At 37.6% G+C, this 144,179-nt stretch overlaps 3 protein-coding genes, 2 long non-coding RNA genes and 2 pseudogenes across 12 annotated transcripts; 3 read left to right on the forward strand and 4 right to left on the reverse strand.

The window, feature by feature from the left end:
- Window positions 1–4,941: 4,941 nt before the first annotated feature.
- Window positions 4,942–6,370, reverse strand: LOC114259576 (G-type lectin S-receptor-like serine/threonine-protein kinase SD2-5). The gene is made up of 4 exons (XM_028199607.2): window positions 6,304–6,370; window positions 5,913–5,974; window positions 5,629–5,824; window positions 4,942–5,531 (listed from the first exon to the last, which is right to left on the reverse strand). The coding sequence occupies exons 1-4, from the start codon at window positions 6,368–6,370 to the stop codon at window positions 4,942–4,944; spliced, it is 915 nt and encodes a 304-aa protein (XP_028055408.2).
- Window positions 6,371–10,612: 4,242 nt separating this feature from the next.
- Window positions 10,613–21,199, forward strand: LOC114259616 (G-type lectin S-receptor-like serine/threonine-protein kinase At2g19130; annotated as a pseudogene). Its single transcript, XR_014337194.1, has 3 exons — window positions 10,613–10,997; window positions 18,777–19,233; window positions 19,411–21,199. The product of XR_014337194.1 is annotated as a G-type lectin S-receptor-like serine/threonine-protein kinase At2g19130 (transcript).
- A 20,501-nt stretch (window positions 21,200–41,700) lies between these two features.
- On the forward strand, window positions 41,701–44,422 carry LOC114259514 (G-type lectin S-receptor-like serine/threonine-protein kinase At2g19130 pseudogene; annotated as a pseudogene). Its single transcript, XR_014338400.1, has one exon. The product of XR_014338400.1 is annotated as a G-type lectin S-receptor-like serine/threonine-protein kinase At2g19130 pseudogene (transcript).
- Window positions 44,423–44,578: 156 nt separating this feature from the next.
- On the reverse strand, window positions 44,579–50,574 carry LOC114259575 (uncharacterized). 4 transcript variants are annotated; one of them, XM_082883762.1, is made up of 8 exons: window positions 49,411–50,574; window positions 48,602–48,790; window positions 47,490–47,603; window positions 47,205–47,225; window positions 46,231–46,730; window positions 45,794–46,124; window positions 45,077–45,687; window positions 44,579–44,759 (listed from the first exon to the last, which is right to left on the reverse strand). In XM_082883762.1, the coding sequence occupies exons 1-5, from the start codon at window positions 49,424–49,426 to the stop codon at window positions 46,420–46,422; spliced, it is 651 nt and encodes a 216-aa protein (XP_082739888.1). In that variant the 5' UTR covers window positions 49,427–50,574; the 3' UTR covers window positions 44,579–44,759; window positions 45,077–45,687; window positions 45,794–46,124; window positions 46,231–46,419. The 4 variants fall into 4 exon arrangements, with proteins under 4 accessions (XP_082739888.1, XP_082739890.1, XP_082739887.1 ...); XM_082883764.1 differs by lacking the exon at window positions 44,579–44,759 and having other exon boundaries at window positions 44,769–45,687; window positions 48,731–48,790; XM_082883761.1 differs by lacking the exon at window positions 44,579–44,759 and having other exon boundaries at window positions 44,769–45,687.
- On the reverse strand, window positions 44,940–45,594 carry LOC114259515 (uncharacterized). The gene is made up of 2 exons (XM_082885655.1): window positions 45,077–45,594; window positions 44,940–44,991 (listed from the first exon to the last, which is right to left on the reverse strand). Exons 1-2 carry the CDS (start codon window positions 45,592–45,594, stop codon window positions 44,940–44,942), a joined length of 570 nt encoding a protein of 189 aa, XP_082741781.1.
- A 43,917-nt stretch (window positions 50,575–94,491) lies between the features above and the next one.
- LOC114259512 (uncharacterized) lies at window positions 94,492–107,194 on the reverse strand. Of its 3 annotated transcripts, none has more exons than XR_014338402.1 (5): window positions 103,754–104,322; window positions 103,602–103,681; window positions 102,725–102,792; window positions 100,558–100,685; window positions 94,492–95,107 (listed from the first exon to the last, which is right to left on the reverse strand). It is a non-coding gene; the product is annotated as an uncharacterized LOC114259512 (long non-coding RNA). The 3 variants fall into 3 exon arrangements; XR_014338401.1 differs by adding an exon at window positions 107,122–107,194 and having other exon boundaries at window positions 94,522–95,107; window positions 103,602–103,864; XR_003628310.2 differs by having other exon boundaries at window positions 103,602–104,322.
- Window positions 107,195–109,478: 2,284 nt separating this feature from the next.
- Window positions 109,479–113,852, forward strand: LOC145796704 (uncharacterized). Its single transcript, XR_014337195.1, has 3 exons — window positions 109,479–109,659; window positions 109,738–109,779; window positions 113,604–113,852. It is a non-coding gene; the product is annotated as an uncharacterized LOC145796704 (long non-coding RNA).
- Window positions 113,853–144,179: the final 30,327 nt, after the last annotated feature.

The following is a 144,179-nucleotide window of genomic DNA, read 5'->3' on the forward strand; positions in this document are numbered from 1 at the left end:
TGGCTGGAGCCTTCAATTGAGCAAAACATCAACTCATCTGGCCGGAGTAAATCATCTCGGCTGAAACTTCAGAGTTGAGCAAATCATCAACTCATCTGGCCAGAGTAAATCATCTCCGCTGAAACTTCAGAGTTAAGCAAATCATCAACTCATCTGGCCGGAGTAAATCATCTCTGCTGAAACTTCAGAGTTGAGCAAATCATCAACTCACCTAGCCGGAGTACATCATTTCGGCTGAAACTTCAAAGTTGAGCAAATCATCAACTCACCTAGCCAGAGTAAATCATCTCGATTGAAACTTCAGAGTTGAGCAAATCATCAACTCACCTAGCCGGAGTACATCATCTCGGCTGAAACTTCAGAGTTGAGCAAATCATCAACTCATCTAGCCGGAGTAAATCATCTCGGCTGAAACTTCAAAGTTAAGCAAGTCATCAACTCATCTGACCGAAGTAAATCATCTCGGCGGAAACTTCAGAAATGAGCAAATCATCAACTCACCTAGCCGGAGTAAATCATCTTGGCTGAAACTTCAAAGTTGAGCAAGTCATCAACTCATCTAGCCGGAGTAAATCATCTCGGCGAAAATAGAAAAGTTCTTCAACAAAAGTAATTCACTTCTATTACATTGACAAAAAGGGTATTACATTCTGAAGTGAGGCAAAAAATTCCTTTGCACAAAAAGAAAACAAAAGCTAAAAGTAGTACAGTTCGAGGTTGGCTGCATTCCATGGCCAGGGTATATCTCTACCCTCCCAATCCTCCAAGCGGTATGCCCCCTTGCCGGCCAGACCGATTATCTTGTAGGGTCCTTTCTAATTTACCCCTAGTTTGCCTTCACCTGGCACCAGGGTATTGCCCATGACCTTCCTCAAAACCCAGTCGCCGTCTTATCCACTGCCACTGGGGTTGTCTTCGCGGTGGATACCGCTGCAACATCCTCTACTCGGATGTGCTCATTGATGCGCTGCATTAGTTGCCCCATGGACTTCGGCTGGCTCATTGTAAGCGAGTCCCTCAGCCCATGTCCGACCGGGAGACCGCGTTTATATTAGGTGATTGCCAGGTTGACCGATCAATCTAGGATCTCATTGAAGGTTTCCCAGTACCTAGAGTTGTATGCATTGAGGGTGTCACTCGACTCCATCTTGACACTAAGAAGGTGGTCCACTTCCTTTGGCATTTTCGCGTTGGTTTTGAAATGAATCACGAACGCTTCTGCCAACTGTTGCCACCTTTCGATGCTCTCCTCCAGCAGCTTCTCAAACCATTTCAAGCCCAACTCGCCCAAACTTGATAGAAAAATAAGGCACATGAGAGCGTCATTACGCCGGTGTCCGGCCATGATATGCCGGAAGTGGCTCACATGTATGTACGGATTGGTTTTTTCGTCATAAAGCATAAACTTGGGCTGGTGAGAGCTTGCTGAGAGCGGTATGGTTTCTATCCTTAGGGAGAAAGAAGTGGCGCTCAGCCTCGCCAAGTCTGCGTCTAGAGAAGGAAGCACAGCTAGGCGAGGCGGAGGCATTACGACCTCTTCACTGGCGCGACCTCCATATGATAACCGCTGGAACGCCGGCACTCTCTGAGCTTCTCGCCGGCGAGCCCGTTCTTTCAAGACTACCCGCAAATCCTCTGAACGAGCGGAATAAGAATATCTCGACGTCGTTGCCAGACGTGAGGGTTGATAGGTGCTGTCTTGCGCGCTGGACTTCTCTACGTGCGCATCGGAATCTCCAACCTTGTAACTTCTGGTGATTGAAATGAACGGAGTACGCCGCTGGCTCTGACTGCATAAACGGCGGGGTTGGGTGCGCTCACTGTGGTCTCCCACTCCAGCTACACCCTTCCCTTTGACATGCCTCTTAAGATCCTCCATCTCTGCCGCCATTCTCCGGATGACGGCGTCTTGGTCTCTCAGCTTGTGCTCTAGACGTCTGGCGTGTGATTCTCTCCGCCGCCGATGACCGTCTGGACTTCGCGAATGACCATAACTTCTTCCGCGCTTATCTCGCGCGTCTCTCGACTGTCCTCCTGGGAATGTCTCCAGGTCCGCCATTGGAGGGATGGCGGGATGTCCTTCTCTCCGTCTGCCTAACTCTGGAGTGACTCTATCGATGGCGGACAACAGAATCTCGTCGTTGTTCGCCATGGACGGCGATCAGATGAGCTGGGAAGACAAGGTTTTGTCTGAAAAGCTTCCCACAGACGGCGCCAATTGTGCGGGAAGCAAATATTCAGGCAAGCCCGCACTCCTTTCTTCCAAACTCCTGTCTGTCCAATCAACCTACGAGCACAACGGCGGTGAGCTACCCGGCGGTGTGTGGCCGGAAAACCCCTCTGACGATCAAGTTAGAACACACACACAGGGGATAGATAAAGAGAATGGGAGAGTGTTGAGTGTTTAGTGTATGTCTCACCAAATGTTCATCTGCTTAGCATGAGGGGCGCAGACTCACTTATATACCTTCTACGCCCCAAATCTACTCTCATCCGTCTCTCGACACGTGGTGCTGCTATCCCATCTGTCAGCACAAATCTTGCTGAACACCACCTAGCCAAACTGCCAGCCCACTCTACTGGGAGCTCGGCAGCCAGGCTGCATCTTCTCGGCTATCAACGACCGTGCTATGCAACTGGCCAGAGCACTCCCCTCGCCGCGCTTAATGAGGACCGAACTCGGCTGCATCCCGGCAGAGCCGAGCTCAAGACAGCTCATGCTGATTTGCCGTCGGCCTTCCTGCCGGGCTAACTCATGAACCCCGGTCCAACCACGCCTTTCCTGGTGCCGGACATCTCACTTGACTGGCCTCTATACCATGCAGCTATGTAGCTCGGTCCAACCACGCCTTGCCTTAACCGAGCAAATCCTTTCAGCACAGGACCGCGCTACCTCAGCCCAATCTTGTCCGGCCCAAATCTGTCCGGCCATTACCACGGCCCAATCCAGATCATAAATCTCCCTCTCAGAGGTATTTGTAATTTTTCAAACCACAAGGGACAATTTGTATTTTAAGCAAATCTTACGAGGTGTATTTGTAATTTACCTAAAGGAAAACAAAGATGAAAATTATAATAAAGAGACCGAAAAACGCTCCGAGTCTAGATACCAGTTTGATTACAAATTGATTATTGATTGCACTTTATATTGACCTTCATTGAGATGGTCTCTGTTAGTATATATAGAGCATTTTCTACTTGAATTTTCATTGGAAACATCACTTGAACAAAACAGAGCAGCTCTGTAGTAGAAACTACTTAAATAGGCTTGCTTGCAACTACTTCATGTCTATGTACTCATAGCATTTGACATGTCAGCCTCAACAATGAGGTAGGTAGCATTTTTTAGCTCTATGAGCTTGTGATGTTTTGAAGCTTTGCAGAACAAAGGAATAATTTCAGAACATTCAAGATTATGATGCTTATCTTTTATTTATCTGTTTAAAATAGCTTATTTGTATTGCTATTAGCCACTTTTGAGTAACTGCGGTCCAAACTTGCCATGCTATTGTACCATATCTACTGCAAACTAGTGGTGCCTAAGGCTAGGCGCTCTATTTAGGAGGGCCCTACTTACTATATATTCACTACTACACAATATATACATAAAAGAACTTATACTCAAAATAATTCTCAAAAAAAAAAAAAAAAAAAAAAGAGCAAAAAATCTCTCAGTAAATAAATAAAAATGATTAAATCTTAAATTATCAAACAAGAATAACACTTCATGAGTTATCTTAGACTATCAGTCAAATCATAAAGAGAGAAAACAACCTCACTTACTGGAGGACATTTACATTACACCTCTTCCATTCTCTGGTCAAGTCAAATAAATAAATAAAAGGCATTTTTATCAAAATTATTTTGATTGTAAAGGTTAGGGAAATTGTTAAGAATTTTAAATAAAAATTAAAAAAAACAATATTGCAAAGGGCCCCAATTATATTTTTCACGTTCATTCAAATAGGCTTGATCCGTGTAGTGCACAGTTTAGCCGTTGAACGCACAACAGTTTAGGCATTGATCTAATGCGCAGAATACATGTAAAAAAATGAGACAAGAAAAAAATTGCAAATCATATTTCAGTTTATCCATTTCTTGTTATAGATCAGTAGATTTCGAGAAAGCAGAGGGGGAAAAACATGGCAGTAGAATTTTTTGTTCATCATGTCACACTCTTTTTGTTTTCCCAGTCAAGCTTAAAGTGAGAAAAAAAAAATTGCACATTCTGCAGACTAACTGATGTACAAAATGCTTTCTTTTCCAGCAATTCAAGAGCATAACCCTTTAACCAAATTAATTAGTCATAAAATGGCTCCAAATTTGTCCAAAATGTAAGCTGGCTTTGTTCCTTCTTAAAACTTAATTTATTCTATGACACATCATTTGGAGAATAAAGTTTGAACCATAACCCACTAATTTGATGTTCTCTTGTTTTACTTGAATCATGAGAAACTCTCATACTCTCACAAAATATCTATCTACTTCACCTTCACTATGGAACTTGAAAATGTTTGAATTAAAACTATGGGAAATCTAATCTTGCTCACTATATTCATGTGGTTTTGTATGTGCTATGGAAATGATGATAGAAGAACTTCAAGAAACAGAGTGGGCAAATATTATTGAGAGAGTTGAAATTTTATCAACTCTACCTAAAACACCATTAATCCCGGTATCATGGATTGTGATTTACACAAATAAAAATCTTTGATTATAGTTCACTACATAAGAAATGGAATACAAAAACTTTAAAACAATCAGCTGTAATTTGCTCGTTGGAGTCTACTTTATTTACCTTGGTCCTGATAAAGCTGATAATAAAGTAGCAACACCAATGGCATCTCCTTGGTGACCAGCAGCTGTAATTGGTCTTGGCGCTACAGGAGTTGTGAAATTATAATCCAAATTGTTTTGAACACCCACTGAACCCTCCAAGACCTAAACCACCACCGACATGGAAGGCCTCTTGGAAAAATCATTTTGTAGACACCACACAGCAACCCTCATCATCTCAACAACTTCTGTTCTATGTGTTTGCATGTCGTTATTGTATTTATCAATAATATTTAGAAATTGTTCCTCTTCTGCTTTCCTCTTAAAAAGATCTAGCAGATGCATATCTTCCTCAGGCTGAGACCTATCCAAATTTTTGCGCCCACACAACATTTCCAAAACCATGACACCAAAGCTATGAAAATCTACTTTCTCGGTGATAATTAAGGTCAACCATTTTGGAGCCAAATAGCCTGGTGTTCCTCTCATCATTGTTATAACTTGGCTTTGGTCCTTATCAATTAGTTTTGACAATCCAAAATCAAAAATTTCCACATTGAAGTCTTCATCTAAGAGGATGTTTTGGGGTTTGATTTCCAAGTGAAATATCTTTTGCCTACATTCCTCATGGAGATAAGTTAGTCTCTTGACTATATCCATGATGATCTTCCTTTTGGATTTCCACCCAAGAGTGAGCGACTGGTACCTTTGGAAGATCCATGTATCCAAGGGTCCATTAGACATATACTCATAAACTAGAAGTCGATATGATTTTTCAACACAAAATCCAATTAATCTCACCAAATTGACGTGGTGAATGCTGTCTATTGTTTCAACTTCAGCTAACCTGACCAAAACCATTGAGACGCTTCACCGCTACTTTGGTGCCATTGCTTAATGTCCCTTGAAACACTGACGCAAATCCTCCTTCCCCAAGCTTATCGTTGAAATTGCTTGTTATGGCTCTCAATTCTTCGTAAGAAAATTTTGTAGGCATTCCTGGTACTTGATCGACAAAGAACTCATCAAAATCCTCAGACTCTTGTTTCTTTTTGAAAAAGAAAATGAAAGAGGAAACCACAAAAAATGCAACAAAAAAAGTTTCGAGAATGGAACCTAGTATGATCTTGACTTGCCTTGATTTCCTTTGAAGAGAATTTATTGCTGAAGGAATAGGATTCTGTGTAGTCAGAGATTTCTGCACTTTAAGAAATACAGTAGCGGTCTCATGCGTTGTTCCCTTGTTACTTATAAGAGAAAAGACTTCAGAGAATAATAAGCAACCTTGCTTTGAATCATTTTCCAAAATATGTACAAAGAAAGCTAGTTTGCATGAAGAGATTTCAAGCAACTCATTTTGCAATCCTCTAATGCTAATTTTTCATCCTCTAATGCTAATTTTTCATCCAAGTATTTGTCATGTAACTAGTATTCTTAAGCTCCAAAAGGGTGTGATATTGAGAATGGTCGCAAGAAATGGGTGTAACAGCGGAACATCCAAGGTTGGGTTGCTTATAATTTATTTGCCTGAAAGTGCTGCTGCCAGTGGCTTCCTCAAGACAATTGCACTGTCCATTTGAAGAACAGATACCATAATTGCCACACGGCATGGGATATTGTTGACACCATAAATAGTAATATTATTATTATTATTATTATTGTAGGACACGTGTCACTTTTTTGATCAATCAAAAGTTAAGAGAAGTTACAAAGTCAGTGGTCTTGCATGGTGGAACATGAAAGACAAAGTGAAAGAAGTTAAAGCACATGTGAAGAATATAATGGACAAAGTGACTTAGTGGAAGACATGGAGGGATATGTGGCATTGTAGGAATGAAGGTGGAAGAGTGGATAGTTTTAGGTGGTTATTGGGTAGTTATTGCTGGAAGTTTTTTTTCCTATAACTAGCCATTGATGGCTACATGGGGACCCAAACTCAGATCCAGAAACCAGTTTATTTACTTTACATTTTCTAGTCTTTTACATTTCCAGTCCTTTACTTTCCTGTACTGCACGTCAAATTCTTAGAGGTTGTTTCAAGTTAGTCTGTCGCTGTAAACCCCTTCGAAACTGTGAAAGTGCGAAGGTACAATTGTAAACTCTTGTTTACTTAATGAAATTTGATTTTTAACACTGTTTCTTCCTCTTTCTTGTACTCTTGGTGATTAGTTCTTATGAATTTTCTCCTAAAATAAGCCACCAGTAAAAGTGTTTTTCAGTGAGGCTAAAAAAACTTCGAAGCAAACGTCTGTTAATTGGTTGGCACTTAATATTTCTGTAAGGACTTATTGATCCTTACTGGCACGCTTAAATTACATTTTTAACATTCGAAAGCCAAAAAAGCCAACATTTATTTTTGGCACGCCCAGTGGGACTACCATTGTAATGGCTAGGCGTAGAAGACAAGGACAAAATGAGGGCCTTGAAGAAAGCATAGAAGAAGAAATGACAAACAAATTGCATTTTGCCATTCAAATTTGTCAATTTGAAATATATTGGCGTGAAAGAAAAATTTTGTATCTTCAAGAAGAGATCCATTTTCTTGATGAAGAAAATTTCCAAGTTGTTTCTTCATTACCATATTATTTGGTAGAAGTAAAAATACACTATTTAATTGGAGTAATTCATCAACTTGATATAGAAATTTGCCAATGGAAACATGATCAACCATTCTTGTTAATTCTTTAAGCATTGAATTTTGTGGCATTTTTTAACATGGTCAATCCCCCTAAAATGCACAAGAAAAATTCAACCAAGCACATTCATCACTTAGAAGTGTAATAGAAAGAACATTTGGGGTTTGGAAAGTAAGATGGCCGATGATAAAGAATATCCCACCAAACTACAAGTGGTCAACCCAAGTCAAACTTGTTTGTGCAATAATGATAATTCATAATTTCATCCGACGAAGTGAGTTCTGCGCTATTGCATTTGACTCTTACGATAGATTCACGGATTATGTGCCTAATGAAGAGGAAGGATCTTCGTCTCAACAAGCACGCCATGAAAATGATGTTGCATGTGATGACAACGAGATAAAAGTGAAGAGACATAATATTTGTATGTCAATTTGTAGATGAAATTAGGAATTCTTTAAATATCTAGGAAGTTTTATTTTTCTTATCTTAATAGTAACTTATTGTATTTTTATTGCAATGACATTTTTTTTTGTTCTCTTGTGAACTCAATATTATTAAAAAAAATAAAGATAAAAAAATTGAGGTAATGTAAAAATGCACTAAATTAGGTACTAATTAATCAACTTCCATTAATGAAATAACTTTTTCAAAATTTAAAGTAAAGAAAATGACAAAATTATAATTTTTATGTTCTTAAGGGCAAAAATAACAATTACACAGCAAAAAGCTACTTTACAGCTTATTTACTAAACACTACTCTGCTGTTTAAATGTATAATCCCACAGCTACACTAAATAGGTTACCAACTTATGCTCATAACTATGAATTATAATTTGTTAAGTTATAATTTATAATCACTCTCCTACAATTCTACCAAATAGGCTTAGGGGCTTAAACCATATGCCTTGTCATCATCAGAGCAAGGGCCTACCTTTGCTTGTACGAGTGAAAACAAAGCCAAGTGCATAAAAAATGGCCACATGTTACAAATTACTTCAAATTTCACTCATTTGATTTTTCCACTGTTGAAGAGTCCACTTTGATTTGTGATTTTTTGTCCTGGCTGTTTTTGAATAATAAATTTAGATAGAAATTTAGAAAAGAAAAAGGAAATAAAAAAAAAATTAATTTATATTTCATTCATGTCTCCATTGCATTGCCTTTTTCTCTCCCTATGTAAATCTTTATTCAAATTCATGATCAAAACATAAGTTTCACATACCTAAACCCAAAAATGATTTCTCATAAGCTTGTAATCGTAAAAAACAATCACGATGTGAGGACTCGCAAATGTGAGGACTCTAATGCGATGTTTTGGATCTTTGAATGTTATAGATCTTTGAATGTCTTTCGAGAGAGAAACGAAGTTATTTATATACAATTATTTTTTTATTGCTTATCAAATTTATTTATTCTTGATAAATATTTATTCTTTTTTTTTTCTTTCATAACCAATTAAACCAAAGAAAAAAATAAAATAAAATTTTCACTTCATTTTCTTTTCTTACACGGAAAGTTCACGTTACCTCCTCATACCTATCAAACGTGTGTTATTTGTCCCTCAACTTTCCTAAGCTATTAATAATATTAATTTACTTCACTCTCGAATTGTTAAGAAGGTTAATATTTTTTACGGAATACTATACCTGGCACACATGCTATTAATTGATGGTATTGATTCACTTTTAAGGAGACAAATATTCAGATATAATTTATTAAAAAAAAAAAATACAGCCAATTGTTTTTGATTTTTTTTAATTAAAACACAAAATATAATTAATTTTAGCAAAATACTATATTGGGATATAATTAAATTAGGGACAAAATAGATCTTGAGTTTTTAATTGTATCAATTTAAACTCTAATATTTTTATTTTCTTTCAATTTAAATCATTTGTCCTTTTTTGTTAAGTACAATCGATAGAAAAAGAGTATTTTAGTTATTATATTCAATGCAAGTATACATAAAATATTTAAAATATCATTTTTCATTGAATTTACTTAACGAAAATAGACAAATAGTTTAAATTGAAAATAAATAAAAATTTTGGGTTTTAAAATGACAAAATTAAGAACTCAAGTTTCTTTTTTATTTTTTTTTATTGTAATTTTTTCATTAAATTAAGTAAATCATAAGGACAAATAATTTGTGTGAAGGCAGGTGTGATATTCCGTAAAAAGTTTAAATTGCAGACCTAAACAAAAACCTATGGGAACTTCCCAATCTGTGCAGGTAATTTTCCAAACATTCATGCATCTATCAATCTATTCTTCTTTATAGATTTAAAAAAAGAAAAAAACACTTTCAGAATCTCCCTATACAGCCTAAAAATACTTCAAATCCACGCCGAATTAATGCAAAAGGTGATTGAGGGAGGAATAGTAATATTTTCACTATGTTGAATTTATTAAAAAACAATAATAATTAATTTCCAAAAAAAAAAGTTTTGAGTTCTGTTTTTTTTTTTTTTTTTTCCAAAATAGACTAGTCTAGAAAGTTTACAACAATTGAATTTGTAGAGGATGAAAAATCAATAAATCGTATACAAATCTTCTATTTTATATTCTTTTTTGTCCTATTAGGCACCTAGACACAATCAGCATTGTGAGAAGATTTTTCTGTTTTTCAAATAACAGAAACATCTTCTTGCAAGCCAAAGTTGAAACAATTTGATTTTTTGTCATGAAACAATTTGATTTTTTGTCATGAAATACTAATCAACAAGTTTAAAAATATTAAAAAAAAAAATGTATTACTTTTCTTCTAGGACATTGTTCCAACTCTTTTTTAAGGCACAAGATTTTTTTTTTTTTTTTTTTTGTTACAGGGAAATCCTCCCACCCTCCCGCAGGTCCAAGGCAGCGCCCCATGAGGAGATCATCAGGGTGTCCTGTTGTCTGTTCCGAGTAAGAGACTATAACCTGGAAGCTTGTCCCGACCTCCCAAGGCAAGCTTCGATTAAGTCAGGACTCGCACAGCAAGGGAGCATTAAACCCACACCAAGTAGCTGATTAGACATCCTTGAGTTCCAACCTCCTACAAGATCGTATTACTCTTGAGAGTGTTTGAAATCGAACTTTTTAGTGTAAGAACTGTGTGACTTGTTTTGCTCTATCCTCACCAAGCCCAGTGAAGATTACTTGTAAAGAGCACAGCCAACATAATTTTATGCTTGTGTTCTTTTAATACATCAATCACATCCAATTCTTTGGTGCAACTCTGTGCAAAAATGAGTCCCATATGTAGAATTCAATGGCTCTTTCTTTGTGTTGTGCCCTTATTCATTCTATCTTTCAATACCCATTACTCAAAAGGATCAGATGGTACCAATACCATCCATGCTGGACAGCCTCTCTCTAGGAACCAAACAATAACCTCCCAAGGTGGAGTCTTTGAACCGGGCTTCTTCACGCCAGGTAACTCTCAAAACTACTACGTAGGCATATGGTACAAAAAGCTACCAAACAAAACAGTAGTTTGGGTAGCAAACAGAGTCCAACCCATTTCAAATCTATCTTCGTCACAATTAAAACTGTCACAAGATGGAAATTTAGTCCTGTTGGATACACCTCTTTATTGGAGTGTGGGACCTAATTGATTTTGGAAAAAGAGTTTAATTTGGTTTAGTATTAATTATAATATATTTTTATATATTATAGTTAATTTGTGGAGACCCAATCCAATTTGGAAACAACTAAGGTTTGATAATAAACCCTAAATTCACAATATATTTATTGGGTATTGTTTTTTCCCAAGAGACAAGTACGGCAACGGCATGCACTTTTCTTGGTGAGATAGTGCTTCGGGTTTATTGATTTGTGGAGCAGAAACAAATTGATTTTGTGCATCTTTGTTTTGGTGCTTTGGTGAAGTTGATTTGGGTTGTTATTTTGGGTCTTCTACAACTTTGGTTCTGAAGATTTTAGTTTATCTATTTGGTGAGGTCTTTCCTCTTTATTTATTTGTGATTATTTAGAATTCACCTAAGGGTGGTTTGTGAGACCATTCGTGTCTCGTTTGTAATCGTTTGAAAACTTATTTGGTTGATAGTGGAATCGGATTTCGATCCCGTGGACATACCTCACATTGAGGGAACCACGTAAAAATTCTTGTGTTACCTTTGATTTAATTTTTCCGCATTAGTTTTTATTCTCATTGATTGATTTACTTGTGGGGAATCACATATTTTCCCTAACAACTGGTATCAGAGCTTACGGTTTATTTGGATTTATTTACTTGTGTAAATCAATGGAGGGGAATGTAGGTCGTATGTCTAGTTTCAATGGAAGCAATTGGGCAACTTGGAAAACTAAAATAGAGGACCTATTATTTTGTAAAGATTTGTATAGACCCATTGAGGGTGATAGTACAAACCCGAGGGTATGAAAGATGATGAATGGAATAGGCTTAATCGAAAAGCCGTTGGTGTTATCCGTCAATGGATTGGTGACAGTGTGTTTCATCATGTTGCTACTGAAACTTCAGCACATGATTTATGAAAAAAATTAGAAGGCCTTTATGATAGGAAATCAGCCACAAATAAAGCTTTTCTGTTTCGTAAGCTGGTTAATTTAAAATATAAAGAGGGCAGCCCTATTCCGGAACATCTGAATGAAATAAAGAGTATTGTTAACCAACTTGCTTCTATAAAAATTCTTTTTGATGATGAGTTGCAGGCTTTGATGCTACTTAGTTCTTTGCCCGAAAGTTGGGAGACTTTGGTTGTGACGGTTAGTAATTCGGCACCTAATGGAGTTGTCACAATGGGCCAAGTCACTAGTAGCTTGTTGAATGAAGAAGCTAGAAGAAAATCAGCAGGTTCCTCTCATTCGGAAGCATTTATTGTGAGAGGCCGAAGCAAAACAAGGGGGAGGAGTAAGACTCCTCATGGTCGTGATCAAAGCCGTGACAAATCAAAAGATGATTCTTTTTCAAAGAAAGACATTGAGTGCTATCATTGCCATGAGAAACTGTAACAACCCTCATACTGTTTACCGACTTATGACTGATTGATTACCGATAACCATCGATTATCGTTAAACTGAATTGATTATGACTGATAATTGAACTGATTAAAGTACTGAACTGACTGACTGAAATTGGAAACCGAATTGATTGAGTATATGTTAGTTAAATTGCATTCTATCTGTTTGACTGTATGATTATCTGTTCATGCTTATATGTTTAAACTGCTAATTGAAGGCCTTATCGGCGGCCGAATTAAAAACCGATTGATGTTTTATGATCCTCATAATTAATGTAATTTTATGGTATAATTATCTGAAAACCGATTAGGTATGATTAAATTAGATTAAAATAAGCCAATTAAAGAGTTTGACGTAATTACACTTTTGCCATCTAGTGAGGCCTTTGTTTACTCATATTTGAGCCTTGTGTATGCTTTATCAAAACATTTCTTCAGCCATATTTTGAGCACACCACCGAACTAGAGAGAGAGGAAGTGAGAGAGTGGAATTGTTCTAGAGAATTGGCTTGAAAGGCTTGAAGAGATCATAGGAGATTTGCCTAATTGGACTCCTAAACCTTGAATACAAGCTCTAGGTAAGGATTTTATCTTCTCATTCTTGTGTTTGAACTGGTTCTTGCATGGTTCATGTCTAGTTGTAGAGCTAAGTCATGAATTGGTCCATTAATGGTGAATTGAAGCTCAATCTTTGCATGCATATTAGTATTGTTGGATTTTGAGTTGAGTTCATGGCAAAAGGTTACATGCATGTTCATAATTTTGTAATGGTCCATGTTTTCACCATGTTTTGAAAAGAATTGGCTCCTTAGAGCATCACATTGGAGCTTCAAAATGGTTTGAATCCATGCATGTTGCATGTTCATATTGTTCTTGAAATTGGTTTGAAATTGGGTTTGAATAAAACACCCTTGGGCTTTGATTTCTCAAATTGAGTTTTGAACCATGTTTAACTATGAGTTCACATGTGTTTTCTGGAAATTTAGCCCAAGAGGTCGAGTTTTGATGCTTTTGAACTTGGTTTTGAGCTTGGAGGTGCAATCTGGGTTTTCCAGATTTCGCACTTCCGCTCGAGCGGGGGAAATGCCGCTCGAGCGTGGAATCCGAGCATCCAGCATCTCTCTGCACTATTTTACAGTCCGCTCGAGCGGAGGATTGGGCGCTCGAGCGGAGTCTTGTCTCAAGCTCGAGTGGGCGTCGAGCGGAGATTTCACCCATCTAGTACTTTTACAGTACGCTCGAGCGGGTAAGTTTACGCTCAAGCGTGTACCTTTGTTGCGTGACCGCTCGAGCGGGGGAAACATGCGCTCGAGCGGGACCCTATTTTTCTGAAAATGCTTTTAAATGTACATCTTTGCATCCTCATTCCATTCTAGGCATTCTTAGGCCTAGTTTAAGGCATCTTGTTGAGGATATAGATGTAGAACACACCGAGGCATTAGGAATTAAGTTATTACCGTTCCCAATTGGGTAGCTTAGTGTGTGTTCACCGTTCCCAATTGGGTAGCTTAGTGTGTGTTCAATCTGTTAACTGTGTAGGGTTGGCGACTGGGGAGACACGCTTTAGCATACTGTAGCCCAAACTCTGTGAGTAACAATTGTGTAAAGATATGTTCAACTGATATCTTTTGAATATTGAACTGAACTGTTTACTGAACTGATATTACTGAATGAATGTATGTCCTTTATTTCTGAACTGTACTGTGGCATCCTTAGTACTTACTGTTTACTGTTACTGTTACTGTTACAGAGATCTCTGTCGGTTCCCTCGTGGAGCCACTACTGTTTACTGACTGATGGCCATCATTACTGTTCGGTCTTTTAAGACCTACTGTTACTGTTATGCTAATGGATGTACCACATATGACTGTTTACTGTACTGAACAACTGAAATACTGATTGAATTGAACTGTTTTCATTACCGTAAGGACATTCATTCTAAACCTCTTTACGTATTATGTTATTCACTGGGCTTTAGCTCACTGTTTATATATATATGTAGGTGCTCAGCCACCAGATCGGAGCTAGGAGCGTGGGTTAGACTCCAGTTTTGTCAAGCCAGCCTTTGTGCCTCACTGCGAGGTTCCGAGTTGCCATGCTATGGCTTTGGGGTGTTTTGTTTGTTTTCCCCCCGTCTGTCTCCATACTGTTTGGATTACTGTATAGACTGTCAGTTGCTAACTGTACTGTTATCAAGGGATTAGGTCCCTGTACTGTGTGACTGTAAATTTTGTATGGACTGTACTGTTTGTATATGTATGAATGCATGAAAAATCTTTTTGGCATACAGACTGTCACAGCTCATTGGACATTGTTTAATTACTGTATTGGCTTCCGCCAGGCCCTGTACTCTGCTTTACTGTATTACTGTTCAGCAGGCCTTCGGTAATCTCGGATTACTGGCCGGTTACGGTGCTAAACCCATAGGGCCGGGTTTGGGTCGTGACAGAAACGGCACATGAAACAGGAATGCCGAAAGCTCAAGAACAAAGAGAAAAGGCGTGACAAAAGTGTGGATAAGAAGTAAGAAGACACAACGATAGTTACTACCGATGATCTCATGGTCGTTTGTGAAGATGATTGTATCAATTTTGTAGGCCAAGAGAGCAATTGGGTGATTAATTCGGGTGCTTCTTTTCATGTGACTTCTCGAGTTGATTTCTTCACTACCTACACCAAAGGAGATTATGGTTCTGTTCGAATGGGTAATGAAGGTTTGTCCAAGATTATTGGCATGGGTAATGCTTGCTTGGAAACAAATTTGGGCTGCAAGTTGTTGCTTAAAGATGTGAGGCATGTTCACGACATTCGCCTCAATTTGATCTCTACTGGGAAGCTAGATGATGAAGGCTTCAATAACAAATTTGGTGATGGAATATGGAAGCTCACAAAGGGTTCTTTGGTGGTGGCTAAGTGCAAGAAGACTCATATACTTTATTCGATGCAAGGAAAAATTTGTAAAGGTGTTGTCAATGCACTTGAAGATGATACTTCTACCGAATTGTGGCACAAGCGGCTTGGCCACATGAGTGAAAAGGGGCTGCAAGTATTGTTTAAGAAAGAGCTTCTACACGGTTTGAAAGGTACATATCTCAAAACTTGTGTTCATTGTTTGGCGGGTAAACAACATAGAATTTCTTTTCATAAAAATGTTGCTTCTAGAAAAGAAAATATTTTGGAGTTGATTCATTCGGATGTTTGTGGTCCTTTAAAAGTTAGAACACGTGGTGGTGCACTTTATTTTGTTACTTTCATTGATGATTATTCAAGAAAAGTTTGGGCTTTTCTACTAAAAACTAAAGATCAAGTTCTAGAAGTATTTAAGCATTTTCAGGCCATGGTTGAAAGAGAAACAGGGTAGAAATTGAAGTGCATCCGATCAGACAATGGTGGTGAATACATTGGGCCATTTGATGAGTATTGTCGCAGCCAAGGTATTCGGCACCAAAAGACAGTTAAGAAGACTCCTCAACAAAATGGCGTTGCCGAGAGGATGAACCGCACCATTGTGGAAAGAACAAGGTGTTTGCTTTCATGAGCTAAATTGCCAAGATCTTTTTGGGGTGAGGCATTGAAGACAGCGGTTGACGTGATCAATTTGTTTCCTTCCTATCCTTTGAATGGTGATGTTCCTGAAAAAGTTTGGACCGGTAAAGATGTGTCTTATGAGCACTTGAGAGTGTTTGGTTGCCGAGCTTTTGTTCACATTTCAAAAGATGAGAGGCCCAAGCTTGATAGCAAGTCAAGACAATGTATTTTTTTTGGCTATGGGCGTGATGAATTCGGGTATAGATTGTGGGATCCGGTTGACAAGAAAATTATTCGAAGCCGTGATGTTGTGTTTCTTGAAGACCAAACAATTGAAGACTTTGGCAAAGGTGATCAACCGGAGCCAAAAACTAGTGATCTCATTGACATAGATCCATCTCGTTCATCTTCAGTTGATAATGAAAATGGGGGAGATGTGCAGCCACCTATTGAAGATGTAGATGATGATGCTAATTCTAATGAAGTTGAGCCAGAAATTGAGGAAGAGCATCCAACTCAAGAACCGCCACCACAACTTGAGTTAAGAAAATCTACAAGGGATCGACAACCTTCAAGAAAGTATCCTCTCAATGAATTTGTGTTGATTTTCGATCAAGGGGAGCCTAAGAGCTACCAAGAAGCAATTAAGCATGCAAAGAAAGGTGATTGGAAAAAGGCTATGGACGAGGAGATGAATTCCTTGTTTGAAAACCAGACTTATGATTTAGTGAAGTTGCCTAAAGGGAGGAAAATTTTGAAAAATAAGTGGGTTTTCAAATTGAAGAATGATGGCAAGAATCTGAGGTACAAGGCACGTGTTGTTGTGAAAGGCTTTGGGCAAAAGAAAGGTATTGATTTTGATCAAATTTTCTCGCTAGTTGTGAAGATGTCTTCCATTCGGGTTGTACTTGGCATGGCTGCAAGTATGAACCTTGAAGTTGAGCAACTTGATGTGAAGACTGCATTTCTTCATGGTGATCTTGAAGAAGAAATTTACATGGAGCAACCGGAAGGTTTTGCGGAAAAAGGGAAAGAGAAATTTGTTTGCAAATTGAAGAAAAGTTTGTATGGTCTCAAGCAAGCCCCACGGCAATGGTACAAAAAAATTGACTCTTTCATGATGAATAATAGTTTTTCTAAAACCACTTCGGACCATTATGTGTTTGTGAAAAATTTTCCGGATGGTAAATTTATTATTCTTTTGCTTTATGTTGATGACATGTTAATTGTGGGTCAAGATTCTACCATGATTAATAAGTTGAAGTTAGAGTTGAGTAAATCTTTTGCTATGAAAGATTTGGGACCGGCAAAGCAAATACTTGGTATGAAAATTGTTCGTGAGCACAAAGAGGGGCTGATTTGGTTGTCTCAAGAAAGCTACATTGAGAAAGTTCTTGAGAGGTTCAATATGGATAAAGCGAAGCCGGTTGGTTGTCCACTTGCGGGTCACTTCAAACTTAGTTCGAATCAATGTCCTATAAGTGAGAAAGACAAAGAAGAGATGTTGAAAGTTCCTTATGCTTCAGCAGTTGGTTCTTTGATGTACGCCATGGTTTGGACAAGGCCGGATATTGCTCACACCGTTGGTGTGGTGAGTCAGTTTCTCTCTAATCCGGGTAAAGAACATTGGGCAGCGGTAAAATGGATTCTATGGTATCTTCGAGGGACTTCGAAGGTATGTTTGTGTTTTGGAGATGGTAAGCTGGTGCTTGATGGGTTCACAGATTTTGACATGGCCGGTGATATTGATTATAGGAAATCTACTTCGGGGTATTTGATGACTTTTGCAGGGGGAGCTGTGGCATGGCAATCTAAATTACAAAAATGTGTTGCTCTCTCAACTACCGAAGCTGAATTTATTGCCATTACGGAAGCTTGCAAAGAAGAGTTATGGTTAAAGAAATTTTTGCAAGAGTTGGGTTTGAAGCAAGAAAAGTATGTGCTTTATTGTGATAGTCAAAGTGCCATTCATTTGAGTAAAAATTCTACTTTTCATTCAAGATCGAAACACGTTGATGTGAGATACCATTGGATTCGTGATGTGTTAGATTCGAAATTGTTACAACTCGAAAAGGTTCACACAGATGATAATATTTCAGATATGTTGACAAAGACTTTGTCGAGGGACAAACACTTAAAGTGTCGAACTTTGGCGGGTATGGTTGATTTCTCCACCTAAGTCGGTAGGGGGAGAATTGTTGGGTATACCTCTTTATTGGAGTGTGGGACCCAATTGGTTTTGGAAAAAGAGTTTAATTTGGTTTAGTATTAATTATAATATATTTTTATATATTATATTTAATTTGTGGAGACCCAATCCAATTTAGAAACAACTAAGGTTTGATAATAAACCCTAGATTCACAATATATTTATTGGGTATTGTTTTTTCCCAAGAGACAAGTACGGCAGCAGCATATACTTTTCTTGGTGAGATAGTGCTTCGGGTCTATTGATTTGTGGCGCAGAAACAAATTGATTTTGTGCATCTTTGTTTAGGTGCTTTAGTGAAGCTGATTTGGATTGTTATTTTGGGTCTTCTACAACTTTGGTTCTGAAGATTTTGGTTTATCTATTTGGTGAGGTCTTTCCTCTTTATTTATCTGTGATTATATGGAATTTACCTAAGGGTGGTTTGTGAGACCATTCGTGTCTCGTTTGTAATCGTTTGGAAACTTATTTGGTTGATAGTGGAATCGGATTTCGATCCTGTGGACGTACCTCACATTGAGAGAATCACGTAAAAATTCTTGTGTTGCCTTTGATTTAATTTTTCCGTATTAGTTTTTTATTCCCATTGATTGATTTACTTGTGGGGAATCACATATTTTCCCTAACAAGTCCTACTAGACCAGTTCAAGAATCAAATTTGGTTGACAAATTCGATTTCAAAATCGGCTAACTTAACCGTGGCCATGCTTCTTGACAATGGAAATTTCATTGTTAGAGACAAATTGGATTCCTCTAATGTGATATGGCAGAGTTTTGACTACCCAACTGACATGTGGCTCCCCGGTGGGAAAGTTGGATACAATAAACTCAAAAATGAAAAACAAGCTCTAACTTCTTGGAAAAATTCAGAAAATCCATCACCAAGTCTGTTCTTTTTGGAGGTGGAGCCAAATTCAAGTCGTATATTGCTTTGGAATGTGTCTAAGCCGTATTGGACTAGTGGGGTATGGAGTAGGAAAGATTTTAGCTTTTTTACTAAGATACAATTGGACCATTACACAAAAAATGTCACATATGTTAACAATACATATGCTAACAATACAAATGAGAGCTATTTTACATACAGCAATGCTAGGTATCATGAAAAGTCTTTTATGAAAATGATCATGAAAGATTTGTGACCTTTGAATTACACTTAGAATAAAGCACTACACATTAATCAAGGTAATTTAAGGGTCACAAATCTTTCATGATCATTTTCATGAAAAAAATTTCATGATCCCTAACATTTCTCTTTTATATACGATGCCAGTGACCCTACTGCTCTCACTAGATTTGCGCTCGATGTGAATGGACAATTCAAACAATTTGTTTGGGGAAAGGACTTCCCATGGTTTAGTGCATTCTGGATGAAACCACTGCAACAATGCACAGTCTATGCTTTTTGTGGTGCATTTGGTAGTTGTAACCAAAATGTACTGATTTGCACTTGCATTGAAGGATTTGAACCGAGGACTCAAGCATATTGGGAATTGGGGGATCACTCAGGTGGGTGTGTGAGGAAAATTCCTCTACAGTGTGAAAACAAAGGAAATGACAAATTTTCTGCGGTGCCAAACATCGGTTTTCCTGTGAATTCAGAGTTGATAACAGTTGAGAACATTGATGAATGTGAATTAGCTTGCTTGAGAAATTGTTCATGCAGTGCTTATGCTTATGATAATAGGTGTTTGATTTTGGGAGGTGATTTGTTCAATCTACGACAACTCTCATCAGATAATAAAAGTGAAAGAGATTTTCATGTTGGAGTAGCCGCATCCCAGCTGGTTAGAACTGAAGCTAAGGCTAAGGCGAAGAGAAACGCTTCTTTGATTGTTTTTGGAGCAACTTGTGGTTTCTTCTGTTTCTTTGGCAGTGTCTTGGTAGTCATCTGGTGGAAGAGACAGAGAGACACTACTGGTACTTTGGAGAAAGTTGATGATTCTTTGGCGGTGTTCAAGTATCGTGACATACGAATTGCAACGAAGAACTTCTCAGAAAAGCTTGGAGAAGGTGGTTTTGGTACAGTTTTCAAAGAAACACTGCCCAATTCAATCGTTGTAGCAGTAAAAAGGCTAAATAGTTTGAAGTAAGGAGAGAAGCAGTTTCGCGCAGAAGCAAGCACCATTGGGGTGATCCAACACATCAACCTTGTTCGCCTTCGGGGTTTCTGCATACAAGGTACAAAAAGATTTCTAGTTTATGATTGCATGTCCAATGGTTCTCTAGAGTCTCACTTGTTTAAAAAAGACAACATTAATGTCTTAGACTGGAAAACAAGGTACAATATCTCAGTTGGGACTGCTAGAGGCTTGACTTACCTCCATGAGAAATGCAGAGATTGCATCATACATTGTGATATTAAGCCCGAAAACATTTTACTGGATGCTGAATACAACCCAAAAGTGGTTGATTTCGGGCTTGCTAAGCTTGTCGGAGAGAGAGATTAGTCGGGTTTTGACAACAATGAGAGGAACACGAGGCTATCTTGCACCAGAATGGATATCAGGTGAAGCAATCACGCCAAAAATCGATGTTTTTAGCTATGGAATGTTGTTATTTGAGATTATATCAGGAAGGAGAAACAGTGACATAGTAGATTATAAAATGGGTCGGTACTTTCCATTTTTAGTGGCAATGAAAATGAAGGAAAGCGAGGAATTAGTCATGAGCTTGTTGGATTACAGGTTGGAAGGCAACGGTGATGTCGAAGATGAAGAGGTGATTAGAGCTTGCAAAGTTGCTGCTTGGTGCATTCAAGACGATGAGAAGGATAGACCAAGTCTGGCACAAGTACTCCAAATTCTCGAAGAAATTTTAGAGGTGGGTATGCCTCCGATTCCACATTTTCTCCAAGGATTGGCAGATGATCCATTGGAACCATGCTCTTCTTTGAGGACGGTTCAACCCTGCTTTCTTGAGTTTATAATAGGATGCTAAGTATGAATGTTTTTGGGTTGTGAAGAAAGGCAAACCCTTTTTCTGTGTTCCTCCTGTATTGTTGAATTTTAATAAACTAGTGTTTTCTAAAAGATGAACAGAAAATTGAAAATAAAAACACAACCAAACAACAGACTGGAGTGTTCTATTGTTGATAAATGTTGTTTCTAAAACCTTATTTAATTAAGTATACATAAACAAAAGTGCCAAAATTTTGTTAATACGGCATCGGTACCAATAAACATATATAACATTGAATTAGTATAATTGAATATAGTCACACTGTTGGCTTTTTGGCTTTTCGAAGGGTATTTTGTAAATGTGAGCGTGCCAGCAAGGATCAATCAGTCCTTACAGAAATTGTGATTGCCAACCAATTATCAGACGATTGTATTTTAGTTCTTTCAGCCTCAATGAAGAGGACTTTTACTGGTGGCTTGACTTAGGAGAAATTAAGAGAAATAACAATTAATATGAAGAACAATGGAAGTATTTCATAAAAATGAAAAACTTACAATAGTCCAAACTCAGCCTCGAAGAGGTTTACAACAACAGTCCACTTGAATCTACTTGAGACTACTCCTATGAATTGAAGTGCAGTGCAGATATGTAAAGTGCAGGTATTGAAAGTACAGGAATGTAAAACTGGAAAGTAAAATATGAAATAAGGACTGGTATGTATGATCTGAGTTCCGTCCCTTTTCCTGGGGGTCTCTCTGCTATTTATACTTGTCAAAGATGACCTTCGAACTGCTCTTCGAACCGTCGAACTGCTCCTCCATGATCGCTGATCATGTTGCCTTAGAAGTAGCTCCATTATGCCACCATTTGCAGTTAGGCTTCCCTCCTGTATTTGAATTTGAATATGAGTAACCGTTGAAGCCACGTCACCTTGCGTTTCTTTACTGATCCAATGTTGCTCAGACCATGTGATAACCAATTATCATCACCACGTGTACGATCAGGATTGGAGACTTAAATTATTTTCCAATAATACCCTTATTCTGCCACGTGTCGGATTGTAACTGGCTTTTACAAAATATATAGCTAACATTACCCCCTGCACTAATATACCCAATACTTGGTGATATTAGTGGACCAAGAAGCTTTTCCCGCGCTTTTGGATCGTGTATGGAATTCATCTCCAGGAAACATAACCGTCACCTATTTGATGATTATTTGCATTAATTCCCTTTTGATTCTGTTGAATATCCCAACACCTTAGTATTCGAACAGACCATGGCTAAACCAACTCCCCTTTCTACTGATCAAGCATACGAAGAGTCATTGGGTAATGCTGATCCCCCTCGAAAGAACCTCCACGCATTCATTAGCCACCTTTATCCACCTTCCTATATTCAGGTTATGGATGCCTTTGCAAATTATCATCCTTTGGACCACGAATATATTGCCCTTAAGACTTCGATTCGACAAACTACAGCCATAGATACAAGAAGTTCTTCCCCTGATTCTTCCTTGTATTTCGAACAAACTGCTTTCGATCCCTCGATTCAGCAATTTGCAGCCATGGATTTAGGAAAAAATTCTGCATGGAATGAGGCTACACCTTCTTCATCTCCTGGGGCCTCTGGCTGGACCAACTGGTCAACACCTGAGACTTATGATTTGAGGGAGCGAATCAATCACCATTTCGTTGAATTCACTGACCCTTTGGAATTTCCTTCCTACGCTCGAAGTTCAGTGGTCTATCCTTATGTGCCCATTGACCAACGACATAGCTTGGAGGAGAACTTGCTTGTGGCTTGGTATACATCTTCTATGCCTACGAAGATAATGCCTGCTATCCGGCGCTCAGAAGAAGCACAAGGGTACAACCCATCATTCTTAGCCAAGAAGGCGAAGATCTGCTCTTCTGACTGGCTTGCTTATATCAATGCCTTTGTTCCTTCTGCTCCCGCGCCATCTCCCAAAATGGAAGCATCCACACCTTCTTCTCCATCCTTTGAAGCTGAAGCATCTACATCTTCTTCTTCACTGTTTGAAGCAGAACCATCCACTCCGTCTCCTCCTTCTACTTTGTCCTGGACGGAGAAACTAAGGCTTGCCCTTCCAATGGACAAAGTTTTTCCACCTTACCAACCTCCGTCACCCCCTTCTCCAGCCGAGCGAAAGCAAGCTCAACTTTTGCTCGCAGCTTTCTCCCACCTGCCCTTCAATGTTCTTGAGGATGACACTCCTCTTGAGAACTTTCGATGGGCTTGTGATGTCCTGACTAGGGGTTATGTCCTCAACCCTCTTGCCCAAGCAGAGCTTCATTTGTTTTTGGACCAACTTCCAGTGCTCCTTTATTGGCATCGGAATTCCATGGTCACTATGCAATCTTTAGACCAACTTTCGTCTCTGCGAATTCAGGCCCAGTATGAAGCAGAAAACTTCACCGAAGAATTCGACGACTTCAAGAATAAAGACTCTGCATATTGGGATGATTTGATCGTAGATGAATTGGAACAAAGATTGAGGGAGGAGGCTTTTGAAATAAAGGCTGAAGAGCTCTATTATGAAGTGAGAGCACATCAGCTCATGCAGCCAACTCTTGAAGAAATAGAAGATATAATAAAGAAAGAGCAGAAATATTGACCATTGTTGGACTAAATTTCATGATCTTGTTATCTATTCTATTCCTTATTTTTATGAACTTGAGTTTGTACCCAAATGGGGTTATTCAATGTAATCTCTTTATCTTTAATACAAACAAAGTTCTTTTGCACTCGTCATTGCTCGACTCTGCTTCCTTTTATATTTTAAAACTAATTTAGAGCTTCGAATTGGACAACCTCATCCTTCGAATTATATATTCAATCATTTTCTTTTAATAATGAAACACTAGAAGGAACCAATCATGTCTTTTTCCAATTCATGGAATAAAATTGACAATTCTGGCAGATATTATCTTAGTGCTTCGATTTCAACAACTTTACTCTTCAACACTAACTGTAACCAATATATGGTCATGGTTGATATAGCCAATTAATTTTAAACTGATCTCTTTGGCTTCGAAGGGTAACCTATAGCAATTTCTTGCACATATAGAAACCAATGATTGGTTTTGGATGTTTCGAACAGTGCCCCTTTTCCTTAAAGAGTCCTAGGGTTTGCTTTGAATGTTGTCACTTTGACTGATAACCTTCAAACAGGTCTTTAGACTTTTTGAAGTAGACCAATACTTTGAGCATTCAAGCATTTTTAAGCATGTAGTATGCTTCGAAGTCGGCTTCTGCATTTCGAAGCCGTTGTTGTTTGAAATTTTAGCGCCAAAATTTGGCTTCGAAGCTGGCATCAATGTGCCTTTCCCTCCAGAAATTATCGATGTTGAAAGAGATTCCTTGTATTTGCACGTTTTAGTACTTAACGACTTACGGGATATATTCCCGAACACAAAAGTTATTTAAAACCTTTTTACTCTGTGCCCTGGAGTTGCTTACGCATTCAAACCTCCTTTAGATTTCTATTTCTCTCTACTCCCTTCTATATTTTCCAAAAAAACTCACTATCAATGGCTTCTTCCTCATCAAAAGTTCCGACCATAGAGCGCGTAAGCTCATATGTGGCTTTGAAACGGCTTATTGATGCTGAATGTGAGAAATACAAGGGTGATGAGAAAAGTGTCATCGATGGGCGTATCTTTATCCCTCGTCGCCATGTGCAGCGAGAGTACGTGCTTGGGCCCATTTTCAAGGAGATCCCTTCTGAGCTTCCCGCCCTATATCCTCGTTTGGAGAATCAATGTCTTCTGTATGAGGGTGGTCTCGACTGGAAAGGTTGGAAAGTCAATCGTCCTCACCGATGCTGGCCCAGGATGAGACCAGAGTGGCAAGAATGGTACGACCGGGTTGTCCCTGCTAGGACACTGGACCTTCAAGAACTCTGCCTTCTCGATGCTCTTCGACTATCTAGGGTAACTATCTCAGAAGACCCTTTTCTAATTCCTGCTGCTTTATGTTTTTGGAACCCTATTTTCAATTTCTTTCAGTTTAGGTGTGGGATGATGGCTCCCACTGTCCTTGACATTTGCCATCTTTTAGGAGTATCCCCTATTGGTACTCCCATTACCCCAGATTTCCCTGATTTAACGGTCCCTTTCCTTCTCCCTTCTTTTACTTCCTCTTATAGTGATTTTGTTAGAGCTGAGAATAAAAAAGAGGGCCCGGTAACTGATAGGGAATTCTTTTCCTTCTTGTTATACTGGCTTTGCAAATTTCTCTTCTGTACTTCTTCCCAAAGAATAATGTCAGAATTTGCTCCTCTTGCCAAAGCCTTCGTCTTGCGGAAACGAGTAGCCTTGGCCCCATATATCTTAGGCCATACATATAGAGCTTGCTCTCTCTTTTGTGAAAAACCCTTAGATGCTAACCAAGGGGGACCATTCTGGATCCTTCAGCTTTGGCTTTTCGCCTACTTCACCGACTTGCAATCCAAATGCCTTAAATTTTCTGGGCCGTTTTCTCTTACCCATGGCATAAGATTGGCCAATGCTTCACTCTATCCCTCTACTTTTTCCTTTTATTTTTCTTTCTTTCATCAGCTACCAGCCACACCTCCTCTTCATTACTTCCGTCCCTTCGAATCCAATATTGGCCCAACTTGGTTGAATAATTTCCTAAGTGACAAGTTCTGCACCTTACCTGTTCATAAGGAGATATGGGCTTCTCTTCTAATTCCTTGAGAGATATTCATCGGGACCACCAATCCTAGAGCTTATAAATGTATAGCTGAGCCCTATTGTCCTGCCCAATTTGCTAGACAATTTAGTCTCACACAAGGGGTCCCAATCCCTCTCTGTAGCAACACCAATCTGAACCTTACTAAGAGGGATTTGAAGGTTCGAAAATCAAGGTTAGAAGAGGCAACCTTCAAGTTTATGGATGATTTGGCCAGTTTTGAGTTCACCCATTTCTCTCCTCAAGGTACTGAATTGAAGAGATATCAAAATTTGTAGGTGAGCAACATGGAGGTTTATTTGGCTATCCCCCCTCAGAACCTATTGGAGGTGCTGGATGTGCCCAAGCCCAAGGGAGCTGAGACTGTCATTTCTTCCACTGTTTCAATTACAATACCTGCTACAACTCAGTTTACTTCTGCTGCTTCAATTTCTCCCAGAGTCACCCGAAGTATGTTCCCCTTTTTCCTTTTCTCTAACCTCTCCACATAATGCTTGCTATCTTATCTCTAATCCTTCTTCTATGAAGGTGGTCAACAACAAAAGAAGAAGAGACTCCTTGAGCTAGAAAAGGAAAAAACTGAGCTTCCAGAGACAGAAGAAGAAGAAGAAGATCAAGAACAAGAGTCTCCCTTGAAAAGAAGCAAAAGAGTACCTCAATTGGCTCAAAAGGAGACGGCCGCTAGGAAGGTAGAGGAGGAGCTCATTTTTGAAAAGTCTGGACTCCAACCTAAAGAGGTCGAGAAGACAATGGAGGAGCGAATGATATCAATTCAAAGGAAAAGGAGAAGAAAAATTACTGTTTCTCCTTCCGATTTTACTGAAGATTCTGATTCCGAGACAATTGCCCAAGTAATAGAAAAGAGGAGGAAGGTTACTGCTTTAGCTACCGGCTCGTTTGAAGACCCCATCCATAAGGCTGTAGAACAAGAGTATTCCAAAGCCATAGTTGTCCTTGAAAGGGCTGAGGGGAGGCAGCAGCAACAATTCCTAAGAGAGAAGGTCGTTGCCGTTGATGCATTACCAAAGGAAATGGCAATAGAACAACAGACTATTGAACTATACCCTGGAACAAGTAATTTTCTTCATGCCTTTATACTTTTCTTGTCGAATCTTCAAGACTGAGACTTGACATTACCTCACATTTCCTTCTTTTTGCAGCAACGACCACTGCATTCATCTTTCCAGCGAGACCTTCCCCAATTTCAGTTGAAGTTGACCAGATGCAACGCGTGAAAACCATTCAAATCATGCTCCCACTTCCTAAGCCTATATTCAATACATCTTTTCCGAGTCCAAGTATCCCTGCATCTCTTTTTCTTGGCTTAGAGCCATACCTCCCTTTCTTGACTCTTTATCTGCCTCAGTTTGCTTCTTCGATCCTCGCTCTTCCTCCTACTGCTACTTCATCTCACATGGCAGTTGATTCTCCTTCAGAGGGTGCTGATAGTTCCCTAACTCTTGGTTCATCATCTTTACCCACTTCCAGCCCCTCTTCACTTGATTCATTGGTGGTTAAGACCATAGAGGCTGCCAGAAATGCTCCACCTATTTCTCCTGTTCCCATGCAGTTCTCTGTGCTTTTCACCACAACACTTTCTGCACCCCTCATATCTATGGATGAGGTAGACATCTTCGAAGCCAAACTGGCTAGTTTCTCCGACACACCCTCTACCTCTCTATCATTTAATGCCGAAGCTGAGCCATTAGTCTTGGCTGACTCCTTGCTGGAAATTTTTGAGAGTTCTTCCTCTAGCAGCAAGCCTTTTGCACCTTTGATAGATATGGGCACATGCCTAGAACTGCTAATTTCTTTCTCAAGAATTCCCTTCGAGGCTCTGCAAAGGCCAATAATCAGAGATGGGTTCCTTCAATGTTGCAAAATCGCTGAGCAGTCCGGCATGAAAGTTTCAAGTTATCTATCTTAGGCAGCAGCTACTGTTGACTTCTATCTCAACATTTGTCATGCTGCTAAGGCTGCAGACGAGAAACTGGCTAAGGATCAGAGTTTTGTTTCTCAAGTGCATACTGAAGTATCAGATCTCAAGGAACAGCACTCTTCTGCTTCTCAATTTTGAATTCAATTACTGGAGAAGAAAGCCCAACTTGAAGAGGAGCTAGCTGCAGTAAACCAGGCCTTGGTTCGAACCGATACCAAATTGCACATCATCAATCAAGAGTTGACTGATCGAAAAAGAGACATGGCTACAGCTATCCAATTATTTCCGTTACTTAGCAATAGAAAGTCTACTGTACAAAAACAATTAAGACATTGTAATGATTTCTGGGCCAATCTGTGGCACAACGTATTTAATTCTTTATAAAAGAACAAATCTTGTGCATCATTCGAATAGCTTTGTGTTTTTGTATTATCCTATTCCTTGTGTTTCCCAAATGGTTGGAAAATAAGGTTTCAGATACCTGCCATTAATCTTTTTGGGATGTACATAACCATTTAAATTTCTTAAATGATATGCTCCAAAAGGCAAAACTCTATGAATTTGATATGGGCCTTCCCAGTTAGGTGACCATTTGCCAAACTTATGGCTTTTAATTCCTATTGGGAGTATTGTTTTCCACACCAAATCACCTTCATCAAAGCCAATGTGTTTAACTTTCTTGTTGTAATTCTTGGCTGCTTTCTTCTTCTGTAAAAGAATACTATTCAAAGCCAGGATTCTGGCTTCATCTATGCCTTCTAACTCCAGGCACATACTTTGATGGTATTGCTCGGGATCTAACTGATCTTGGCATTTTACCCTCAAAGATTTAATATTAATTTCCACAGGTAACACTGCATCATGCCCATATACTAAGGCATAAGGAGTAATTCCTGTGCTTGATCTTGGGGAAGTTCTGTAAGCCCACAAAACATCCAACAGAAGGTTGTGCCAATCCCTAGGATTATCTTCCACAACCTTTTGTATACCTTTTTTCAAGGATTTATTGGATGATTCAGCTTGACCATTGGCTTGTGCATAATAAGGTGTGGAATTAACAAGACTAATTCCAAATTCTGCCACAAAAGATCTCACCATCTTCCCATCAAACACAGTCTCATTGTCTATAGTTATGGTTTGTGGGATGCCAAATCTATGGATCAAGTCTTTAATGAACCCAATGACCTCTGTTTGATCTACAGCCTTATATGGCTTGGCTTCAACCCACTTAGTGAAGTAATCAGTGGCCACTAGAATGAAACAATGATGTTTCGAAGAAGGTGGGTGTATTTTGCCAATCATATCCATGGCCCATCCTCTGAATGGCCAAGGCTTCACTACTGCATGTAAGTCAGTTATTGGCACATGCCTTATTGCGCCATGTTTTTGGCATGCCTGGCAACCTTTTGCATATTCGATGCAGTCCTTAAGAATGGTTGGCCAATAATAGGAATGCCTTCGAAGCAACTATCTCATCTTTACACCAGGCTGATGAGCGCCACAGATGCCTTCATGAACCTCAGCCATGGCTGTTAATGCTTCTTTTGGGCCCAAACACTCCAGCAATAAGCCATCTCCCCCTCTTTTGTAAAGAGCATTACCATATATCATATATTGCATGGACTGCAATTTGACCTTCCTGCTGGCCTTCGAAGATGGACCAGCTAAATATTACATTATTGGATGCCTCCAATCTTGTTCTTGTAAGTCATTATGGTTGGCTTCCAAGACCATATTCCTTTTATTCAAAGGTTGTATTAATTTCTGGTATGTTGTCTGACTTATGTCCCTTTGAGAATTATCCTTTCTCTTGAAGTTCGAAGCCTTTTGAGCCACATCATTAGCTCTAATGTTCAAGAATCTTGGAACATGGGTTACATTTGCTATTTGAAACTGAGAAAGCAAATGTAATGCAGCAACATAATATGGCAAAATACTTATGCTTTGACACTTGAAAATCCCTTTCACTTGATTAACCACCAATTGAGAGTCTCCAAATATGTCAACTGCATGTACTTGTAGCCCAATAAGGATTTCCAATCCTACTATTAAAGCTTCATACTCAGCCTGATTATTAGAACAAGTGGCTTCATCTACTCTGAAACCATGTGTGGTTTCTACCCCTTGTGGAGATCTTATTACAACACCAATTCCAATTAAACCATTGGCTTTCGACCCATCAAACCACATCTGCCATGGCTCAACGTTAGCCATACCAAGCTCCATTATCTCCTGGCTCTCTGTTTGAGATGGATGATCTGCAAAGAAATTGGCTAAAACCTGCCCTTTTACTGCCCTTTGAGGGACTTATTCTAGATGAAATTCTGATAAGGCAAGTATCCACTTGCCAATTCTTCCCCTCAACATTGGTCTAGATAACATATATTTAACCAAATCTGTGGTTGCAATTACCAAGACAGTTGTAGGCAAAAGATAATATCTTAATTTTATTGCAGCAAAATACAAAGCAAGACACAGCTTTTCAACAGCTGAATATTTACATTCACAAGAATTTAAAAACCTACTAAGGTAATAAATAGCTTGCTCTTTGTCTTCTTCGTTGTCTTGGGCTAAGAAAGCTCCCAATGAATCATCTGCTGCAGCTATGTACAACTTCATGGGCTTGTTCCCCTTTGGTGGCATCAGCACTAGAGGGTTAGCCAAGTAGGCTTTGATACCTTCGAAAGCAATTTGATGCTCTGCTGACCACACGAATTCTTCTTCAGCTTTCAGCCTTAACAAGGAAGAAAATACTTTAGTTTTTCCTGCAGTGTTAGAAATAAACCTTCGAAGAAAGTTAACCTGTCCAAGAAACTTCTGCAATTCTTTCTTACTTGATGGAGGCCTGGCTGCAATGATGGCTTTGGCTTTGTTCTGATCAATCTGTATTCCTTTCTTGTGTACCACATAACCCAAGAAGTTTCCAAATGATACGCCAAAGGCACATTTAAGAGGGTTGAGTTTTAATTTGAACCTTCTCATTCTTTCAAAGGCTGCTTCTAAGTGAAACAGGTGCTCTTCCATGGATTGGGATTTAACCACAATGTCATCAATATAACATTCTAAATACTCTCCAATGAGGTCATGAAAGATAGTGTTCATGGCTCTTTGATATGTAGCTCCAGCAGTCTTTAGACCAAATGGCATTTTAACCCATTCAAAGGTGCCAATATTCCCAGGACATCTGAATGCTGTCTTGTGGATATCTTCCTCTGCAATGCAGATTTGGTTATAGCCGGAATGCCCATCCATCATTGACAAGACTTGGTGACCTGCTGAACTGTCTACCAGCAAGTCCACTATAGGCATAGGGTACTCATCTTTGGGAGTTGCCAGATTTAAGTTTCTGAAATCGATACATACCCTCATTTTGCCATTCTTCTTGACTACAGGCACAATATTAGATAGCCACTCGACATACCTGGCTGTTCTAATAAAACCTGCCTTGAGGAGTCTAAGGATCTCTTCCTTGACCTTCTGAATTACTTCTGGACTCATCCTCCTTGGTTTCTGCTTGTAAGGCTTGAAATTAGGCTTCATGGGGAGCCTATGTTCCACTAATGACCTATCCAATCCTGGTAGTTCATTATAAGACCATGCAAAGCAATCTTTGTATTTCTTCAGAACAACCAATAGCTGGTTTCTGTCCAGAGCATTCAAACAAGCACTTACATAAGTGGGCTGTTGTACAGAACCTTCCCCTAGATTTACTTCTTCTAAAGGGTCTTGTGCCTGAGGACTTACCAAAGCTTCTTCCTTGATTTCTTCAACCTTCGAAGTAGCCTTCTTGCTTTGTTCTGCTCCTAGGTTCTTTAGTTCAACATCCTTGCCCTCCTCCTCATAGACAAAATCTGTCCATAAGGCATCCTCCTCCTGTATCTCCTGGACTTTTGTCTCAATGTCCAATGCACAATATTTCCCAAGGGTCAAAATTCTGACCTGTTGCTGTTTGGCCTCCCTTTCTTGCTCCTGTACTCTCTGGACTATAGCTTCTACATCCAATGTTGAGAATTTAATCAGAGCCAAGGATGTGGCTTCTTGCTTTTCACTTCTTTGCCTATAACCAGGCATCATTGTCATCCTTTAGAACGACCTCATCATCAGCACTTTCTTGGACTAAGTGCTTCAAGTGTGTCACTTCCTCATCAGCCGTCACTTCGGCTGAACCGTCATCTTTCATTAGTAGACTGAGCGGTGTCACTCCCTCAATATACAATTTAGCCTCCGCAAAGTCTGCACAGGCTATGAAGGGTTGAGGATCTGCATCGATTTCCTCTGTCTCTCCATTGCCTAAAGCCATCATGATTTTCTGATGCAAGGAAGAAGGCACACATTTGTTAGTGTGGATCCAATCCCTTCCAAGTAAAACATTATATTTAGCATTACTGTCGATTACGAAGAATGCTGTCATGCAATCCCTGGTTCCCACACTTAAATTAATGGGTAGAATCCCTTGAGCCATTTGCTTATCTCTAGCAAAACCAGCGATGGTTGTGCTGGTTGGGATCAACCTGGGATTCCTTTTCCCTAGTTTCTTCAAAGAAGATTTTGGCAACAAGTTTACTGCTGCCCCATTGTCTATTAGGACTCGATTCAGTTGTATCCCATCGAAGAAAGCCTTGATGTACAAAGGCTTAACATGTTGTGTCATGGAATTCGAGGGATACTCAAATGGATACGATAGGTTGATGCTTACCACTTCCTCGCTCTCATATTCATCTTCCATCGGGGTAACCATTTCGAAATTATCTTGCACCATACTTGCTTGTGAGTCTTCACTAGAGATCTGAACTGGATCAGCTTCCTGCCTCTCTTGATTCTCATCTCCAGCTTGGAATTCCTGTGGTAGTATGTGTACCATGTTCACTGATACTGGGGGAAACGAGCCAAACTGGATGGCTGGCTGTACCTGTTTCCCCTCTTGGTCACTTTGATCGACTTCCTCAGAAACATCCTGCATGATGCATTCTGGTATTTCATTGCTAACTGATCCCTTCGAAGGATCTTTCTCAACTGGCTCTTTAGTCAGAAACGTTTGTTCAGCCATGAAGGCTTCGAACATCTCTTCTTCCATCATTTCTTTCTTTTGGCTTGTGCCAATCTCTTCTTCTGTCTCACTATCACTCTCCATCAGAGCCTTCCCCAATCCAGCTAAACTAGCCTTCTCTCTGGCTGTTAGTTCAGCATGAACCTTAGCCAATTGTTCTTGGCTGCAAACCACTTTGCTCTGTGGAACCAGCTTTGGAGCATGGTCTGACTTTGGGTTCTTCCTTCCTTCCGTTTTGACTGGTGAAGAATTTTCTCCACTTTCCTTCAGATCTTTCTGGTACTGGGTGTACCTGCGCTGAATTTTTCTCCTCTGTGATCTTGAGATGACTGGGACCATGTCTGGTTCCCTCGTCTTTGGGTGTTTAAGCAGCACCCAGTTATTCGGAGCCACCATAGGAGGCTTGATCATCCTGCCTTGGTTTACAACATCTCCATAAGCAAGCACTTCCCTAGGTTTGTTTTGCATTACAAACCAGTCCGGGACTCCAGGCACCCACGATCCTACTGATCCAGATGTGGAACTGTTTCTTTCTACCTTCGAAACCGCCTTCGAAACTGGCTGTGAAGGTAGATGCTTGTTCCTGACTTCATGTCTCGAGTCTGTTTCTGGCCTTTGATGAAAGTGGCCACTTTCAGTTCTGCGTGAGGTTAGTCTAGGAGGCCAATCCCTGGCTTTAATCCCGTAACCTGAACTCTTCCCCAATCTTCTTTCAGAATGGTTGCTTTCTACTCTGTAGTAGTTAGGTGGTCTAGACTCATATAAGGACCTCTTGCCTTTAGCATGCATTCTGTCCACTGCAGGTTCAACCATTGATGGTCGCTGCCTATCACTACCCGGATACGGCCTTTTGTTGTAAGCATTGGTTGGCTTAGAATGTCTTTGAACATCTCTGTAGTATTGCTTTCCATCAATTGGAAGTCCCCTCAACCATTTATGACTCAGTCTGCACCTGGGACACATCCTCTGCATTACAGCTGTTTCCAAGGAATTGTCATCTAGTGCTTCTTCGTCAGATTGCTCCTTCTGATGTGAGAAACCTTGTCCAATAGCTGGTGGGTTTCTAGTCTCCTTCTTAGCAGTTGTCTGGTTGGCAGTATGCATTTGCACGTTGACCTCTTCCAACTCCTGCAGAGATAGATTCTGGAAGTTTGGTACAACCACATTAACTGTGCCTTCTCCAACTTCTGGAAACGGGTTACTATCAATCCCCATGATCTTTTCTGTTTTGGTTGAGAATTTCAGACTTCCTTTCCGAATCTGCTCCTGGATCCTGTCTCGAAAAACAATGCAGTTTTTAGTCGAGTGAGACCAAGAGTTATGCCATTTACAATATATTTTTCCTTTAAGTTCATCTGGAGATGGCAATTTTACTCCCTTTGGCAACTTAAGGAAATTGGCTGCAAGCAGATGGTCAAAAATGTCATCTGCTTTTGCCAGATCGAAAGAATACTTTCTGTGGAAATCTTTCTTTTTAAACTGCTGGTCGATGGTGGTGTCTTTATGAATCAATGCTTCACAAATTACAGGTTCTTTGCCCACAATCTCTGCTGCATCGATTTCATAATTGGGATCTCTATAATATGTCTTATACGAGGCATTATTTCGATCTTGTTCTTCTTCTAATAATGCTTCATATCTAGACACCTTATAGGTTAATTCGACCAAATCCCTGAACTCAGTTGAATCAAACTTCTTTCGAAGCCTGAACTCTAAACCGTTTTGAGCCAATCTTACAAACTCTGGCTCTGGGAGAATGACTCTACATTTATTCCGAGCCCTTTTAAATCTGGCAATAAACTGAGTAGCCTTTTCCTCAGGCCTTTGACTCAATCTAGCCAAGTCTGCCATGGAAACTTCTGGCTCTGATTGGAAGAATTGGGCATGGAATGCCTCTTCCATCTGTTGCCAATTTTGAATGGACCCAGGTGTAAGGTTGATGTACCATACGAATGCTCCTCCAGTCAGAGAATTTGGAAATAATCTCAGTTTCATATAATCATGATTAGTGAATTCACCGCATTGAGCAGCAAATCTAGCAATATGCTCTACAGTTGACTGATTTCTAGTTCCATAAAATAGAGTAAAATCTGGTATTCTGAATCCTCTTGGGTATTCATGTACCCTATCTACCCATTTTGGGTATGGTTTTCTGTATATAGGAGTCTGGACCCCCCGAGCCATTGGTCCACATATCTCCCTAACAATATCAGCAATCTGGTCTCTAGGAACCAAATTTTGTGCTTGCTGAACCACTACTGGAGGGACAAACACAGGGTTTGGTGGGCAAACTTGTGCCTGTTGTCCTCTTGGTCCATAAGGTTGCATATTTGGGACTGGGTGCCCCTGTGGTGCAGGTTGCTGTTGGGGGTGTGGGTAACCCCTTTGAGCCTGTCCTGTGAAAGGACCTGCAAAAGGTGTTGGAACAGATGTTGTATCCCTTCCATTTGTGGGAAAACCTTCCAACCCCCCGGGTATGAATTCGAATAAAGGATTATTATACCCCCTAGTACCAGGTATGGCTTCGAACATGGGATTTGTAACCGTTCTTATGCCAGTTTCTTGTATTTGGCCAGGTCCACCAATTTGTGTGGCTTCATTGTTGAGTACTGAGGCCCGCTGCAGGCCTCGAAACAGGTTCATACCAAGACTGAGGTGATGGTCTTTCAAAGTTTTGGGTACTAGTTTGACCATTAGAATGTCCATTAACTTGCATAGGCTGTTTATCTCTAGCAAATCTTTGCTGAGGGACATTTAAAACCTCCTCCGTGTGTCTTGTGTTTGTTAGTTGGTGATTATTCATTCGATCCAAGAAGGATGTTGCCCATTTTTCCATTGTGTTCATTAGTTGTTGTCCCATAGCATCTACTAAGCCATCCCATGGATTTGTTGGCTGAGTAGATGGAATGGTGGATGGCCCAATTCCTTGGTTTCGTCCAATACTACGAGCATATGGTTCTTGTCCAGAAGTACTGGTCTGTTCGACCAAAGGTTCTGATAACATGGGAGTTTCCACAGGATGTGTTACCACATTATCCTCTGGATTAGGTATTTCTACCTCTCCTTCTACGCCTTCCTCCAAGCGTTCATTTTCTCCTTGTCGTCTTCGTCTAGCCATATTTTAATAGTCCCACTGGGCATGCCAAAAATATATGTTGGCTTTTTGGCTTTTCGAAGGGTATTTTTGTAAATGTGAGCGTGCCAGCAAAGATCAATCAGTCCTTACAGAAATTGTGATTGCCAACCAATTATCAGACGATTGTGTTTTAGTTCTTTCAGCCTCAATGAAGAAGACTTTTACTGGTGGCTTGACTTAGGAGAAATTAAGAGAAATAACAATTAATATGAAGAACAATGGAAGTATTTCATAAAAATGAAAAACTTACAATAGTCCAAACTCAGCCTCGAAGAGGTTTACAGCAACAGTCCACTTGAATCTACTTGAGACTACTCCTATGAATTGAAGTGCAGTGCAGATATGTAAAGTGTAGGTATTGAAAGTACAGGAATGTAAAACTGGAAAGTAAAATATGAAATAAGGACTGGTATGTATGATCTGAGTTCCGTCCCTTTTCCTGGGGGTCTCTCTGCTATATATACTTGTCAAAGATGACCTTCGAACTGCTCTTCGAACCGTCGAACTGCTCCTCCATGATCGCTGATCATGTTGCCTTAGAAGTAGCTCCATTATGCCACCATTTGCAGTTAGGCTTCCCTCCTGTATTTGAATTTGAATATGAGTAACCGTTCAAGCCACGTCACCTTGCGTTTCTTTACTAATCCAATGTTGCTCAGACCATGTGATAACCAATTATCATCACCACGTGTACGATCAGGATTGGAGACTTAAATTATTTTCCAATAATACCCTTATTCTGCCACGTGTCGGATTGTAACTGGCTTTTACAAAATATATAGCTAACACACACACTTATTAGTTGCACAACACATGAAATACATTACAACCACCGACTCTAAAAGAAAAATACCAAAGTAGGTACAGCGACAGACTACATTTTTTTGCTTCTATTAGTGAATGAATAACGAATAACATTGTAAATGTGATTGAAGATTGGGAGTAATATGTCTATGTAAACAAGGCCCATATAAGAACACAGAGAATCCACATAGCCCCCCCCCCCCCCCCAAAAAAAATGGTTTCACAAATGCATTCTCAAGAATATATGCTTGTTAACATGTCCTGATACGAAATGAGAAATTCGCTGTTACCAAATCGTAACAATGGAATTGAAAGTTGAGTTCCCAACTCCAGTAAAGAACGTATAGGCTTCCTCCTACGTACAACAGGAACAAGCTTAGATCACTCTCTCCGGAGCTTGCTCGTGTGGAAAAAAAGAAAAAGAAAAAAGGCAGGCCATTAGTTTGGTCGAAACCACCGGGAATATTTAAAAGTGCTGGGTAGTTGAGAGTGCCAATGAGAGTGGTAATAAGCATCCAGCCATCATGTCTTTGGCTGGTTTCTCGGTTTCTTTTCTCACCGCGCCGTGCTTTTCCTTGAATACTTCTATTGTTGTCTTCCCGCTGTTGTTTGGATGATGTAAAAGATGGGGATGAGAGTCATTCTCTATATGCTGTGGAGAAATTGAAGAGAGAGTTAAAAGTCAATAACAGCTATTATCATTACAGTTCTTCTGGGGTTTATGTCCGGTTCTTTAATTGTTGTTGATGCACTTAAAATTTCTCTAATTATTCAATGCATGTCTACGACTATAAGTATTGCAGGTTAATAGGTTTGTTTGTGCACTTTATTATAAGTTAAAAAGTTAATAATCAGAAAGGAAAAAGAAAGAAAGAAAGAAAGAGAGGAAAAAAAAAAAGCACCTATTTTTTATTTTATTGTTTTTTCCTTCTTGATGCTAGGTTGGTGCACTTCACAAGCTAAGCTTTAACGGTCCAGACTTGTATGGGCTTCCAAGAAACACATAGAAAATCAAATTGATCAAGAGTCCATGAAACGTGCCAAAATCATTCCGCTATGTATCTGGTAAGATTATTCCAAGGTGTTCTGATGAAATATTCAAGTGGCTTAGCTATAAAGATTTAAGAATAAAATTTAAGGTTTGAGTCTGCCAGAATCATTCTCCCATACATCTGGTGAGATTATTCCAATGTGTGCTGGTGAAACATTCAAGTAGCAATAAAGATTTAAAAATAAAATTTGAGGTTTGAGTCATCTTAAGGGATTATTAGAGATTTGTCCGATCATCAACTTTAGATCCTAAAATTAGGCAAGTTAAAGTGCGCACAAATTAACCCGAATACTCAATTATCTTGGTGATAAATTAGATACTTAAAATTACTTAAAACTCCAATAATAAGATCTCATAAGTCAAATTCATCTAAATTACATTTTGACTTCGCAAATAAGATATTTGCTTTTGTCTTGATGAGGTTGACTACAAAGTCCAAAGTGGAATGCAGACCACTCATTGATTTTCCATTGGTCCCCTGCAATTATAATTCTTCAGAAGAAGATTTCTTGCTTTCATGCTGGTGCTATGAACTGTGTTAAAGATAATCCTCCACTGCAAAACTTAAAACTTCAATGTAAACCACTCTCTTCAGATATTTCCCAATTAAACAAATTACATACACAAATATTTGTCTACTGGCATGTGGTGCGTTACATATACCAATTGATATATCAATTAGTATATCAATATATACTATGGCATTATTACTTTAATACTATGATCCCACCTATTATACAAACAACAAAAATTCAAAGTCTTTGAAACTATGTCATATCATCCATTAATACACTAATTAGTATATTAATTGGTGCATGTAACATTATTCACCGCATGCATGATGTTAAAAAATAAAAATAGAAAAAAATCAACTTGGTTGATTAATGGGTTGGACTTCTTTGAAATTCAAGTATCAAATTGACCATCATGTTCAGAAAAGTGAGGTCACCATTGGTTCTATTTTGATAATTTGAACTGTTCATTTTATAAGGCTTTCTATATATATAATCCATGAAAAAAATTAGATCGATCCAACAATCATAATTTTTTCATTTTATTGTGTCTGGAAGAAATGAATTATCTATTTAAAAAAAATATTTTCATTCATTTTTTTTTTCGGAGAAATACAATAAAATGAAAATATTATGATAACTAGATCGACTTAATTTTTTTTATGAATGATATACATAGAAGGTCTTACAAAATAAATAGCTTGGATTTATTGAAACGAGACTCGCGGTAAATTTTACAAGCCTATATATGACGATCAAATTCATTTTTAAATTTGAAAGAAATCCAATCCTTAATTAAACTGAATTAATATCAATAATTTAAAAGGTTTAATTGCTCAAATTGGTAGTTCACAAGTGCAGTGCCACAAATATAATAAATTTGAGTAGACAAAGTAAGTTTTTTCCTTTCTTATATACATTTTTTTCTTTTTCATTTTTTTTTTTATCAACAAATTTCAGATCTAAATATAGCGTCAGTTATGGGAAACACAAACCAAAACCGATTGAAATTTCCAATCCGTCCAGGTAATTTTCCACACATTCATTTATGAATCTATTATTTTTTAGACCATTTCCAACGATTCATCAAATAAATCATCAAATTTAAATTTGATAAAAATATTTACTTTTTGTTGCTCCAACGATTCATCAAATCCAGAATTTCTCAAATCTTTCATCAAACTGAGGAAGATGGATGTGCCTTTCATCAATCACTATTCATTTTCGTTCCAGATGACCATCTCAAGTAAAAAATTTGTGAAAAATTTACACTGGTCGATCGACTAGCCAAACATCCGCCCGATCATCTGCTAGGTTGACTGGGTGTTTGATGAAGCCCATTGAAGCACTTGATATCAAAGGAATGTTTTACTCAAATTTAATGAAAATAAAAAAAGATGAACCGTTAGAGATGCCCTTATAGAAAAAAATGCAGTATCAGGAAAAAAAAATTAAATAGTCTAATATCTTCACTATCTAATTTCATTTTTAATTTGTGTTTAATTCTTAAATTTATAAATAGAAAAAAAAAAAAAACAAATTAACTTTGAGGAACTTTTTTTTTTTTTTGATCTTTTCTTTTTCTTATCCATCAACAAATCTCTCTATAAATCTAAGATCCAAATGCAGTCCTCTAGAATTTCAATTTGACAGCATGTTTAGTTGTGTTTTCAAATCTAGTTTCTATTTTTTTTTTTTTTTTTTTTTTTTTTACTACAGAGTCTAGTTTGTTGAAAAATATATATATATATATATATTCATATGATTTTTCTCTATTCTGGGGTGAAAGCAAATTTTGAAAATCTAAAATAACACTTTTGGTTTTTCGTTTTATCAAATTAATTTTTTTAATTTTTGAAAAAAAAAAATCAAAAAATAAGTTCTTTTCAAGAGTCAAAACTTAAGGTGGAACTGATCATTCTCATCATATTTTTCAAAGGGTAATTTAACTTGGGTAAAGCACTAACATTTCAGTACTTCTCTATAACAAAAAATATTAGATATTTTTAAAGTAGTACGTGTCCATACTTTTTTATCAATTATCTGTAACCCACCAGTTCAAATTGCTAATTTGAAACCGACAAATTGTTCAATTTATGTACACAGTTTTGAGATGTGTGGTTCAAGGACAGGTGGGAAATTTACCAACTCATCAGGGACGGCTGAGTTGATAATTTTTTTCAAAACCCGCCTGCTCCGATCTATGTACACTCATTTATTTTATCATACAAAATCAATTCTTGAATTGGTGGTTTTTTTTTTTTTTGACACAATTTTTTTCTTCCTCTAAAAAATTGCCTTTAACAGTTTGATAATTATAAATAAAAAGAAATTGCTATTGAAAGATTGATTTATATATTCATAATTTCAAAAATAACTTCTATTCATTTTCTTTATTACTAAATTATATATATATATATATATTTATACACGTATCGTATATGAGCTCTTACATTTTCATGATTTCATTCTAAACAACTGGGCCCACATGTTGCAACCATGTAGCCAACTTGTGCAATTAAAACACATAATAGACAAGGCTTGAAAATCTTCAAACAATTGGTTTGTAGCACTGAAACATCAATAAACATGCAAACAAATATCTTCCACAGCATGTATTCAGAGTCAGAATGATAAAATCCAAAATGGCCGCAAATACTGAATTCTTTCTTGTCATGCAGGCTAACAATAAGGCTCAGTTTGGTTAGGAGAAAACTAGTAGAAAGTTAAAGAAATGAAAAAAAAAATAAAAATTTTCTAAATTTGTTTAGCATGAAAGTTATAGAAGTTATAAGAAAATTAATTTTTGTATACAACTCATAATAGAATGGCAACTAATATTCCAGTTTCTTGCAAAAAATACAAGAAAATACAAAAAAAAATTAAATTTGTTATAAAAGTAATTACTTATAATTAGTATTCCTATTTTCTTACAAAATTTTAATTCCAATCAAATTCATACGAGAAAAGATATTTTTCTTTTTATTTTTCTTTTCTTTTCTTTTCTTTCACTTTACTTTTTACCATTTTCACTTCTCATAATTTATTTATTTTTTCTAATGAAGCGGAGCCTAAGACAATTAGCATTATTATTAGTACTTTTAAAAAAGACAAATCTCCTCACAAGTCAAAGCTTATAAGATTGATTTTGTGAAGAGGATGTAATTCGATTTTATGCTATGAAATAATAAAAATAAAAATAAAAAAGTTAAATTATTAATTGCTGTGTCACAATGTTCGTACAATCATCACATGATCGGCTTGCTTCTGAAAGTGTTGAAGTCGGACCTTTTTTCACCAAAGATTACTTAGCAAAGAGCACATTTATTCATCTATAAGGAATATCAATATGGTTCATATTTTCTAAAAAAATGTAAAAAAAAAAAAAATCAAAATATATATATATCATTTCTCCTGTGGCCTATAATGCTAGTTCTTCTCTTCTTCCTCAAACTCAGTTGACTTCCAAAGTCAAAAAATGACCAACCAACTTAATTTGAAGAAACTCAAGTATTGAACAAAACTTTTAAATATATAGATACATATATGTGCTTGTTCTTTTAATACATCGATCACATCCAAGCCTTCGGTGCAATCCTATGTGAAAAATGAGTCTCACATTCAAAATTCAATGGCTCTTTCTTTGTGTTGTGCCCTTACTCATTCTATCCTTCAATACCCATCTCTCAAAAGGATCAGATGACACCAATACCATCTATGCTGGACAGTTTCTCTCTGGGAACCAAACAATAACCTCTCAAAGTGGAGTCTTCGAACTGGGCTTCTTCACGCCAGGTAACTCTCAAAACTACTACATAGGCATATGGTACAAAAAGCTACCAAACAAAACAGTAGTTTGGGTAGCAAACAGAGTCCAACCCATTTCAAATCTATCTTCGTCACAATTAAAACTGTCACAAGACGGAAATTTAGTCCTACTAGACCAGTCCAAGAATCAAATTTGGTCGACAAATTCGATTTCAAAATTGGCTAACTCAACCATAGCCATGCTTCTTGACAATGGAAATTTCATTGTTAGAGATAAATTGGATTCCTCTAATGTGATATGGCAGAGTTTCGACTACCCAACTGACACGTGGCTTCCCGGTGGGAAAGTTGGATACAATAAACTCAAAAATGAAAAACAAGCTCTTACTTCTTGGAGAAATTCAGAAAATCCATCACCAAGTCTGTTCTCTCTGGAGGTGGAGCCAAATTCAAGTCATATTTTGCTTTGGAATGTGTCTAACTTGTATTGGACTAGTGGGATATGGAGTGGGAAAGTTTTTAGCCTTGTTCCTGAGATAGAATTGGACTATTACATAAAAAATGTCACATATGTTAACAATACAAATGAGAGCTATTTCACATATGATGCCGGTAACCCTACTGCTCTCACTAGATTTGTGCTCGATGTGACGGGACAACTCAAACAATTTGTTTGGGGAAAGGACTTCCCGCAGTGGAGTACATTCTGGATCAAACCACCGCAACAATGCACAGTCTATGCTTTTTGTGGTGTATTTAGTAGTTGTAACCAAAATGTACCGATTTGCACTTGCATTGAAGGATTTGATCCGAGGACTCAAGCAGATTGGGAATTGGGGGATCACTCAGGTGGGTGTGTGAGGAAAATTCCTCTACAGTGTGAAAACAGAGGAAATGACAAATTTTCTGTGGTGCCAAACACCGGTTTTCCTGTGAATTCAGAGTTGATAACAGTTGAGAACATTGATGAATGTGAATTAGCTTGCTTGAGAAATTGTTCATGCAGTGCTTATGCTTATGATAATAGGTGTTTGATTTGGGGAGGTGGTTTGTTCAATCTACGACAACTCTCATCAGATGATAAAAGTGGAAGAGATCTTCATGTTAGAGTAGCAGCATCCCAGCTGGTTGGAACCGAAGCTAAGGCTAAGGCGAAGAGAAACACTTCTTTGATTGTTTTTGGAGCAATTTGTGGTTTCTTCTGTTTCTTTGGCAGTGTCTTGGTAGTCCTCTGGAGGAAGAGACAGAGAGACACTGCTGGTACTTTGGAGAAAGTTGATGATTCTTTGGCGGTGTTCAAGTATCGTGACATACGAATTGCAACGAAGAACTTCTCAGAAAAGCTTGGAGAAGGTGGCTTTGGTACAGTTTTCAAAGGAACACTGCCCAATTCAATCGCGGTAGCAGTAAAAATGCTAAAAAGTTTGAAGCAAGGAGAGAAGCAGTTTCGCGCAGAAGTGAGCACCATTGGGATGATCCAACACATCAACCTTGTTCGCCTTCGGGGTTTCTGCATACAAGGTACAAAAAGATTTCTAGTTTATGATTACATGTCCAATGGTTCTCTAGAGTCTCACTTGTTTAAAAAAGACAACATTAATGTCTTAGACTGGAAAACAAGGTACAACATCTCAGTTGGGACTGCTAGAGGATTGACTTACCTCCATGAGAAATGCAGAGATTGCATCATACATTGTGATATTAAGCCCGAAAACATTTTACTGGATGCTGAATACAACCCAGAAGTGGCTGATTTCGGGCTTGCTAAGCTTGTTGGGAGAGAGATTAGTCGGGTTTTGACAACAATGAGAGGAACACGAGGCTATCTTGCACCAGAATGGATATCAGGTGAAGCAATCACGCCAAAAGCCGATGTTTTTAGCTATGGAATGCTGTTATTTGAGATTATATCAGGAAGGAGAAACAGTGACATAGTAGATGATGACATGGATTGGTACTTTCCATATTTAGTGGTAACGAAAATGAAGGAAAGCGAGGAATTAGTCATGAGCTTTTTGGATTACAGGTTGCAAGGCAATGGTGATGCTGAAGAGGTGATTAGAGCTTGCAAAGTTGCTTGTTGGTGCATTCAAGATGATGAGAAGGATAGGCCAAGTATGGGACAGGTAGTCCAAATTCTAGAGGGAGTTTTAGAGGTTGGTATGCCTCCGATTCCACAGTTTCTCCAAGGATTAGCAGATGATCCATTGGAACCACGCTTTTTCTTCGAGGACATTTCAACTCTGCTTTCTTGAGTTCATAATAGGATGCTAAGTATGAATGTTTTTGGGTTGTGAAGAAGGCAAACCCTTTTTTATTTTTGTTCCTCTTCTGTATTGTTGAAAAACAAAAAACTGAAAATAAAAACACAACCAAACAACAGACTAGGAGTGTTTTACTATTGATAAATGTTGTTTCTAAAGCCTTATTTAATTGACTTTACATAAACAAAAGTGCTGAAATTTTGTTAATCTAAGTTAAAAGGTATTCGTGTAAAGAAATATATATAACATTGAATTAGTATAATGGAATATAGTCACACACTTATTAGTTGCACAACACACAAAATTCAATACAACAACCACTGACTCAAAAAGAAAATACCAAACTAGGTACAGAGACAGCCGTTAGAGATGTTGTAACCCACCTAAATCCGCTCAATCTGCTGATTCGAAACTGCCAAAGAAATTCAAACGACCCATCAAATTTACAGTTTCATGGTTCGTCCGTGACTGATGAAACCAACCTGCCAAAGGCGGTTCGACAATTAAAAAATTAATATAAATAAAAATGAATAAAAACCATTACCATTTATGACAAACTAGAGCTTGTGAACCATACACATTCCACATCTAAAGCATGCCAACAAGATCTATAGCAGTGCATTATTTGAATACAGGATAATTTACTGTATTCATAGCATGTCTTAGCAATACTTGAGAAACTCTCCTTCAACAGTCCTTTTCGAACACATATATCTGTCTCACATGTATAGTCACACTTAAATTGCACACAAATGCAAACATGATCTGAAAACAAGTACCAAGCCAGCTGCAGACTTACATTTTTGGGCCTCTATAAGCAAGCGAATAATGAATTATGTAGTACAAGTAATCATAGGTCAAGTATAATGCGTCCATGTAAACAAGGGTCATAAATATACTGGCAACCACCATCACCGCAAAATATGAATTTATGAAGGCACCCTCGATGATGAAGATTTGGAAGCATGCTGTGATTGAGAAGCCTGCAGCATAGAACAAGGACGTGATTGTATAAAGAAATTTCATAGGCAATGAAATGTGAAAATCATTGCTATTGAACCGTGACACTTGTATTGAAAGCTGAGTTCCCAAACCCAATAAAGAAGCAACCAGACTTCCTCCTACATAAGCCATGAACAACTGCAGATCCTCTCGTCCATTTATTGCTTTTGTGAAAAAAATTGGCAGGCCCTTGCCTTGATCGAAACCACCAGGGATAGTAAAAAGTGCTGCATAATTGACCGTGCCAATTAGAGTAGAAACAAGCATCAAGCAGCTATTAATATCTTTGACTGCTTTCTCAGCTTTGTCTATCATGTCCTTGTGCTGTTCCTCAAATATTTCTTTTGGTGTCTTGCCCTCAATGTTTCAATGATATATCAAATGTGGATGAGAGTCATTCTGTACACGCTGTAGAAATTCAAAAATATCGAGTGAGAAGACAATTTTATAAGGGAATTGATTTACTAATTTTTTTACCAACTACTCCCATGTACACATGTGATTTCATATGTACCTCGAACCAAAACACATCCCACGACATTCGGTTTATAGGTCCAAAAATGAGTTGTGAGAAAATGACCCTGCTTGCACTCATAGGCTGTAAGATGCAAGATGGTGTTCCCATGCTTATCAACATCGGCCATCATCCTATATGCGTGATTAACAGTCTTCTTCAAGTAGTCATAGAGAATTCTATCTCTCATCAAGCAGCTATTAATATCTTTGACTGCTTTCTCAGCTTTGTCTATCATGTCCTTGCGCTGTTCCTCAAATATTTCTTTTGGTGTCTTGCCCTCAATGTTTCAATGATATATCAAATGTGGATGAGAGTCATTCTGTACACGCTGTAGAAATTCAAAAATATCGAGTGAGAAGACAATTTTATAAGGGAATTGATTTACTAATTTTTTTACCAACTACTCCCATGTACACATGTGATTTCATATGTACCTCAAACCAAAACATATTCCACGACATTCGGTTTATAGGTCCAAAATGAGTTGTGAGAAAATGACCCTGCTTGCACTCATAGGCTGTAAGATGCAAGATGGTGTTCCCATGCTTATGAACATCGGCCATCATCCTATATGCGTGATTAACAGTCTTCTTCAAGTAGTCATAGAGAATTCTATCTCTCAACTATGCTGCAATATGCAGTATGTTTCTTCCATTCTCATCAAATGTAGTTGCAACATTAGGGAATTTTTCAAGGATTTCCTCTACCATCTCATGGATGCCGTGTTTTGTCGCTAGGATAAGTGGGTCTTTCATTCTATTCTTCTTATTTTGTGACGGAGTTTCTCCAAAGCAGCCCAATCCAGAAACATGAAAATTTTTGCAATGTAGGTAATTGCTCCAACCATTTTCTTCTTCTATCAGTCTTTTTACCAGCTCTCTTGCAAACACATGCTTTTGCCTTGCATCATCAATTCGTTTAATCCAAGGACAAACTTCATGAAAAAAAAGAAGACAACAAACAAAAGTCAGAAGCATTAAAGAGGACAACACTATACTTCATATTTAGTACAGTGATAATCTAGGCAAGCTATCAATTTTCTCGTGAATTTTCTTCAATTTCCAGTTGGGACTGATGACAAAGAAGAAATAACAAAAAGCAAAGTTGGCAATGGTTCATGTTGTTGAGTAGCGTAAATCTTGAGTACTGAAGACTATCTGAATTTTGGAGTAAAGATATTTTGATATTTTTGCACTTGTGGCCATAATTCTAATACTATACCATCTTTATATTTTGTTTGTAACTCTTTCCTGTAATAATAGAACCACAGCCTTAATTTTAAAGTGAATCGCATGAATCTTGAATTTTTGTGTGTACAAGTGACTTATGAAGCCCCCAAAAATTTCAGATTTAACTGTATTCCAAAAACTGCAAACAACTCATAGTTGAAGAGTTAAGAGGAACAAACCTCTGATGATCCTTTTGTACCCTGTAACAAAATACCAGTGTAGAATAATCAATAAGATGAAAGGGAAAGTTGACTTTTTACCCTTTTTTTTTAAAGTAAAGATATTTGTACTCAATACAATTATTGAATACTTAACTTGCACGGGTCAAATCCACCATACACACATTCAAAAGAATTAGTTTTTTTCATTTTTCTTTTTGGGGTGAGGGGACTTATGTGCAGAAAAAAATTACATCTGCATTATTTTTTCTCTATGAAATTTACTGCATAAAAATAAAATAATACCTGACATTAATTTGGATAACAAAGTCCCTTCTGATTTGGAGGTATCATGTGCACTACCACGTGGGTCCTCCTCATCACCAACAATTTCCGAATCAATAACCATGGATGGAATACCTGCTCAACAACAAAAACAAATAAAGTCATCAGAGATGTTCTTTCAATTCAAAATTTTAATAATTGTTGTAATCAATTTGAAATTCTGAACCGGTTACTAAAGTAACCATCTCTAGAATCATAGTGTTGAGATTCAGAACATAAGTATTTAGAAGTAGCCCATTAGACTTCTGTTTCACGATTAGCAGAAATAATTTAAGTATATACAACAAATAAAATAAATAAGAACACATGTATATTTTCAAAGACATTGAGCCGAAAGGTGGGAAATTGGTGGAATTCATTACAGTATGGATCACTTCTGGGTGAAATCATTTCATTATGATCTGATTGGATTTTCAGTTGATGATTTCATTAAACTTATGCAGACCATATTTCTATGACAATGCACTTGTTCGTTGCTTAATTCTTTCCAAGTCCGTAACTATGTTAGTAAAACTTGAACAACATTATAATTTTCTGAACCCAAAAAAAAAAAAACAAAAACAAATATCATAACTTTAGAGGAGGTTAACTTTTGCAGAAGGCTAAAAGTGTAATTTTACATCCTTCATAATCAGTTAACCTTTCTGTTATTGTAGAGGAGGTTAGTAATAATATTATTATGTTGAAATTGTAAGACTTACTCTGTTAGGTTTGGTTTTCAAAGTCTGTTTTCTGAATTTCTTTTTCAAAAACATAAAAACTAGTTTGATGAAAACAAATACCAAAAGATATTTTTTGTCCCCCCCCCCCCCCCCCCAAAAAAAAAAAAAAAAATTAAAATGAGTGTTTTTCATTTTTTCACCAAACTAGTTTAACTATTTTTTATTTTTTATTTATTTGAAATTTTCAGAAAATAGATTTTGAAAACGAAACCAAATAGAGCTATTAAATTTTCTCCAAACCTCAAGAGTGATAAGAGTAATTTAACCTAAGTTTTATTATAAAATTGCAAGAAAGAAACTGGGAAGCAATAGAGATCCTATTGTTCATAGTTCATACTGCATGGGACTTACAACTATAGACCAAAACTCCCAAAATCTGGACGGGAATGAAAGGCATGGAGCCTAGATTTTTAAGCGTATATGAAGATCCACTTCTAAAGGACAATGGTTTTGAGGCCAACAGATCTAAAGCTGTTATACCCTTTTCGTCATGTTTGCCAGCAAGTTTAGGGAATGATTCCAATATGCTCACAGCCAAACCTGGTTCACAAAATTCATATCAAAATAAAAATCGTTAGCTTGTTCTAAAAATGGGGTGGACTTTACTCCACAGAAAACGACCAAGATAGTAGTCACATTATGCAGGCCTTGTCATATATGCTACATGTTCAATAAACCCAATTAAAAGACTCTTAATTAGATTTTATACACAGGTTGCTCGTAATGTGACCTAAGTGTAAAGCAACAATAATATGCATCAAAAATGTTATGTACTCAAATAAAATATTCAGAAAAATGTCCAAAATTTAAATCCATAGTGTAGATTTAAATTTGGTATGGTGTGAGATACACACATAATGAATCTAATCTACACGTTTCAAATTCTGAACATGCATAAGGAACATTTTTTTTTTTTTTTTTTTATTACTATTACCATCGCTTGTTAGGTCTATACTCCCCTGTAAGTCTCAAAAGGAATGGTAGACTAGAATTTCAGCCCCTTCTTTAAACATCTACAATGCCTAAATAAATACAAGCAGAGTGGAAAATTGATAGGAATGATGAAACATATCTAGGATTGATCATGAAAATTAAGACTGAAAGTCACTCCACAAGAAGTAATGAACTATACGAAAGCATGTTGGTATTGATTACCTTACCTGATTGGAAGAGCATCACTTACGGCATTGGCAAGGTTTCTACAAGCTAAAAGGCATTTAAAAGCTTATTGTTCTTGTATTGTATGCCATGGGAACCAGCACTCTACTACATCAATTAAATTTCCTTCTACAGAACTACTTAGAACTGTACGTAACTTCAGATTACCACCTCAACACAACTCATCAACAAATTTTATTATACTTGCAGAATAATGGCATAACCTTTGAAAACCATCTCATCCAAAATAAATGCAACTTCCCTGAACTCCATACTATCACATAGCCCATCAAATAATGTCCAACAATTTAATCACATCAGAAGCACAATTTTGGCTTGGCTTGTCTCCAAATTATTCATTTGTTTCCATCAATTTTCTCTCCCCGGCAAAATACTCCGGTAATTACATTATAACTAAGTCTAATAACATCTGATTTACACCTCTTCTCTGTTATCTCACTTTAAACAGCATATGTTGTATCAAAATCCTTATCCTGGCAAAACCCATATCATTGCATAATAAAGTAACTATACTATCAGGATTATGCCCTTTTTCTAGCATTTCCTCTAAAGATCCAATAACATCTTCCTTGCAACTGACCTTGAAAAGTGCACTAATTATAGGTTCCAACATCTCATCTTTAAGCTTAACAACCAAACTCATATCATTCACATTACATAGCCCTTTTTTATTAGTGAGGCATAAACAAAAGCATTGGGTTTTACTTTAAAAACTCTCACCATATTGTCATTTAACCAAAGACCTACATTTGATCAAATTCTTCACTTGTACATTTCATCGAACACATTCCAAGCACTACTCAAACAAATGCTCAAACAACCAGCATTGTTATCCTGATACCCCTAAAAAAAAAAAAAAAATCGTCTTATTTTCTCAAATTGCCGACAAGATGATGACAGATCGTTCAAGATGTAGTTTGCTTTCTAAGGGTTAATCCCATTGAGGAACACCAAACAGAAAATCAATCAAAGGGGAAGGAGGAGAAGTAACTGTAAAATCCTGACCGTCTTCGTCTTGATGTTTCTATATGGTCACGCTTTGAAAATCGATTAAAAAGTGGTGAGTGTGTCATAATTATGGATTGGCGAGTTGGATTGTAAGGATAAACTAGAAACGTGATCTATTAATTTAGAACAGGACTAATTAATTAGATATGATGGCCTAATTTGAAAACATGGTTAAAAATTTAATTTTTAATTTTTTTTTTTTTTTTTTTTGAGAAAACGTGTAAAAAGACAAGAGGATGATATGATTTAAAATATGTTAAAAATTAATTTTTAACTTTCAACCATCTTTTTAAATTGAAAAATATTTGGTGGCCACAATATTCGCGGTTCAAATGGTTCGAATTAATCAAAACGACGTCATTTTGTGTTTAAATTAGTCCCAAGTCTAATCAATAGGACAGCCTGTAAATCACCCTTTCTTTGTGTGACTCGTGGGTAGAAATTTCAAAACCCAAATTTTCGGTAGACACGTCAAAACAATTGGAACAACTCAAATTTTAAACAACAATGTTTGGTAATTTGAATTTTTATGACTTGAATAATTCGAATGTCTTAAAATAGGATATTCGAGTCATTCAGGTTATAGAAATTTGAATTACGAAATATTTTTGAAATTTAAATTGTATATATATATTAATTGTTGGATGATGTTAAAATAATGAGAAAAATTGGTAAAAAAATCGCTTTAGCAATTATCTAAGGCATTAGGGTGTTTTTTTTTTTTTTTTTTTGGTGAGAGGTCTACACTTTCTAAAATAGTTTGGTAAGAAATCTTGGCATATATTTTATTTCTAATGTTACCTTTTAATTTATCTGTTGATTTTTTGTTGATTATCTATTCAAATTTATATCTATCTGTTCAAATTTTTTTTTATTTGTTTAAATTTTTTCCACTTATCTGTTTAAAATTTTGCTATCTATTACCACCTAATCTCCTGAATTTTTACCTATCTATTCAAAAAAAAATTTTATCTATTAAAATAGCAATTTTAGCAAATAGGTATAAAAATAGCATTTTATATCTATTGTAACAGATCTAATTTTTTTCACTCTCTCCATAAGAAGAAGAAGAAAGTGGAAGGAAATTAAATAAGATCAAATCAGATCTTGTTTTTATTTTATTTTATATATGATCTTTCTCACTTTATCCATAAAAAGAAGAACAAAGTAGAAGGAAATTAAAAGAAGAAAAAAAAAAAAAAAAAGCCTACTCTATTGCTAAGTTTCATCATCATTATCAACATTAACAATAACAACAACTACTACAAAACTCAAATCTAGAGAGAGAGATAGCCAGACATCAAACAAAAATGTATATCTATATCTATATATATCAATGATGCTAATGAAGAAATCTAGATCCGTAGCTCTGTCGTGGTGACGATGGGAGTCTCGCTCGTTCTGAAGCAAAAACTTAACCCACTCAGGCAATTGCTCAATTAGAAACACGTACTTCATCAAGGAAAAATGATCGATAGTCGAAATCAAAGACATCAAGACACCATTTGGAGAGAGGAGGCTGAAAACCCTAGAAGCGAGCTCAAAATTGTCCGAGTTGATCCAGTCTGTAGGGACTGGGAGTTCGGTGAGGTGGCGACTCGATTGCGCCGTACATGGTGGTGATCTGCTGTGGTGTTGTGGCGGCGAGAGGAAGAGAGAGAGAAATAGGAGGTAGAGGTGGGCAGGGTTGTGGAGATCGACAATGGAGTCGCGACAGCACTCGTCGACCCCGTTGGAGGAGGCGACGGTGTCGAAGGCGGAGAGAAAGAGAGAGAGGAAAGAGAGTGAATAGAGGACCGGTTTAGATTTTTTTGCAATCTATATAATATATATATAGATATATATGTCGTTTGAGAAGTTGGTTGACTTTTTAAATTTTTTAATTATTTTAACTTAAAGTTAAAAAGTTTGGTCTAAAAAGAATTTTTAATTTTTTTAATTTTTTGCGAGAGAAATAATGTAATGATTATAGATTAGATGTGATATTTTATCTTATTAAATTAAAAATTTTATTTTGTTTTTTATGACTATTTTAATAAAAAAAAAAAAAAAAAAAAAAAACTTCAAAACCAACTCCTCAACCAAAGATATATATATATATATATAGAGAGTATTTAAGTCATTTAACTTGAACTTGTCTTTATGAATAAGTTAATTCAGTGCTTAGACCTCTCACTAAACAAAGTTTAAAATTAGATTTTTGGCCTAAACGTCCTAAAATAATTCGGGGTATCACGATCCCAAGTATATATAAAGATTGTGTACTAACCTTATGACTTCGAACTGAAGTTAAAGAATGAAAAAATGGATACAGAAATTAACAACGATAATATTCTCCTTTCACAGCAGCATGAAGAACGGTGCAACCATTTCTTGCTCTCGATCCCATCAACCACTCATCGTCACTTATTTTTGAAAAAAAAAATCAAAAACATCCCTATTCCCAAATGCAGCAGCAACATAAATGGCCCAACTCATTGCGCGCATTGATCAAATCTCTTTCCTTCACCAGCATTGTTTCTGCCACATCCTTGTGACCAAACCGCGCAGCTTCATGCAAAGCAATTTCGCCATTTGCATTACATTTCTTAAGCTGTTCAGTGGTAAGTAAACCATGCTTGTCAAGCATTTTAATGGCAGCAATGTTGCCATGGATGGCAAGGAAATGGAGGATCGTGTTGCACCTTTAAAAGGTTATGGTCCCTATTCCTTCCCAGGTGAAAATAAGAATACTGTCATTTTTTTTCTAAATCCTCTCAAGGAGAAACATAAGACACCAAAGGGGAAAGGATTAGAAGGCAATAACATAATCAATAACAAAGAGTTCATTGATAATCACGCTTCCGTTTAATCGTTCATCAATGGATTCAGGTATGTCATTTTGTCTTGATTTCTTGATAATACACATGGTAAATGATCCAAAGTGTAAGGTTTATGTTCAGAAATTTATATTGACAATTGGTATCGTTAGATAATGTCTCAATGGGACCACATAATTAAATGTGGTGTTATCATTTATAAGAAGCCTACAATTTAAGTGATTCAATTTAGTTAATAGACTTAAGGGTATATGTGTTATGGACCTAATGTGTAGATACTAGTTGTATAATTTCTATTTCTATGAGGGGCAGAAATAGAAATTAAAACATATTGGTTAAAGTTAGTTTTCATTCTTTTTGAACTTCCACAACCTTTCAGTTTTGAAAACCAATTACAACCTTTAAAAGGTTATAGTCCCTATTCCTTCCCAGGTGAAAAATAAGAACACTGCCATTTTTTTTCCTAAATCCTCTCAAGGAGAAACATAAGGCACCAAAGGGGAAAGGATTAGAAGGCAATAACATAATTAATAACAAAGAGTTCATTGATAATCACGCTTCCGTTTAACCGTTCATCAATGGATTCAGGTATGTCATTTTGTCTTGATTTCTTGATAATACACATGGTAAATGATCCAAAGTGTAAGGTTTATGTTCTGAAATTTATGTTGACAATTGGTATCAGAGTATGCATATCATGTGTCTTATCAGAATTGATATGCTTTATTCATTCTATTTAGTTTCTTGGAATCAGATTCTGAATTTTCTTATGGATGAACATCATGTATTTATATATATATAGATATATTTTGCGATTTGATCGGTTTAATTTTGAACATCATAAAAAAAAAACTATTTATTTTTGGACCCGTCAATTCTATTTATATATGTATATATATAATTGGAATTGCTGCAGATTATATAACATATACGGGGTCACAAATTTAGAAATCTTTAAATTTAATGTAATTTCATACAACGTCTACAGAAATTTAATTTTCTAACATTCTCAATATATGTCAATTCAAACAAGATGTCACAAAAGTGATCTCTCTTGTCTAGATTGTTTTATATGGAATGTTTTGAAGTTCATGTCTGTGTATCTCATGCGGGTATTTATCGGTCCAAAGACATGATTAAGACTTGGCAGAATTACACACACATTTTGTGGTGATAAACATGTGCCAATTGTCAAGAAAACCTAATGTGAATAATAAATCCATCAAAAGATAGATTTGTTATTTGACATAACTTATTGTCAATGTTTGATCATTACAACAAGAATACCACTTACAGTTAATATCACTACCCAAAGGCTTGGTATTAATGTTGTGCTAGGTATCTTGAGATGTTGTCATTAAATTAATTTATTTAGAGATTATCTGTTTGGTAACTTAATGTGAGCATAATTGTTTATTCCTTTTATTTTATTTTCTATTCAGTTTTAATGTCGACTACTTCAATCTCTGCCAACATGAACAATGTTCCAATGTTAAATGGAACAAACTTTAAGGACTGGAAAGAGAACATATTGATTGTTCTCGGCTGCATGGACATAGACTTGGCATTAAGGATGCCAAAACCGAATGCTCTCACTACACAAAGTACTCCTGAGAAAACTGTGTACTTTGAAAAGTGGGATCGTTCTAACAGGCTAAGTCTTATGATCATGAAGCGTGGGATTCCAGAAGTTTTTCGGGGTGCAATAACAGAGGATGTTACCGTTGCCGGTGAATTTCTTTCAAAAATTCAAAAGCGTTTTGCTAAAAACGATAAGGCTGAAACAAGCACGCTTTTAGCAAGCTTGATTTCAATAAAGTATAAAGGCAAGGGTAATGTTCGCGAGTACATCATGGAAATGTCTCATCTTGCTTTAAAACTTAAGGCACTAAAGCTCGACCTATCTGATGATTTGCTCGTGCATTTAGTTCTCATCTCTCTTCCTGCACAATTTAACCAATTTAAGGTCAGTTATAACTGCCAGAAGGAGAAATGGACTCTCAATGAGCTCATTTCATTTTGTGTGCAAGAGGAAGAGAGATTGAAGCAAGAAAGGACTGAAAGTGCTCATCTGGCAAGCACCTCCAAGCATACGGGCAAAAGAAAGCATAAGGGAAAGGAAGTTGCTATTCCTCAGGGTCCGGAACCAAAGAAACAGAAAGTGCAGGATGGTTGTTTCTTTTGTGGCAAGCCCGGACACAGAAAGAAGGATTGTGCCAAATACGTCACCTGGCGTGTAAAGAAAGGGTTGCCTGAACTACCGAAAGCCAACTGATGCTGAAAGATACATCTTTGTGGGTGATGGCAAGTCAATAGAAGTGCAGGCAATAGCGCACTTTAGATTATTACTGAAAACTGGTTATTATTTGGATTTATTAGACACTTTTGTTGTACCGTTCTTTAGACGGAATTTAATTTCTGTTTCTGTATTGGACAAATTGGGATATTATTGTTCTTTTGGAAATATGAAGTTTAGTATGTCTATTAATTCCAATGTTGTTGGTACTGGTTTACTTAATGTGTTTGATAATCTATATTTGCTCGAAACTATTGCATCTTATAATGCAACCTTGCACGTGGAATCACGAGGTACAAAGCATAAATTAACTAAGGAAAATTCAGCCTCATTATGACACAAACGCCTAGGTCACATCTCTAAATCTAGAGTTGAGCGCCTTGTGTCTGATGGAATTTTGGACTCTCTTGATTTTTCAGATTTTGATGTCTTTGTTGAGTGTATTAAGGGAAAACAGACCAAAATAAAGAAATATGGTGCCCATAGGACTACAGATGTCTTAGAATTAATTCATACGGACATTTGTGGCCCATTCCCTATGGCGTCTTGGAATGGTCAACAATATTTTATCACATTCATAGACGACTATTCCAGATATGGGTATCTATTTCTTATCCATGAGAAATCACAGTCTTTGGACGTATTCAAAAATTTTAAGACCGAAGTTGAGTTACAACTCAACAAACGGATTAAAAGTGTCAGGTCTGACCGTGGTGGTGAATACTATGGCAGATATGATGGATCAGGTGAACAACGTCCAGGACCGTTTGCAAAATACCTGGAGGAATGTGGAATCGTCCCACAATATACCATGCCAGGATCACCTAGCATGAATGGTGTATCTGAGAGACGAAACCGGACTCTTAAGGATATGGTAAGAAGTATGATCAGTCATTCTACTTTACCAGAGTCCCTCTGGGGTGAGGCTTTAAAGACAGTAACTTATATCTTAAATCGGGTGCCAACTAAAGCAGTTGTAAAAACACCTTATGAGCTTTGGGTTGGGCGAAAGCCTAGTCTAAAACATTTGCATGTGTGGGGGTGTCCTGCTGAGGCGAGGCCTTATAAACCTCATGAACGAAAATTGGACTCTAAAACCATTAGCAGCTACTTTATTGGCTATGCCGAACGATCACGGGGTTACAAGTTTTATGATCCCACAAATAGGTCAATATTTGAGACGAGAATTGCAACATTTTTTGAGGATGTTGAGTTTGGGGGGAGAAATCCAATTAGAGACATTGTCTTTGAGGAGGAAGCAGGAGTAATCCCACTTCCTACTACTACTTTTGACCAATCACAGGTTCCTATACCTGTCATTGCTCGAGAAGTAATTTCGAATCCTCAACCAGACAATGTTGTTCAAGATAATATAGTTCAAACCCCCATTCAAGATGAGGTAATTGTTCCTGAGGAACAAACTCTACAACCTCAACCTCAAGAATCTGTGCCATTAAGGCGATCCACCAGAGAAAGGAGATTTGCATTTTCAGATGATTATATTGTATATCTCCAGGAACATGAGGTAGAAAATGGAATGTCGAAAGATGATCCAATCAACTTTCGTCAAGCCATGGAAAGTTCCAACTCTCATAAGTGGATAGAAGCCACAAATGAAGAATATAAGTCTATGCAAGATAATAAAGTTTGGGAACTTGTCTCATTACCAGTTGGTGCGAAGCCCGTAGGTTGTAAATGGATATTTAAAACCAAAAGGGATTCAAATGGTAATGTGGAGAGGTATAAAGCACGTCTTGTAGCCAAAGGCTTTACTCAAAAAGAAGGAATTGACTTTAAAGAAACTTTCTTTCCAGTTTCTTCGAAAGATTCTTTTAGGACAATTATGGCGCTTGTTGCATATTTTGATCTTGAGTTGCATCAGATGGATGTCAAAACAGTTTTTCTTAATGGTGACATTAAAGAAACAATTTATATGGTGCAGCCAGAAAACTTTGTGTCAGGAGACCCAAAGAATATGGTTTGCAAATTGACTAAATCCATCTATGGACTCAAACAAGCTTCTCGTCAGTGGTACTTCAAATTTCATCAAATTCTCGCTTCGTATGGTTTTGAAACTAATGTTGTTGATGAATGTGTGTATCACAAGTTCAGTGGGAGTAAACACATATTTTTGGTTTTATATGTTGACGACATATTGCTTGCCACAAACGATATAAACTTATTGTATGACACCAAGAGATTTCTATCTAAGAATTTTGAAATAAAAGATTTTGGTGATGCTTCCTTTGTATTAGGAATCGAAATACTCCGAGATCGTTCTCGGGGTATTCTGGGATTATCACAAAGGAGCTATATCGAAAAAGTACTCAATAGATTTGACATGTAAAATTGTAAATCAGGTGAAACCCCGGTTGCTAAGGGAGACAAGTTTAGTCTCAGCCAATGCCCGAAGAACAGTCTTGAAATTCAAGAAATGCAGAAGATTCCTTATGCCTCGGCTGTAGGGAGTCTAATGTATGCTCAAGTATGTACGCGTCCGGATATTGCGTTTATAGTTGGCATGTTAGGTAGATATTTAAGTAATCCTGGCATAGATCATTGGAAAGCAGTCAAGCGTGTTATGCGATATTTACAGAGAACAAAGGAATATATGCTCACATATAGGAGATCAGATAAGTTAGAGGTCATTGGATATTCCGACTCCGATTTTGCTGGATGCCAAGACAGTAGGAAATCCACATCAGGCTATATTTATCTGTTAGCTGGCGGAGCAATTTCTTGGAGGTCTGCAAAGCAGACGCTCATAGCTTCATCCACCATGGCCGCAGAATTTGTAGCATGTTATGAGGCATCAAACCAAGGGATATGGCTGCGGAATTTTGTCACTGGGTTGCGTATTTTGGAAGGCACTGCAAGACCACTTAAGTTATATTGTGACAATAAGTCTGCAGTTTTATATTCCAATAACAACAGGAGCTCGACAAAATCAAAGCATATTGATATCAAGTTCCTAGTTGTAAAAGAAAGAGTGCAGAGTGGACAAACTTCCATAGAGCACATTGGGACAAACTCCATGATAGCGGATCCACTTATGAAGGGACTACCACCCAAGGTCTTTCATGAGCACACTGCTCAGATGGGTGTTGTTCTATTTGAGAACATTCTGGTTTAGTGGGAGTTTGTATTTATATTACTGCTTTATGTCAGCCTTGAGTTTTATCTATGTAATTAGATTAATTTCTGCAGAAATGAAATATTCAGTTTATTACGCTCTGTTACGTATTGTGAAGTATTGATCTCAATAAAGTTAAGTAGGACCAGTTGGAAACAGGCATGTATGGATCACATCACATGTAATTTCCATGCTACGCATCCATGATTGATCTATGTCATTTAGCTGTATTAGTATACGTGACCATTGGTGGGTCGAGTTACGATTGATGTAACGAAGACCGCTTTGATCCTATATTAATATAGTTAATGGACAAGATTGTTTGGATACCCTCAAGTTATGATAACAAATTTCTAAGCTCACTAAAGTTAAGCACATTTTTCAGGATACATATGTGGTCCAGTGGGAGATTGTTAGATAATGTCTCAATGGGACCACATAATTAAATCTGGTGTTATCATTTATAAGAAGCCTACAATTTAAGTGATTCAATTTAGTTAATAGACTTAAGGGTACATGTGTTATGGACCTAATGTGTAGATACTAGTTGTATAATTTCTATTTCTATGAGGGGCAGAAATAGAAATTAAAACATATTGGTTAAAGTTAGTTTTCATTCCTTTTGAACTTTCACAACCTTTCAGTTTTGAAAACCAATAAATAGAAATTAAAACCAATAATGGTTAAAGTTGGTTTTCATTCCTTTTGAACTTCCACAACCTTTCAGTTTTGAAAACCAATTACAACCTTTAAAAGTTTATGGTCCCTATTCCTTCCCAGGTGAAAAATAAGAACACTGCCATTTTTTTTTCCTAAATCCTCTCAAGGAGAAACATAAGGCACCAAAGGGGAAAGGATTAGAAGGCAATAACATAATCAATAACAAAGAGTTCATTGATAATCACGCTTCCGTTTAACCATTCATCAATGGATTCAGGTATGTCATTTTGTCTTGATTTCTTGATAATACACATGGTAAATGATCCAAAGTGTAAGGTTTATGTTCTGAAATTTATGTTGACAGTTGCCACGTTGGTCTACTATCGGTGTCGTGCCTTCATTTTCTCTCCAGAAGTTGCAGAGGATTTCGAGGGAATTTGGTTTCTTCTCTGATGCTGTTTTGTATGCATCAGAGTGACTCACCATTTTGAGAACTGTATAATTGAAATATTGTTCATGTACAAAAATGGCCATTTTTATGCATTTTACTAAAGAGAAATAGAATATAAGGCTTTTACCAAAGAAAAAGATGATTGTGATATGACCAATGTTTCACTCACACGAAAAGAATTATTTGACTAATAGATTGAAAAAAGTTTTTAAATATAATAAAGCCCATATAATAACACTTTTGCAACTTTGAATCAAAAAATTAGTGGACTAATACAAGATTTTAAAAACTTAAAATTGTTAGTGACAAAAGAAATCAGCATGCATGTTTCTCATTGTAGATTCTACTTAGGTATTTGTGGGGATGTATTTTCCGAATACCAACACGTGGCATGGTGACACCGACGTGTCAGCCGAGGTGCCACGTGTCGTGGTAGTTATGCCGAGGTTATCTTCGGCAAGGCCGAGGTGATCTCCGAAGATATCGGAATCCAAGATAAACGGATAAATGGATAAGGGGCAAGAGTCCTAGAGAAAAGAGAAGACTTAGCCAAGATAAGGGTAAAACTCTTAAGGAGTTTATCTTTATCTCATGAAGAGTCCAAAGTCAGTATTGAATTGGAGTCCATAGAAGTCAGGCTTCTAGTGGGACTTGGATTGAGTAAACTATAAAAGAGAGGCACCCCCGTGGGTCTAAGGTATGCAGTTTTATACTCAAGCTTGTGAGTTTAGCACTTGATTATCTTTGAGAGATATACTGACTTGATCGTCGGAGTGCCCCCGGGTGGAAGAGCCACCGCCGGAGCCTTTTCTTTCTGTTACAGGTTTACTGAAGCCATCTATTCTGCCGGTGCTCTCCAGCTGATTACTAGGCGGGCAGTGTGGTCAGAAAATTACCCACACAATTTGGCGCCGTCTGTGTGAACTTAGAAGAATAGATGGCTAGTGACGGACAGAGGGAAAACATTGGGGGCGACACTCCTGCTGGGAGTGGCAGACCAATTGATCTTGACTTTGAAGGAGACAACCACAACACAGAAACTCATGGCCAGGGCCACGGAGAGAAAGACGTTGGCCAGGAGGGCAACACTTCAAAGAAGACAGACCAAGGCAAGTACTATAACGAAGATAACCTTCGGGTGTGGAGAGATAGGTGCCTACGGAGGGATGAGGAAGTAAAAGACTTGGCAAACAAGTTGGCAGACCTACAGTCGGTCATCAACTTCATGATGCAAAATAATGTCATGCAGCCACCATACCCACTGCAGGACACACCGATGCCAGCAACCAATGCCCAGAAGGAAGGAAGGAAAGCAATCCCCGAAGCCCCTTAGCACACCAGGAGTGGAAGGCACTCTCACCAACCTTCCAGGGAAGTCGGACGAGAGGAGCCAAGGCAAGAAGAGTCCCGAAGGACACATCACATGAAGGATCCAGGGCCCAAAGAACATCGGCATGTTCAAGGGCAAGCACTCTGTTTTGACACAACCCATGGAGAAAGATCGAAACGGGCCCACCACGAGGCCGAAAGTAGTGTGCCAAAAAGATTGAAGTCCAGAGATAGCCGAGCTGCAGGTAGGAGTAAAGAAGACTTGAGGGATTACCTTAAAAGGAGGCAGCAGAATGTTGAAGCCGAGGTGACTTCCCCAGTTAAACCGAGAACACCATTCTCGGTGGAACTGGACAAATTTGAAGCACCAAAGAGATTCAGTATGCCGAGGTTCCAAATTTATGATGGTAAGTCAGATCCCAACTTTCATGTTGGACTATACCTGAATTCAATGGCATTATATAGTGGGAACGAGCCGTTGCTTTGCAAAGTATTCCCCTCATCCTTCGGGGAGATTGCATCCGATTTGTTCCATAAACTACCGAAGGGAAGCGTAAAGACGTGTGAAGGCCTAGCCGAGATGTTTGTGGCCAGGTTTGTGACGAACAAACTACAACCCTTGAGGGTCGACGCCCTGATGGCTTTAAGAATCACCAAGGAAGAAGGCCTTAGGGCCTACGCGAAGAGATACTACGAGGTGTTCAATCGAATACCCGAATGCAACCAAGAAGTGGCAGTCGTGTCTTTCAAGAACGGCCTGAAAGATGACTGCCCACTACGGAAGTCTTTGGCAAAAACACTGCCAAAAAGCATAGAAGAACTCATGGCAAGAATCAAGAAGTATGCCAGAGCCAAGAAAGATACATCGGGAAACAAAGAGATAAAACAGGAGAAAGGAAACGGCTTGCCGAAGCGAGGCCGGGGTAACAACGGGCCAACCAAACAAGAAACGGAATTGAAGGGTAAACAGGCAGTGACGATGGTGTTTCGAATCCCTATCCATAAAGTCCTGGATCAAATACGAAACCAGCCCTATTTCAGGACACCAGCAAGAGCACCAGGGGAATTTATGGGAAGAAACGTTGGTAGGCGTTGTGCTTACCACAATGAAGAAAGACACCCAACTCAGGGCTGTAGAGCCTTAAAAGCACACTTAGAAGATCTAGTAAGGCAAGGCCATCTGAGGGACCTTGTTGATGAGGCCAGGACAAGAGAAGAACGGGCAAGATTGCCTCAAGCACCTGCAGCTCCGCCTTCCCCAGCACAACAACCACAGGCAGGAGGACCACGGGTGGTTAATGTCATCCACTCAAGAGTGAGCGAAAACGACATTCGGGGAGAAACCCAAAGAGTAAAACACCTGCAGCACGTGAACCAGGTCGGACACAAAAGACCTCGGCCTGAAGAATGCCAAGGACCGATGATAACCTTCACTGAAGCCGACCTAGAGATGGTCCAGCATCCGCATAATGATGCCTTGGTAGTATCCCTCCAGGTTGGGAAATGCCAAGTAAAACGCATCCTAATAGATCAAGGCAGCTCTTGCGACATCATGTACGTCAGATGTTACAAGGAGCTGCGCCTTCATCCTGACGACCTGGAATAATCCAGCAACCCTATGGTCGGCTTCAATGGAACGCCGACATGGCCACTGGGCGCTGCAAGCGTGGAAGTACAAGCGAGTACTAAGAAGATCAAGACAGAATTTATGGTGATTGACACACCCTCACCATATAACATCATCTTGGGAAGACCATGGTTGCATGCAATGGGGGCAGTTCCCTCAACATTGCATCAACTACTACGGTTCCTGTAGACGCACCCGCGTGGGCCTCGCGGCTACAGTTCGGACTCGATTTGTGTCACGGTTCTTAATCTGAACCAAAGAGTCCAAATCTGGCAAATCGTTTTGAGAAATAGATTTTTGAAAAAGTAGTGCCAAACATGGACTGCTTTGCCAGATACAGAGTCGCCACCTAAATATTTTAAAATGGGAGAATTTAGGAAACCCTAACTCGGTGCCGAAGGCCACGTGTCCGTCATCACCGGAGTTGTCTCGGCTCGGGAGCTTGGGTACGATCGGGGAAGGTCAGCTATGAGCACCCCCTTTCGCCCGGTCCGAAGACCGGCCTCTACTAACCGTGATATCAGTTTTTGAGAACTTTACGTGTTCTTATTCCGATTATCAGCCTAGAATTACTATGTTATGCGCACAGCAAACAAGTATAGACTAGATTGCCTAATTTGGAAATAAACATTGCATATCCGTTCGGTTTGAAAATGCTTTGGAATTTGCTACTCGCAAGTAGGCTAAAATGCGGATTTCAACGAGTCTTTCCAACTCAAACAATCCAACCTTCACCCACAGGCATTCAAGCAGTTTATAACACATAAGCATCTAGCCACATGTTAAGCATGTTGTCATGGCAATATTCACACTCATGTGATATGCTAAAGCGGAAATACTTACATAGTACTCCGTGCCAAAACAAAGAACTTGTTAGCAAACATGCATGATCCAAGTCCATATGAAGTGCCTAATGCATCGCATACAAAATGTTACTAGAATAGGCTCGGCTATCCTAAACATGTTATGTGAAAATGCACAATTATCACATATTCAGTTTGGAAATTGAAGTACTGATGCAGTTAGCGTGATGTACCAAGCCTAATGCATGCAATACAAATGCATGGATGCACACATGCACAGCATAAGATATGCTAAATTAAGCGTGCCCTAATACTAACCATTAAAGCGGGTAAGTAAAAGGGAAGAAAGAAGTGAGGTTGGAAGACATACACACCACCCACACACACTTATTACAGACTTGCCCTCACTTGGAGGGACCGAATAAATATTACAAATTAATTAACTACGCAAGCTAATTAATATTACAAATTAACTAATTTAATTAACAAATTAAATAAATTAATTAAAGCAGGAAAAAGCCTCGAGAAGCGTGCCGCCATGCGCGAGCTGCCTCTGTTTTCCTTCCTTTCCTCCTCTGGAGGCTGTCAAAGCCTCAAGACTGATCCCTTGGACAGAGAGGATCACCACCGGCTGATTGAGATTGCCACCGGCAGTGTGGTATGGCCATCGGCACAAAATTGAATCCATCGGCAGAGAAAATAGTGCCGGTCGGCACATTACACTGCCGGTCGGCAGATTATTCCTGCAGAACCTGCAACTCACAGCAACAGAGGGCAAAACAAAGCATGGCAACACAATTCAAGGCATGTATGCACCAACCATGTCTCTCATCATTGTGATGACTCAAAGGGACATGTGCCTTGGTTCTCGGACCACCAATCACGCATTTCCATGCATGATGGCCCAAGGAACCAAGTATGCAACTTTGATTTCAAATGCATGCAAACCAATCAAACAAATTAGGCCTAATTCCTATCACCATTTCAAGGAACAAGGCATGCATGCAAGATGCAATGCAACCTAGGCATACAAGCTAAGGATGCAACATGGCATGGCAATTAACTTATGCAAGCATACAAGCATGCATATGGCAATACAAATGGGTGCAAAGATGGACTTAAACATGAATTAGGCGGCTCTAAAATAGGCCTAAAACAGTAGCCATAGTGCTAAAAAGTGAGGGCTAAATGGCATGCACACACATATGCACATAAGGACCGACACTTAAGCACAAAACGAGCAATATTCAAGCACACTTGAAAGGAGGAATCATGGACTAATTAGCATGCAACATAAGTATTGAAATCATGTTAGGATGGTGCCAAACCAAGCAACAAAATCAAGCCAAAACATGCAACAAATAGTCCAAGTGTTCAAAGCAAATCAATAAGGCATTGAACTACACTTAACATGACCAAACATGGCATGCATTAAACAACTAAAAAACAGATTTTTAGCATGTTAAAACAAGGCCAAAGGACTCCCTAGATGGCATCTAAGTGGCTCAAATTCAAAGGCATGCAAAGGCACCAAAACATGGAGCATTGCAAAACATACTTTCAAAGCATTAAAGAGGCATGCAAGGCAATCAAACAAGCATGGAAATGGGACTGAAATGGCATATAGGATGATCCCAAATCACCAAAACAATGCAAAGATGGCATGCTACACATGCACATACTCAAGGCCAACAAGCCCAAATACAAAGGAGCTATATAATGCATGCTAAAATCAACCCAAATGACTATGGACAGAGCTAAAACATGGCAAGATATGCACAAAATCTTCACAAGACTAAGCCTAAAACATGCTCCAACAAAGGCTAACAACCTAAGGCACATTAAGGCATAAACATGGCATTACATGGCAACTATGCTAAGCATGCATGGAGTTCCAAAACCAACTTGAAATCATGTTATATTATGGATATATAAGCATGAAAAACAAACCAAACATGCTCAACACACACTTAAGCATAGGCTTCCTTAAGAGGCCAAAATGTGCCCTTTTCAAGGACAACAAGGAGAGGGGGTGGCCCTCTCCTTCTTGGGACTTCAAAGCATCATATTTACCACTGAAATCCCTCAATATTTCAGTGGTGAAGACACCTCAACACCAAAATCCCGGAGCTAACACAAAATGGCTCAAAATGAGGCCTTTCAAGGCCTAAGGGTGGTCAACAACCCTCAAACAACAAAACACTCTTAATAAACAATAAAGAGGGCCTAAAAACAGAACTTTCTTATGTTATACAACAAGCACAAAAACAGCTCTAAGATAGGTATAAAATCAAAGCAAAAATGGGGAAAAAAGGGACTAGTTTCTTACCCTTGTAGTCCTCTTCAACAATGGTGCTCCAATGGCCTCCTTGAGCTTGAATCCAACACCAAAACTTCAAAACACACTCTTTAGAACCTCAGCTCCAAGAGGAAGGTGAAACACTAGGTGTTTGTGTGCAATAGTGAGACACAAAACACCTAGTGTACAAATGAGAGGGAAAGAGAGATAGAGAGTGTATATCTAACCCTAACCCTAGAAAAACCAGAACCTTGTCTGTATTTTTCTCTCTCAAAAATGTCTAAAAGCTCTCTTCCTTGCCTTAGAGAGAGTTCCTCTCTATATGCCTCTTGTAAAGCTTACAAGACAAGCTTTGCAAGAGGGAGATCCCTCCATACACGTGTATGGAGGGGAGCAAAAGCAATACAGCTGTCTAAAAATATCTGCAAAAGCAGATGAACAGCAATCGGCCGGCCAAAAATGTCATCTTGGCCAAAAAGAGTGCCGACCGGCACAAAAGAGTGCCGACCGGCAACAAAGAGTGCCGGCCGGCAAACTATATTGCCGGTGGCAGTAAAAACCAGCCGGTGGCCTCTAGCCACTGCCGGTGATGGGTGGGGATGGTCTACAAGCCCCACCCTGCCTCTCAAAGGCAAGATGCAAGTGTTTGGTGCAAAACCAAACACTAAACGGTCAAGTTCGGAGATCCTGAGGCAAGGCGCGCGAGCCGAGGCCTCCGGGAACTCCAAACGAACACAAACATGGATAATCACCGAGTGTTCAAACGGTGACGTCCAAGTCTTGAGGACGGTCAAAAATGGGGTGTCTACAGTTCCCAACAGAGCATAGGATTGAAGAAGTCAGAGGAGATTAACTGCAGGCAAAAAGTTGCTCTATGGCAGCAATGAAGTCTACGTGCTGCATTCGAGAGCCAAAAGAGGCAGAGATTGAAGACGAGAACATGAAGGTCCTAGATGATGTCGGCAAGGAGCCAGCCGAAAAGAGTGAAGAGACACTAAAGAAAATCTTTGTCCAGGAGGGTGACTTTCTTCTCGGCTCAGGCTTAGCCGAAGAAGAGGAAAGTGAACTGAAAGATTTTTTGAGAGCCAACATTGAGATGTTCGCCTGGACACCTTACGAAATGCCTGGCATTGACCTCGAGGTCACTTGCCACAGACTGAATGTCGACAGGTCGGCAAAACCTGTGATTCAATGAGCCAGAAGACCGACGTTGATGCACGTCGAAGCAGTAGAAGAAGAAGTAGACAGACTTCTAGAGGCCAGGGCCATCCGAGAAGTTCACTACCCGACATGGCTGTCCAACACAGTAGTAGTGAAGAAAAAGAACGGCAAATGGAGGGTCTGTGTAGACTTTACCAGCCTCAACAAAGCTTGCCCCAAAGACAGCTTTCCTCTGCCCAAGATTGACCAGCTAGTAGATGCAACTTCAGGGCATGAAAGAATGAGTCTTTTGGATGCATACAGGGGGTACCACCAGATTGCCATGTACCCTCTAGACGAGGAGAAGACTGCGTTCATCACCCCTAAAGGCCTGTACTGTTACAAGGTAATGCCTTTCAGGTTGAAAAACGCAGGAGCAACTTACCAAAGGTTAGTAACAAAGGTGTTCAAGCACCTGATTGGCAAAACAGTAGAAGTCTACATCGATGACATGGTCGTGAAGACCAAGGAATCAAAGGGTCATCTTGCCGACCTAAAAAAGGTCTTTAATATACTCAAAACATACCGGCTCCGACTCAACGCATCAAAGTGCGCGTTTAGAGTTGGATCAGGTAAGTTTTTAGGGTATCTGGTAACAAGAAAGGGCATTGAGGCCAGCCCAGACCAAATCAAGGCCATTCTAGAGCTGAAGAGCCCGACGTCGGCAAAACAGGTTCAGATGCTTACTGGAAAGGCCGCAGCCCTAAACAGATTCATCAACAGAAGCTCAGATAAGTGCAGACCCTTCTTCAACTTGGTGAAAAAAGTCACAAACTTTCTGTGGACAGAAGAATGCGAAGCCGCTTTGACCGACCTGAAGAAGTACTTGACCATAACTCCGGTTCTTTCCAATCCAGAACTAGGGGAAGAACTGTTTTTGTACTTGGCAGTTTCAGAACACGCAGTCAGTGCAGTACTAATCCGAGAAGAAAAAGGGGAGCAAAAGGCCGTTTACTATGTAAGCAAAACCTTAGCCAACGCAGAAACAAGGTATCTACCACTGGAGAAATTAATGCTAGCCTTAGTAATGGCTTCAAAGAAGTTGAACCATTACTTTCAGGCGCACAAGATCGTGATTCTAACAGAACATCCACTGAAATCCTTGTTGCAACAAGGAGACTTAACAGGAAGGATAGCAAGATGGGCAGTAGCCCTGGGTCAGTATGACTTGGAGTTCAGGCTGAGAACAACAATCAAAGGCCAAGTTTTGGCCGACTTAGTGGCAGAATTCACACCCGAAACCATCGAACATTAGGCTCCGTTGAGCCAGGATGAGCATTGTCCCAGCAAACAAGGAGAATCCCAGCCAAAGGCAAAAGAGCAAAGGAAGGAAAAACTCAGACCCTGCAGCATCTACATCGGTGACTCATTCAGACTGTTTGTCGATGGAAGTTCGAACCGACAAGGAGCAGGTGCAGGAGTATTGCTGATATCTCCTGATGGAGAAATAATAGAACAATCCATCCGTTTAGGGTTCAAGGCCTCAAACAATGAAGCGGAATACGAAGCATTAATTGCAGGGCTAAAACTGGCAGCAGCAGCAGAAGCAGATGAGGTAATAGTTTTTTGTGATTCACAACTTATTGTTAACCAATCAACAGGAGAATTTGCAGCCAGAGACGAAAGGATGTCGGCATATGCAAAAGAGGTCATCAGATTGGCAGCCCTATTCCAGAACTGCCGACTACTCCAAGTTAGCCGAGATGACAACACTCACGCCGACGCGTTGGCTAACCTGGCAAGTTCAATACAGACTGGAAAAACAAGAACAATTATGATTGACTATATGTCGGGCCCGAGCATAGAACCAGAGAGCACAGAGCAGCAAGCAATGTGTGTGGACATGGGGCCAAGCTGGATGGATGCAATTGTTGCATTCCTGAAAGAAGGAAAGCTGCCAGAAGATCGTAAGGAGGCACACAAAGTCAGATTGAAATCTGCAAGACTCAGTCTGACAGAAGATGGACACCTCTACAGAAGGTCCTTCACTGGACCACTTTTAAGGTGCGTACACCCTTTGTAGGTTGAAGATTTCCTGTATGAAATTCATGAAGGAATTTGTGGAAGCCATGCTGGGGGCAGATCATTAGCCCACAGGGTCATTACCCAGGGGTATTGGTGGCCCTACATGCAAAAGGATGCTGAAGCCTACGTAAAGAAGTGTGAACAATGCCAAAAGTTTGCACCTTTGATACATCAGCCAGCTGCTGACCTAAACCCAGTGTCCAGCCCTTGGCCGTTTGCCCAATGGGGCATGGATCTGGTTGGGCAACTTTCCCAGGCAACTGGGCAGAGAAAATACTTGCTGATAGCAACAGATTACTTTACGAAGTGGATAGAGGCAGAACCTCTTGCCAAAATCTGAGATGTGGACGTCAAGAACTTTATATGGAGAAACATCATCACCAGATTTGGGATTCCCAGAGCAATAATTGCCGACAACGGAACACAGTTTGACAGCAAACTCATCAAGAACTTCTGTGCGAAATTCAAGATCAAGAATTACTTTTCAACACCAAGTTTTTCCCAAAGCAATGGGCAAGCGGAAACATCCAACAAAGTAATTTTGGATGGAATAAAGAAGAGGCTGCAGGCAGCAAAAGGAAAGTGGGTAGACGAGTTACCCAACGTACTTTGGGCATATCGGACTACGCCGAGAAGATCAACAGGGGAATCACCCTTTGCCATGGCTTATGGCACAGAAGCAGTCATCCCATTGGAGATCGGCATCCCAGGGATCAGAACCCAGGGAGTAGAGAATGGCACTAATGACATACTCTTAGCCCGAGATCTGGATCTTTTGGAAGAACGAAGAGAGAAAGCTGCAATTCAGCTCGCAGTATACCAGCAACAGCTTGCTAGAACTTACAACAAGAAGGTCAATCCAATAGATTTTCAAGTCGGCGACCTAGTCCTGAGAAAAGTCATCGTCAACAAGAAAGATCCCAGAGAGGGCAAGCTTGGCCCAAACTGAGAAGGACCCAACAAAATTACTTCAGTATTAAGCAATGGAGCTTATCGGCTTGAAGATAACGAGGGCAAAGCACTGCCAAGACCTTGGAACACTTGTAATTTGAAATTCTTCTATCATTAGATGTACAGTATTTTTGGCCGATGTCATCAATAAAATCTTTTCCCTTTTCTTAAACACATATATTTGATAAAGTTACATATTGGTGTTTTTGGAGACATGAATAATGAGAACCCAAGTAGAACTCAGGTTCACATTAGGGGCAGAGAGAAGACAGAGACACTTAATTCACTTGTTGAAATTTGTAGCAATTTACAAGATTAGAATTAAGCTGATTCCTTATCTTTACTTGTTGAAATTTGTAACAATTTACAAGTCAAAGATAAGCCGAGATTATTCCTTAATTCACTTGTTGAAATTTGTAGCAATTTACAAGTCGGAATTAAGCTGATTCCTTATCTTCACTTGTTGAAATTTGTAGCAATTTACAAGTTGAAGTTAAAGCCGAGATTATTCCTTAATTCACTTGTTGAAATTTGTAGCAATTTACAAGTCGGAATTAAGCTGATTCTTTATCTTCACTTGTTGAAATTTGTAGCAATTTATAAGTTGAAGTTAAGCTGAGGAATTAAGCCGATTCCTTATCTTCACTTGTTGAAATTTGTAGCAATTTACAAGTTGAAGTTAAGCCGAGATTATTCCTTAATTCACTTGTTGAAAGTTGTAGCAATTTACAAGTTGGAGTTAAGCTGATTCCTTATCTTCACTTGTTGAAATTTGTAGCAATTTACAAGTTGAAGTTAAGCCGAGATTATTGTTTCTCTTCACTTGTTGAAATTTGTAGCAATTTACAAGTCGAAGTGAAGCCGAGGTTATAGTTTGTACACTTATAGCACTCTACTGGTTGGTCCAACCAAAGAAGATGCTTAACACTTGTAGAAATTTGTAGCAACTTACAATATAATGTTAAGCCAACATGTGATCATCTGTTGAAATTTGCTGCAATTTGCAGGTTGAGGTAAAAGCTAAGTATATTGCTTAAACACTTGTTAAAATTTGTAGCAATTTACAAGTAGATCATTGCTTAAAAACTTGTTATAACTTGAGAAAAAGTTTACAAAGTTATCGTCGAGTAGTATATGTTTCACACTTGTTAGAATTTATGAAAAGTTTGCAGGTCAGTATCTTGCCGAAGTAAAAGTTTGGTAGCTATTATACCCGAGGTATGTAACCCCGAGAAGATTGCACAAAGGAGGCAAAGTATGAAAGGCATACAAAATATTCTAAGTATAGAACCATGCAGAAGCAAATCAAGAGAAATTAAAAGATTGAAGCATCCATAGAAAAACAGTTGCAGTTGTATACAAAAGAAGGCACTACGGCCTACCAGAAGTAAATTGTTTCGAAGTAACAAAGAAAGGCACATCGGCCATGAAAGGAAGCTTACACTGTCCAGAAAACAAAACAAAGTACATGGGAGCAAAAGAAAAAATATGAAAGTTAAGACTTTTCAACATTAGCATCTAGCTGGATCTGAACCTCAGAAGTCTCCTGAAGAGATACCTCGGCTTCCTCATCTGCGGCAATCTCGGCATCAATTTCAGCAAGTGTTTGATCAAGACTTCTATCAACTGGAGGAACATCAGATGATGCTTGCTCAGGAGTGGTCTCCTTGATAACCTCCTCATCCTCCTCATGAGTCAAGTCCAGGACTTGATCATCCTGAGGAGGGGACTTGGTCTCACTAGTATCCTTGGGCTTTCTTACCAAAGCTTCATCATCATCCTTATCCGCATCCTCAGATTCAGACTCAGATTCATCTTCAGCTTGGCTTGGAGGTGGATGTGGAGGAAATGGAAGAGGAATAGCGTCGGCTTGGCGCAATGGTGAATTCTCAAGGAGATTAAGTTTTTTTGCAAGGGACATTCAACCAAGGGAAAAGCTCCTATTGCATGCCTGCCTGACTTGTAGTTTGTATTCTTCTGTAACGTCAGCCATTCCTTGAGTATAGGCCTTTTCATCGGCCGCCTTGATTTCAGCGTCTTTAGTAGATAAAGCATCTTGAAGTTCCTTTCCGCTTGGGCCTTTTTGTCCTCGGCCTCTCTCTTCTCGGCCTCAGTGACCTTTCTAATAGCCTTGGTAGATTCGGCCTTTTCCTCGGCAAGGGTTTGGGCTTTGGTGGCAGCCTCAGCCTGGTCTTCCAGTTTTTTCATCCTTAATTGAAGAGATTTGTTTTGCTTTTTTAGGGCAGGAACCTCTCTCTTCAGATCGACCAACTTTGCTCTGTTTTCAAAAGCTTGCATTGAAAATGAATGGGCATGCTGGATGGCCTGAAAGAAAACAGAAGTGTTAGAAAATATTTTTAGTATGAAACAGAAAGAAAATAGAAAATTCCAAACAGGAACACTTACTTGAACGGAGTGCTGGAGCATTAAAGCATAATTCTCGTACTCACTATACTCAGCATTTCGCTCGAGGTCACCCGGAAGAAGCAACGCCGTGCTGAGGGCAACGCCAACGTTTATGTCGTCGGCACTTTCACTGGACATAATTGGCCTGTCTTCCAAAGTAATTTTGGGAGCCCAAGGGACATCCGGTTTCTTGGACCCCGAGGTAGTAGCTGAGGCCGACCTTGGCTTCTTTGACTGTGTGGACTCAGAGGGTGGGTCTTCAGTAGACCTTTTTGCAGGAGCAGAAGAAGTCTTCTTACTCTTAGCCAGTTTGGAAATAGGCAAAGTGTCCTCAGATTCAACCTGAGTCACTTTAGCCTTTGGCTGAGCCCTTTTTGTTCTTTTTGGCTTTGGTGGGGGCATGGATTGGGTTGGAACAGCATCAACGTCGGCAGGTAGGTCGGCTAAGAGATCTACAGCAACAGGCTTCGGGCGACCCATCTCAGCAGTTTTGATAAGTCGTCGCCGACGTTTTCTTTCTGTTATTGGGATTAAGTATGAGGTCGAGGTAGATGGTTGATTGGTTGGGTCAGATGTTGACTCTTGATCTGTTCGTGGCGTAGAGGCGGTTTGAGTTGTGGCAGTAGGAGGAGAAAGGCTTTTCTTCTTTCATTTGGGAACGTCAGGCAAAGTCGACTTGTACGTCGGAATAAAATTCAGTACCAGTGGAGCCTTGCGCTTTTGCATTGGCAACTCTAGGAGCCTCTTTAAGTCTTTGCTGGGGACGTAGGATTGGCGAAAGTCTTTTGGTAACTTACGAACGTCTGCAAGAAGAAACAAACATTAGAAACAGATAAAATATTGAAGACTTGAACAGAAACAACTAAAGTATTGATATTGGGCTCTTACCCTTGCCCTCTTTAATTGATCGGGGAAGAGGGTAGAGATGAGCGTCCTCGTCTGCGCCAAACTCCCAATTTCCCGAAGCTATAACATAGTCATCTCCAGCCCCCTTGTTGGAGTCTGGGAGGTCGGCTACGATTTTGTATTCTGTCGACCTCGGCTTAAGATAATAAACGAAGCCTTTTTCCTTCAGGCTAAGGGGGCACATGGTATAACAGTACTGAATGTCAGCCAGGGTGATCCTAGCGTTCTCCTGCCTAGCCAAAGCTATGATGCCATTGATCACTCGATAAGAGTTTATGGCAAGTTGCATAGGGTTCAACTTGTAAAAGTGGAGAATTTTGCGAAAGAGAATGTTAAGTGGGAGCCGGAGTCTGCACTCAGTAAAAGCTACTATGGGAAACGGCATTGAATCATCTATGGGCATGATAGAGTCATTATCTTCAGCTAGTCTCAGATGGACATCGGCAGGAATAGAAAACTCTCGCCTAAAGTACTCAAGTTTGGTCGGGGTGTCTACCCTATGTCTCCACATACCCATAACGTCGGCCTAAAATCAGAGGGCTAGGTTTCAGAACGAGGATGCTCTTAAGGGGTTATCAGGACCTCGGCGAAACCCTAGGTATATACTGGTAAGGATTGTTTCAGTTTTTTCCTAAGAATTGACAGGTTCTATAGACAAATCCCAAACCTAAATCTATGGGGGCAAAGATCGAAAGTAAAAATTGAAGGGAGAGATCTGGCAAAGACACAGAAAACAGAAAACAAAGGCGAAATTTCAGAAACAAGAACAGGGATGGGCTATCAAGAACATGAAGTATACGAGAAATAAAGGACCAAGATCAGTGGCAAAAATACAGTGGAGTAGTGCAACGGTGCGTGTGTTCAAGATATAGGCAAGGGCCAAATCAAGGAGTAAACACATTCAAGTGTATGATTCACAAAATAGATATTTGAACAAGGCAGTAATAATAGGAGATTCCAGAAATGGCCAAGAATTGAAATCAGAAGAAACAATTACTTACCAAAGAAATTGAAGCCGATGAGAGAACTGCCGAAGTCAGTCGGTGGTTACAGATGTGGCAGAACGACGGAAGTTCCACCAGGAAGACAAAATGCAAAGCTTGGAGCTTCAGCAATGGCGAAATCGAAAGAAAGAGTTTTAGAAAGAGAAAAAAGCAAAAGAACTTAGATGTAAAAGTGAGCAGACGAAAGCAAAAGAAAGTGTCTTTGTTGAAAACGTAAAACGGCGGCAAAATAAGGCAATTAATGCGCCTGGAAAACCGCATGCGTCAGACGGCAAAGACAGATTAAGACGGCTAATAAGCGCGTCACAGGCACGAACCAATAAGGTAAAGACACGTAAGAGAAACGGTTGAGAAGTGATGCATGACAGCTCATGCGCATGGGCAAGTTCATTCGAGTTCTTGAAAACAAGACATATCGGCTTGACGAATCTCGGCCGAAGAGTTCTTACGCCGAGGTACTGGAAGAAAATACAGATATAGGTTGCATCACCTTAGAATGCCGAGGTAATAGAACCTAGGGGGCAGTTGTGGGGATGTATTTTCTGAATACCAACACGTGGCATGGTGACGCCGACGTGTCAGCCGAGGTGCCACGTGTCGTGGTAGTTATGTCGAGGTTATCTTCGGCGAGGCTGAGGTGATCTCCGAAGATACCGGAATCCAAGATAAGCGGATAAATGGATAAGGGCAAGAGTCCTAGAGAAAAGAGAAGACTTAGCCAAGATAAGGGTAAAACTCTTAGGGAGTTTATCTTTATCTCTTGAAGAGTCCAAAGTTAGTATTGAATTGGAGTCCATAGAAGTCAGGCTTCTAGTGGGACTTGGATTGAGTAAACTATAAAAGAGAGGCACCCCCGTGGGTCTAAGGTATGCAGTTTTATACTCAAGCTTGTGAGTTTAGCACTTGATTATCTTTGAGAGATATACTGACTTGATCATTGGAGTGCCCCCGGTTGGAAGAGCCACCGCCAGAGCCTTTTCTTTCTGTTACAGGTTTACTGAAGCCATATATTCTGCCGGTGCTCTCCAGCTGATTACTAGGCAGGCAGTGTGGTCAGAAAATTACCCACACAGTATTGTTACGAGGCTTGCTCTATCTCCAGCATAAAAGGAATACTCAACTTGTATTAGTTTACGAATACTCGGCATAAAAGGTATCCTTAGGTATACTTCATGTCACTTTTTATTACATATAGTTTAGGTTGGATTAAAAATTTGTGGTGAGATTTATATATAATTTTTTTTTTCATTCACTGTTCCCTTCTTTTATTTTTTTATGAAAAAATTATGGTGATGTGGAATTCCTATACAATGAGGGTCCCTAGATTTTGATTATTTTGTCATTTTGATCTTTGTAATTTTAATTGGATCAATTTTTACTCGGAATTTATGATTTTGTCTCAATTTGATTTAATTGATTACAATTATTAGTATTTTTTTTACATAGAAAATGCATATATAAGTGGCATGTATTGATCGGTGTCTAAATGTTACATATTTAATCTATTAATATACACTTTATTAGTCTATTTATTTGTATTATTTTATAGTTTTCTGTGATTTTGTATATTTATGCATATTTTGAATGTTTGTACATAAATTGTTATAAATAATATATTTTTATATTATATTATAAAATAAAAATAATAAATCCAATACCATTATTAATAATAAAAAGAAAAGAAAAAAAAAAGAGAGAAAGCAAGTTGGTCCACCAACTTTCATTTAATTATTGTTTATTTTATTATTTGCTTTTGTTTTGCAATTCTATAAATTGAGGAGCTCGGGTGAGGCATGGACCTACGGAGGGGGAAGAGGACAGCAAGAGAGTTGGGAAGAAAAATTAGTGAGAGAGTGTAGAGTGTTTCTTTTGTAGAATGATAGTTCCACAATTATGTGGAACTAATTTTCTAATCTTAGAGTCAAGATGAAACTCTAATCAAGTGATTGAGATAATATGTATTTAGTTTTATAAAATTTTAATTAATTTGGCTACTGTTATATAACTTAGATTTTTATGCAAATATTATTTTATCAAAACATGTGTTCACTGGTCATGAACACACATTATACAAATGACTTTCATGCGTGTGTAATAAAATTGTTCGACAAGTCATACCTAGTAAGACGGGTCGTGATCAACCTTAGTTTAGCAGTGATGCTCTGCACTAAGCGAAGATGATTTGTGGCTTTCTGATTTTAAAATACAAATCTTTTTTAAGTGATGTGCCCCGATCAAGACACATCGTAGTACCTATTTTAATAATTTTCTATTTAAATACGAATAACCCCCAATTATAAGACAAGCATTTCTCGTATCCTTTTTCAAAATTTCTCCAAATTCATAAACCAAAATTTTCTCCACATTTCTTTTCTTTTTTCTAGCCATATCAGTCTATCCAAACGGAGTGTAAGACCTTTTTACATCTCTTTGCCTTCATTTGGAATGTGGGTTAGCTTTTTTGTTATTTTAGCCTGGGCTAAAAAGCCTCGTTTGGGATGGGCTTTTTGGCTTTTTTGACATTTGTGAGAGAAAAAATTAAATGATTATAGTTTGGATATGACATTTTGTCTTATTAGGCTAAAAAACATATATATATATATTTTTTTGTGTGGCTAAACTAGCTCCAACATAACCCAAACCTTCTTGCCAAACAAACCCATATTCCTCACCACTCACCCCCAACAATCTGAATCTGATTTCAACTCTCTCTCTCTCTCTCTCTCTCTCTCTCTCTCTCTCATCACTTCAACTCTAGAGCTAATAATGCTTGCAAGATTGGGCTAGGGTTTAGGATTTACATATGGTCTGGTCACCAGCACCGAAGCCAACACCCCCAAGCTTACGTATAATTTTTCTGAATCTCCCTTCAATTGTTGAGAAATATCTTAAAAGGAGAAAGAAAAAATGAAATTATTAATCTCCTACTTAATTTTTCTTCCATTCTTAGTGAGGGAAGATGACAAGCTTGGTTATTGCGGTAATTTTATTGGAAATTTGGGTGTGAAGAACTAATGTTCCATTCCCATGATAAAATTAAAATCTTTATTGATCAGTAAGTTTCCTATCTCCAGTAGCTTCACATATCTTGAATATAGAGTTGGGTGTCTGCCTAAAGTTGATTATAAACTAAACCAACCCGAACCAAACCAAAACTAGCCTTTTAAGTCCCATCAAATGGAGTCGGCTGTCTAAAGTTGATTATGCCATAAACTTATTTATTTGTCACAAAATTGATTATGTTAGAGGCTTTTTTATTGGTTACATCTTGTGGGTTTGGTTTTGTTTGATGGTTGTGGTTCAATGTCGTAGTGGTGGTGATGCTAAAGGGATAGGGACATGGAAATGAGGAGGTGGTGGTAACTAGGGAAGGGGATATGAGATAGCGACTGGTAGTTGTTTGTTATGATCATTGGTTGATTGGTAGTAGCGGTTTGGAGGGCAGTGGAAAGGGGTTTCAGGGGTGATCATGTTCATGTGTGTAAAGATGTGGTAGTCTATGGTGTTGGTGGGTGGCAGATGTTTTAGGCTGGTTGGTGGGTGGTGGAAGAGAGGTAGGATGGTGGTATGGTGTTGCATTGGGGGAGGCAGTGGGTAGTTGTTGGCTAAGGAAAAAGTGGTGGTCGATGGCCAAGAAGAATGAGAGGGTGGTCGGCCATGGAGGAGGTGCGTAGTCATTGGCTAAGAAGAGGATGAGATGGTCGACCATAAGGTGGGTGGTTGCTGGACAAGGAGGAGAAGCTAGTCGACCATGGATGATGAAGGGGTGGTTGTGGTTGTGGTGGGGAGAGAAAAATGAAACATGGTTAAAAAATGACTCTTTCTCAGTTAAAAAATGTCAATCTTGTCCAACAATGTCCACTGTGGAAGGAATGATTTAGTGTGGTGAAGTACATGGTTGGACAAGATGGACATTTTTTATTTGTTAAGATAAAGAGATTAAGGTGATAAAATGACTGTTATGCCTAGGAGTGTAAAAATGGCTCGTGGCCTATAGGCAACTCAAAACCCGCCCATGGCCCGGGGTGGGCCCAACCTGTTTAAGCTTTTTTGGTCTTGAGCCCGAGCCTAGCCTAAGACCCTAGGCTTGGGCCTGAGCCATCATTTTGAAGCTCTGCCTGGCCCGTAGGCTTGACCCACTTAAGACTCACTCAAGGCCCGACCCGAGGCCCAACCCGGCTTGCCCGCGCTGAGGCCCAGTGTCTTTTTTTAGTGGAAAATAATAAAATTTTGGTTGAAAAAATAACAAAAAAAAAAATTTTTTGTTTAGGCCCACCCAAGCCCGAGCTTAGGCCCACTAGCTCAGTCTATCCAAGGCCCGATTACCTCCTAGGCCAAGGCCTAATTTTCTGGCTCGTAACCTGACCCGAATTTTGACGGGAGCCCACGAGGCCCGACATGGGCCAGGCCCGACCGAGCCAAATTTACACCCCTAGTTATGCCCTTGCGAATTGGTCACTTCCATGCATGGGATCATTTTTTGTCTAGAATTTGATTGGCCATTATTGATTGTCCTTAATGAGTAATTTTTATATGCGGATAGGGTATATGTCATGTGGTACCTTTTACTATTGTAATTGGCTTTAATAGTAGGGTCTACTACATTTATGTTAGGTGTTTAGGGAACAATAGGGAGTATATACATTTATGATTGATGGAAGGTATTGCCACGTGGTACCCTAGTGGCATACAAAAATTTCTCGTCCTTAATTGATATAACATGAAAAAATTTGGAGGGCAAATTGAAATAATAAGGATCAAATTGAAATTTGGGTTACACTACATAGACTATTTGTGAAATTTACTCATGAAAAAAAAAATCATCATGTTTGGTTTCACTTTTTTTGAATTATTTTTCAAAAAAATAATTTGAAAACTATGTTTTGAAAATAGATATGTATTTGGTTTTCAAAAAATTTCACTATTGCAAATTCAAATTCCCCTCTATAGGTGGAGAGAGAGAGAGAGAGAGAGAGGGCTGCCTGTTGGATATATTCAACAATAATAATAAAAAATGTCACATCATATTTGATTTATGTATATATATATATGTACATATCAAAACATAATTTGGCATGTACCCATTTATAGGAGTACAACTCGGACCGGTTTGGTTGGGTTAAGAGGTTGTCCAAGCCCAGTCCAAGTTGTGCTGAGACTTGCCCAGGCCCGAATTATAACCCGAAGTTGCCAACCCAAGCTCGACCAGATGATTTCAAACTTCAATTCTCTCATCACAGTGAAGCTTGAATCAAACAATTTTCTCATATGAAGACACAAATGACAAATGTGCTTAGAGCAACTGGATTTCTTGATTATGTAAATGGATCAAATCCATGTCCATCTCCAGAGATCATTGACGCATCTGGAAAATCCATTCCAAATCCAGTTTATGCAAAGTGGCAATTGATTGATGCACATTTGCTCACTTGTCTGACTGCAACTCTATCATCATCCATTTGTTCTTCTTTTCTACATCTTCATCACAGTGATTAGGTATGGTAGTTTTTGGAGAAGTGATTTACTTCTGTATCACGTTCTCATATTCATCAACTTAAAACCAAACTCCAAACACTCTGCAAGAAATCATCTTTAATGGAATTTTATCTGTCTCAAATCAAAGAAATTTCAGATCAACTGGCTTTAGCCTCTGCAAAAGTTGATGATGAGGATCTGGTGTTTCCAACCTTGAATGGTTTACCAGAGGAATACAATGCTTTTGAAACTTCCATTCATACTCAATCTGAGATTGTCACGATGGAAACTTTGTGTTCCTAGTTATGTTCAGAGGCTATTCACATTGAACAAAAACTTAAACATTCAATTGGAACTGATCTTCATGTTGCCTACTCTGCTTCAAGAGGATCTTCATCTTCCTCTCAGTCTAGTTATGAGTCTTCAAATTCTTCTAATCGAGGTTTTCATTTTGCAAGAGGCCGAGGTCAATATCAAGGTTCAAAAGGAGGCAAATATAATAATTTTCGAGGAGGAAGATCTAATAACAGATTTAATAATAATAGATCCAAAGGAAATTATTATTCTAACTCTGGATGTCAGATTTGTGGAGGTTTGAGTCATAATGCTCTTGAATGCTGGCATCAACTGGATCCTAATTTTCAACCTTCCTCTCACAGTAATTCTTCTCAGTCCTCTCTTTCTTAGTCAGAGGCCTATGCTGCTTCAGTGCCTCAGCCTTCCTTTGATCCTTCCTGTAGACACTCCATTTCTTACCGTTCTTAAGACTTGGGCGCTTTATTCTAAACACCCGATGATGAAAATTACACTGTGCAATCTTTTGAATTCTCAGCGAAGAAATTTGGATTCAAGCTCTAATCCCAAACCTTGCACCCCATTTTGGCCAAACTATTTTAGACCTTAAAACCCTCTTTTTCAAAATATTTTTCCAAATACTTCTACGATGTTCCGAGGCTTGCATTTCATTTAAAATATTGCACTTTTTAGTAAAACTGAGTAAGGACAAAGTGGAAATGAATGGAAGAGAGGTGAACTCTTTAAAAAAATCTTTTAAAACCTCTCATTTAGAGGTTTGGAGTTGAAGAAAATTGGAAGAGAGGGAAGAAAACTAGTTGGGGAAGAAGTTGGGCATGAAATCGTTGAGAGAGAACTAGGCAACCTCGCTAAATCAGGCATATCCTTTTGTACACTTGGACTTTAGTTGTGAGGCTACCACCATTGGAAATTGGACTTTCGGAACTTCATTTTACACTCAAGAATCTCCTAAAGCCGAGTTCGGATGAGGGAGATGTGGCTGTTTGAAGTTAGGTATCCATCCGTTTAAGCCAAAACTGAGCAACCTTCACTAAAATAGAAATATCTTTTTGCACACTTAGAATTTAGATGTAAGGCTACCACCATTGGAAAGTACACTTCCGGGGTTTCAATTTAGACTCAAGAATGACCTAAAACTGACTCTGGATAAGGGAGATATGCCTATTTGAAATCGGGCCTAAATGTAGATTTTTATGGCTGGCTGTGGATCAGTGAGAGTCGGTCGTGGATCAGTGAAGGCCGGCCGAGCCGCAATGGCGTCAGACAGACAGCTGGTGGGAATTGAACAAATATCTTTGTTTGAAGATATTTTATGATCTTTTTGGCTCAAATTCTATAACTAGAACCTTTTCCTTCAGATTTTAAGGTTAAAAAAATTTCCAAAAGACTTTGAAGAGCAAAAAGGGCCTCTTCCCTCTTCCTTCCTCCTTTCACCTTCAAACCTCTTTTAGCTATACATATACAATACATACACCATTAGAGCTTCTACTTGAAGGGTTTTGCTAGAGTTTCAAACTAAGTTTCATAAACTTGAGGGTGTTTGGAATCAAGTTTGATCAATAACCAAAGCTTGCTCTCTTCAAGAGGTATAAGCTTGTCATCTTTTTCCTCGCTTTCATTTCAATCTCTTTCTATCTTTTTCTTGTGTTTTCCCACTGTTTTGAGTCCATTTCAAGTGTTTAAACTTGGGTTTGGATAGCTACCAAAGGTGGTAAGGGTTGACATCCTTACTTGCACCTTACCTCATAGCTCACACCCTTGTTTTTGCACTCTTTTCTTTGCTGTTAAAATTGATTTTGAGAGTTCAAAAGAGGCTAAAAAACATGCTTTGAGGTTTCAAAAGTGAAGGGGTTAGCCACTCCTCCTTGTTCTTGTTCATTAGTCTCATTTTCCTTACTTTTTTTGTTTAACTTTTTAAGCTTTTTTTCTCTGGTTTTAGCCACTGTTTTGAGGCTATTTTTGGATTGTTTTTGGACTATTTTCAAAGGCTAAAATATGTTTTAGAAGTCCCAAAAGTTGAGGGGTTAGCCACCCCTCCTTAGCTTTGTTTACTAGCTCTATGCCTCCTTGCTTTTGGCTTTGTTTTGTGCTCTTTTAACATCATTTTAGTTACTGTTTTTCGCATGTTTAGGGTCTGTTTTAGGGCTGTCCTAGCCTTTAAAATTGTTTCATTCTTTGATTAGTTTGTTTGTTGTCTCATTAGTTTGCATACATAGCTTGTATTGTGCTGTTTACTTCCGTCTCACTCTAACTAATCAATCAACCATCTATATCTTCGATTCTTGAGAATGGTTTCAACCAATTGAGGTTGTTCAATACATGTAAGGGAGACCTATACTTAATGGCTTAATCTCTTTGGAGATTCATCGTCAATGGTGTAATATCTCTCTCATGTCTTAGAAGAACCTCTTGTTTGACATTATTTCTTGTTTAGAGGACTTTAACATCACATTTGGACAAATGGACTAATGAATGACAATGAATAAAACAATTGGCTTAAAACTTGGATCAACACACTTAAAGAAAAAATCTTAAAATAGCTTGAACTTGACCAGACATTATGCCAAGTTCTTTGTGTCAAGAGTCATCACATGTTAATTCATAGCATTTTGATGATTCTTGAAGCGTTGCAACCTCCCTCTTTGAGTTCATATTATGACAAAATAGAGGGGTGGTCTTATTCTTTACATTTTATTAACTTTTGTCCAAAATTAAATCCGAGATCATCAAGCAATCATATTGCTCATTGATGGTTTTGGAATCAATTCCAACCCACTATCGAGGATTTCCCATGACAGGGAAGGAAAAAAGGACAAACAGAGCTTGAAAATGCTCTATTTACACTGATTTCACCTCAGAGCACAGAAACAGAGCTTTGCACCAAATTGATGCACGATCGGCCATCTGTATACCTGGCTGGTCATCGGTGATGCACGGCGGGCCCTTGGTGTGTGGCCAGCAGTGCAATTTTGCAGAAACAGAGGCAGTGGCTGAAGGTAAAATAGAGACGGCCTGAGCAGACAGAGTAGCTTTCAGGCGATGTGCATTCAACCTTCATCCATTTTCCATTATGCTCTTATTAAATGCAATTAATTATTTCATTAGTATTATTATCATTATTGCGAATAAATTGTGTTGTAATATTTAATTAATCTAATTAGTTGCAGCTAATTAGTTGGTGTTGTAATATTTGATTAGCTTAGCCTAGTTTTCTTAATTAATTAGCTTAGATAGTAGTTAATTATTCATTCAAGTTTTGTAATAATTAGCTTAATTAGCTTAGCTTGGTTAGCTAGTTTATTCGTTTGGACACTCCTCTGTGAGAGTATGTTGTAATAATGTGCATGTCTTCCAACCCTATGTCTTTCTCCCTGTTACTTAACTGCTTTTGATGGTTAGTTTAGGAGTATCATGTTTCAATTAGCATACTTTATGCTTACATCCATTTCATCTTGTATTGCATACACCGAGACTCGGCGCATCATTCTAACTGCATTGTCGTTTAAATACTTCTTTGAATACGTATTTGACCGCATGTTATCAAAATCGATTCATATGCCATATTAGTAGCCGAGCCTATTAATTGCATTCTCTGCATGTGTTGCATTAGACATACATGGTTAGGAATCATGCATATTTTTCTAACTCATATCTTCTTAGCTTGGAGTACTAGGTGAGTTTTTAGTGCTTTAGCATACTTGCATGAATGTGAGTGATTGCCATATCTAGCATGCTTACCATGAGGCTAAATGCATACTTGATAAACTGCTTGAATGCCTGCGGATGAATGCTTGTTGTTTGAATTGAAATGATTCAACAAATGTACGTTTAAGCCCATTATGTCTAGTGGAAAATTCATTGCTTTAAGCCCACTTCGTTTAGTGGCAAATTCGCAAATTTTAAGCCCACTTGAGGTGGCAAATTCAAACCCTTTTCATAAAACAAACATGAAATTGAGTTGTTTCAATTCAGGCAAGCTAGTCTATACTTGTATGTGCGCATCACGCAGTAATGCTAGCTTAATAACCGGAACAAGAACGTATAATGTTGATAAAAATCATATCATGATTAGTAGAGGCCAATCTTTGATTGGGCGAGCAGGGGTGCTCAATTCATGACCTTCCCCTCTCGTACCTAAGTTCCCGAGCCGAGGCAACTTTGGTGATGGCGGACACGTGGCCTTTGGCACGAGCCATGGGTTTCCTAAATTTCTCTAAAATAAATATTTAGGTGGCGACTCTGTATCTGGTAGGGCAGTCCAATTTTGGTATTTTTTATTCAAAATCAATTTTCCAAAACGATTTGCCGGATTTGGACTCTTTGCTGTTTATCGATTTCACATTACACTTGTGAGATTAGATTCAGAACCACGGAAGTCTGAACTGTAGGGCTTTCTTTCAAACCTTCCGAAAGGGGACACGAAAAAGTCGAGCTACACTTCCATACCTCCTTGGTATGTTGACTCTGCTACAACCAACTATCTGACAAATGACTTGACTAATCTTCACCAATTTCAACCTTATCAAGGTCATGAACAGGTTCAAGTTGGTAATGGTCTCTTGCCCACTCCACATTATTCTTTTCAACTATCAAATCTCCTTCATGTTCTTACCATCTCTTCTAATCTCTTATCTTTGCATCAACTTACCAAAGATCATAATTGTCTTGTTATTTTTTATGCTAATACTTTTGTCATTCAGGACAAATGCACGAACAAGGTTCTGCATAGAGGTGTTAATGTCAATGGTCTCTACATGTTCATTCCATCTTCTGAGCAATTTTCTCCCTAAGTTTTTCAATCTCGCACTATTGCCCCTGTGTTTGATATGCTTTGGCATCACAGATTAGGCCATCCATCCTCTCTCAACCTTCATCATATGGCTGCTCTTTTACCAAATAAATTTTCATTAAATAAGGGCTTTTCTTGTATTGATTGTAATGTGTCTAAAGTTCATAAGCTTCCTTTCAAATTGTATAATACTTCTGTTAATTGTCCATTTTCCTTGGTTCATAGTGATGTATGGGGTCCTTTCACAGTGGCTAATGCACCATTTCGTTTCTATGTTTTGTTTGTGGATGATTATAGTAGATTCGCTTGGGTTTATCCTTTGAATTACAAGAATGAGGTGTATGATAAATTGCTTGTCTTTAAAGCCTATGTTGACACTCAGTTTTTTACTTCACTTAAGATCTTTAGGACTGATTGTGGTACTGAATTTGTTAATAAAAGAGTTGATGCTTTGTTGTATTCTCATGGTATTGTTCATCAACGCAGTTGTCTCTATACTCAGGCTCAAGATGGCATAGCTGAACGCAAACATAGACATCTTACTGAAACTGCAATAGCACTTTTTCATCACTCTTTTATTCCCATTACTTTTTGGTTTGATGCCATTACCACAACTACTTTCCTTATTAGCAGAATGTCCTCTAGTGTTTTACATCATAAAACTCCTTTTGAAATTTTGTTCCATACCTTACCTGATTTTTCCTTTTTCAAAGTGTTTGGTTGCTAATGTTTTTCTTGGTTAAAGCCTTACACTACTCACAAGCTGCAACCTAAATCCATTTCTTGTGTTTTCTTGGGCTATCATCCTACCATTAAGGGTTATAGATGTCTTGATCCTCTTTCTGGCAAAGTCTACATTTCTAGGCATGTAGTCTTTAATGAATCCTGTTTTCCTTTTTCTCAACTGTCTTTAGTTCCTTCTTCTTCTCCTTCAAATTTGTCTGCTCTTACTTCCTTTTTCTGGCCTTCTTCACCAATTTTTCCTTCTAGGCCTTCCTTTGTACCACCTCCTTCTGTGCCATCTTCTACTCCTCTTGCTCTCCCTTTGTCTGCTTCTTCTGAGCCTTCTTCTTCTTCTTCTGCTCCTGCTCCTCTTATTCAGCCCATACCTATTTCTTCTAGTACCATTGACTTACCTCATTCTTCTCTTCCTTCTTCTGTATCCAACACACATCCCATGATTACTAGATCCAAACACAAACTCCCACTGTGTCTTACTTACTACCTTTCTTCTTGACACTGAGCCTACCTCTATTCAGGTTGTTCTTCAATCTCCTGTGTGGCTTCAAGCCATGAAGGAAGAATATCAAACTCTTCAACAACATGGCATTTGGGACCTTGTTGCTCTTCCACTCTATAAGATTGTCATTAGGTGCAAGTGGATTTTTCACATTAAAAGAAATTTCAATGGTACTATTGCACGTTATAAGGCTAGATTGGTGGTAAAAGGGTATTTGCAATAGGAAGGTATTGACTTTCATGAGACTTTTAGTCCAGTGGCTAAACAACCCACCATCAGAATATTCTTGAGTATTGCTCCTCAATTTCAATGGCTTATCAAACAGTTTGATATCTCAAATGCCTTTCTTCATAGCATTCTTCAGGAAAAGGTCTATATGATCCAGCCTTCAGGATTTGTGCAATCTCCTACTCATGTCTGTAAACTCAAAAAAAGCTTAATATGGTCTCAAGCAAGCCCCTACGGCTTGGTACTCTACTTTTTTAGCCTTCTTGTTCTCTCAGGGGTTCACCAATAGTCTTTTTGATACTTCCCTCTTTATCAAGAACACTTCTACTAGCCTCACCATTAATATGGTCTCAAGCACAAGCCCCTAGGGCTTGGTACTCTACTTTTTTAGCCTTCTTGTTCTCTCAGGGTTCACCAATAGTCTTTTTGATACTTCCCTCTTTATCAAGAACACTTCTACTAGCCTTACCATCCTCTTGGTATATGTTGATGACATTTTACTTACTGGCAGTGATTCTGCCCTGGTTGCTCAACTTCTTCAATAGATGCACAAGGCTTTTTCAATGAAGGAGCTTGGTTCTCTTTCTTATTTTTTGGGCATTTCAATTCATACATATGAGCATGGTTATTTCTTATCTCCAGGCAAGTATGCAGCTGCCATATTGCACAAAGCAGGTTTGGAAGACTGTAAACCATGCTCTTCTCATATGGTTGTTAAGTCAGTGTTTTCTATATCAGACTCTTAGCCTTTTTCTCAGCCTTCTTTGTATAGGAGTTTAGTGAGAGGCCTGCATTATTTGACTATCACATGACCTGATCTTTCCTTTGCTGTCAATCAGGCTTGTCAGTTTATGCATTTTCTCATCAATGCTCATTTTCAAGCAGTTAAGAGGCTTCTCCGCTATGTTAGGGGGACTTTGTCTCATGGCCTCTCTTTTACTCCTAGTCCTTTTTCTCTGTCTGCTTTTTCAGACTCCAATTGGGCAGGTGACGGTCTTGATCGAAAATCTACCTCTAGCTATTGTGTTTATCTTGGGTCAAATTTGATTTCCTAGTCAGTTAAAAAGCAAGCTACAGTCTCTCGGTCTTCTACTGAGGCTGAATATCGAGCCTTAGCTCATGCCACAGCTGAGCTCACTTGGCTTCAGCAGTTACTCAAGGATTTCTATGTTTCTTCTCTTGCTATTCCTGTTATTTGGTGTGATAGTTTGTCTGCTATGGTTTAACATCTAACCATGTGTGTCATTCTAGGTCCAAGAACATCAAGATCGATTGTCATTTTATTCGAGAGAAAGTGGTTGCCAAACAGGTTAAGCTCAAATATGTTCCTACAGTTGATCTGGTGGCTGATCTCTTTACCAAACCCCTCTCTCCTTCTCGATTTAATTATCTTCGAGACAAGCTGTTAGTGCTTCGTTGCCCTATCAGCTTGAGGGGGAATGAAGGAGTTATCACATCTAACATCACACCTAAGCTGCAGTCTTTGCCTGTTACAGCTTATGCATTATAGACATGTAATCCTATCAAGAAGGAGTGCTATAATGGAATCCGTTGTGGTGGTTAGAATATAAGTTTGTTATATAGTTGGTTAGATTAATATGAGATGTGTATGAGTTGTGCTGGTTAAAAGAGATAGTTAGGATTAGATATTTTGTATAGATTAGATATTTTGTCTATTTTATAAATACCTGTGTAAGATACATTTTGGAATAAGATGAATTCCACAATGAAGATTTATAAGATTCTCAATATAGACCCATAAACTGAATGACATGGGATATGTTTTGGTTTAAGATACTCTCCCCGAGCTATATATATTAACTTGCAATACTAGTAATAGAGAGCTAAGGATCCTCTAACATAATTTTTCTACAATGATTTTGTGCTTTTAATTATAGCAAAATACATTATAACAGCTTGAGTTTAAAACTAAAGTAAAATATCACATTTTTTAAACCACACCCTAAAATGATGCAATTTACATCAATTTTAAACATAAACTGTTAGATCAGCACAAGAAGATTATTGCAGAAAGATTTATGACACAGGGTCTTAATTTAGTAGTAGATATGCATTGGATAATAATAATAATAGTAGTAATGGTGGTGTGACAACATAAAGGGTTAATTACACTGTGACTCTCAATTATTAGCGAATATCACTTTGCCTCTCATCTATGAATTTGTATATTTTGATCCTCTCAAATATAAAAGTGCATCTCACTTTTATGCCCTCCAAAAGGGAAGACATTTGTATATTTTTTATAATTGAGGAGATAAAAATATATAGTTTCATAGATAAGAGATCAAAATAATATTCGTTAATAGTTGAGAATGTTTTGCTATAATTAACCTTGACATGAGTTACAATCTAAAGCATTAAGGTTAGAAACTCTTCAATTCCTTTTTAATATTATCTTCTTGCTCGATTTCTTTGAATTTTCATAGTGTATACAGAATGACTCTCATCCACATTTGATATATCATCAAAGCATTGATGGTAAGACAACAAAAGAAGTATTCAAGGAAGAGCACATGGACGTGATAAAGGAAACTGAGAAAGCAATCAAAGATATTAATAGTAGCTTGATGCTTGTTTCCACTATAATTGGCACCGTCAATATGCTGCACTTTTTACTATCCCTGGTGGTTTCGATCAATAATATGGCCTACCACTTTTTTTCACAAAAGTAATAAATGGACGATGAGATTTGCAGTTGTTCATGTCTTTCGTTGGAGGAAGTCTGGTTGCTTCTTTATTGGGTTTGGGATCTCAACTTTTAATACAATTGTCGCGATTCAATAGCAATGATTTTCACACTTTGTTGCCCTTGAAATTTCTTATTGCAACCACATCCTTGTTCTATGCCACTGCCTTCTCAGTCACGACATGTTTTCAAACTTTTATTACTGAGAATGCATTCATAAATTCATATTTCGGGGTGATGTGGCTTGCTTGTATTCTTATGACCCTTATTTACACAGATGCATTATACTTGACCTACGATTACCTGTACTTCATAATTTGCTATTCACTTGCTTATAGAAGCCAAAAAATGTAGAGTCTGCACTTGTTTGGTACTTGTTTTAAGCCATGTTTGAATTTGGTGTGACAACACTATAAGTTGTTCAATCTCCAGCTTTTTGGTCTTTTAAGTTTCAAGTGCCTTTGCCATGTTTGACGTGTGATGAACTAGATGATTTCGTGTTGATCATTAAAGATACAGTTACAATTGTTTACATATGCTTCATATTAATTACAATATCATATCATCACCCTTCTTTTTGAGTTAAAGAAGGCATTCACATGCTTCATATTTCTCTCGATTTATATCTACCAGTTTCTTCTCCAGAAAACTTATATCACTTTCAATAACCTTTAATACTCGCTTATGATGTGGAATGTTTATGGTATGTTTCTAATCTTCCTTCCATAGTATTTTCAATTCATTGTGTATAAGCCAGAATAAGAGAGGGGGGAGGGGGGGAAAGTACATATAAGGAGTTTTTCACAAGAGTAATACTATAAATTCACCATTACCAACTCAAAAATTAATCTTCGCCACACTTCACATGGACCCTACATGAATTTTACACCACACAAATTAAACTTCACCACACGATCACTCACCCAAAAAGTTCTGGTTGGACAAGTCTGGTTTCAGACTTTCTCTTTTCATAAAACTCATGCCATTTTAAAATAAAATTTCCGTATTCAAATAGTTTCGAACTTATTTTCTGATCTTAAGTTATTTTGTAAAGCCTTTTGAAAAATATGATTTCAAACCATGTTTTGAAAAACACAATTTCACAAAACGACCTAATTTTTTTTTTTATAAAACATCCCATCACAAAAATATCTTACTTGAATATGATCCTGAATATCTTTTCTAGTGTCCAAATAGTATCAAATCTGTGGAGCTTGCGAAGCATGATTGACAATATTCTTATTATTATTATTGAGTTTAATATTATCCATTTTTGCTTCATTCTGCTTTATCTCTCTAAGAAGCTTCTTCTCCTCAAAATAGTGAAGTTCTAAAACTAACCTATTTAAATGGAGCAAGGAGGATGGCAACCTGTGTTCAGGAGAAGACATGGAACCAGTGGCTTGAGAACAATAGGGGTATACATACTGTGTTTGTAGACAACATCCCAGATTCTATGTCTCCAAAACAACTTTTCCACCTATTCGCAAACTTTGGAATAATTAAAGATGTCTTTATTCCAAGCAAAAGGAGGAAAACATCAGGGTCCAGATTTGGTTTTGTGAGTATGATTGCCCAGTAGCAACTGAGATGGCTATCCAAAAAGCCAACAGAACTTGGTGCGATGACAAAGTGTTACAAGTAAAGAAAGCTGAGTTTGGTAAGGAGCAGGCTAAAAACAAAGATAAAATTGACACTCATCTTCTAGTACCACTGAGAGTAGTAAAGGTAAGGATGACAACTGGTGCAAGCACTATAAGGAGAGTGTCATATGCTGAAGCACTTCAAGGTGGAAATGATTCAAAAGAAAAGGCAGTAGGTTTGAAAGCAGAGGAGTATGGAAATGAATGGATGTACACTAGTGTGGTGGCAAAACTATGGCCAAAATACTGCAGTGCTAACTCAAGGAGGAGCTGCTAATCAGAGGTGTAAAGGACGTATAGGTGAAGGATGGTGGTGGAAGAATAGTGTACCTATCATTCCCCTCATTAGAAGAAAGGATGAGTAGCATAAAGGTTATACATGGGTGGTTTCATGAATGGTGCGAATCAATGATGGACTGGAAAAAGGGAATGAAGATTGAGTTTGAAAGATATGTTTGGATATCTTGTTCTGGAGTCCCTTCTAATCTTTGGAACACTCCCAATTTTCTAAAAATTGGTTAGATTTGGGGAGTAGTGGTGGAATTAGATAAGAATTTATTTGATTTGGCTTCTCTAGAATGTGGTAAGATGAAAATCCTTACTTCACAGGTGGAGCCTATTAATAATCTTATTCATTTAGACTATCAAGGTTGCCTATATCCAGTTTGGGTGTGCGAAGATGTTAAGCTCAATCACAACGATCAAGGATGTAGTCTAAGCATCCAAAGAACCACTGAATCAGGTAAGGGCATTATTAATGAAGATCGAAGCTCCAAGAATTACAGAGGTAGGAAGAAAGAAGAAGATGATGTGGTAGGTGCAGAGGGTGATCTGGCATGCCATGATGGTGCTTTACACAGTGATAAGGAAGTAGCCTGCAAGGAAAGGGGAATGGTAGACATAGGAAATGATTACCTATCTATCTCAGCTGTAAGTGAGACCTGCAGTCTTGTGGGGAACAGAGATGAATGATTACCTATCTATCTCAGCTAGAGGTCTGCTGCTGTATGATGTTGTTTCTGAGGTTGCAAATCTGTCTGCCGCTGAAAATGCTGTTGTTTTGAGTTTGCAAATCTGTTTGCTACTGGTTGGTGTAGGGGAAGGTTGCAAATTTGTTCTGAGGTTGCAAATTTGTCTGCTGTCGGTTGGTGCAAATCTATTTACTGGAGAGTTTTTGATGCGTGCAGATACTATAAGGATTGCCCCTGAGCTTTGCTATTGAGTTCTGTTGTTGTTTTGTTTTTGCAGTATTGTTGTTTATTTTTCTTTTTCTTTTGGATGCTCTTGATTTCTCACCAATCTTGGGCCAAGTGCTAGCAAATGATTGTGTTGCCTTTACAGTGCCAACCTAGTTGGAATTGTGGAGCTTAGCTATGATGCTTAGTGCACTTTCCCATTTTGTTGATGTATCTTTGCAAGTTGGTTGTTTTTTCATCAATAAGACTTTTTTTGCTAATAAAAAAAGAAGCTTCTTCTCCTCTGCAAGACTGTTACTGCCGTGTTGCATCCGATAGTTCAAACTCTTTATTTGCAATTCATAATTCCACATTATTTGTTGTCTTTGTAATTATTCCTTTTTAAATTCAAAACAAATTTACTTAAAATTACCAATGATTTTCTTAATCTTTTTTATTACTGCGGTTTGAAATATAATTTCTTAGTTTATACGCTATAATTAGCTCAATTACATATATAACAAACTAGGTTTTACTAGGGGGGGACATGGGTTGAGTTTCAACTTGGGTGGGTTTGGGCCAAGCCCTTATTACATAATAATACTTGAAATCATTTCTTAAATTTGGCTCGACTTTAGACTGGGCCTATATTTTATTTCCAAGCTCGTTCAAAAATAAAATAAAAATCACAAGTTGCCTACATGTCCCAGACATTATTTAATATAAATATTATTTTCATATTTTAAAATAAAATTATAATTAATTTAATCATTCAAGTGTCATTATTTTGGTAATTAGGCTAAAAGCCAGCCGTTTAAGTTGTTCCAACCTAATAGTTCAAATTTTATAATTAATTCTTTACCTAACTAGTAATACATAATTTATAGTTCTAAAAACTAAAATTAAACAATATAGAACATACATATAAATATACATATTTATAAAAATATATTGGATAATATAGATTAACTGTGAGATTTGCTATGTTTGAAACACTTTTCTCAAGTCCAGTCCATCTTATAATTGAGCCTAAAAAAATGTCCAACCCAACCTTAGGCGCCTAAACCATAATCCTAAAGGATTTTTTACCAATCAGTCCCAATAATGAAATCTATTACCCATTAGGTCCTAGTTTCTATCTCATGAACCAACAAGTCCTGTTATATTTTTTTTATCCCAACTTTACCCTTGTTATACTTTCGCTCATTTGGTTTTTTTTCTCCTAGTTTCCTGTTTTATTTTTGAATTTCAAATTGCAAACCTCCGACAAAATTTTTTTTTAGCCATTTTTCATCTTCAACACATCACCACCACAACCACCCCCCTCACATCCGGCGATGATGAGAGAAAAAGAGAAAAAAAATGAAGATAATGAAGGAGAGAGATAAGAAGCCATTGCTAGAGAATAATTCTCATCATTTTACGCTATCACAAATCAAGCCAAAGAATCAAAAGTCTAATTCAGTGATAAATTTATCATGCAACAAATCTCAGCCAGAGTTACAGTGATAAATTTATCAATGTTGAATTTGTTAAAAATTGACAAATAGCAGACTTGATTTGACGGAGAGGGGCATCACAACAAATTTATTACTGAATTAGGTAACAAATTTATCATTCATAAATTAAGTAACAAATTTATCACTGAATTAAGTAACAAATTTATCAAATCAGTTACACGTCTGTAGAAGATCAACAACACCTTTTAATACACTGATTGGAGACTTCTAAACTGGTGATTAAGGAAGATGGTGATAATGATGATGTCGAAGATGGTATATCGGTAATGGAGGAAGATGATGGCAACGGCGATATTGAAGATGGTAGATCGATGATGGAGGATTGCGGTGTTGAAGCTATCAGATGAATGACGGTGAAGGAGCAGCGGTGATGGCAACGAAGGAGAAGGATGGTGGTGGTTAAGGCAAGTGTGGTTGAGCTGAGTGACATATATGGTGATAGAGGAGGAGGAGGAGATGGTGTGCCAGTGAGAAATATGAAAGTGAGAGAAAGAGAGAAACATAGATGATGGTGTGCCAATGAGAAATATGAGAGTGAGAGAGAGAAGAGAGAGAAATAGAGATAGGGATGACTCAACTGAATGTAAGGGTAAAAATGAAAGATGCGCTAAATTATTTTGGGTCAGGACTTTTGGAGAATTAAGTCTAATCCAAAAGACCGGCCCGTAACTCCCCCAATCCCAAACGCTATAAATTATGAGCAAGCTTGAGTGGGCTTAGCTAGTTATCAGGCCCCTGTCCACTTCTTATTTTACATTTGAAAAATGATGTATTAGTTTAAACATTAAAATTAGCTCAATTACAAAGAAACTCCACCTCTATTAATGGCTTAACAACTTTAGCTTAACTACTTTAACATAATTATATATAGTAAAAAAAAAACCCCTCAACTCAACATTTTTAGAAGGATTACAAAGATATCTCCTCAAATTTGTTTAAAATACGGATTGGCCCCTATAATTTTAGAAATTATAAATACATCCTTATTAAAAAAAATTATTTAATAAAATTAATAGAAAAATAAAATTTTTAACTATTCCTCTACACAACAATAATATTACCTGAATTATTAAGTCAAATATATTTTTAATGTCATTAAAAAAAGATGTCATTTATTTTTAATTGACTTCATAATTTATTAATAAAAGAGGTCATTTATTATGTGATTAGAAACTTGAAAAGATGGAATGTAATTTGTAGAATTATAAGGAGCTAATTTATATTTTAAGCAAACTTTAATGGTGTATTTATAATTTATCCTTTTTCAAAATAATAGAGTACTTAGCCTTAAATAACTTACAAAGCAATTGAGTTGTTCCTCCTGAGAGTATGTTCCAATAGCTCTCCCTACTCGGATGGGGTTCTTCGAGTGATGAAGCTCTTCCAGACATTCTTGCAAATTCTTGAATTCGTTCTTCCATGTCCAAAAACTATTTGAATATGGTAGTGCTAGGTGTTTGAACCTTGAAATAACATGGTATCCTACTGGTGAGCTTTTACCAATTATAACTTTCCGAGAGTCTCTCCCTCGGCTAGGGTTAGGGTTCTTTGAAGGCCGAAATTCCTTCAAACATAGCTGCAAAGTCTTCATTTCAGTCCTCCTCCATAATAAATAGTCCCTATATAATGATAGATGCCATAATTCTGAATTTACAGGAATCCGATCCACCTGTTTGGTAATTCAAAAAAGATAAAGGTTAGAAAATCATTTTGACAACTAATTAATTATGTTTTAGGTCATCATCTTTAATCAAATTCCAATTTCTTTTGATAAATTTGAAGTTAAAACCATATGAGCTAGGAGCCTTACGTCCATCACAGCTACATACAGCTTGGAAAATCTCATTCTCAAATAAGATATGGATGAAAGATAATGATAAAGATTATTTGTAAAGCCTAGAATGAGTTTTCAAAAGTGGTTGTCCACTTAGGATGATCAAATTCATACTATCCCACAACATATTGATTCCATAATCATAATTACATAATTTCATCATATATGGACTAGTATGAAATGAGAAATTATATGATCAACTGGAGAGAAACATTACAAAAATTTTGATTTTTTGCGACAGCAAAATGCCGTCGCAAATACTCATCATGCCGTCTCAAAAAACTTTTAACAACGGCAAACGGAAGGTCACAATAGGTGTTGCAAAAACTTTTTTGCGATGGCATATGCTACTATTTACGACGGCATTTTATTGTCACTAATAATGTGTAAAAACAGAGACCTTTTGCAACGGCTCTGTTTTACCGTCGCCAAAAATTTTATTTGAGACTGCAGAAATTGCCGTCGCAAATTGTTTTTTTTTTTTTGCAATGGCATATTTTATTTTTGCGACATTGAATATTTTGCCAAAAAAGGGTTTTGATTTTTTGCAACAGTGTGGTGCCGTCGCAAAAAATGCAATAATTATTAAAAATAAAAAAATACCTGTTTTTGCGACAATTCGGTGCCGTCGCAAAAAAAAAAAAAAAAGCCTTGCTGTAAATTAATTAAAAATATTAAAATTACATGTATTCAATAAAAAACAATTTAAGAAGAAACCAATAATTACATAATAATATTAAAATTCCTATATAAAAATATCAATTTCTCCATAATAAACATATTCTTGCATTCATAACTATACATTACCCTAGTATATAATGTTCCATAATACATATATAATGTTTAAATACATAATATTATTCATAATTCAAAATAACATAAATCAAAATTAAATTTTTCCTCATCATTCTCCGTAGTACAAAAACAAAAATTAGGGGCATTCTTCACAGGCATAAAATCCACAAGAAGCAAACTCCTACTCCGGAAATATTTGGAAAAAAAAATAAAAATAATTAATGACAATATAATTATGTGTTAATATGTTAATTACAAAAAAAAAACATAAAAATTTAACTATTATATAATTACAAAGATAATTAAGTAAATAATTGTGCCAAGACCGAAATCTGACTCTAACTCCCAAACCGGGAACCCAATTCGAGTCTCGTCTTCTCTCACAAGTCTCTCATGCCAAGGCGGTCGTGTGTGCCAAGTTTCGTGCTAATCTGATGTCGTTTGGTGATTTTGGGACGTTAACACCTCGAATTCTAAGTTTTTTAAAGAACTAGTTTACCTAAAGTGAAATCTGACTCCAACTCCCAAACTAAGAACTCGATTCGAGTCCCGTCTTCTCCCACAAGTCTCAGGTGCCAAGGCGGTCGTGTGTGCCAAGTTTTGTGCTAATCCGACGCCATTTGGTGATTTTGGGGTGTCAACACCTCGAATTCTAAGTTTTTTAAAAAACTAGTTTACCTAGAGTGAAGTGAAATTCGACTCTAACTCCTAAACCGAGAACCCGATTCAAGTCCTGTCTTCTCCCACAAGTCTCTCGTTCCAAGGCGGTCATGTGTGCCAAGTTTCGTGCTAATCCGACGCCGTTTGGTAATTTTGGGGCGTTAATACCTCGTGTTCTAAGTTTCTTAAGAAACTAGTTTGACTAGAGTGAAATTCGGCTCTAACTCCCAAACTGGGAACCCGTTTCGAGTCTCGTCTTCTCCCACAAGTCTCTTGTGCCTAGGTGGTCGTGTGTGCCAAGTTTCGTGCTAATCCGACGCCATTCGGTGATTTTGGGGCATTAACACCTCGAATTTTAAGTTTCTTAAGAAACTAGTTTGCTTAGAGTGAAATTCAGCTCTAACTCCCAAACCGAGAATCTGATTCGAGTCCCGTCTTCTCCCACAAGTCTCTCGTATGTAGGCGATCGTGTGTGGCAAGTTTCGTGCTACTCCGACGCCGTTTGGTGATTTTGGGGCATTAACACCGTGAATTCTGAGTTTCTTAAGAAACTAATTTACCTAGAGTGAAATCCAGCTGTAACTCCCAAATCAGGAATCCGATTCGAGTCATGTCTTCTCCCACAAGTCTCTCGTGCCTAGGCAGTCGTGTGTGGCAAGTTTCGTGCTACTCTGACGCTGTTTGGTGATTTTGGGGCATTAACACCTCGAATTTTAAGTTTCTTAAGAAACTAGTTTGCCTAGAGTGAAATTCGGCTCTAACTCCCAAACCGAGAATCTGATTCGAGTCCCGTCTTCTCCCACAAGTCTCTCGTACGTAGGCGATCGTGTGTGGCAAGTTTCGTGCTACTCCGACGCCGTTTGGTGATTTTGGGGCATTAACACCGCGAATTCTGAGTTTCTTAAGAAACTAATTTACCTAGAGTGAAATCCAGCTGTAACTCCCAAATCAGGAATCCGATTCGAGTCATGTCTTCTCCCACAAGTCTCTCGTGCCTAGGCAGTCGTGTGTGGCAAGTTTCGTGCTACTCTGCCGCTGTTTGGTGATTTTGGGGCATTAACACCTCGAATTCTAAGTTTCTTACAAAACTAGTTTGCTTAGAGTAAAATCCGGCTCTAACTCCTAAACCGGGAATTCGATTCGAGTCTCGTCTTTTCCCATAAGTCTCTCAGGCCTAGGCGGTCGTGTGTGCCAAGTTTCGTGCTACTCCGACACCGTTTGGTGATTTTGGGACGTTAACACCTCAAATTCTATGTTTCTTAAGAGTGAAATCCGACTCTAGCAAATTTAGTTACATCAAGTAGAAAAAGAAGTCCTAATCTATGTATTGTTATATGATAAAATACTAATTACTAAAGTAAGTCAACAAAATCGGCGAAAAATGAAGAAGAAAACATTCACAATAAGTCAAGAGAAAATGAGTTGCCACCAATGAAACAAACAAAAGACCAAATGCTCTCAACATCTCAAATAAATGTCACCTTACCAAACAAAAAACTTGGACTGAATTGGTAATATACAAACTCTATGCTATGCAGAGTAGGCTTTGCGCATGCATGAGCTACAAGAAGTAAACTAATGCCTGTGTTTCTGGAAAGCAAACTAAAAATCCACTGCTCTCCCGGACCTACCACTGATGAGGTATTGCCGTTTATTCTCAAATATTGCATAAACAAAGTTAGGAAAGTGAGTTACCTACTCTTCAATGCTCAAAACAATTTTAATTTTGCATAGATGTAACGCTCTCAAAAAAAAAACATTAAACCCATCAGATAATACAAGCATTTACATATAAACTAACCACATTCCTTTATTTCATTGAGTTTCATTACATAAGTATCACATGTTAACATCAAAACAAAATGCCCTACGGGCTTACAGCTTTCCAAGTTAACACTTGGTTTCAACAAAAGAGTACTAACTCGTTTACACCTTTAAGCCCTTGGCTTGAAGTTACATGTAATACATCAAAAGTAAAACAACTACACTATGTCCGCCTCTAGCCTCCCAAGCTATGTCCTTGGAGGTGGCATGCTTCCTGTACCTGAAAATGATATTCCCATATAGGGTGAGCCACAGCCCAGTAGAAATACACTAAACCAACCATGGACAATGACTAAAACATTAGCAATTGATAGTTGGTCAACACTGATACAATCTCATAAATTACATATTTATGTCAACGACTTACAAGTCCCAATTACTTTTCATTTTCCCTTTTTCAACAGATAAGCTTGCTAGCTCTATCATCATTTCCACAGATATGTATAAAAACTATATCTCACATTCAGATAAGCATAAAAGCTATATCCACATTCTCAACAGATATGTATATCAACAATATCCACAGATAAGCATACAAGCTGTATCCACACTCTACAACAGATATGTATATCAACAATATCCACAGATAAGCATACAAGTTGTATCCACACTTCACAAAGATAAGCATATGAGCTCTATCTTCACTTCTCTAGACAAGCATATGAGCTCTGTCTACGGAGTTCATCCCCTATCTCCTCCCAATACCTATCCGGTTTAGAGGTACATCCCCTATCTTCCCCTAAACCGCGGAGTACATCCCCTATCTCCTCCTCTACACATAACGTATATAAACACATTGGTTCTATATACCATCACACAATACACACAATTAATGTATTCTATCAACCGTCAAGTTCCATGACACATTCCATTGATTAGTTTCCGTTTACCTAATCATCATGCATTGTCTACAACAATCTCGACTATCCTCCACCGATAGCCCAAAGCAGTTATTTCTAAAGCAGAAAATAAATGCACAAATGGATATTCAATCAACATTTTATTTCCTCATTTCTCACCAATTAATTATCCCAATTAATTAAACAATGTAATTAGGCCATTTTCCATAATTACTATTTCAACCCTTAGGTCCCATTTTCATCAATGATTCAACAATCATTCCATTTTCTATGCCAAACATGCATCTAGGTTTATTATGAATAAAACCCCAACTTTTGTAAAATTACACAAAAGCCCCAAACTTTCACAAAATTACCAAACCAAGCCCAACATCTCAAAATACCAAAATTTAAAGACAAAACCCATAGAGAGGAGTAGGTTATCCCTACCTCAAATTCGGAGTCCCAAAGGAGAAGACGACAAAACCCAACGTGCTCCAAAACCCGAGATTTTCAGATTAAAATGAAGCCTTCGACGATCAACAACTTTTTTGTAAAGGCCAAAGGTGAGTAAATCACTCCTACTAGATCAAAACCTAGAGAGAAGGTAGAGTCTAGAGTGAGAGGCTCAACAATGGTGATTTTAGAAAAGTAAGAGAGAGAAGAGAAAGTGAAAAAGTGATTTGAAAAGTCACAATTTCGGGACTTTAACCCAGGTCTCCGCTCGAGCGTAAAACACCCCGCTCGAGCGGCCACTCACAGACTTCCGCTCGAGCGGCCAACCTCCCGCTCGAGCGCAGAATGCACTCGCCCAGCACTTTTGCAGAACCAGGCCTCTGCTCGAGCTCCCAACCCTACGCTCGAGCGTACAACACTGCACAACAATTACTGAATGGGTGTAATCTACGCTCGAGCGCCAACACCTCCGCTCGAGCTTACAGGCCAAAAATCTGGGCAACTAGTTTTGGTTTCTAAACTCAACCAACCTGAAACAAACCCGCTCAACACATCCTATAACTCAAATACAAAGTAAGAAAGGATGTAAACAAGATAATAAACAACTACCAACATCCACGGACACATGTCCGGATCACTATACAACAAGGGTAAACCCGGGATCGCTATAATAGATGTAAAACAGAAATAAGAAGAGATAAAACTGCATACTGTTTATCTTGGTTGGTCCCAGATTGCTCAGATTCTGAGGCCATATCCACTAAACTAACTGAATTAACTAACTTGAGAGACATGGAATTGCTGTCAAATGATCCAAAGTTGCCTGAAGATGCAGTTCTCTAAATAAAAGGGTAAAGAACTGTCAGATGATATGTGAAGAAATACCATTAATAAAATGAAGAAACACTACCTTATAACCAATAAAATAATAACTATGCAGCCTATGCATACACCACAATTTAACATATTCACAGGGATAAATATAGTGCTAAACATTACACTATCTTCGTATAATTGTTTCCACCCATATGTCAGACAAAAACAATAAACATTTTGATCATCCAGTAATCTTTTCTACCACATTTTATCAATTTTTCCTTTGGACATAAATTCATGTTAAAACTAGAAGCATGCATGCAAAAGTTGTAAAATGTGTACACAATGTCCAATTGACATTTAGACCAATGTCTATCAACTGTGGTCAAGAATCCATAAAATCCACATAATAAATCTCTAATTCTATGCCAGAGAACTCATCTTATTCTAATCTTTTCAAAGTGACCAAATACCAGCTAAAAAAAGTACTGCACAATTTAGACAACAGTAGCAACAAATAAGATTTATAACGCTGTGCACATTTTCAAAGTGAGCAAGCATCAGCTTGTCTGTCCATTTCCAGCAATGAGTTATCAATGATTCAATATTCAATAGCATTTTCCAAGCACTTGCCAACAGATGCGCAAAAACCCACCTTCTAAAGAATCAGGATTTCTAAATAAGCTGATAGAGGAGAGTCTTGACAATGACCACTTATAATTTATAGCATTTATACCATTATTTATAGCATTTATAATTTAAGAATACGTATGTCTGTTAACACCTACATTTCCATATCATAATTGTTTCTTGTTACAAATGAAGCATCACCTTTCAATTCATACTGATAAACTTCTTTCCAGGTATAAGAAGCAAGATTTGTACTTTTGAGGGGCTTGGTTTCTCTTCTTACCATGTGGAGTGTGAGTGGTCCACATGACCCTTTTTTTTTTTTTCTTTTTTTTTTGTTGTTTTTGTTGTTGTTGTTGTTGTTGTCAATCAATAGGATATATAAAAATATGAGAAGAGAATTACATAAAACGGACAGTGATAGTCCAACAACTAATACACCAACATAAGAAAGAGCCAATAATGAGAGGAAATAAACCAAATAAAACAAAGCCCCCATAATGAGTGAGGGAAGAAATAATCAATCTTTGCCTTGGCAAGGATTGACCCCCTGACCTCCCAGTTAGGGCTTGGTTTCTCTTCTTACCATGTGGTGTGAGTGGTCCACGTGACCTCATGAGGGTGATGTGAAGATGTCGTGGAGACAACTGTGATTGGGTGGGTCCATGTATCTACACATTTTATTAGTGAACTTTTCATAACTAAGAACAATCATAAAAGAGGAGCAATAGTCAAGGACGATGCGATGGTTGCAACTATGATAAATCAACCTTCTGAATAATACTTAGTAAGAGCAACAATGGCTGGATCATCAATATGTGTCACAAAGCGTGGAGATTCATAGAATGATTTATCTAGTGACCTGGAAAAATCATATATAATGTTGTAGCCTTGTAGAATGAAAAACTAACTCAAATCATTTAGCTGAAAAACAGCACGCAGATTCAATTTAAAGCGAACAGCTTGAATAAAACAACTTATATTGACAAGAATTATTTTAAATTTAAACCATTGTGACAGTTTTCGAATGAAATATCACTGCTCAAACTGAAATTCTAGCATACATGGCATGAAATTGTATTAGGTGAGATTTACCATGATAAATAAAAGTGGAAGAATACAACATACAAAAGGGACATACTTATAATTTATAAGATACCATAAATGAAACATTTCAATTGTTTTAACAATCCAATGCTTGTTAATGGAAATACCATTAGAACTTGTTATCTGTGAACCTGGAACATGATCGTGATGCAGTCTCTAATTCGTCAAGATCAGGAATTGAAATTCTTGTAGTGAAACTTGTTCAAAAAATTTAGTGAAGTGATGGTGTTAGTTATGCAATAGTGTCATTGAAAACCTTTTCAGGAGAGGGAAAAAGTTAACAAGGAATACAAATGCTAGAAAGAAATTAGTTCAGAGCTTGTACTCATCAGCGCGTTGAAAATCCACTTCCTTGAATGGAAATTGTTCTGGCCATTCCACATTCTTCAACACCTTAAAAATTGATGAAATTAAAGAAGTTCAATAACAAGTGACCAAAATAATGAATCAGAAAGAAGTTGGGCCACTAAAAGATTTAGTGGTGTTAAACAAAATAATCTGAAATCTAATTGGTATGATAAAATATAAAATTGGATCACAAATTCTAAATTCCAACTGATTATTGGCATGAAAATCTCAAGTTAGTCGATGTATTCTCCTATTTTGCTTCCATCAGGGGAGAAACTAAAATTTTCATATTACAAATACCATTTGAAAGTTGTAACTGTCATCCCCAAATCCTGACATCAGGAATAAACAACACATAAAATTCCAAACCCAAAAACAAGGAATTTGATTTTCTTTTGCTTTACCATCGACCCATTATCATAAACCTCAAAATTTGATAAACACAGCAGGTAAACACAATTAATCAAATTCAACAAACCTCAGCAAGGATAGCACTTTTTTTTTGAAGGTTGGTTTCATTGTTGAAGGTGGGTCTTAAAACACATATATAACATGCTACTTTTTTTTTTTTCAGATACTTTTTTTTTTTTTGGTTCATAACATTGTTTGGTGTTTTAGTGGGTGCCACAGTTAGGTCCCCAAAGTGAGATCATCTTCACCTGATGTTCTAGAATTATTATGAATCATTTGATCAACACACAAAATAGAGAGGAAAAATAAGCAAAGCTTTTTTTTCTACCAAAAAAAAAAAAAAAAGAGAGAGAAAAACCAACCCAACAAAACTTAAAGATCAATTTATCATAAATCAATCAACTTAAATTTAACTTGTATAACAATAAATTAATCTCACTTACATCAAACCCAACATAGCTCTTTTCCTCATCATCCAAAACTAAAAATTGCAGAGCTCTCCTTCCACCATCCACTGCAGTGACTATCAACACAAACAAAACAAACCCATTGACACATTTAGTCAAACACTTAAAAATACGAATTTGCTTATTACCTTTACAAGAACATGAACATCATCATCATCGAAGACTTATCTTTCAAACGTTTCACGTCCGATCATTTAACAGGTTTCACTATAAAATCCTCTGCCCCTTCCTCCAAACACCTGTCATTTACAAATGAATACCAATATCAAAATTTTAAAATTATAATACATAGTAGTTTGAAATTTTAAATATAAATTTACTTTTTTTTTGGGGGGGGGGTACATCGGAAAGAAAAAGAGACAAACAGGGACTAAGCCCTAGAACCCTCCTTAGAGGTGAAAAATTATCAAACATTATCAAACAATAAGCTAAACATTATCAAGCATATCTGGGTTCCTCTGCATCGCTCAATAGGTCCTCTTCTTGCTCGTACTCGGATGAAACCGCGGCGTTTTGTACGAACTTGGAAGGCGAGGAGGCTTCGAAGGGTCTAGAAGGAGAGAGAAGAAATGAGGAACTTTGTATTCGTCGCACGCTGCTCGATGCCGTCGTTTGTTGCTTGCCGTCGTCTACCGCTCACCGTCGTTCGCCGCCGCTCGCCGGAGAGAGAGAGCCGTAAGAAGAGATTAGGGATTTTTGGTAGGGCTGAGCAAGGAATCCGTGAAATCCGTAATCCGATCCAGTCCAGTCCAATCCGATAGGTTTGGATTGGTTTTTTGAATCCGTGGTTCGGTTCCGGATTGAATAATTAAAAATCCGTAGTTCACGGATTGGTTCCGGATTGAATCCCACGGTTCCGGATTGGAACCGATCCGGACCGTATACAAATAGTCTATATTTTTATTATACATCCTCCCCCATAGTATCTTTTCTTATTCTATGTAAAATCTAAACTCAAACCTAAAATCGTATAATATCTTCTTTTATTACTTTTGTTTGTTAGTTTTAAGTTTTAATTTGCAATGGTCTAAATACTTATGGTGAAACCAGTTTTCTTATGGTTGTTTAAATTCTAGAACAGTATGTCGTTATTATAGAAAAACATGTTGCTATTATGGAACTAATATAGCGCTATGTTTATATTTTTATGAAATTCAAGTGTTATATATATATATTTGTTATTTAATTATGTGAATCCGTGGTCCTAAACCGATCCAATCCGTATTTAAATGGATTGGTTCGGATTGGTTCCATGATTTAAACGGATTGGATTGGTTCCAATTTTTTAGGAACCGTAAATAACGGATTGGTCCTGGTTTTATCCCAATCCGGTCCAATCCGGACCATGCTCACCCCTAATTTTTGGTTGAAGGGGATTTTTGGTTTTTTGAGATTGGGGATTTTGATTCAAGAGATTGGGGGTTTTTGGTAAGCCGAGCGGGAATGGGAAAAAAGGGGGGGAGATTGGGGGTTTTTGGTGACCCGAGCTTGAATGGGAAAAAAAGGAGGGGGGGGCGGGAATGGAAATATTTTTTTTTTTTAGTTTTCATCACAAATGAATATTTAAAAATTTTATTTTTTGTTAAAATAATTTTTTTTTTATAGTTAATGAAATTTTTGTTTTTTGAATTTTCATTTTCTTTTAGTTATTAAGGTTAAAATTTTATTTATTTTATTTTATTTTTATTTTAATGAATAAAAATTTATTATTATTATTTTTTAATTGGTAGAAGTATGAGTAATATTTTAATGAAAAATATTTTCCATTAAAATAAAATTAATTTTTTGTGGTCAATGAAAAATATTTTTCTGCAATCCATTTTTTTTTGTTACTAAAAATCGAAAACTAATTTTTTGTGGTAGAAGATAGGGAGCAGCAGTAGTGGTGAAGGTGGTAAATAAGAGATAATAGTGGTGGTGGTAGTGATGGCAAATGAGATTAGTGATGAACTTGTGGTAATGGTAGAAGAGATAGAGTAACGGTAGTGGAGGAGAGGTAATGGTAGTAGTAGTAGTGGTAATGGAGTGGTGGTGATGGTGGTAATAACGATAGTCATAGAGACGGAGTGGCAACAGTGGTAGTAGTTGTAGTAGTGGAATGGCATTTGTAGGAGATGGGTGGTGAGAGAGCGATGAGTGAGAGACAGATAGAGAAAAGAGATAGAGACATAAACAAAGTGATGAGTGAGTGAGTGAGAGAGAGAGAGAGAGAGAGAGAGAGAGAGAGAGAGAGAGACAAAGTGGTCACTAAAAGTGCATTTTCTTGTAGTGTCTCGATAAATCGAAAGAGAGCTCTGTAAATAGAGAATAAGTAAGGGGGGAGTGAGCAAGGCAAACACAACGAGAGAGAGACAGATAGACAGATAAATAGATAGGCATATAGAGAGAAAAAGAGAGAGAGAAGAGTGATGAGCGAAAGAGAGTGACAGACAGAGAGAGAAAGAGAAAGAAACAGAGACAGAAAAAGAGAGAGAAACAAAAGATGAGCGAGACATAGACAAAAAGAGAGAGAAAGAGAGCGAAAAGAGATGAACGAGAGAAAGACATAGAAAAAGAGCGAAATAGAGAGAAAAGAAAGATGAGCGAGAGAGAAAGAGATAGAGAGATGAGCGAGAGAGACATAGAGAGAAAAGAGATGAGAGAGATAGAGAGAAGAGATATGAGCGAAAGAGAGATAGAGAGAAGAGAGATGAGTGAGAGAGACAGAGAGAGAAGACAAATGAGAGATAGAAAGAAAAGAGATGAGCAAAAGACACAGAGAGAGAAACAGACAGATAGATAGACAGAAAAAGAAGAGTGATGAGTGAAAGTGAGAAAGAGAAGAGACAGAGACAAAGAGACAGGAAGATGAAAAAAATGGGTGAAGATAGATGTTATATCAAAAGAGTAAGACAACGTCGTTTTTTTTAATTTTTTTGCGACAGAAAAATACTGTTGCATTTATTCAAACCATTTTGTGACTGTATATTTATGAAGTTGTCTCAAAGGCACAATATTATTATTATTTTTTTACTTTTTTTTTTTTTTGCAATGGTACCTATTACAGTCGCAAAAAACTCACTTTCTTTTTTTTTTTTCGTCGGTAGTTGATGCCGTCACAAAAATTCTATTTTCTCGCGACAGTAATCTCTACCGTCGCAAATACTCTTCTTTTTTGCAACAGTAATTTCTGCCGTCGCAAATACTCTCATTTTTTGTGACAGCATTTTCTGCCGTCGCAAATACTCTATTTTTCTGCGACAGTAAATAGTGCCGTCACAAAAACTCATCTTTTTCGCAACGGCAAGTGTGCTGTCACAAATGCTTCCGTCTTTTAAACCAACTTTTCTTGTAATGAAAAAAGATAAGAAGAAACTGTATGGCGCAATAATGAGATTCAAACTCAAACATCACACTGGTTGCTCGATAATAAAGCGTCTCATCCAACGACCAACTCCCAGTCTCTAAACTTGTAGATAAAAGTAAAAATGATAAAAGCTATACAAGGTAGGCGTACCGTCTTTTCTAGTAATTTTTTAGCAATTTGAGAACGAGCTTCATTTTTCTTCTGAATTAGCTTCTAGTATCATGAATATCCTTTGTGAAGTTTACACTACAAGAAAATACACCTTTGGCGACTAAATTTTTAGTCGCCAAAGGTTGAATTTTCACTTTTCCCGACAAAAACTTTTAGTCGCCACTGTTGTCGCGAATCCATGGTCGGCAATGCCTTTGGCGACTAAAAACCTGTTAGTCACCAATTCATAGGTCTTCAGCGACGAAACAAATTGTCGCCAAATGCAATTCCATTTTTTGAAATTATACATTTAGCGACTAAAGTTTTAGTCGCCAATAGTGATTTTTTTTTATTTATTATTTAAACATTTCCCGACTAAGCTTTTCGTCGCCAAAAGGTACACCTTTTGGCGACCAACGCCTTTAGTCGCCAAAACCATATTTCACAAAAAAAAAAAAATTGCCTCTGCTAGATGTCCCAAGGCTCGAACCTGTGTTCCCAACACTTGCACCCCACTATGCCTTTAACAACACGTACTCCCTCACTACGCCACTCCCAAATCACATGAATATTATTGCAACAAATATTATTTATATACTATATTCACTGGTATTAATACAAAATTGTATATATGAAAATAATTTTTTTTTATTTAATATATTTTATGTAAAAAATAAAATATTTACAAAAAAAATAGGGTAAGCACTTTTGGCGACTAAATCTGAATTTTAGTCGCCAATACTCCATTTTTTGGCTACTAATTTCTTTTCTGTCGCTAAAACAGTTACAACCCGCCAAAGGCTAGCACATTTGGCGACTAAACTCAATTTTGGCCCCAAAACCTCTACTTTGGGCGACTAAAATGCATTTTAGTCGGCAATTCTTGATCTTTAGCTACTAATTTTTTTTTTTGTAGCCAAAAAACGTCACTTTCAGCGACTAAATTGTTTTTAGTCGGCAAAACTGCTATAATCAGCGACTAAACCTGTTTTTTGTCGCCAAAACCATAACTTTTCGCTACTAAATTATTTTAGTCGCCAAAAACCGTGACTTTTAGCTACTAAACAAACTTTAGTCGCTAAAAACCCTATATTCGGCGACTGAACTTCCTTTTAGTCGCTAAAACCCTGCTTTTCGGCGACTAAACTCTTTTAGTCGCTAAAACCCTTATGTTCGGCGACTAATTCTATTTTAGTCGCCATTTCATGCACTTTCAGCGACGAATTTTTTTTTTTTGGTCGCCATTTGTGTTTTTTTTTGTAGTGTTACTTGTATTAAATGATGATCATCTCTTGAACTTGACATAGGCCCAAATCCTTTCTCATCATCCAAACAATTGTTCTGGGCTTCAATCTCTTCATTCAATGCCATTGGCATGAAATCAGCTTCCAACACCGCCATATTCATCTGCATCCAATGTCGAGAAAAAGTGTGATCTACTCTGTTATTCTTCATCATTGAGCTTTTTCATAAGATAAAAGGATAAGAAGTTCAATATTTGGGTATTGACTGTAAATATTCAATCAATATTTGATTATTGAGATTGGTCAATGAAATTGAAAGATATTATACAATAAACATTAATGAGCTACATGCACAAAAATTACAAAAATATAGGCGTAAAATTTAATATATAATTTAAATTCATTTTAAGTGTAGTGATAACCAAGCAAAATAAAAATTATGTCAAACTGAATAATTATGGTATAATGATCTAACTACTAACACAAGAAATAACTAATAATAATAAGCAGAAAGAAAAAACTCAAGTCTAACAATTACAACAATAAATAGCCCATAATAAGAAAATAAATGACACAATGCAACACCAATAATTGAAAAGAAATAATTAATTTTTTTTAAAAAAATCTATCTTAAATGAATCTAAATCACACATTAAATTTTGTATCTCATTGCCATATCTAATCTAATAATAAAACCAAAAACAGAAAGTAAATGATCCCACTAATATAGAGAGAGAATGAATGAATCAATGGTTACTTACAATACTAGAAAAATGGGCATTTGACACGGAGCTATTTGCGATGATGTAAGTACCGTTGCAAAAAATGGGTTTTTGCGACGGCACTTAGTGATGTCACGAAATTATTTTTGTTGCGACGGAAAAACTAAGCCCATGGCAAAAAGTAAGGTTATATGTGATGGTACGTTAAACATCGCAAAATTTTTCTAGTTTAATTTAAATTTTTTTTTTGCGACACTCTTTTGGCAATCCGTCACAAATTTATTTTATTTTTTTCTCATTCACTCGCTACGGGTCATAATATCGTCGCAAATAATTATTACTAAATTCGCGCCAAAATCCTCTCCCACTCTCCCTCTTTCTCGATATCCCCAAATTCTTTGTAATCTGTTGGGATTAAAAAAAAAAAAAAAAAACCCTTCCTCTATCTCACTGCTCTCTCCCTTTGATACTCTACCCTAATCTCACCTAATCTTACCTAATCTCACTGCTCTCACCCTCCCTCTCACCCAGTCGTCACTCTATCTCTCTTGCAGCGGCAACAGCAGGTCTAGGTAACCCTCTTCTTTTCTCTCGATCTTGCTCACGCAGACCCTCCCTCTCACCCAGTTGTCGTTCTGTCTTTTTTGCAGCGGCAACAACAGCGTCACTCTGGTTCTCCCTCCGGCATCCAGGTATAGCCTTCCTTTGCTTTCGTCTGCTCTTCTCTGGCCTTCTATCGTCTGTTTTCCCTGCTCATCAATTCATTGAAACTCTTTTCATTAAGAATAAAACAGTTCAAGAATTTGTGTTGGTGTGTGTGTGTGTTTGATTTGTGCGAAAATTGATTTTGTGTTGGTGTGTGTTTGATTTGTGCGAAAATTGGATGTGTATATACAAGTAAGTTATCTCTTTGCCATTACAATGGTGCTCATATCACTTAGTGGCCTGGTTTATATATTTTTTAATTTTCTCTGATTATAGTTATAGCTATTATTCAAAGCAAGAGAAAAAACCCTAGTAAAGCTTGAAACCTTAATTTAATGAGTGCCCATTCCATTTCTCATTAGTGTGCTCTACATCATTGCTAATATTTTTTGATGGGATTGCTTCTATCTATTGATTCTGCTTTGTTAGTTGACTTAGCTCTGGTACATTTATTGTATTTGATCTAATTATGATTTCGTTCATGATAGGAATTAATCATAAGTCAATGATTTGGTTGCTTATTAGACTTTAAGATTACTATTTATCGTATGAGTTTCCGCTATTTGCTTCTTATGAGGTATTGTATTCAAATAAGAACTGACTAATCCAATATTATATTACAACTTTGCTACAGACCCCCACTGGGGGTCGACCCCCAGTGAGGTGGCAGCTCCCCATTCGTCCAAATCACAAAAAAAAAAAAAAAAAAAAACAAATTTTTTTTTGACCAATGGGAAGCCTCCATTCATGACCCCCAGTGACCCCCACTGGGGGTCTGAGGCATTTTTCATTATATTATTTTCCATTTGTATTACATAGGTTATGTTAGATGTAATAATTTACTCATTGACATAGATTTATTTTCATTTTGGCAGAGTTAATATATTGTTTTCTGTTTTTGGTACAAGAAAAACTGTTGTTTGAATGAGAATAGATAGATAATGCATATATAATGCACAATCCCAATATTTTCTTAGGAATTTTCGAATAGGACATTATGCACAAGGGGCTTAAGTTTCATGATTGTGATGTATTGTGCCAGTTCATTATTGTGTCCTTAGTGAATGTTGCTTCACTTGTTTGGTTTTGTTTTATGTTTAATTTGTAATCACTATTTTTAATTTTTATAGTTGTGTTGTTGATTGGCTTGTTTTCTGTAATGCTCTTCATCTAATATTTGTGTGGTGAATGTTTCCCTGCAAGTCGTAACACTAAATTTGCTATAGGGCAGTGGAAAGGGTTTTATTTACATCTGATTGTTTTTGAGGTTAAATAGTTGGTAAAAATATGGCTTATTTTATGGTTTGTATTAGGTGATTAAAGGGTAGGGTTTTGGACTGTTATTGGGCAAAATAGGAGAAGGTTAGAGGTTGTCTGGAGGCTGTGAGCAATACTGTGAACAGTAACTTTGGGTTGGGTTTCTTATGTTCAGTGTGTTATAGTTGGAGTGAAGGAAGAATGCATTAGCCTTGTTTAATGGAGTTTATTGGTGGTGAAATAGAGATTGTTCAGATCTGGGTTCTCGAACGGCTTAAAAAGCTCACAAATTTACAAGAGGATGAAGAAGAAGAAACTCTAAGCTTCAAACTTAGATTCTCAGAGGCATTACACCTAGGTTAAGGTTTCATTACACAATCCACAGAACAAGTTTTTTAAAATTCTCTAAACTTGTTCTTCATTGAATTTGAAGAATTATGTAGCCTTATTTTGATTTGTGTGGATTCCTAATTCTAAAAGGGCTACAACTCCAAATTTAGAAGTTAAGAACTTTAACTTCTAAAACTAATATTACTAAACTAAGCCTTAAGTCCCATCATTTGTCTTGTTCAAAAATTTAAGTAAACATATTTGACTTGTTTGGATAGTAAAAGAAATTTAATTCTAGTAGGATTGGTTGAAGATTTCGTAGGGCCCTTATGTTAACTTGTTTTGACATTTAAAACCTCATTTTTCTCCATCAATCTGACATCCAATAGCATTTTTCTGGTTGAACTACAAAGTATACAAAGCTGCCTAGGTGCCTAACCGTATTACAATGAAACGATTCTATTGGTTGATGACCTCCGAGTATTAGGTCACTACATCTTTTAATGAGTTAACATGATCCAACAATTTCAAGGCGAAACCCCCATTTAGAAAACCGACATGCTCAATGATGCCCTAAACCATGTTTAATTGTAATCAAAATCAAAGTTGGCTAAACAATCTTACAAGTTTTACATGGGCTAAGCTTGATACATTTTACAAGCCAAGCTCGAATGAGTCCAAACGTGTTGAACACAAGCTGCTCAAACAAAACTTAGTTCGTTTGTCACTTGATGTCCTCTCACATGCCTCCTGAGCATGACACTTTAACTGCTCAAAAGGTTTGAAATCTTAAGCCATTCAATTCTTTGATCTGGTCTACAGTACGGACTGCACATATCCTACCTTTTTAGTTAACTTTAGTCATATATAAAAACGCAATCTCATATTGACTAACCTGGACCAGCAGTGTTTCTGCCGATTGCAGACATATGGGCATATTGTGAAATAGGGTAGCCAGTCGACATCTTAAGATATGGGCATATTAGGATGTCCTCAATAAAAATATCTATTCTTTTTTCTTTTGCCATTTATTTCTTTGTATCCAAATCTCGAGTTTAAAGCATCGAACACCCCCTTCCCTCTATATCAGATTGAGCTGCTTCACCTCCAGTTCTCAAGAAGATCCTTAATTGAAAGACATTCAAAAATCGAATCTAAAGTCTTGTACAACATAAAAATCTATCGGTTTGTCATTAATTGTTTTTCCCCTTAAAAACAGTGAAAATTAGAAATTAAAAAAGATTGGTTCCATACAAGTATTTATAAAAGCTAGCGCTTGGTTTGTATAAATTACTTCAGTAAAAATGAACAATAAAAAAGACACCTAGAATTGAAAACATCAGTAATAGCACACTATGATATCCGGAATGTAGTACATAAGAGACATGGATAGTGCAACGAAGCTAATGGATAAAGAGACAAACCTATTCATTTGCAGTGGGGGAAAGCCCACCAACATACACACGTCAAGCATGTCTAGTAGCTTGCCATTATAATATTTAAAGCAAAATGTCAAGTATCAAAACAGATAATATTGCAGAATAAAATACAAAGAAACAGAAGAATTGGCAAGAACAAATGTCTTTATCCTGCCAACCTGCTGAGTCATTGCCTGGACTGGCATAACAGGAAGAGGTCCAAACTGCTACAAGGAGGGGGGAAATTTAGAAAGAGAGACGACTAAAAAAAATGAAAACAGATATAAGTGAATGTGAATCAAAAGATGCACGAGTAATTATTCCACAGGATAGGAAAAAATTACCTGCCCTAACGCTAATGGAAACATGTTAGGAAACATTCCAGGGATAGCTGGGGTAGTCCAAGGGATCTGACCTGCAAAGGCTAAAGGAATTACATAGCAGAACTAAAGCTGAATTATCCTCTTACTCTTGTAATATACTATGAGTAATACTAGTCAACACATTTCCCCTCACAATTGTAAAGAAGTCGATTGTTTAATAAATCCTAGGACCTGTAGTTAAATTTGTCAAAAGAGATGGAAGGAAAAATACAACTTATTCAAAACTGGTGGAAATATTTGTAAAACTACCAAAACAGGCAATAGTTGCTGGGCGAAGAAAATATTTGTACAACTTAGAGTTTACAATCTTATTTATTTATTTATTTTTTGAAAAAAAAAATCAAATTTTTTACATTTTCTGTAAACTTGAAAATAATTATGTTGTAAATGATGATTTTTTTTCTTTTTTGTTTCTTGTTGCAGATGCAAACCTTATGAGTATGTGATATCTTCGCATATCGATATGGGAGCTTACTATTGATATCAAAACAAGCTACACTATATTTGTTTTTATTTTTTTATTTTTTCATTTCTATTGTCGATACTAAAAATTTGAGTGTTTGAATATTAAAAATTATTAGTATTGTTAGAGGTTATTTCATATATTTTTGTAAAGAATATTTGGTTGACAATTGTTACAAGGTACATATATTATTCTTGGTACATGATTTTTTGAACGTGAATTTGGATGTGGATATGGATGTGGGTGTATTTTAGAAAATATTAATAATTTGTATAGCAAATATTTAATAAAATATGATTTTATAAAAAATAATTTTATTGCGACTATAATAAACCGTCGCTAATGTAATTCTCATTTCCATATATTTTATTAGCGACGGGTGAACCTGTTGCATATACATATTAGTTCCAATCTTTTGGTTTCAACTGTCGCAAATAAATCTTTTGCGACGATTTAAACTGTTGCCAATACGGTATTAACTTAATACTACTTTTTTGGTGACGTTTAGAACGTCGCTAATAATACTTTTTGCGATGGCAATCAACATCGTTACTAAAAATATCATTTTTTCCCCTTTTTTTGTGTCAGGCGAAACCGTCGCAAAAATTATTGATTAGCCGTCACTACAAGAAAGCGACGGTTGGTAACCGTCGCAAATACTTTTTGTCACGCCCCTTTCCGCCACCCCTCATTTTCCGTCGCTGTTCCGTTGCAAAAACTTTTTTGCGACGATATATGGACCTTTTGCGACACCGTCGCAAAAAGACCGATTTTTAGTAGTGTTACTTAGAATTGGAAGAAGAAGTAAAAAGAGTCATCTTGGCTATGCAAGATAAGAGACCCAGAGATGAAAAAACCTATCATTTATAAAAATTCTGAACCATATAACATAATATTAAAAATGATGTTGACCTCTACCTGCTCACCAAAAGACTTGCACCCAACGACGTGCCTGTCAAACTCATTCACTTCCCCTTCTCCAAGCAATTTATTTATTTATTTACATTATTGTCAAATGCCCCTAACACAAATGCATCAAGAATTGTTATATTGATAGAAATAAGTCCAAGCTCTCTTCAATAATTCATATATCAAAACCGAAATGGGCACTTTTTGTTTTTTGTTTTTTTGCTAGCAAGAATGTTTGGGGTTGTCAATTAATTTTTTTCCTCCTCACATGACAAGTCAAAATCTTTGAAATAGTTTAGAAAGATGAATAATGACGTCACATAATACTTCAAAATTAGTCAAATAAGTTAAACATATTTAATCCCTAAATTTTTCTGTTAACAGATTAGGTTTAAACATTATGTAAATAATGTCACATGACATTTTTTTTTTTTTTTGTTGATCAGCAAAAAAACTTTATTGATGAAAAACAATATACAAGCAAAGTTTACATCAACCAAGCGGGGAAATACATAGAGCATCATAGCTAACCTCAACAATCCCAACTAGATTGGCACCACAAAAGAAGCACAATCATTTGTTAGCACAATCCAAGATTGGTGAGAAACCAATCAAAAGCAACCAAAACTAGACAAATAAACAACACACCATCAGCAGTGCAATGATACAGCAACAATGCTGGAGAAAACAACAGCAATACAGTAGCTTCAGCAGCATATTTGCATCAGCAGCACCTCAATACCAGCACTGGAACCAATAAGCGAAACAACTGAACCTCCACCTCTCCGATGGGAACCAATGAAGAGCAACCAAAACGAAGAGATAAGGAAGATAGGATAACAAAACCAACAACAATGCTTACAAATATAGCAGCCTCAAATACAACAGGAACTCAACTCACTTGTGTCACAACTTCCTCCATTACCTTGTCCTTCTTGTTTATACCTGCCCATCAATGTATTAACCTCCACTGCAGCTCACCCTACTCATAAGCACAGCAGCCTCACTCCAAAGCTCAAAACCATTTCAACCTCCGTCAATACATCCTCTGTTAACATTACAGAGGCATAAAAAGAGCATGTGCCTGTAATTGGAGATCCAAGCCAAAGGAAAGATAGCATATGCAACCAGCAAGCCTTATAAAATAACAAATATAGTTCGGTTCAACACCCACAGCCCATGAGTCTCTACATACAGATCTTGAAATCACAAAACCAGCATACTCAGACAAATAGATAGCAGTAATACTCCCAAACCAGAACAATGCACAAACAGACAGTTGCATACTTACCCTGCAGAACACCTACACCCCCTACATACAGATACAATGCCTAGCAACCAATAGCCCTAATATGCTGCAAATTAATAATAATATCCTGAACTGAATACGGAGGCTCCTTTGACAGAGATTTAACCCAAAAGACAATTCTCACCTTAATCAATTCACATAATTCATTCAACTGGAAGATTCTCCCGTTAAAGACCACATCGTTTCTAATTTTCCATAATGACCACATGACAGCCATCGGGATGGCCTTCCAAATTTTATTTTCAAACTTTCTCCATTTATAACCCCTCCCCCACTGCAGTAGCCCATTAACATTATCAGGTATTACCCAGTGCATCCCCAACCAATTCATGAGGCATGCCCACACCTTTCAAACAACAGGACACCAAGGAAGAACATGGTTTACCGTTTCCACGGCTTGACCAAAGAACACACAATTGACAAAAGTATTCTAATTCAGCACGCCAATGTGATGTAAAAACCCAACAATCTTCAATCTCCCCTTCCAAGCCAACCAACTAAGGAATTGGGCTTTTGGTGGAGCCACATTGTTCCACAGCAACTTAGTAACTAGCACAGAATTTGTAGGTACTAACAGATTATAAAGGGAAGAGACACTAAACTGACCTGATTGACATGCCATCTATTTCAAATGATCCTCCCTACTTAAAGTCATCAACTCCACTTGATTCAGAACAGAATATAATCTCGTCAACTCCTCAGACTCCCAAACAAATAAGGGCCTTCTGAAATTGAGGTTCCAACTACTTGAGTTCCTTCTCCTTTCAATCATCATGCTCAAAGATAAATCTTTCTCCGATGATAAACAATAAAGCCTAGGAAACTCACTCTTGATACAATAATTCCCCAACCAATGATCATCTCAAAAATGAACTCTACACCTATTCCCCACAACTATCTGTGAATTATCCAAAGAAAGGCTCAATAAAAGAGGGTTTAACTGACCAATATTCAATATCCCACCCCATAATGATGAGTAACTGCCACTATAGTTTGTACAAGGAAGCCAATGCCCACCATTAGACTGATACCTACTACACAAAACTCTTTTCCACAGAGTACTATCTTCAGAACCAAAACGCCACCATCATTTAGCTAACAAGCAATCATTCATATCTTTGATTCTTCTGATGCCCAGCCCTTCTTGATCCTTTCATTTGGTAACCTCCTTCCATTTGACAAGATGGATCTTCCTCTTTAAACCAGACCCTCCCCAAAGGAAAGCTGCTTGAATACTCTCAATTTCCTTTGCTACTGATTGCGGCAGCTTAAATAAAGATAAATAGTACACAGGAAGGCTGGATAAAACAGATTTAATAAGGGTGTGCCGCCCACCAAAAGACAGCAACTTCCTTTTCCAAGATGCTAATCTAGCCTTCGTCTTATCAATGACAGGTCGCCATGTTTTCTTTATTCTAGGATTGGCACCTAGAGGCATCCCAAGATAAAGAATAGGTAGCTTATGTCTTGAACAGTGCAGCTTAGTTGCATGCTCAGGCACTCCAACACCACACACAATACCCTTATGGAAATTTATCTTCAGGCTTGAAACTAGCTGAAAGCATCTCAAAATCCTTTAATTAACATCACCTCCTCCCCATCTGCTTCACAAAAAATTATCGTATCATCAGCAAATTGAAGATGGGTTACCATTGTTTTGGCTTCGTCATGACCTATCACAGCCCCTGTTATTAGGCCTCTTGATCTTGCCCTTTGCAATAACAGATTTAAACCTTCAGCTACAAGATTAAAGAGGAAATGAGACATTGGATCCCCTTGCCTGAGACCTTTTTCTGGAGTGAATTCAGAAGTTGGAGAACCATTGACAAGGACTGAAATTCGGGATGAGGTTAGGAACTCCTTAATCCAATTCCTCCATTTATCTCCAAAACCAAATTTGTTCATCATAGAAAGCAAACACTCCCAACTGACAGATTCATATGCTTTTTCAAAATCAAGTTTTAGAATCATGCCCTGTTTTCTACTTTTCTTCTACCAATCAACCACTTTATTTGCTATTAATACCCCATCCATAATATTCCTCCTCCCAAGGAAAGCAAACTGTGCCTCCCAATCACTCTATGGACCACTAGCTTCAACCTATTGGTAAGAACTTTGGCTAGAATTTTATACACAGACCCAATTAGACTGATTGGTCTATAATCAGAAATTTTGGCTGGTCTATCCACTTTAAGGAGAAGAGTGATATAAGAGCTGTTAATACCCCTTACAAACTTCCCATTTTCATGGAACTCATTAAAGAATTGAAGGATATCATCTTTGAGAACCTTCCAACACTTTTGAAAGCACACTAAATTAAACCCATCAGGACCTGGAGCTTTATTACCATTACAGCTCTTGAAGGCATCCCATACTTCCCCTTCAGTAAACCTGGCTTCAAGATTTTCAGCAAGACAATCATTGCCAATAGCAGTGAAATGCCCAGTCAGTTTGGGCCTAGACCTCCAATCTTGTGAGAACAGATTTTTGAAATGCTTAAAGATCTCATGCTTTAGCCCCTGTGGATCTTCAAATAGAACCCCTACCACTGATATCGAATTTAATAGATTTCTGTTTTGCCCACTGGAAACCACAATATGAAAAAAAATCTCGTATTTTTATCCCCTTTCAAACTCCAATCCATTCTAGATTTTTGGAGCCACATCCATTCATCTTTTTTGTTTAGTGACCATAATTCTTTTCTAATCTCTCTTCTTCTTTCAACTTCACCTACAGACAAATCCCTAAACTCAGCCAATAAATCAAGCTTGTGTAGTTCTTCCTCAATAGCTTTGATAGAGCGAGTGATATTCCCATATACCTTAGTGTTTCATTTCTTTAGATTCAATCTGAGCTTCCTAAGCTTCATTTGAATGACATACCCCCCCCAACCTGAGACAACTGAACCTAACCAGGAGTTCTTCATAACTGACAAAAATTGAGGGTGTAATATCCATGCATTAATAAAACGAAACGGTCTTGGCCCCAAATCCCTAACATCCTCTATTAATAAAAGAGGACTATGGTCAGATACCCCTTTTGGAAGGCCCCAAAGTTTAAAATTATATTTTCCAACCACTCTGCTGAGAGTAAATATCTATCAATTCGACTCCACCTTCCTCCATCACTTGAATTACTCCATGTAAATTGCCTATCTTGCATTGGTAAATCGGATAATTCAAGCCCTTCTATGAAATCATTGAAAGCCCTCATTCCTCTATCCCTCCTTGAGCAACCCTTTCTTTCACCCAACTTTCTAATCTCATTAAAATCCTCTCCTATACACCAAGGCTCCTTAAACTGTAACTTCAAATTTACCAGTACATTCCATAGATGACTTCTTCTACCAACATCATTAGGAGCATAAATATTAATCAAAACACATTGAAAATCTGGATGAATCGTACCTAATAAAAGAATGAAATTCCTTGTGCTGCAACATTGTGAAAGTGAAAATACACTAGACTTCCAAATGCACAAGAGTGCCCCAGCCAAACCTTCAGCATCTACTGACATGTATTCCATATCATCACCGGGCCATAGCGATTTAACTATGTCAGATGACAGCACTGATTTCTTTGTTTCTTGTAAAAACACAACATTAATTCTTCATTCTTTGAGCAGATTTTTTATGGACCTCTTTTTTCCAGTCTCCCTAAACCCCTTACATTTCACGACAATAGCTTCATTAAAACTTGAGAAAAACACCGAGACCACTATATAATACCATTCAATTACGAACAACATCTTCCCCTGCGAAACTTTCAAAGTATCATCTTCTTCGAGGTTAACAATTCTTTTCATAGCTTCTTCATCGTTATTATCAAAATCGATACCCAGATCTTTACCCAGTTTTATAGTTTCTCTGGCCTCCGCTAATATGCTCATCACTCTGGCTGAACGCTACTCACTCTAACTTGAACAAGAAAGAGCTGATGCAGCACTCTAAACACTGGTCCTTTATGCCTATTATTCGTGCTTGACATCCCTCCATCCTTTAATCCCTTCCTTTTATTCCGAAAATACCTTTCTCTTCTGCTTCTTTTTGTTGGAGCAACAACTTTCTTAGATCTAAAAATCTTGCTATTTTGGAGTTTGGCCTTGCTTGATTCCTCCACAAATAGCCCATGCATGGCTGTGGGTTGAGATTTAGGAGATGAGAAAATAGACCCCAATAGGGTCTGATTGCTCTTCTTAATACTGTGATTATGGTCCATCACTGTTGGTGCAGACTTGGGCTTAGGCAGTCCATTAGCTAATTGGGCCTTTCCTAATAGAATTTGAATATTTATTCTAGGCTCCTCACACCCATTTCCACTCAGGCTTTTCATAAACCTAGACGTGGTAACCTTCTCCACCTTTGCACTTTCTCCAATATCATTACTCCTCTAGTTAGTAAATGGTGCCTCCTCAACTGTCTGAGTTTTGCATGGCTTTAACACCATTATGTTTCCAAGACAATTACTAACAGTTTCCCCCACAAAAAAGGAATTAGAACCATTCTTCTCCTTCTCCCAGTACTAACTCGAGCCATTGCCACCTCATCAACAATTGCCACCTCATTCCGTTGTGATCTTGCCACATCATCAACAGTTGCCACATCATTCATCTCTACTCCGAGCACCCCAACGGTCTCATCATTCGAGCTGTTGCCATGGTTGCCTCCCTACTTTTCTAGTTTGTTTGAGCTGAATAATTGTATTGATGGAATCCATATATTTTGTAGCCACTTTGACTCTTCCACACCTGAAGGAAATTTGTTGAGATGTTTCTTTGTCAAGCTTAATTACCTCCCCCCAAAGTTTGCCAATCTTTGTGAAAGTATCAGTACTCCAGAGATTAAATGGCACACCATAACAACAAAGCCATAATCCTCTTTCTTGCTCTACGTAGGCACTCTCACTCCATCCTGAGACAGATTCACACCATTTCTGTAAGCATTCTTTGAGTAAAACTTGATTCTCCTTCAAGTGTTTCGGTGAGCTAAATGAAACTACAGCCATCCTTCCCCCCCTCCATTTCCTAACAAGGACACTTTCTGTCCCTTTTTCAAGAACTGTTTTCTGAAAAATTAAAAAAGTGTGATAACTCTTTAACTTCACAAAGCGACAGTCAAACAGCTGCCCATTCCCCACTTCGTGAGTGACAATTGTGTGTTCCTTATACTCTTTGCATGAGTCATTGTTCACAACTTCAACATAGGACTTAAATCCTATACTCCTTGGCCTTGGCTTTCCCATTTGCTCCTTTAAGCTTTCTACGGCTTTTCTTCCCCTTCCTCCATTGGTGACTGCTTGGATTGTACCGCTGAGTTTTTCCCTTGGATCTTTCCCGAACTCTGCTTCCTTGACCTTCAACGCCTTATCATCACACCACAAACCACTGGCTTTTCGGATTGCCATAGATGCTGCAACACGACATTATAAAACTACTGAATAATTATCCAACTTTAAAAGAGAATGAAAAATAAAATATTTAACCATCGATCTATATCTCTTTTCAGATTCAAATACAATTTTATTTATCTATTTATTTTTATTTTTATTTTGTGTGTGTGAAAGTCATACATGCCACGTTGGTGTGTATTGATTATTTGTCATTTTGATCTTTGTAATTTTAAATGGGTCATTTTAACTCTGAATTTATAATTTTGTCTCAATTTAATCTAATTGATTACAATTGTTAGTGTTTTTTTTTGGATAGAAAATGCACATATAAGTGGCATGTGATATGCTTTTACAGCAAAATTGTAAATTTGTTCAATTTAGTAAGTTAATCGTGATCATTTTCCTTCAAAAACCCTGATCAATTGGATTAAATTGAAATTATAAAGATCAAAATAATATAAGGGACAAAATACAGATACTACCAATATAATTTACCTTATATATATATATAGATATATAACTTATTTGTATTAAAAAAAAAGGGTTCAATATAGCTTATTTTGGATATATGGTTGAACACAGTACAAAGAATGTGATCACTATTGTTCATTTGAGTCATGGTGCAACTTAATTATATGAGTTTTACATATTTATTTTTGTGGGTGTTGATTTCTGACCTCATAACTAAACATATCTCTCTGTTGAGATCTAGGAAACTTAGTTGGAAAGCATGTAATAGAATAGATTAAGCCAAACACCAGTGCACAAGATAGTAAGAAAGACTGTGGTGGCTCATCCGCCCACTGACGATCAAGTCAGCAAACTTATCTCTTAAATATATCGGCACAAAATAACACTAGTTTAGAACATACCTTACCCACGAGAGTGCTCTCTTCAGTGTCAAACTGTAACAACCCCAAAACTCGTATCAGAAATTATCTTTATTTAATTATGGGTTAATGTGCTTTAATTTAATTATATCTGCTTGAATCGAGGAATTATCTGTTGAGTTACAACTTTGAAACTGAAATTGCCGACTCTCATGGGTTCAGAACCGAAATTGAGTACATGGATATGCTAATGAAAATTTTTAGAGCCATTTGGGAAGGTTAATTGAAAATTTATTTCGTCTGATTCGTTAAGGTGTGTTTGGGCGGTTTAATTGCAACTTTGCACTGCAAATTGAAGGCCTTAGAGGCTTTAGAAACTAGAACGGAGTACATAATTATAATCAACATGATTTTTAGGATTTAACATGAAGTTTCGTAAAAATTTGATTCATAATTAATTAAATTGATTTTCATTAAATATTATATTTTATATATATGTGTATATGTATATGAGCCTTGCTTGGCTCAACAAAAAGAAGAGAGGGGAGAAGGATATTTTGAAAGGGAGACGGCTCTGGAGAAGAACCGAGAGAGAGAGAGAGAGAGAGAGAGAGAGAGAGAGAGAGAGAGAGCTTAACATCCATGGAATTTGAAGATACAATTGAAGCACTTGAAGAGATTTAAGGGAAAAGCAAGGATTTGAACTAAGGTATGGAAATCTATCTTGAATCCTTATGATTAATTCATCAATTTCATGAAGTCATAAAGAGATTGGAAGATTTGAAACCCAATTGGGTTAAGGTTTTGTGTTATGTATTTAACTGAGCTAAATTTAAGAAATTAGAACTTGGGTCCTTTGATTTTTTTTATGATTCTCTAGATTGTCTATACAACAAGATTTATGCAAGGATCAAGTGTATTTTATGGGTTATTGTAAATCAAAAAGCATAATAACGCAGCGGATAAAATATCAGAATCATACCTTTTAGAGAAGAACCTCGTGGGTAAATCACGTGCTTCTAGAATCTGATCAATCAACCCAGCAGTGGAGTGATACTACAAAATGAGTATCACCCACACAAGTCACAGTGCAGAGGCTTGATCGTTGTTTTAATGGGAGAGAGTCAGAGAGAGAGTTTGGGAAAAAAGGTTATGGGTAAAAATCACATAACGTATATCTGATATCTGTATCTGATCTATTAAATATATTATATAGAAAATATACAATCAGATATAATAACCAATAGCTATCTATCCATCTATCCATATCTATTGATATGATAGATATACATATCTTGAATGGTCATCCAAATAAGTTTTGAATTCAAATTCAAACTTACATGGATAAGGTTCAAAAGGTTCAGGTTCAAAAGGTTCAAAGGGTCATGCCACATGGGCGCCCAATTTCTAACATCTCACACTCACACATGAGTTGGCATGACACTGTCACATCTCTATCTCAATCTCCCCAAAAAATGAACAATCTCATACTAGCCAATGCACCGTGCGACTGCTGAGAACACCTGCATGTGGGAGCTCTATAGACTAGAAACTCAAAATGAGCCAGCATAGAGACATCAACCCAAAAGGAACAAAAATAGTGTCTCATATACCCCAGACCCATCTAATTACACCGGTCCAAAAACCATCTCTAATCCCTCAAAAAGAGCATGTTTGACACTCTCAATTCTTGCAATATATTCACACTCAATTCGCCTCTCATACAGAGCGATGTGAGTTGCCGGCAATGAATATACAACAGTGGTGTAATACTAGATGATCTTCTCTTTGCCCTCATGCCATTTAGTTTAGGATTGGCCACTTTCCCAGTGATGTCCCTTAAGGCCGAATCATACATGACTGCAGGCAACATACCAAAGTAGCAGAACATGAACCCCTTACCTTATGACATAGTTAAAAGTCACAAAAGGGTACATAAATGAAAGTCATATCAATAATGACATATAAGACTCACACGGTGAGGAAACAGGGATCCATTCTTTCACCTCATTACTCGGCTGCCAAGCACATATAGTATGAATACATGTTACGGTGGAGTAACTCTTCCAAAAAGAGTGACGTCATACTCGATACACCGTACAGATCTTAGTCTAGTCGCTTTTTAGCGCCTAACCCGAATTCTCTATTTGCTCGCCTTCTAGGCGCCAAATGAGATCTCGTATGTGGCTAATCATAACAGGCACAACATGGAAAGTGGGTACTAATATCCATGTTTGGCCCTTAACACGACCTCATCTTGGTTGTGACCAAGGCGACATGCATAGTGGATAATTTAAGCCTCTCTTGGCTCCAAATAAAAATAAACCACTAGTCTCATCCTTGCTCGCTCCCAAGCGCCAAGGGCGATTGCTCGTGTGAGTGAGCCAATCTTGCCTGCTGACATCATCATCTGCTAATCATTATGACACAAACCATAATAGTGTCAACATCCCATCATCTCAAAATAAGTGATCGATTTTAAAAAAAATTTGACCACAGCTTGCACAATTCTAGATTCCAAACATAAGCCTTATCAGCACCTCTTGCGATAAGTATATACAACGGAATCCACCATGTGCGCCTCACATGAAGTGATTCAAGATCATAATTCTAGATTCCAAACATAAGCCTTATCAGCACCTCTTGCGATAAGCATATACAACGGAATCCTCCATGTGCGTCTCACATGAAGTGATTTAAAATCACTACCTCTTGCGCAATTACCTCTCTAAAGATATTTTGGTGACCAATTTGCGTTCATTTTGGATGTGCCCAACTAGCATATTGAATCTTACAAGGAGTAGATGCGCCCAACTAGCGCATTGAATCTTACAAGGAGCAAATTAATATACTACTAGTAAAGCATTTTATCCACAGTCTAATGAGCAAGGTCAATGTCTAAACAACTCAGTTGACCATTTACCAAAGATAACTCTTATCATGCCGAATACGCCCACATAGCGTACTTTAGGCTCCCACAACAAAAAAAAAAAAAAAATCAAGGAATATAGGTCATCTGTTTCTCCCAAAGACAATTCAAGGATTCACTCAATAGCTAAGGCTCTGGCTTTTACCGATAGGTAAGTCAATGGGTTTGCAATTTTGCATCTAGAATCATTCTAGGATATTCCTTATGTAAGTCATTGAAGACAAAATAGGAATTCTCCCAAAACAATCCCTAAGGATCGTACATCCGAGCATATAAATTACATCACCCATGTGCATCATATCTAAAACAGAGGACTGCCCACCCTAGGTGGCGACAACCCTATAAACTCCTGGCTCATAATGACTAAGTAAGGAAAAACTTCTTTTAGACCATTGATCATGCCTCAGTGGTCTTCATCGATCATCGTTGGCCTATCATGGCTTGACGAAATCTAAGAACCACTATTTGGATAACTGTTTTAGGCTGTAAAAGATTTATTGGAACTAGCAACCTTTTTGCGCTCCTAACTTTTCACCATAAAAGCAGAAGGTAAATCCCTACGGATCTACTTATCCAATTCTCTAACGAGAAAGTTGGGTCACAATGTCTACAAATCAATGTTCCGAACTTATGTCAATCATAGCCTAAGTCAAAATAACCTCACTCCCCAAGAGGAAGTCTTCCCATAGTCTACACTTTCCTCAATAGTGCGACTTTTCGGTATCTGGCGAGCCTTATGCCTCAACAATGACTATCCAAATTACTCATAACTTTAGAACAGTTTCGCTTCATAATGGAAAGTTAACCAAATTATAGAAATGGTTAATCCTCAAAGACTTTGTCTTAAATTGTGCAACATTAATCCACTTTCTAAAAACAGGGGACTAGAGCCTTTGGCATTATCCTAGGCTCTTTATCATCTTACGGAGCAATCATGAATGTTTCCCTCCCAATCACCCAGTGATGACGTGGAAAATTTTCACATTCGCTACCACGCAACTAAGAATGTAGAGTATTCTTCTCTAATGGAGTAATCCATTAGTAGGCACATCGCTCCCACTGTCCCTAGGATATTGGAAATTTCTTTCCATTCTCAACTAGGCTACATAAAGCGCTATGCTTAGAATTCTCTATCTTATAGAGTTCCAAAACTCTATTCACGTCACCTTTACTAAGAAAACTTTATATGACTTAGTTACACTACCACAAAGCTGCTTACCTATATGCATATGACCCGAAGGGTTTGCATGACCTCATACAATAATGCACCACATGACCCTTTGTGTTTACAAGATAGCATACAATAATGCGCTATAGAACCCTAGGTGTTAACTTCGCAATCTTATGAGAAGTAGAATAAAGATAAGCTGCTTAACGGTTACAGATCGCCCATAGATGGCTCTCTGCTAACCCATTACTCAAAATGGAGTGTAAAATCTGATATGGAGGGCACTTAGTTAGGGATATAGGAAACAAACTAGTGCAATTCCCAATTGGGAAACATTTTGCACCATTATCCACCTAACATTAACAATACTTAATTCCTTATCTCTACTACACCATTGTATTATTGAGTATTAGGAATAATCAATTTTCTAAGCATCCATCTCTCTTCACAGAGCTTTCTAAAAAATAACTCAAATAGATACTCGCCACCTTGGTCAAAACTAAAAGCACAAAAGCTCTTATCTAATTGATCTCGACCTCATATGTGCAATGTCAAAAAAACATCTCAAAACTTTTGACTTATGGGAGATCAAATAGTCTTGACTAAGATGCGTATCGTAATCTATAAATGTGTCGAGATTGAGGCTTAGTTATCATACCCTCACACATATCTAGTCATAAATATCATAGTGGACTAAATGCGCCAATACAAATGACCTTCTATGGCTGTCCTACTTACTTGTGCACAATTATTGCGGACAAAGTTACACATTTACATAAGAGCAAGATGTCATAAGGGAGTAGGCCTGAGAAGGCCTACTCAAACCATCATGTCATCATCTCATTAATGTGACTAAGTATAATAAGCCACTAGTTTATGACCAATGTATAAACTAATTCCAATCATCTTAATGTGTGAGTTCTCGAAGACAAGTTTTAAAGGTTTAGGCCCAACTAGGTAATGACTCACAACTAATTCATATTCACTAGATCATAAAAGGATGTCATGGAGATATCAAGTGCGCCTAAGTTGCAAATTTAACTAGTAAGTGCTAATCCCCTGCACCTTCAAGTCAATTTTATTCTCCATACACTTTACTGCATGTAGTTGAAAAATGACGATACTCCTCTTGTCATCTCTGTTTCTCACTTCATAGTTACTTACAATTAATTCTACTATCCACAAGAAGGAGAGAATAAGCTATCAATCTATGACAGCTCCTGAAGTAACTTAAGCGCGAATTAGTCTAAAGAGTCTAATTCAACACAATGCTCTCACAAGCGATGCGTCAAATTCTTAGAGTCATAACAACCTTGTCAGCCTTGACCTTTTCATTATTATGCTGCAACGTTTGCGCTTAGTGGTAAACGTTATTCAAAAACATTAGCCTAGCTAAGGAATCATACACAGAAGCCCCTCCTCATGTCTCACACTCAAGTGTGGAAACAATAAGTGTCTAGACTTTAGACAAGTTGGCAATGTTAATAAATTTTGCAGCTTCTAAGCGCTAATCTTTTAACTTCACGTGATATTTTAACGCACACTATTATAGTGCATGAAATTTTGCTCCATCCACGCCCAATTATTGGGTAGAGAGCAAAACACTGCTCATACTGGCTACTCGTCTTACACTCAATGACCAACTTATTTAAGCTCGCATTTCTTGGATGACGTGACTCTTGAATGTTACTTCATCCAATGATGTAACATCATTTACAAGTCAAATTACAAAGTCAATCCACGCAGCTCAATAGTCAAGATCATACACAGATCTATTGAGGGCTTACTAATTTCATAACTCCAAAACTCGCCAACCAAAACTACGTAGCGTGCCGCTAACCATAGCGCACACATTAGGTTTTATTATGCCAAACAAGACAACAAAAAACACGACGAGTTTGAGTCATGTTTCCTTACTTTGGATCAATTAAGGCTTGACCTAAAGTCTCCAAGACTTTTGCTCATCTAAAGAATGGGATTAAATTGTTCACATTTGAACATCTTTGCTAAGTCTAGGTCAACCAATTAACTTCTATAAGCTAAGTCAATTTAGAGAGAAATTCGCATTGGGATTAATTTGATTAGCATAATATAATTTTGCCACAAAAATCTACGTTAAATAGTGACAATATTACACAAGTCGCAAGATCGAAAATCCGCTATGCTCGTAATCATCTCTTGCGCCACAAGTGACAATTATCCAAAATTTAATTTAATTTATGTGCAAAATATTGATTTTCGGGAGTTAATCTACAAAGATTTCTCTCAACCAAATAACCTCCCACTTACTATGGCATGTCTAAAAGTATGATAAAAAATTCTAATTCCATACAATAGCATCATAATGTAGATTCACAACCAACTCATGCTATGTCACAATTAATAATGGAATTTAAACAAATAACAATTAATCATGCTATTCTCATTACAACATATTAGAAACTCTAGGCAAAAATAACAATATACTGTATTTAATATTCAAATTATGCCATAACAGAAACTATATCACTTCTGAAATTTTCTGAAATTTTTTGGTATTTTTTGGAATTTTAAATAACTAATAAACACACATAAAATTAGAAATAAATATTCTAGAATCTGGTAAAATGCTATAACTATACCAATAAATAATAAACTACAACAGTTGTCTACAATAAAAAATTAAGCCCCAGAAACTTAATCATGCAACACCAGATGCAATTTAAAGTAGAAATAATGAATTATTATTTCAGGAAAAATATTTTTTATTTTCATAAAACTTTCAAAATTTTATAGAAGATATAAAATTTAATTCTGAGTCTAACGGTACCAACCACGCTTAAAACAAAACTATAACGAATTAATTATGACCATTTAACGCGATTCAGAATTTAAAAACAAAACAAACAAACCCTTAACATTAGCAGCCAAGCCGACGGAGGAAAAAACGGCGGGGCTCAGCGCGGGCGGCTTAGCACGTGGCTCGGCTGGCGGCTCAGCGCGTGGCTCAGCACGCGGCGCGCGTGTGTGGCGCGGAGGGCATGCGCGTGGAAAGCGCGAAACAGCACGCGCGTGGCAGCGCGTCTAGCGCGTGGAGGCACGTGAGAGCGCGTGACAGTGCATGGCAGCGCGTGGAAGCCTCCCACGGCGTTAGGTGGCGCGTGAGGCCCACGCTCCGCCTTCCAGGTTGTTTTCTGGATCGATTTTTGTACTGCCGGATTCCATTTTTCACAATAAATACATTTATAGTTTCAAAAATGATATTTCATGGACATAAAAATGAGATGTATCACATTCTCAAACTAATTTCATGCATATAATGTGTATGTATATTTGTATAAAATTATACACATATTTTATCGCATACAAATAAGCACGAAAATACCCATATAGGCTCTGATACCAATGTAAATCAAAAAGCATAATAATGCAGCGGATAAAATATCAGAATCATACCTTTTAAAGAAGAACCTCGTGGGTAAATCACGTGCTCCTAGAATCTGATCAATCAACCCAGCAGTGGAGTGATACTACAAAATGAGTATCACTCACACAAGTCAAAGTGCAGAGGCTTGATCATTGTTTTAATGGGAGAGAGTCAGAGAGAGAGTTTGTGAAAAAAGGTTATGGGTAAAAATCACATAATGTATATCTGATATCTGTATCTGATCTATTAAATATATTATATATAAAATATATAATCAGATATAACAACCAATATCTATCTGTCCATCTATCCATATCTATTGATATGATAGATATACATATCCTGAATGGTTATCCAAATAAGTTCTGAATTCAAATTCAAACTTACATGGATAAGGTTCAAAAGGTTCAGGTTCAAAAGGTTCAAAGGGTCATGCCACACGGGCGCCCAATTTCTAACAGTTATGGTTTGGTGCTCTTAAGATTATGAAAGATGAGATATTGATTCTTGAACTTGAGGCAAAATTGATGTGTTTGAGATGAGATTGCACTTGAATACTGTTGGGTTATCTTGTTTTTGAGTTGGTTTTGCATGAATTTGGTCTTCACAATTGGGTAGCAAAGATTCCATCTTAAAGCATTTTCGGACTGGGCAAAAATACCCAGAACCCCACGTGCGGCTAGGAGCCCCACACATGCGAAACATAGGGACAAATAAGGCATCAGATTCTGAAATGAAAGCACTTGCCCCCGTATGTGCTCTGATTTTCCCGCACGTGCGGTTTTGGTCTTGCATGTGCGGAATGCCCCTGTTTCAGCCCAACTTCAAATAGATATATCTCTTTCATTCGGACTCCGTTTTAAGTGATTCTTGAGCCTAAATTCAAGCCCCGAAAGTCTAGTTTCCAATGGTGGTGGTCTCACATCCAAATTCTTAGTACACAAATAGATATTTCCAAATTAGTGAAGGTTGTTCATTTTATGTCTACTCTTTTCATGCTATTTCTTCTCCTAACCCAGTTTCCTTCCGTTTCTTCCTATTTTCCTTGATATGAATTATGACCCATTGAAGACTAATGAGTTTAGAACCAACATAACTAATTGGTTAAAGAGCAGAGTAATAGATTTGTTTATTTGATTAAGAAAAGATTAAGAGAAGTAACTTTGATCAAGAGAGTAATTCTATGTTTGATATGTTGTGCTATGTAATTGTGTTTGCAGGTCAAGTCAAGGATACCGCCAACTGCTACCAGAAGCCATCAATGTGAGTAATAATATTGTAAAGATATGTTCATTTATATTTGTTTTGATACATAAATGTTGTGATGTTTCGGAATTATGTTTTATGCGAATGAATGAATTACAAGAATTGTGATATGGAATATGAATATGAAATGTGAATTGTTGGTAATATGATATGATGGGCCCAAGGCCATTCTGTTTATGCTATGACATGATATGAATTGTTCAGTCTTTAAGACCTATTGATTGCTAGTATGAGACAAAGTGTTGTATGGAACTAAGTGCTACAATGGGAGTCACCTTTAGAATCTGTACGAATCACCTCTTGGGTCCATACATACATGAATTGGGCCCAAGGAGAGGTGGAGACATATCGATGCTCCATCTACTCCATAATAAGATACAGTGATATGATATGAGAGGTAGAGACATGTCGATGTTCTATCTACTCCATGATAAGATACAGTGATACGACATGATATATTTGGATCTAAGGTCATTCAGAAAATATGATATGAATACAAATGTTTTTACATCGCTATATGACTCATGTTTACGAAGTGCTATTTTATATGAATGAATAGATGTCCTATTTTGAAATGTGATTTTGACCCTTTGTAGAAGTGGGTGTACCATGCACCACGTAAAATGTTTTGTAATGGTTTCAAACATGTATTCTATTTGAAAAGCATGGATTTTGATATGATAAATGTTTCATAATTGTGAAATATGTTTTCCTAATGTTAAGGACATCATTCATTAACTTCTTTACTTTAGTATCACTCACTGGGCGTTAGCTCACCTTTCTCCTTTATATATATATATATATATATGTAGGTGAGCCATCGAAGGATCAACATTAGAGTTATACCAAGTCCATCTCTCTGTCAAGCCTCTCAGAAAGTGCCTCCGTGTAGAGGCGTAGTGTTACTTCGCCAAGCCTAGTTTTGTTTGAAGTCTTTCATATTGTGTGTGAGATCTGTATAAACTTTGTTATTGTATATGTAAATATGGAAAGTGTAGTTAAATGTTTTAATTATCTTAGTTGTCACGTATGCACAGCTCAATGGACATTTATTATTTTTGGTATCTGCTTTCACTTAAGGCCTTGATATGATTTGAATATTTTGACATTTTGTCTTTAAGGCCTAAGTATAGGCTCGTCATGACCTAAACTCTTAGGGGCAGGTTTGGGTCGTGACACAAACTTCCCTAGAAGTCTTACTTCATAGATCTTTATCCTTTACAAGGATATCACTTATCCAAGACTCCTCTTATTTGAATTAAGATTAAGTCTCTCAAGAGTCTAACCTTACCCAAACAGAGAATCTGTCATCATCTAGGACTCTAGTCCCTCATTGAACATCTCATATTCAAATGTGGTTTGACCACACCTCAACCAATCAAAATCACCCTCGTGTTATTTCGGCTAACCACCTAGACCATGTGGACAACTCAAAATTACATCCCACAATTGCCCCTAAGAGTGTAAAAATGGCCTGCGGCCCTGGGGGGCCCGGCCCGTTTAGGCCTATTTGAGCCCAAGCCCGAGCCTAGCCCAGCCCCAGTCCCAACTCCTAGGCCCTGGCCTGAGCCATTATTTTGAAGCCTGGTTCGCTTCGCTTGACCCATGGCCCAGCTCATCGGTCCGCTTAAGGCCCACTCAAGGCCTGGCCCAAGGCCCAGTGTCATTTTTAGTGAAAAATAATAAAATTTTGGTAGAAAAATTTAAAAAAACAAAAAAAAATTGGTCAAGCCCGCACAAGCCCGAGGCCAGGCCCACTGACCCAAATATCTCTGGGCCTGGGCCTAATTTTTTGGTCCGTCCCGAGTTTTGTCGAGAGCCCGCAAGGCCCGACATAGGTCAAGCTCCAGATTTACACCCCTAACTGCCTCTATGTTCTATTACCTTGGTAACTTAAAGTGATGGAATCTATATCGTCTGATCTTCTAACACGTCGGCTAAACAACATGCTACCGATACTCTTCTGACAGAGATCATGACTCATTGGTTTCATAAAAAAAGGACTTAAATGTCTACTCGTCAAAAACCAAAAACCAAAAACCAAAAACCAAGATTCAAGAATCAATATGATCCTTCTCGGCCTCTTTGTTCAACGTTGGCTAAACTGCCAAAAATGGTTGGAAAATTCTGGATAAAACCAGAATTTTTTCCTAAGTTTGGTCTATTTTTTAGGTAGGCCCCGTGCGTCGATATTCGCGGGTTAAAGTGGTAACGCGTTCTATGCCGCGTTGTGATTTACGTGGTATATTTGGTTGCTCAAAACCATTACCGAGTGGAAATTGAAGCCAAAGTATGCTCCATGGAAATGGAGTTTTGGTGGAAAATCATTAAAGGTTAGAATAAGGCTTGTCCCACATTGATTTAGTGGGAAGTTTTGAATGGGTTTATAAGGCATGGGATTGGAACTTGGGGTGTGCCCCAAGGGGTACCCAAGTGTTTTAGAGAGAGAGGTTATGGGCAAAATGGACTAGACCCATTGGACCCAAAAATCACCACACGCGCGCGCGCGCGCCACCGTCGTCGCCGCCGTCCGTCCGGTCGGTCGGGCGGGTTGGGCTGTGCTTGGGCGCGGGTGCGTGGTTGGGCTTGTTCGGCCCAATACCTATCTTTTTGGGCCAAAAACATTTGAATTTTATTTTATTTTTTGGTAAAATAAAATCCAGAATTCAAATTAATTTCGGAAATAAATTGGTCTGGTTTTACTGTACACCCAAACAGGGCCCTTCCCGTTTTTTATCTGTTTGAATTTTGAACCCAACAGATTCAAATATGTTTAAATTCAAAACCAAACAGGTTTCATACCTGTTCAAACAGGTTTGCACCTGTTTAATTCAAAACCTGCAGCCACCACTACATCTATAAATAGGACTGCCCTCATTTGATGTTTAATATATTTAGAAAATTCGTACTTCACCTCTGCAAATTTATTCTTCATTTTGTTGCATTTAATTTTTGTGAGAAAGAGTATAAATACTTAGTGTGTTCGTTTGGAAAACAATTTGTAGTGCTGCTATTGTTTGTAGTTGATCATTTCATCTTGGGAGATAGACGTCCACATTCTGAAAGCACCGTGGAGAGGACGAATCTGTCTTAATGACACAGTGTCAAACACTAGACTTGATCAGATATTTATTAGAAGAAATTAATCAAGTAAGTTGTTTAATTTATTATTCTGTTTTATTTGTTTATTAAATCAGATTTTAATTTTGTTTTTGTAACAAAATAAAATCTGTTTTTATTTATTTATTTATTTCTAGTTTGGTTTTTGTAATCAACCAAATTCTCTCATTTCCTTTATTTCTTTATATTTTTGTTGTTGTTTAGTACACAACAGAATTTAATCTATTTAAATACAGTGAAGATTGTCCAACAATCTTAAGACAGATTCGTTTTTGGTATCTTCATTGTATTTAATTTTCTATGATTTCATAAAGACATATTCTGGTTGAAAAAACAAATAGTGGTTTATGCTATTTGACAGATAGTAGTAATATATTGTCTCTTTTCTTTGACAACTAGTAGTAATATACTGGTGTCATTAACAATTGCAGAATATTAATTTGTGTTACAGAAAATTATTGTGGTATTTTATTTTTCTAGTTTTAGTAACAAGGAAAATAAAATTATCTTGTGTAATAATTTATTTTCTGGTTTTAGTAACTAGAAAATTAATTTGTATTTTAATTTTTTCTGATTTTTGTAATCAGAGATTATGGCTACTGCTACTGAAACTGCAACTGGAAGTGGTACTCCGATTGTTACACCAACACCGGTCCCTATCCAGAACCATGTTCATGTACCAATAAATCATGGAGAAAAAGCGAAAAAATTTAACGGTACTGAGTTTAAGAGATGGCAGCAGAAGATGCTGTTCTATCTTACAACTCTTAATTTGGCTCGGTTTCTCCATGAAGAGTCTCCAGCACTTAAAGAGGGTGAAAGTGATCAGCAAGTTGTTGCTGCTGTAGATGCTTAGAAACATTCAGATTTCTTGTGTAGAAACTACATCCTTAATGGCCTTGACAACATGCTGTATAATGTTTACAGTCCTCTGAAAACAGCAAAAGAATTGTGGGATTCTTTGGAGAAGAAATACAAGACAGAGGATGCCAGCACGAAGAAATTTGTCGTCGTTAAATTTCTGGACTTTGTTATGGTAGACTCCCAAACGGTAATTTCTCAAGTTCAAAGTTTTTAATTAATTTTACATGATATTTATTCTGAGGGTATGTCTCTAAGCGAGTCTTTCCAAGTCACTGCTTTAGTGGAAAAGTTACCACCGGCTTGGAAAGATTTCAAAAATTATTTAAAACATAAACGCAAAGAGATGACCATGGATGAACTTATTGTAAGACTGAGAATTGAAAGATAACCGTAAGGCTGAAAAGAGGAATGGGAAAAATTCCATTGAGTCCAAGGCTAATGTGGTTGAACAAGTTCATAAACCACATAACAAAAAGAGGAAGTTTATTGGAGATGGTCCTAAACAAGGCGATAGCAACAAGAAGTTCAAAGGAAAATGCTATAACTGTGGCAAGACTGGACAGCGAGCTTCTGATTGCCACCGCCCTAAGAAGGATCATGGAAGTACAAGTAAGAAGACCACCAATCAAGCCAATGTAACTAAATTAGATTACATCTCTGACGGAGTGAATGACATCAACCTCTCTGCTGTGGTGTCTGAGGCTAACTTGGTTGGAAATCCCAAAGAGTGGTGGGTTGACACTGGAGCAACTCGTCATATTTGTGCGGACAAGAAGATGTTGACTACCTACAATGAGGCTACAAATGGTGAACAAATTTTCATGGAAAATTCTTCTACTTCTACTGTGACTGGACAAGGAAAAGTGATATTGAAGATGACATCAGGGAAAGAACTGACCCTCAACAACGTACTGCATGTACCTGACATCCGGAAGAATTTAGTTTCTGGTTCTTTGTTAAGTAAAAATGGTTTTAGGCTTGTTTTTGAGTCTGATAAATTTGTATTAACAAAGACTGGTATGTATGTTGGTAAGGGATACATGAGTGATGGTCTCTTTAAGTTGAATGTAATGACAGTTGTACCGAAAGTTGCTATGAATAAGAATAACACATCTATTGCTTATATTCTTGAGTTGAATTTATGGCGTGGTAGATTAGGGCATGTAAATTATGATGCTTTGCGTAGATTAATTGGTTTAGATTATATACCAAAGTTTGAAATTAATCCTAATCATAAATGTGAACTTTGTGTAGAAGCGAAACTAACTAAGGCTCCATTTAAATTGGTTGAAAGGAAAACCGAACCTCTAGTATTAATTCATACTGATGTATGTGATCTAAAATTTGTTCAAACTAGAGGGAGCAAAAAGTATTTCATAACATTTATCAATGATTGCACAAGATATTGTTATGTTTATTTACTTAGAAGTAAAGATGAAGCCTTAGAATGTTTAAACTTTACAAAACAGAAGTTGAAAATCAACTTGGTAAAACCATTAAAATGGTTAGAAGTGATAGGGGTGGTGAATATGATGCACCATTAAATGAATTTTGTGGACAACATGGCATTATTCACCAAACTACAGCACCTTATTCTCCACAGCAAAATGGAATTGCTGAAAGGAAGAATAGAACCCTAAAAGAAATGATGAATGCCATGTTACTAAGTTCAGGCTTACCACAGAACTTGTGGAGGGAAGCAATATTGTCTGCTAATTATGTTCTTAACAGAATACCCCACAATAAAACCAACAGCACTCCTTATGAATTGTGGAAAGGTCGACCACCTTCCTACAAATACTTAAAAGTGTGGGGGTGTTTGGCAAAAGTTGAAGTTCCTGTTCCTAAAAAGACTAAGATTGGACCAAAAACAGTAGATTGTGTGTTTATTGGTTATGCTCAGAATAGTAGTGCATATCGGTTTTTGACTTATAAATCAGAAATACCTTATATAAATGTCAACACTATTATAGAGTCAAGGAATGTTGTGTTTTTTTAACATGCCTTTCCTTACAAGAAAGGACATGAATTAAGTTCACAGAAAAGAACTTATGATTGTACACAAAGTCAAGAGACTAATGACAATCAAACACAAGAGACTAGTAATGGTCTAAACCAACAGGATTTAACTGATGATGAACCAAGACGAAGTAAGAGAGCGAGAACATCAAAATCCTTTGGTCCAGATTTTCTGACATACCTGTTAGAAAATGAACCTCAAAGCTTTAAGGCAGCAATGACAGGTCTTGAAGCACCTTTATGGAAAGAGGCTGTTAATAATGAAATTGAATCCATTATGCAAAATCATACTTGGGAATTGGTAGATCTTCCACCAGGTTCTAAACCTCTTGGATATAAAGGGATATTCAAGAGAAAAATGAAAGCAGATGGTTCAATTGACAAGTATAAAGCAAGACTTGTAGTAAAATGTTACAGACAAAAGGAAGGTCTGGACTATTTTGACACATATAACCCTATGACAAGAATAACATCCATTCGCATGCTTATTTCTATAGCAGCGTTGTTTAATTTAGAAATACATCAAATGGATGTTAAGACAGCTTTCTTAAATGGTGATCTAAATGAAGAGATCTATATGGAGCAACCTGAAGGGTTTGTAGTGTCGGGGCAAGAAAAGAAGGTTTGTCGGCTTGTAAAGTCTCTTTATAGATTAAAACAAACACCTAAGCAATGGCATGAAAAATTTGATCATGCAATGCTTACTAATGGGTTTAAGATAAATGAATGTGACAAATGTGTCTATGTTAAAAACATTGACCAAGGATATGTCATATTTTGTCTTTATGTGGATGACATGCTTATTATTGGAAGCAGTCAAAACATGATCAAATCAACTAAGCAAATGCTTAATAAAAGATTTGATATGAAAGATATGGGGGTCGCAGATGTTATATTAGGAATGAAAATTACTAAAACATCTGACGGATATGCATTATCTCAATCTCATTATATTGAGAAAATTCTTGGTAAATTTATCAAGGATGATTTGAATGTAGCTAGGACACCTGTAGACATTAGTCTTTATTTATCAAAAAATAAAGGTGATGCGGTGTCTCAGTTAAAATACTCCCAAATCATTGGAAGCCTAATATACCTAATGAATTGTACTCGTCCTGATATAGCTTATGCTATCAGTAAATTGAGTAGGTACACTAGCAATCCCGGAGAAGACCATTGGAAAGCTATCATTCGGGTTCTTAGATATCTAAGATTTACTCGTGATCATGGTTTGAACTATACTCGATATCCAGCAGTACTCGAAGGTTATTGTGATGCCGATTGGATATCGGATACTAAAGATTCAAAATCCACTAATGGATATGTCTTTACTTTGGGAGGCGCTATTGTTTCTTGGAAATCCGCGAAACAAACATGTATCGCACGATCCACAATGGAATCCGAGTTCATTGCTTTAGACAAAGTCGGAGAAAAAGCAGAATGGCTTTTTCACTTTTTAGAAGACATTCAAATGTGGCCAAAACCTATGCCAGCTATTTGCATTCTTGTGATAGTCAATCTACAATAGGCAGGGCACAGAATCACATGTATAACGGTAAGTCACGACATATTCGTCGTCGACATAATACCGTAAGGCAATGGTTGTCAAATGGAATAATCTCAATAGATTATATAAAATCTAAAGAGAATATTGCGGATCTGTTAACAAAAGGTTTGACAAAAGAGCTAGTGTATAGTTCATCGAAGGGGATGAGATTAAAGCCTATTACATAAGAGTCATCATAATGGTAACCCTACTTATATGACTGGAGATCCCAAGAACTAAGTTCAAAGGGACAACTAAGTTATGTGTGGCTCGCCAGAAATCACCAAGGGATTAAAATTCCTTACCCATTCCTATGGTGAGAGTGATATCTGCAACATATGTTGTATGCAGGGGTATAAGGATAAGCTTTGCTTTTAATGATTACTTATATCTTGATTGAGGCATAAAATCAAGACGAGTATAAGGAGATACTCACAATAAGAATTGCCTATATGAGTGTCAAACTAGGGCTGGTTCTATGAGAATGAAAAGGTTAAATTCTCTAGAAACATTTATGAAAACCAGGGTCGTTCAAGGCCAAAATGAACACAACAGTGAGAACCACGATGTGTTAGAAGATATTTTGTGTGAAATCTATTGTCTTGGCTTACACAAACGGCTGAACAATTCAAGGCATCGCGTCCATTGGTTAGCCAGTAAGTCCGATAGGTTATCACTAGAGAAGGTTTAAGGCCAAAAGCTACCTATCCTGATGCAAGATATTTTCGACTTATACTCTTTCGATAAAGTCTACATATTGTTGCATTTCCGTTGTCATCAAATTCCATTCATGTGGGGGATTGTCAGAAATGGTTGGAAAATTCTGGGTAAAACCAGAATTTTTTCCTAAGTTTGGTCTATTTTTTAGGTAGGCCTCGTGCGTCGATATTCACGGGTCAAAGTGGTAACGCGTTCTATGCCGCATTGTGATTCACGTGGTATATTTGGTTGCTTAAAACCATTACCGAGTGAATGAAAAATTGAAGCCAAAGTATGCTCCATGGAAATGGAGTTTTGGTGGAAAATCATTAAAGGTTTGAATATGGCTTGTCCTACATTGATTTGGTGGGAAGTTTTGAATGGGTTTATAAGGCATAGGATTGGAACTTGGGGTGTGCCCCAAGGGGTATCCAAGTGTTTTAGAGAGGGAGGTTATGGGCAAAATGGGCTAGACCCACTGGACCCAAAAATCACTACACGTGCGCGCGCCGTCCGTCCATCCGTCCGGTCGGTCGGTCGGGCGGGCTGGGCTGAGCTGGGCTTGGGCGCGGGTGCGTGGTGTGTGGTCGGGTTGGGCTTGTTCGGCCCAATACCGTAAAATAAGATCCAGAATTCAAATTAATTCCAAAAACAAACTGGTCCGGTTTTACTGTACACCCAAACAGGGCCCTTCCTGTTTTTTATCTGTTTGAATTTTGAACCCAATAGATTCAAATCTGTTTAAATTCAAAACCAAACAGGTTTCATACCTGTCCAAACAGGTTTGCCCTCATTTGATGTTTAATATATTCAAAAAATTTGTACTTCACCTCTGCAAATTTATTCTTCATTTTGCTGCATTTAATTTTTGTGGGAAAGAGTATAAACACTAAGTGTGTTCGTTAGGCAAACAATTTGTAATGCTGCTATTGTTTATAGTTGATCATTTCATCCTGGGAGATAGACGTCCACATTCTGAAAGCACCGTGGAGAGGATGAATCTATCTTAAGGACACAGTGTCAAACACCGGACTTGATCAGATATTTATTAGAAGAAATTAATCAAGTAAGTTGTTTAATTTATTATTCTATTTTATTTGTTTATTAAATCAGATTTTAATTTTGTTTTTGTAACAAAATAAAATTTGTTTTTATTTATTTATTTCTAGTTTGATTTTTGTAATCAAACAAATTCTCTCATTTCCTTTATTTCTTTATATTCTTGTTGTTGTTTAGTACACAACAGAATTTAATCTATTTAAATACAGTGAAGATTGTCCAACATAAACAACATGCTCAGATGAGAATTGTCACGCCCTCAAAAAAATAACATTAAACCCATCAATATAGACATGAAATGGTAATAAAGATAAACATTCTTCTATTCAACAGAGTTTCATTACAAAAAGTATTACATGTTAACAACAAAAGCAAATGCCCTAAAGGCTTACAGCTTTCCAAGCTAACACTTGGTTACAACAAAAGAGTACTAACTCATTTACACATTAAGCCCTTGGTTTGAATATACATGTAATACATCAAAAGGGAAAAGACAACAAAAGTCTGCCCGCCTCTAGCCTCCCAAGCTACGTCCTTGGAGGTGGCATGCTACCTGTACCTGAAAATGATGTTTCCATATAGGGTGAGCCACAGCCCAGCAGAGATATACTAAACCAACTATGAACGATGACTAAAAGATTAGCAATTGTTAGATGGCCAATACCGATACATCCACATATATCTCATCACAATTTCATAACATACGAGTCTATGTCACTTTCCATTTTCCATTCTTATTTAATAGATAAGCATACTAGCTATATCAACACATCAACAGATAAACATCTTACGCATCAACAGATAAGCATATAAGCTGTATCCACACTTCACTAGACAAGCATATGAGCTGTATCTACACTTCACTAGACAAGCATATGAGTTGTATCTACACTTCTCAAAGATAAGCCTATGAGCTGTATCTTCACTTCTCTAGACAAGCATATGAGCTGTGTCTACGGAGTTCATCCCCCATCTCCTCCAATCCTATCCGGTTTAGAGGTACATCCCCCATCTTCCTCTAAACCGTGGAGTACATCCCCCATCTCCTCCTCTATACACAATGCATATAAACACAAAGGTTCTATACACAATCAATCAATACATAAAATTAATGTATTCAATCCACCGTCATACTCTATGACACATTCAATCGATTAGTTTTAGTTTGCGTAATCATCATGCATTGTCTACAACAATCACGACTATCCTCCACCGATAGCCCAAAGCAGATATTTCTAAGCAGAAAATAAATGCACAAATGGATATTAAATCAACATTCCAACTAGGTGAGTGATAAATAATCCTACTACACCCTTTTTATCCCACGACTTCCCAAATCAACTCCTCATTTCTCATAATTAATTGTGCAAATTAATTAACCAATGTAATTAGGGCATTTTCCATAATTTACATTACAACCCTTAGGTTCCCTTTTCATTAATGTCTTAACATTAATTTCACATTTTTCATGCCAAACATGCATCTAGGTTTGATATAGTTAAAACCCCAACTCTTGTAAATTTACACAAAAGCTCCCAAACTTTCACAAATTACTAAACCAACCCCAACATCTCAAAATACTAAAATTTAAAGACAAAGCTCATAAAGAGGAGTAGGATATCCATACCTCAAAGTTTGAGCTCCAATGGAGATGAAGACCAAAACCAAAATGCTTCAAATTCTGAAATTTTCAGATTAAAATGTAGCCCTCGACGATCAACACAACTTTCGTAAAGACCAAAAGTGAGCAAACAACTCCTACTAGATCAAATCTAAGAGAGAAGGACCGATTTTAGAGTGAGAAGCTCTGAAAATGGCTTTTTGGAAAAGTAAGAGAGAGAAAAGATCTTGAAAAAGTGATTAAAAAGTCGGATCTCGGATTTATATAAAAGTCGCCCCGCTCGAGCGTCAAACTCCCCACTCGAGCGTCACTCACAGACTCCCGCTCGAGCGTCAACAATCCCGCTCGAGCGGCGGATACACACTCCCAGAACTTTTGCAGACAGGTCTCCCGCTCGAGCTTCCAACTCCCCGCCCGAGCGGCACTCACACAATCCCGCTCGAGCGGCCAATCCCACGCTCGAGCGTCGAACACTGCACAGGAAATACTGGATGGGTGAAACCCCCGCTCGAGCGCCAAAACCCCCGCTCGAGCGGACAGGTCAAAATCTGGGCAACTAGTTTTGGTTTCTAATCTCAACCAACCTGTAACAAATCTCCCCAACACATCCTATAACTCAAATACAAAGTAAGAAAGGATGTACACCAGGTAATAATCAACTACTATCATCCACGGACGCATGTCCGGATCACTGTACAACAAGGGTAAACCCGGGATCGCTATAAGAATGGAAGAAATATACTACACATAGCGCCACAACTGAAAGATAGAATTCTCTATGACAACTTGAAGAAGACTGTTAATTACTTAGATAGAATGATGGCCGATGTTGATAATCATGGGAACACTATTTTTGTCACGCCCCACTTTTTATGCCAACGGATACCATTACTGAATTCTTTATTGTAACACAATTTCAAAGATCATGTGCAAAAATTCAATACAATAACAAGTACTATTATTAAAAGCTTTCTCATTCGAATATGAAGTGAATGCAATAGGAGTTTAAAAAAATAAATAAATAAATTGCCCATAGGCTTATATCTTTTAAATTAAAAGAAACAGTTTAACCCTTTTACATCAATGGCTTTCCGTCCACAAATAAAAGGCCCCATGGCCAACACATAAAAAAGATCCTCGATCTTGAAACACTTCTCGACGTTCACCTGAAAAAGGATTAGCAACGTGGGATGAACATAAAGTCCAGTAGGGATCCCAATATGATCCTAAACAATAACAACATACAGATAGTTATAATCATGAATGCTTTAAATCATATCATATACATAATGTGACGATTTATACAGAAATATACTTATATAAGAACTTTTCTCAAAATCATTCATTTCATTCAATAACATAAGCAATTTAATTTTCTTTCTTCTTGTTACCTTTTATCACAACTCATATGACAATAACAAATTCCTAAAAACAATTTCACAAAGTCCATTACGCTTTCTCCCAACTTCCAGACTTACACCTGATTTGCTTATTTGAAACATGTTCACAAGTATCCTGTGTCCTTCACATTATTCACAATCTCAACACAGTATTTACGTCTGTTTCCAACATACTCATATTTGTACATATATAAATTCAGTTCAAAGGGAAAACAACAAGAAACCAACAACTATCTACTCAACGGATGAGGCAACTTGGCCTTCCAGAACCATAACCATCATAATCCATAATATACACAGATATACTGAGACAATAATGATAAATAAGTCCTACTCTACCTGTCTTAAGCACGGTAAACCAAGGATACACCTTTCCATAACGAAATGCCAGGCCAAAGATACACCTCAAGCCATTTTAGTCTTACTTCATTTCATGACAATTCATTTCAAGTTAATTTATTTCATCTCAATTCATGAGCCAATTCATTACATTTTAGACACCCAATTGAGGCTACAATTCAGTGGTTTTCAAATCATACAACACATACACATAAACACTTCAAACTTCTATTTCATGGATATTTCGTACGCGGGCAGCCGTCAAACGAGACCCATGTAAACGTAGGCTATACAAGTGCTACAATTGCCTTTTTACGGATATTTCGTCCGTGGGCTAGGCACCCATGTATAATTTCAGGACTTTCACCCAGAACACTCTGACCTAGGACTGCTCAAAAATCCGTTCAAACCGGTAATCCAGACCAAACCAAACCGTACAGGTTGGTTCGGTTCTATTAAGAACTGGTTCGGTTTCGGTTTAAGAAATATAAGAACCGTAAAAATGGTTCAGTTAATGGATTTTATGAAAAAATCACGGTTCAAACCGAATCGAATTGAATTTTAAAATATATATATATATATATATAATATCAAGTTTTATTTTTATTAATTGGTTTTTTGTAATTTTAATGATATTAAGATGATATAGATATATAATGTTGAGT

This window comes from Camellia sinensis, chromosome 8 (assembly GCF_055761805.1).
Source record: "Camellia sinensis isolate YWXY chromosome 8, ASM5576180v1, whole genome shotgun sequence".
NCBI classification, from domain to species: domain Eukaryota; kingdom Viridiplantae; phylum Streptophyta; class Magnoliopsida; order Ericales; family Theaceae; genus Camellia; species Camellia sinensis.

What these genes read in the sequence shown, in the direction of transcription:
- LOC114259575 (XM_082883762.1), bottom strand. An exon ending in GGGAGTTTTGGTCTATAGTT is followed by an intron (nt 47,604 to 48,601) that starts GTAAGTCCCATG and finishes GTTGTTGAGCAG; the next exon opens with GTATTCCATCCATGGTTATT. An exon ending in GTACAAAAGGATCATCAGAG is followed by an intron (nt 46,731 to 47,204) that starts GTTTGTTCCTCT and finishes TTTTTCATGAAG; the next exon opens with TTTGTCCTTGGATTAAACGA.
- LOC114259576 (XM_028199607.2), bottom strand. Translation starts at nt 6,370, where the DNA reads ATGGTATCTGTTCTTCAAATGGACAGTGCAATTGTCTTGAGGAAGCCA. An exon ending in ACTGGCAGCAGCACTTTCAG is followed by an intron (nt 5,975 to 6,303) that starts GCAAATAAATTA and finishes CTTAAAGTGCAG; the next exon opens with AAATCTCTGACTACACAGAA. An exon ending in GAAGCGTCTCAATGGTTTTG is followed by an intron (nt 5,532 to 5,628) that starts GTCAGGTTAGCT and finishes ATCGACTTCTAG; the next exon opens with TTTATGAGTATATGTCTAAT.
- LOC114259515 (XM_082885655.1), bottom strand. Translation starts at nt 45,594, where the DNA reads ATGATAGACAAAGCTGAGAAAGCAGTCAAAGATATTAATAGCTGCTTG. An exon ending in GCTTATAGAGGCCCAAAAAT is followed by an intron (nt 44,992 to 45,076) that starts GTAAGTCTGCAG and finishes CATGTGAGACAG; the next exon opens with ATATATGTGTTCGAAAAGGA.